General features: G+C 44.4%; 4 protein-coding genes and 2 pseudogenes across 6 annotated transcripts in view; 4 read left to right on the top strand and 2 right to left on the bottom strand.

Moving 5' to 3' along the window:
• Prokr2 (prokineticin receptor 2) overlaps positions 1-9,259 on the top strand; it is a 13,740-nt gene extending 4,481 nt beyond the window's left edge. Inside the window, exon 3 of the mRNA XM_075962257.1 lies at positions 5,083-9,259. Within this exon, the coding sequence (XP_075818372.1) occupies positions 5,083-5,779 (697 nt within the window). The 3' untranslated portion in view covers positions 5,780-9,259. The remainder of the gene's footprint in view (positions 1-5,082) is intronic.
• Positions 9,260-30,384: 21,125 nt separating this feature from the next.
• LOC142845080 (non-selective voltage-gated ion channel VDAC1-like) lies at positions 30,385-31,211 on the top strand (annotated as a pseudogene).
• A 22,042-nt stretch (positions 31,212-53,253) lies between these two features.
• Cds2 (CDP-diacylglycerol synthase 2) lies at positions 53,254-100,644 on the bottom strand. 2 transcript variants are annotated; one of them, XM_075962255.1, is made up of 14 exons: positions 100,344-100,555; positions 84,561-84,673; positions 74,475-74,611; positions 73,334-73,430; positions 72,225-72,322; positions 70,340-70,479; positions 70,001-70,059; positions 69,140-69,222; positions 64,955-65,042; positions 64,247-64,315; positions 63,310-63,462; positions 60,634-60,753; positions 60,147-60,250; positions 53,254-59,759 (listed from the first exon to the last, which is right to left on the bottom strand). In XM_075962255.1, the coding sequence occupies exons 4-14, from the start codon at positions 73,388-73,390 to the stop codon at positions 59,627-59,629; spliced, it is 1,104 nt and encodes a 367-aa protein (XP_075818370.1). In that variant the 5' UTR covers positions 73,391-73,430; positions 74,475-74,611; positions 84,561-84,673; positions 100,344-100,555; the 3' UTR covers positions 53,254-59,626. The 2 variants fall into 2 exon arrangements, with proteins under 2 accessions (XP_075818370.1, XP_075818369.1); XM_075962254.1 differs by lacking the exon at positions 84,561-84,673 and having other exon boundaries at positions 100,344-100,644.
• Positions 100,645-106,455: 5,811 nt separating this feature from the next.
• Positions 106,456-110,377, top strand: Pcna (proliferating cell nuclear antigen). The gene is made up of 6 exons (XM_075962253.1): positions 106,456-106,821; positions 107,619-107,716; positions 107,979-108,046; positions 108,360-108,554; positions 109,796-109,919; positions 110,000-110,377. The coding sequence occupies exons 1-6, from the start codon at positions 106,601-106,603 to the stop codon at positions 110,077-110,079; spliced, it is 786 nt and encodes a 261-aa protein (XP_075818368.1). The 5' UTR covers positions 106,456-106,600; the 3' UTR covers positions 110,080-110,377.
• Positions 110,378-111,733: 1,356 nt separating this feature from the next.
• Positions 111,734-119,534, top strand: Tmem230 (transmembrane protein 230). 2 transcript variants are annotated; one of them, XM_075962252.1, is made up of 5 exons: positions 111,734-111,968; positions 113,073-113,171; positions 113,667-113,785; positions 115,569-115,691; positions 118,526-119,534. In XM_075962252.1, exons 3-5 carry the CDS (start codon positions 113,687-113,689, stop codon positions 118,664-118,666), a joined length of 363 nt encoding a protein of 120 aa, XP_075818367.1. In that variant the 5' UTR covers positions 111,734-111,968; positions 113,073-113,171; positions 113,667-113,686; the 3' UTR covers positions 118,667-119,534. The 2 variants fall into 2 exon arrangements, with proteins under 2 accessions (XP_075818367.1, XP_075818366.1); XM_075962251.1 differs by lacking the exon at positions 113,073-113,171 and having other exon boundaries at positions 111,738-111,968.
• Positions 119,535-137,423: 17,889 nt separating this feature from the next.
• LOC142845079 (vacuolar ATPase assembly integral membrane protein Vma21 pseudogene) lies at positions 137,424-137,718 on the bottom strand (annotated as a pseudogene).
• Between the last annotated feature and the right edge of the window lie 5,947 nt (positions 137,719-143,665).

The raw sequence follows: 143,665 nt of genomic DNA, 5'->3' as shown, positions 1-143,665 counted from the left end.
GTTTCATGTTTCAGGTCAGCATTGTCCCCAGTGGCAGGGTGGAAGGAGGGGACCTTTGATGAGTTCCCCCTTTTGAGCTGTTCTGAAATGCGTTCTGATGAAGTGCTTGTGGCCTTCCCTTTTGTCTCTTTCAGCTCTTGAGTTCCTCCCTTGTTCTCGGTGCTATTTAGTGCTTTTTTTAATATGCCAGTTAGTTATTTTTCCGTAATATTAACAAAAGACACAGAAACAAGACACTTCTTCCTTTTTATAGCAAGATACCTGTAGGAAAACACCTTTATCACCTAGCTCTGAGGCCCTGCAGCTCATAAGGCAGTTTATGAGGCACACACTCACCAGCCAGCTGCACCAGGTTCCTCAGGAAAATCACCAGATTACCATTTGCTACAGCGATTGCGTCTAGTTCCTGAACCCCGCCCACCCAAGTCTCCTGAATGGGAATCCCTTGAGCTGGGAGTTGCAAAAATCTGCATTTTTATTAATTTTCATGAGTGACTCTCATGCTTGCTGAAGTAAGAGTGATTGCTGTCCTCACCCCTCGCCCTCTTGCAAGCTCTGTGTCATGACCTGACGTCCGCCTTTGCTTTCTCTTAGGGTCTGTGATGCTAGAACTGCTTAGAAAGCAGTCACCCTGGTACAGGCAACAGAGGTTCCATCTCAGCCCCAGCCACCCCTTCCCCACACAACCTCCCCCGCTGTGCCACCATTCCCAGTGGCCCAAGCAGGGAAGCGACTGTCATCCCTGCCTTTCTTCCTGTCCCTCAGCCACTGACCCCACACTTAGATGCTCAGCTCTAAGTCCAGTCTGTGTCCCTCCAGCTTTGCCACTTGTCAAGTCAAGGTGGACACTGGCACTCTGCTGACTGGTCTGTCATTCCCCAGGAGCCTCCGACTGCTCCCTGAAATCCGTGTCCATCCGTGTGAAGCATCTGAACCTCGCTGTTGCTGGCTCTTCCTAAGATATTCCTGTGCCTATGAAATCTCTGCAAGTCCCAGTGTCACAGCGTAGTCAGATTTTTCTCTGGGCCACCAGCTCACAAACAACAACACAGAGACTTGTTATTAATTATGAAAACTAAACCTTACCTGAGGTTTGTTCCACTAGTTCTTATAACTTAAATTAACCCATTTAAATTAATCTGCATTGTGCCTCATAGCTTTTTACCTTTCTTTCATTCTATATGTCAGATTCCCCGCTCCCCCATCTCTCGCTGGCTTCTCCCTGAACCTCAATTATCTCCTCCTACTTCCTCTATACCTCCTGCTTAGCTATTGTTCATTCAACTCTTTATTAAACCAATCACAGTGATATCTCCACACAGTGTACAAATATCCCACAACAGTCACGGGAGATCAATCCTGAGCTAGCATTGTGGGTTATGCCAGACTGACCTTCCAATTCATATTGTGTATATAGATACAGATATAGATGTCCTTCCCAAAAAAAAGATATATATTATTTTTTTTGAGACAGGGTTTCTCTGTGTAGCCTTGGCTAGCCTAGAACTCACTCTGTAAAACAGGTTGACCTTGAACTCACAGAGATCAGCCTGCCTCTGCCTCCTGAGTGATGGGATTAAAGTCCTGAACCACCACCAACTGGTCCCAAAGATACATTTTAAGAGCAACCATCATGTCTTTGGTCTTTCTGTGCCCAACTAAGATAACTTACTAAGATATCTTAGTTTGTGTTATTCCCTAAACCCTCTGACACAGGGATCCATGTGCAGATGAACCAGAAAATACTGAGAGGGGAATGAGAAGTGAGGGCAGCAGACACGTTGCTAAAGCTTCCGTGGGGGATTCCTGCTGAGGAACCCTTGGAGTAGGTGTGGATCCCAGCTCAGAGTTCTCTCAGGAGCAGGAGGAGGGAGCCGGGGTGTTTATACGGGGCTCTTACAAGTCATCGCATCTCTGAAAATACAGCGCGGGTAGCGGAGAGGACTCTGGAAGTCGGAGAAAGCCCTCATACAGATAAACAAACAAAAAGACAGGTGTCGGCACGCCGGGGTGCACACCCATGCTGAAGCGGCAAAGCCCAGAGGAATCAGGGGGATATACCGAGGTAATAAGAGCATCGGGGTACGAGGAAGGACATAGCGAAGTGGTAAAGGGGCTGGGGCTATAGGCAGGTATATACCGAAGGGGAAAGACAGAAGCATATGGAGGAAGAACTGGCAGCATCTGCCATAGCCATAGCAAGATTTGGGGCTCCTCTGTCCCCAGGCTACATACTTGGAAATACAAGCAGTAGAAGACATGGCTCTTGAACTCAAGAAGTTTTTTTTTTTTCATTTTAAAAGCTAGGAATTATCAAACATTAAGAATAATAAAGGTCCACTGATTTATGAATGCTAGTTTCTCAAGAGAGACAAGCATCTCACCTGTGTCATTCAGAATGACTTTGAACTCTGATTCTCATGCCTTAAACTCCTGAGCACTGGAATAACAGACATGCACCCCTAAGTCTAGACTTAGCTCCCTCAGGAAGTCTCTACCTGCCCTGGCTGGTCGAGGAGCTAGATGAAAGGGAAGTGTCATGGGCAGGAGCACATAGGACAAGCACACAGGAGGTCATGGGTAGGGGGTGGGTTCTGTAAGGGTCGAAGATGGAAAGACAGCACATGGGACCTTAGGCCTTAGGACAGAGATCCCTTAGGATAGCTCCCTTCTCCCATCATCAGATGCTAAACTAATTGAAAGGTGCATCAGATGCCCTATCTTTCCCTGATGGTGCCAAATTTAGGTTGGGTAATTTTTCCTGGAATGGTATTTCATTCACCTCAGAGAAACAGCTTAAGTTTGTTGGGAGTTGGAAGAGACCCATGAACCTCTGCCCTCCTCTCACACAGTTTCTCTCCTAAGGGTGCCCCCCAAAAGGAATGCCACCTGCCAGCCCCTGAGTTCATGCTGTGAGAGCCAAGTCAAACTTCTGACCTCCTAAAGTGCACCCTCACAATGCCTGGCACAATAGGACACAATAGCGACAACAGGAAGTGGCAACACAGAAACCCCAGCCTCCCGGTGCACTTCCTGTCTGTTCAGATATCCCCGTTCTGCTCTCTAGAGACACCAGAAGGGCCAGTTCGTGCTGCCTTTGGAAACTGAGCCCAGAGACTATGCTCATGAAGAGGAGGTGCTATCTCTAGTTGTAGGGAGTTAAAGGAATCTATTGACCTCAAGAAAGAACTTGAGTGTGCTCTCTCTCTCTCTCTCTCTCTCTCTCTCTCTCTCTCTCTCTCTCTCTCTCTCTCTCTCTCTCCTCTCTCTAGCAGATAAGCAGATAGTTGGCAACAGAGACCCTGTAGATGTCTCTCTTGCCAACAAATGAGTCAGGAGAAATAATCAGGATAAGCAATGTACTAAACTCGATCATACATTATGAATGTTTACTTTCTTGGAAGCTGACAAAAATCCTGATAGATTGTCAGTTAAGGCATTGTTATCCCCACTTCACAGATACAGAGATTAAATCTCAGAAGCCTAAGTTATTTACCCGAGTACACAGCTTAGAAACTGGCCTCCTAACACCCTTAAGCCGGTTCTCTTTTCTTTCTGATGTCCTTGATGTCAACAAGGACCAGACTAAGAGAACTAGTAAGTCCTGGATTTGTTTTACAGTCTCTAAAGACTTTGGATCAGCACAGCACACAGAATAATGAATGCCCGGCTGTGAGATATTCCTGCCCCTGCCAAGTGGTGGATGCCTATCTTTTTGCCTCTCCAGCCCTGTGATGCTTGTCCTCCTAGCCTGATCCCACAGATGGGTGGAGAGCTCCAGCACTTGCTGTGGTAACACCCAGCCAGGAGTGCCCTCACCCCGCCTGTGGTTGGGGTGGGTCCAACTTTCTCCTCAGTATTCAGACGCTTCCAGTATGGAATTAGCTGGAGAGCCACCAGCAAGCAGGGGCAGAATGGGACAAGATGGCAGAAATACCATAAAGGGCAAAAGAATGGCAATAACATGGCAGAGGGGTTGAAAAGGTGGTCAAAGGGTCTGGTCAGAAAGAAAAGATTAATCAGACAGAATTGTCTACAGGCAGCTTCCCGCTCTCGGTCCACATGCTTCCTGCTCTCGGTCCACCTGCTTCCTGCTCTTGGCCTGTGCACTCGCTTCCTGGATAGTCTCTCTTACCTACATCTCGCACCTCCTCTCTTCCTCCACCTTCCTGCCCCCGACCCACATAATGCACAGAAATTATTCCAGGACCCAAATATCTAAATAGCTACCATGCCTTCTCTCAGATGGGAGACAAGCAACCCACACAGGCAAGCTCGTTTTCCACAGTAGATTCTGGTTTGTGTTTCTTGAGCAGTGACTGTCTGAAAAGGACAAGGGTAAAGCTTCAAGGTACCACAGTGAAGTGTCTTCATTTAGTACTTTCTCTTGAGTGTGAAATAGCGTGGGGAGGGGGGGCGTGAAAGTATTGTATCAGGTGGCTCGATTCCGGTATCTGCCAGCCATGAACCTGGGCCTAGGGCTTATTTCTCACTAGCGTCCTCAATCTCACTGCCTCCATAATGCAGGCTGACGCCAACAGGGAGATGGAGAAAGCCCAGGCAGTATCCACACCTCACTCTGAGGTCTTCTTTCAGCTTAAATCGTGAGGTATTCTGAATAAAAACTTTAAGAGTGCCTTGTGGGCAGGACAGCAAAATTGAAAACTCAAAGGTTATAACCGTTCCATGAACAGATGAGCGCATGTAGCTACTGAAAGATAGTCATTCACACAAGTACATCCTTAGCATGTTTAATGTTCACAGACATCCCGCAGGGTAAGTACCATTTGTCTCAGGTTGTATTTAGGGAAACAGATCTCAGAGGGAAAGGGAATTCCCAGATCCCTATGCCAAGCAAGGGAGAAAAGCCAGGTTGATCTGACCTGTCTGCTCTTTCCGTTAAATCCCTACTCTAAATACCAAGTAGGGCTGTTAATGATCTAGTGCTCTTTAAACCTGGGTAGTGGGTGACTGGGGATTCATTGTGCTGTTCCCGGGCTTTTGTGTATGCTCTGGACTGATTAAAAAAAATCTATTGTGCTTCCAAGTATAACCATACTGCTGGCTTCCCTCTCCCTCCAGATACCTGGCCATTGTCCACCCCTTGAAGCCGCGGATGAATTATCAGACCGCCTGGTTCCTGATTGCTTTGGTCTGGATGGTCTCCATCCTTATCGCCATCCCATCTGCCTACTTCACCACCGAAACCATCCTCGTTGTTGTCAAGAACCAGGAAAAGACCTTCTGTGGCCAGATCTGGCCGGTAGACCAGCAGCTCTACTACAAATCCTATTTCCTCTTCGTCTTTGGCCTTGAGTTCGTGGGCCCAGTTGTCACCATGACCCTGTGCTATGCCAGGATCTCCCAGGAGCTTTGGTTCAAAGCTGTACCTGGCTTCCAGACGGAGCAGATCCGCAAGCGGTTGCGCTGCCGCCGCAAGACCGTGCTACTACTCATGGGCATCCTCACGGCCTATGTGCTGTGCTGGGCACCTTTCTATGGCTTTACCATCGTGCGAGACTTCTTCCCCACTGTGTTTGTGAAGGAGAAGCACTACCTCACCGCCTTCTACGTCGTTGAGTGCATCGCCATGAGCAACAGCATGATCAACACTGTGTGCTTCGTGACGGTCAAGAACAACACCATGAAGTACTTCAAGAAGATGCTGCTGCTGCACTGGCGGCCCTCTCCCTATGGCAGCAAGTCGAGCGCTGACCTTGACCTCAAAACCAGTGGGGTGCCGGCCACCGAAGAGGTGGATTGTATCAGGCTGAAGTAGCCTGCTGGTGATGCCCAAGGGAAAACAAATTCGGTACTCAGTGTATCACACACCATTAACCACTCAGGAGCTACATGAGAAAACACAACAGTATTTATGCTCTCCTGCCCAAATGTATCTGGATGCTCCTATGTCCTAACATACGGCACAACTGATACCTGTGTAACACCTTGAGAGACAAGACACAAATGGCAGCAAGTGACAAGGACTGAATGCCTTCTGTGTGCAAACCACAACAAGAGATTATTCAAGGACAGGAGCTGACGTTTGCTGACTACCTGCTATGCGCAGAAAACAGTTACCACCGCTCCCCGCAAATGGTAGCATCTGTTTGGTGCTACCATGCTCTATCTATCCACTTAATCTAGCTATCCATCCATCCAGAGCACTTGAAAGAGGTCACAGATGATTAGCCAGAGTCGTGCTCCGTATTCTCTCGTCTCTATCCCATCCACACAGAACTGTCAAAAGGCAACAGAACAAAGTACTTGGACCCAGCAGAAGTGTAAGGTTGACCGCATCAGTATGGAGCCCACGATCTCAGGGTAAGAGAATCCAGACATCATATTCACCTTCCCCACCCAGCTCCAGCTATCTCCTGAATATTCTGTACTTACCTACAATGGTGTAATTTCAAAGGGGGAAAATGTCTTTACCACTGATGTGTCAAATTCCATCAGCCTATAGGGCAAAGATGGGAAATACCAACACAAGACATGCATCCAGTTCCTGATACTTCAGTGCCAAGAAGTACAAGGCTTTGGGGTCATGGAGGAAGAGGACACGGAAAGAGGCAGAAGCTGCCAGTGGCAATGAATAGAATCTGTGTCCGTTTACTTCAATGTGGATGATTCTCTAGAACATGCTCTGTTGTATAAAAGGAGTTTTGGTTGAGAGCCGAAGATCTGTGTGAAAGTCCTAACTTCAGGACTCATCTCTGTGTGCCTCCACGTTAATGAAATGGGAATGATGAAAACGGGTCATTAGAAAAGCCCATTGAAGCCACGGTGTGTATGATTTCCAGCTCTACCCTGGTTAAGAATGTGATACTGAATAGCTCATTAGAGTCTGGAAATACCATTCACTGTGGGTCTTTTTTTAATAGAGGAACAGCTTCACATTTTCATCCCTGATCATTGGACCCGAGACTACTGAACTCATTTTAAAGTAGCGTATCTCGAGTGGGGCATAGAGGTCCACCTGCCCCAGGGTCCAATCAAGAGGATGCAGCCAATGCCCATACTCTCAGCATCCCTGTGGTCTTGGAAGCACTGACTGTCTTCCCAACATAGCATGGGTGGACCCCAGGCCTGAACTCATTTGTATTGTGTCATTGCAGACAGTAGGGTTGGTGAGGTTGACCTGCCTGCCTAGGAGTGTCTCCTTCCTCCTTCACAGCACCACATGCATCCCTCCCTTAACTGCCCACTCCGTTACTAAGGAAGACCATCCTCAACCCTGAAGAACCACTCTTCCTTCAAGGGCATAGGCACGGCAGGCTTCCGTGATAAACCTCCAATCTCTCCAGTAGACCCTGTATCCTTTGAGTGTGTCGACAGGCTTCACCTCCTTCTTACATTTGAACATACAGTCCTCCTTTTGTTTGGATTCAGCTGGAAAACACTTCTGTAATTATCAATGTGTATATGTAATATTCCAGTGGAGCAAGGGTATGCGGTTCTCACATGAAATAGTTAATGTACAGAAGTATAATCACGGTGTTGAAAGGGTTCCCTGCTAATCTTTTATGCTGTGTTTATATGAAGCATGATTAATAAAAACTCAGAAACAGAAACTGGGGTTCAACCTGAAGGTCGGAAAAGCAAAGCAGCCAGGCTTTTACCTCGACCTCAGTCTGAGAACGGTGATCCTGCCTCCAGGAATCTTAGAATGAGACTGAGGCCGAGAGCTGTCTCCTCCCATTTTATAATCCTTTCTAGTTCTGGGATTAAAGGCATGAACCACTATGGCCTGGTTTCTATGGCAAGCTAGTGTGGCTACTGGGATTAAAGGCATGCGTCATTGCTACCTTGTCTGTAAGGCTGACCAGTGTGGCTGTTTTACTTTTCTGATCCTCAAGCAAGCTTTATTTATCAAAATACAAATGAAATGCCACTACAAAGACACTTTGTAACATGTTAAGATAAGTACACACTTATTCCTACTATTTCACACTGAAAAGTTAGTATCATTTAGTAAAACAGATCCATTTTCTTGGCCACAATAAGATAAAAGATGATTATACACTGGCGCTGTTACAGGTTTCTGTTAGGCATCCAACATTTAAAATAAGTTACTTCTAAAATTGGAAGAATCAAAAAATGCTTCAGGCCCTCAGGCATGACAAACAATTCCAGGCATCACAAGGAAGAATGTGACATGTGGGAGGTGATTGGAAATCTTAACACAAGTTCTGTTTCTACTCAGAAATGGTGGCTCCAAAACACATCCTCTGCATCCAACCATATACTTCCTTGGCCCACACACACACAAGACAAGCACGCGCGCACACACACACACACACACACACACACACACATCGGTAGACTACCAGACCAGGAAATGCCTTGAGGACATAAAATTCAGCTTCTTTCTTTGGTGGATCTGAATTGCAAAGAAGGAAATTGCATATAAATGGTACACAGTTAATTCTCACTAGAGCTAAAGCCTGTGCAGATGAGCAATGTTCAGTAACTGCCTAAACCTCAGTCCAAAGAACCTGGCATACCTTGGTGGCAGGTTCCAGAATATGTTGAACCTCATGTACATCCCTAGATTTCTTTGCTTGTTCATTAAAAGGGGATTAAATCCCCATTCTGGAAGGCTTATAGTATAGGCATCAGGTCAAGAGACAGAGTGTGGGTTGTACATGGGGCTTCCTTGCAGGTAGCTGCTGGAAGCTCATGGTACCCAACTCCATCCAGAAGACGTTCAAAGAATGGCATCCAGTTCTTGTAAATAATCATTTCTCCATGGCACATTTTTATTAATATTTATTTTAACATACATTCTCTTTCCTACATATAGTTGAAAATATTAAGTATTTGTATCCTCATAAGTTGTTATGATATATAATATGTATATGTATAATCTCGTTGTTGTGGATTGCATGTTTGTGAATTTGTTTACAAACTAAAATCCATTTGTAACCCCCAAATCAGTGCTCATGATACTAGCATAGACACACAAAACAGTGACTTTTGACTGATCCAAAGCACGTGTTCCCAGTAGAGGTTGAAGAAGCTGAGACTCTGCTGCCTTCAGCTGTAAACATTGTTGGTTCAGGACAGGAAAGGAATTTACATTCCACAGTGCGGTGGTGCATGCCTTTAACCTCAGTACTCGGGAGCCAGAGGCAGATGGATCTCTGTGAGTTCGAGACCAACCTGGGCCAGAACAGCCAGAGCTGTTATACAGAGAAACCCTGTCTTGAAAATAAATTATGCTAACTGAGATACTGAGGTGGAACAAGAAAGGTAGATCTCTCTCTCTCTCTCTCTCTCTCACCTCTCTCTCTCTCTCTCACCTCTCTCTCTCTCTCTCTCACCTCTCTCTCTCTCTCACCTCTCTCTCTCTCTCTCTCTCTCTCTCTCTCTCACCTCTCTCTCTCTCTCTCTCTCTCTCTCTCTCTCTCTCTCTCTCTCTCTCTCTCTCTCTCTCTTCTGCTCCTGTCTCTGCTCACTGGTTTCTGTGGTAGCAGGCAGCATGGGCTTCAGTAATTATACTTATAATCAGCCTATAATTCTTGGGAGGCTCCTTAAACATATAAGACTCATATGCTACATATGCTTTCAAAGCCTGTTTAGGAGATGCCTGTTTATAGAGCCCCAAAGTGATGCTTAAGTGATTTCTGATGTTCCCAGATACAAAAAGGCTACAATTACATCTTATGTAGAAAATGGATATGTTATAAAGACTTTATTATAGAGGTGTTAGCGTGAACTCAATGTCAAGGACTCAAGAACGTATTAAATAAAGTATGTTTAAATGGAAGCATGTATTTAAAAGATTAGATGGTGACCAGCTGACAAAATGTGACCAGTGGCCTCAGTTCCGTGGCCCCATGCTTTCCTTATGAGCAGCTGATCAGTGTTTGCTAATTGTGTGTGTGTGTGTATGTGCACACGCATGTGTGTGTGTATGTGCGCGTGCACGCATGTGTGTGTATGTGATATTTTCTTCCTTTTTTGTGTTTTTATTTATTTATTTATTTTTTTGCTTTCCAAGACAGTGTTTCTCTGTGTAGCTTTGAAGTCTGTCCTGGAACTCACTTTGTAGACCAGGCTGGCCTCAAATTCAGAGATCTGCCTACCTCTGCCTCCCAAGTGTACTAGGATTAAAGGTGTGTGTCACTACCACCCAGCATGTATATAATATTTTCTAATTCTGTGTTTAATCACTTTATTGTGCATTCCTGTGGAGAATGAGAATTGAGTCATGTCTCTTGAGTTCAAACCTTGTTTGTTATAACACATAACTTAGGACACTAGCTAAATGAAGCCTGAAGGACTGAGATTTTAATTGGCCACACTGTCATTTCTTGTAACATCCCTGCCACCCCTCCTTTCAAGTCTGCCACTTTGATACAAATTGAAACCCTTGAAGAGGGGGCTGTATTGATGGAAATGCACACACTCACCCCAGCTGCAGCCCACACTTTCTGCAGATCACAGGTCTTAAGAAAAAAAAACTTTTGCCAGGCGGTGGTGGTGCATGCCTTTAATCCCAGCACTTGGGAGGCAGAGGCAGGCGGATCTCTGTGAGTTCGAGGTCAGCCTGGTCCACAAGAGCTAGTTCCAGGACAGGAACCAAAGCTACAGAGAAACCCTGTCTCAAAAAAAAAGAAAAAAGAAAGAAAGAAAATAAAAGAAGAAGGAAGAAAGGAAAGAAAGAAAAGAAAAGAAAAAGGTTCTCCCCATTAAAAACCTGTACACTACAGGCCAGTAGCTCTGTAGTGCTGTTACAGAGCGAGAGGAAGGAATACTCATGGATGGATTCTTCATCCCACAGTAGAAAGGGGGACAGCACTGGCGAATGTTTAACTGAGTGTTTATGTGACATTCCCAAAGAAAGATGACGATCTTTGCAAAGCCATGGTGACAGACTGATGTTAACATCTACAACTTCCAACACCAGCACCAGCACATACCAGAGGCGAGGACCCTATTCAGATCCCTGAGCCCCATCTCCACTTCAGGGCTTGATTCCTCACCCTGCTCCGGTAACCCGTAGCTTATTCCTGTTTCCTGCCGTCTCATCAACCTGCGTCTTTGCTGTCTCAGAAAACCAAACCCACCGAGGTCAGTATCCTCGCCGCCATTACTTTCTTCCTGCATCCAACAGTGTCTTGATAACAAGTAACTTCAACTCTGCTGGTTTACATGATGGAAGTGTCATTTGTATCAGAGGGGTGGGGACAAGGGGGCCCACAAAGGGATGTGGCCCCCAGAGACCAGCAGCAGACAAGAGTGCTACTTCTTCACCTACGACAAAAGACTAGGGAAGCAAAAGGGCACCGGAGCCCAGTAAAAGCTGGATTCAGCTTGGAAAGGTCTGGAAGGATGGGACACCCATCTAACAGACAGGGGAGGGCATTCTTCCCCTTCCATCCGCCCTCAAGTCTCAGGTAACTCCTCCCATTGGTCAGCTCTAACCCAAATCCAGAATACAAGAGGATGTGGGAAAGTGCCACCCGTAGTTAAGGTTAACTTCTGGGGTACAAACCAAAGCACAGACGCCTCTGGGCAATGCGTGGCAAGGCCGACAGAGGGTGCTGTGAGGCAGGACCTTAATTTGGTTAGCAATGGCGACAGCTTCAGCCTTAGTAAGCCCAGAAATGGGCGTTCCTGTCCTCCCGTCAAAGGGTTTCTCTCTTACACCCTCCATGAGGCTCTATCCAGCATAACGGTGTCCAGAGTGTAAGCTGCTATTCCATCCACTCAGGTGTGAGAAGCGTGAGGCTGTCACTCTGACTTCTCCCCATGTCTAGGAGCGGCAAAGAAAACGGACGCAGTGCTGGAGTCACTGGGGACTTATGGGAAGAGGTTGGGGCCATGTCTATCCCAGGAACTCTCCACAGAGAGCATAGGTAGGCGGGACAAGTGAGGAAGAACAAAGAAGGAATGAGAATTCAGAGAGGACCTCTGGTCCAACCCCAGGCAAAGCAGAGTCCTTCCAAAGGATGGCAACAGGGTCAGATGGCTTTGGCAACCAGAACCATAGAGCGGTGCCCATTCCAGGATCAAATCTCTCATTCTGTACCTAACATAAAAATTCTCTCGTTCCCACACAGACACATACAATAGTCCTGTGTTGAATTTTCTCAAATGGAAATATTTCCTGCTAGACGAAAGAGGAATATCCACAAGACTCAGGGGGTTAAGGAAGCGTATTCTCAGGAAGCTCCTTAAATATATGAGACTCATAAAGCCCACGCCAAGGTTACACACAGTGTAACAACTGCCCAGGAGATGGGGCTCTCCAGTCAGCCAAGCCGCCCACAAGCTGAACAGAAAGCTCGAAGATGCAGCTCTCATGAGCTGGCATCCCTTCTGGAAGGGGCTTTCTCATGACAAAGCTGCCTTTGAGTCACCCGTGATCCTGTAAATACCCCATATAAATTCACTGGTCTACTAAGCTAGTCTTGGGTCTGTTGTTGGTGTCCTTTCAGGGGTTCACATCCCCCCAGAGAAGTTCACCCAAATGTCTGCCCTTAGTCTGTGCTTCTGCACCTACTGTGTGTCCTTCCTGCCTTTCTCTTTTTTTCTGTGCTGTCCCTAACTTTCAGCATTGTTGCACAGTTCCAATGTTGTTGTATTCATTGCCAAGTTAGTGACTTAAAAATACAGTTGCCATAACAACTCTCGCAAAAATCACAGGATGGCTGCTTCATGAAGCAACTGGCAAGCCTTCCTAGAAACATAGCTTGGGGAAAGGGGAGCCAGGTTTCTATTTTATGGTGATTCCGTGCCACAGTCCCCACACTCACTGTCAGGCACATATGTTAACCCACACAACCTTCCCATCGATCTCCTTTGTCCATTTTATAGATAAGGGAACTAAGGGTCATAGCAGTGGGAGAACTTGTAATATTAGTAAGGTCCAGAAGTGGGACATGTTAGTATACAGAAATAGGAGTGGAATGTGGATTACCAGGGACAAGGAGAGGGGAGAGATGAGGGCCTCTATGTATATGAGAGCAGAAAGCCATAGTTGGACGTTTAAGTCTACAGATCTAATAAATGCAAATGACTATAATTCATAATATTGTATTGAATGCTAAATTTTTTCCAAAAGAGATCCCAGGTGCACATCGCATACATACACACACACATGCACACACACATACACACACACATGCACGCACAAGCACATGTATACTCCCCAAGGCTAAACTTTAAGTAGTACTTAGATAATCCCAAAACAGCCAAGCCAGGGTAACAGCTAGCAGAGATTCAAACCCCGTTCAACACAAGTGGGTTATAAACTCACACCAAAATCCATAAACAATGTGCTAGCCTCAGATGTGCAAGTGTCAACAAAATGCAAGCAGCATGAGAAACTAAACCATTTATCCTCCCCAAATCACCAATACCATAGTAATTGTCCCTCACAGAGGAACTTAGGTGAACCTCCAAACAAAGAATTCAAATGAACCATCATAAATGTGTTCAAAGACTTCAGAGAGTTACAGATAAACTACTGGATGAAGTTAAAGAGAACAGGAACAGACTCCTCAATGAATTCCAAGAGAACATAAACAAATAGAGGAATGAAATAAGGATGATCATTCAAGACATGAAAATGGAATTCAATAAAGAGAAAACAATGAAATAAACCCAAACTGAAATGAAACGATATCAAGACTCAGTAAGTCAAATAAAAAAAACACCTCAGGGGAAAGCCTCACCAATAGAATGGATCATGAGGACAGAATGTTGGCGTTTCAAGACAAGATAAAGGGATTGAATCAAAAAAACAAACTTTTAAGCCCATAAAATGAACATATGAGATCTTTCAGAAACCATGAAAAGGCAAAATCTTTAAATTATATAGATAAGAAGAATTCCATACTAAAGACATAGAAAGTATTTTCAATAAAATTAAAAAAATTCCAAATCTAGGGTAAGAGGTATCAGTATTAGAGGCATACAGAATCTCAAATAGACAGGTCATAAAAGAAATTGCTCATATAATATTATAGTTAGAACGTTAAATATACAGAACAAAGAAAGTATTTGAAAAGAGCAAGAGAGAAGGAACAAGTCATATATAAATATAGCCCCATTAAAACCACAACTGAATTTCCAACTGAAACTTTAAAAGACCTGGAAATGAGCTCTTCATGGATCCTGAGATAGTATGGCTTCTGATCTGGAAACTTTAGACTTGGAGCATTTATATTTCAAGTTCTGAACGATCAGACATGCCAACTGGACTATTATACCTTGCAAAACTATCAACCACAAAAGGAGAAATTTTCTATGATAAAAGCTTACTAAAGAAATTTATGATGCCAAACCATACAAGCAGAATATAGTGGAAGGAATAATTTGAACTAAGCAGAAGGATATAAAACACATCCAAGAGGCTACAGAGATAAAAGTTTCATTGGGGCACTTGTTAAGCAAAGGGGATGGGAAGGTAAAGAAAAAAACACTTCAAAATGACAGGAATAAATACACACCTTTTAGTCATAACTCACAGTGTTAATGGTCCTGATTTCCCAATCAAAAGACACAGATTAGCAGATTGGATTAGAAAACAGGATCCATGTATAGGAAATATCTCACCTTCAAATACAGACACTACCTTACAGTAAAAGGATGGAGAAAGGAATTCCAGGAAAATAGAACCAGAAAACAAGCAAGTATCACCAATCCAATATCTGACAAAATACACTTCAGACCAAAACTAATCAAAAGATATAAAGGTTGTTGAGGGCTGTGGACCCAAACCCTGAATTTCCTGTAAACAACCTGTTATGCTTGCAGCTGCTCTGAGCAAAAAACTTGTTTTTCCTGTGTTTGTAGCTACTCTAAGCATGAGACCCTCAGGAGTTCCTGATGGCAGGGGAGTGGTTTCTGGTAGGTTTGGCTGGGGCGTGGCTATCAGTTAAGGATCCATATATAAGTGGCTCTGGTATACAATTAAGGGGGCATTGTTGTTTCAAGGATGACCCGTGTCTCGGTTTGTGTGTCTTTGTGTGTTTAAATCTCCAGGCCCTTGCCCGGCTCGGGAATGGTCCTGTAGTACAGGCTTCGCACTACAGGTATAGTACCATAGTACATGTAGTAGTATGCATGGTACAAAGGTCATCTCATACAGATCAAGGAAGCAATCAATTGACAGCATACTACAATTCTAAATACACATACCCCAAACTCAAGTGAGTCCAGTTTCATAAAACAACAACCACTAAACATAAGGCAAGATTAATCCCAACGTATTAAAAGTAGATTGTATCAATACCCCACTCTCATTAGAGAACAGGCTTTCTGAGAAAAAATAGGGACATATTGGAGCTAAATGATCAAAGATCAGATAACCCTAACAGACATCTAAAGAATATTCTATATAAACACACATTCTTTTTAGTATCCCTTGGAGCATTCTTGAAAACAAGTCACATATTGAGACACAAAGCAAGTCTTAACAAATACGGAAAATTTGAAATTACTTCTTGTATTCTATCTGACTACAATCAAATAAAGCTAGAAATAAAGCAACATGAGAAACTACAGAAAATGCAGAAAAACATGGAGATTAAGCAGCACAGTCTTGGATGATGAAAAGGGTCACTGAAGAAATACAAGAAGGAAATACAAAATTCATGGAACACAATGAAGATAAAAACACAATATACCAAAATTGATAGGATACAATGAAGGCAGTCCTAAGAAGAAGGTTTATAGCTCTGTACACCTACATTAAAAAATCAGAAAGGCCAGGTGTGGTAGCACACACCTTTAATACCATCACTCATAAGGCAGAGGCAGGTGGATCTCTGTGAGTGTGAAGCCAGCCTGGTCTATATAACAAGTTTCAATATAGCACAATTAATAAAAACCCAGAGACAGAAACGGATTCAACCTAAAGGTCAGAAAACTTGAATAGGTATCAATGGTGTGGTGTACAAATTTTAGTTTTCCAAATTCTACAAAATGGAACACATTTATCTGCCAGATTTCATTCCTTTGAATATCCTTTGGGTTACTTCCTTAAAGTAGTGGTGTTTGGCTGTGTAAAGAACAAGAAGGACATTTCTTTGAAATTTTTTTGACTTGTTGCCCTGTGATAGAAAATTCTTCTTTTAAACCTTTGTTATTGACATGATGTTTTTATAAAATTCTGAGGCCTCTGGCACATTTCCAATCAATAATTGGTCGATTTTTGCATTACCTTGTGCTAGAGGACCTGGCGGACTCATATGGGAATGGATGTGTGTTGTGTATTTGGAATGATTCCTATTCTGATTATATCTTGTAACTGAATAAATAATAAAGTCAATTCTGTATCATCTGGTATAAATTCAGCAGTTTCAATATGCAAAATAACTCTTTCTGCATATTGTGAATTGGCAACTATGTTGAGAGGTTCCTTAAAAATCCCTTAGTACCTTGAGAATAGCATATAATTCTGACTTTTGGACAGAATCTTAAGGGCTTTGTTCCACTTTACTTAAATTTTCTGATTTGTAACCTGCCTCTCCTGATTTATTTGTATCAGTATAGAATGTAGGGACTCCAGTTATTGTTGTTTCCCATACAATGTGAGGAAGAATCCACCTAGCTCTCTTTATAAGTTGAATTCTACAGCTTTTTGGACAGTTATTGTTAATCTCTCCCAAAAAATTATGACAAGCTCTTTTCCAGGGTTCACTTTCTGCCCATAATTTGTCAATTTCATCATTATTAAAAGGTACTATAATTTCTGCTGAGACTATTACTGCTAATTGATGAAGTCTCAATTTTCCTTTTAGAATTAACTCAAAGACCTTTTTTCACATAAGTTTTTAATTTTTTACTCAGTTTATGTGGTAAAAAGATCCATTCTAAGATAATATCTTCCTTCTGCATTAAAATTCCTATAGGGTAATGCTTAGAGAGCAATATGACCAGAATACAGTTAAGCTTCAAATCCATATGTGTCTTCTTTTATTTCTCTTCCATCAAAGTCAATTCTCTTTCAGCTTCAGATGATAATTTCCTGGGACTATTTAAGCCCTATAACCATCAAAAGTTTTGTTTAAATTAGTCAGTTCATTGGGTTTTACTCCAAGAGTGGGCCATAGATTGGAAATGCCTCCTAGCAATCTTTGAAAATTATTAAGAGTCTGCAATCGATCTCTTCTAATCTGTACCTTTTGAGGTCTAATTTTTAGTGAACCTATTTCATAACCTAAATAATTAATAGAATCCCATCTTGGTATTTTTTCAGGATAAATTTTGTAATCCTCAACAAGACAAGATTTTCTTTACTTCTTCAAACATACTTTCTAAAGTATCTGTGTTTGAATCAGCTAATAAGATGTCTTTCATGTAATGATAAACTATAGATTGAGGAAATTGCTTATGTATTATTTCCAATGGCTGACTTACAAATATTAGCACAGGGTGGGGTTATTTAACATTCCCTGTGGTCAAATCTCCCACTGATATCTCTTAGCAGGCTGAGAAATATTATAAGTAGGCACTGTGGAGGCAAATTTTTCTGTCTTTTTCTTGTAAAGGTATAGCAAGGAAACAATCTTTTAAATCATAACTATAAGAGGCCATTCTTTAGGCAATAGAGAAGGCAAAGGAACTCCAGAGTATAGAGAGCCATTGGCTGAATCACTTTATTAACAGCTCTTAGGTCTGTTACCATTCTCCATTTTCCAGATTTCTCTTTAACAACTAATATATGAGAATTCCAAGGGTTTTGATTCTTCAATATGTTGAGTATTTAGTTGCTCCTATACAAGCTATTAAAAAAGTCTGCAGTTCCTCTGTTGTTAAAGGCCATTGCGCAACTCATACAGATTTGTCTCTCAACCATTTTAAAGGTAGGGCTGTTGGTGCCTTTGGAAGATCAGCAGCTGTGGTGCCCTGTTCTTGCATAACCTGAATGGTTGGTGACTGTTCTTTATAATATCTTGTAATATTTTTCCTAGTCACATATGTTAATTTATGGTTTGTTTCTAGGATTGGGGAAATGTTAACCTGAGTATTTCATTGTTGAAACAAATCACATCCCCACAAATTCATTGCTATATTAGCCACACATGGCTTTCATATTCCTCTCTGTTCTTCTGGACATATAAATTTGATCCATCTCACTCTCTGTTTTACCTGAGATTGAGTTCCAATCCCTAAAAGTTGAACATTTACCTCCTATAGAGGCCAATTTGGATGCCAAGATTCTGGTGAGATTATTGTTACATCCACACCTGTGTCTACCAGACCTTCAATAACAATGTCGTTTATTTGTATTTTGAATTTTGGTCTTTGTTCATTTATAGAAGTTTGCCAAAATACTTGCTTTATGGTTTCTCCTGAATTTTTTCTCTCTCTTCTATAACTGTTCTGTTATCCAGAGCAGTATGGTTCCTTACAATAGGCATTAGGTTCCTTAATTGCTCTGGGAAGGAGTTTTCCTCTATGATGGCAGGAAACAACTGGACCGGATGTGGCATAGGGGCCTGTGAGAGGCCCCTCAAGGAGTTTTCCAATGGCAAGTGGTTACCTTGGGTATCTCTTGTTGATCTACATTCATTAGCCAAATGCCTGCCTTTGCCACACTTTCTGCACAATTGAGAAGGGAGAGGTGTTCTGTTTGGATTATGCTTAGAAAAAATATTGTTTCTAGGAATGCCTTGCTTACAATCCCTTTTAAAGTGACCTTGTTTGCCACAATTAAAACACTTGACATTTTGATTTTTCTTCAAACCTCTGGAAATCATCTCTCCTATCTAAGCATCATTATGGTCATGAGATTCAATATTGATTGTATCTTGGATCCATTCCTCCAAGAGGGCTTGACCTTGCCTTTAATGGACTAATTATCCTTATGCATAGAGACTTGGCATTTTCAAAAGCCAGAGATTCAATTATTATTTGTCTGGCTTCTGAATTTGGTATCATTCTGTTTACTGCTGATATCAATCTTTGTAAGAAATTCATGAAGGCTTCCTTTGAGATGTTTATAACTTTAATAAATGACTAATTTTCTTTCCTACTTCTCCAGTTCTGTCCCAAGCATTCAAGCCTGCTGCATGGCATACATCTGCTGCATGGAAATATACAGATTTGCCTTTTATAGAAGCATAAACTCCTTCTCCAAGATGTTGATCTTGGGAGATTTCCATATCTCTAGCCTTACTCCCTTGTTCTATAGTCTTAGTTTCTTCTCTGAACCAGGTATTCCATTGTAATTGTAGACCAGGTTCTAAAACAGCTTTAACCAAGTCTATCCAGTCTTTAGTGGTAATTCTATTACAAACTGACCACAAGTTGAACATTTGCTTCACAAAAGGTGAATGTATGCCATTTGAGACTATCGCTTCCTTGACTCCCCTTAAATCTAACATTGGCACAGGAGTCCAATTAGCTCTTACAGAGCCTCCATCATTGGGCAATTCCTGTAAGGTCACTGGATATATTAAGGTTGTTTGTTTGAAAACCTTAGGCAGTTCCTCTCTAACCTTATAATGTGATGCTGAAATTGGTTCTTCACTAAATTCCTCTATCTGTATCTGAATAACTATATAATATGTTTTATTAAAGCTTTTCTAAGGCCTCTACCTTAGAAGTCAAATCAAACAACTTTTTAAGAGATAAACCAAGAATTATCAAACCAACAACAAGGATTACCAAAATGATAATTAATAGTATGTCAATCCCAGTTAAGTTGATTATCCCTTCATTTAATTGTTCCTTTTTTTGGAGTGAAAAGAGTTTTATTGCAGCTTACAACTGTAGCCCATCACAAAGGGAAATCAAGGCAGGACTCAGGGCACAAACCTAGAAACAGGACCTGAAGCAGAGACTATATGTTCCATTTGTAAATCATGCATTACTAATCATACAGAGACCTAACTTTCTCTATCATAATTGTGTCTTCCATTTTTTTTATGTGGAAAAATCTTTCCCTTTTAACTACTTAAGAATTCCCAAGTTTCTCACCAAATCTGCCGCTGTTGCTGATGAAGAGGTGAAGCTTGTTGTAAAAAACCTGACTATTTCAAGGCAGCTACCTAGTTTGGCCATAGTCCAAGAAGGGGGTTCAGGGAAAGCCCACCAGGAGAACATAAAGAAAAACCTAGCCAGTAGGGTGAAGACTCCTGCTGTGTGTAGCTCCGGCCTATGACTGTGCCTACAAAGTCACAGGCAAACTGCTTTTTTTTTGTGAATTTGTACCCTAAAAGTTGGGCACCAGATACAGCATGAATTCTAGTCGGTTTTAATAATAAAATTTCAGAGCCTGATATTGGGGGAAAAGCTGAAATATCAGAGAAGCAAAGCAACCAAACACTAGAGAGCTCTTACCTCTATGTAATCTTCAGACTGAAAAGAGAGTGAGTTCCTGTCTCATCCTGCCTTATATTCCTCTGGGATCAAAGGCATGCACCACCACCTCCTGGTCTCTATGGCTAACTAGTGTGACTTCTGGGATTAAAGGTGAGTGCCACCACTCTCTTGCCTATATGGCTGACTAGTGTGGCTAGTTTTGCACTCTGATCTTCAAGCAAGCTTTATTTGTTAGATGAAAAACAAAACATCACCATAGTTTGACTTTTGCAGGTCTGGTATAGTGCAGATATTAACCTCTTTTCCGAAGCCTGGCAGCTGGCAAAGGTTTCCCCCATTCTGAAGGGAGTCTCTTCATTTGATTGACTGTTTCCTACATGGAAGTTTTTTAAATTTCACATAATCCCATTTGCCGATTCTTGGTGCTATTATTCCCTGTGCTATTGGAGCCTAGTCAGAAAGTTCTTGATCTACCCCAGTCGCAGGGCACTGCTATTGGCTTCCCACCAGAACCAGATGCTAAGACTCTGTTGCTGAAGACTGATGGAAGAATGGCAAGGCTCCTATGGGGTAACCAGTGTCTTCTGCTTCAATTTGAGGCACATTCCGCAACAAGGCAGCCAGGCCAGGTATCATAAATTTGCTAATGCAGAAGCTCATAGACCCTAGTGGGGAAACTACTGCTGTAGTTTTGCTAAATGGGAATAATACACCCATCAAACTGCCTTCTGAAAACCTGTCCTTCTGCCCATAGATCCCTGCTACTATCAGCTTCGGCTAGAGAAGCCTGTTTGCAGATTCAGTTGTGACCACAGACACTCAATAGCTGATCCAAGTGTAGAGCACCTGGAACTGCTGGGTGCTCAGCTATAAAAGGGGCATTTATATATCAGCTATCGCAAGGCTCCTGGAACATCACAGAAGAGGAGCAGACGAAATAGAAGAAGCAGAGGAAGGCAGGCACCACTGCGGAGCACTGACCTCTGGAACTGACTGCCTCTTGCGCTCTTGAGCTCACAGCAGCTATGATTTACTGCCAAGATCTACAGCAAATTTGTCTGTCATGAGCAGGGAGAGACTGATGGGACCCTAACTCTCCCAGAACATTTATACACAGCTAATGTTTGGTAGGGAGAGAAAAGGACATTTTCTTCAGTGGTGTAGCTGCTATTAAAAGCGCCCATGCTTCTGCAATCAACCCTAACTAATGTACTCAGCCAGAAAAAAAGTAAATAAAGTAGAAGAGGGAGGGTTGGGAAGAGAATGGGGATCAGTAAGAATGGGAGGTGACAAGAGGGGATAACGAGGTGTGAATGTAATCAAAACACATTATAGACATGTATGAAGCTGTCATAATCAAACACAATGTTCTATATAATTCATATATGGTAATAAAACAGGTTAGAAAAAGAAAACCCTCTGTATACCCACATCCTGAAATGCTTTGTTTTGGTGGCTGCAGTGTTCCTGGTTCTAAATTGAGGTCTTTAGTTCAGTTTGAACAGATGGTTGAAAGGGCTTTTTCCAACTGGGTAGTAGTGGCACACACCTTTAATCCCAGCACTTGGGAGGCAGAAGCAGTTGGATCTCTGTGAGTTCGAGGCCAGCCTGGTCTATAAGAGCTAGTTCCAAGACAGGCTCCAAAGCTATAAAAAAAAAAAAAGGAAGGTTTTACACATTTGGATTTATTCCTTTGTTCTGTGACTAAACTGAGCCCATGTTCTTGGGACATGAACACTCATATTTGGCTCGGATTAAGTTACTTTATTCCTTTAGAAATTAAAGTTATATTTCTGTCAACAGTTTTGGGGTCTGAAGTGTGGTGCCAAGGATGATCTCCGTGCACCAGGTGAGTCACCCAGAGTGACACTGTGTCAGCATGGGCCCTTCATACTGTGTTGCTGTCTCAGGCAGAAGCTGGTGAGTTCTGTCTGGAGCCTGGCCCTTCTGATTTGGTCAATATCCATTGATTTCTTTTAAGTTATTGGAAATTCTCTCTCTCTCTCTCTCTCTCTCTCTCTCTCTCTCTCTCTCTCTGTGTGTGTGTGTGTGTGTGTGTGTGTGTGTGTGTGTGTGTCGCGCGCGTGTGTGTGTATTGCACGTATATTTATTTGCCAGCATTTGGACATTTTCCCCTGCCACTCCTTCAATATCTGATTCTCTATTTCTGGATTCTCTCCTATCTATCAAAAGTTGATTCTTTTGGTTTAGAAATGCTCTGAGTACCTGATTCAGCCCAACCGGGGAGGATATCAGAGGGGACTTCCCAGGGTGTGCAATGGCCTCTTCAGAAAACCCAAGACAGCATACCTAGACTACAAGGAATCTTATTGGTCCAACCAGGTAGACACACAAAAGACGCTGACACCCAACGCCTTAAACCGCTCACATTCCCGCAAATGTGCAGCATGAACCAGGGCTCAGTGCAAGGAGTCAGTCTGAAGGTGTGAGCCACAGGGGGCCCTCTCATGTTCACTGCCTGGATCTGACCTGAGCACAAACTCCTCTAACTGATAAAAGGAGGTTGCAACTTCCAGGAAAAATGAAAGAAACTCAATGGGGAACAACCCACCAATTGGCACTCCAGCTTGTATTATGTTTGATAATTATGATAATTTAGCTCACAAATATTTTTAAGTGCGCAATATTCCCAAATAGTTCAGTTTTATGTTTCACACACCAAACTGAAATTCTGGGTAATGAAACTAAAGATCATGAATGAGCAGCCTACTTTAATTGGAATTCTAAAGGATCTTTTAAAAAAAGATGATAAAACTGTTAATTTACTTCAGAAAAAGAATTTAAGAGTTTTGAAAACTGGAGAGAAGAGAGAGAAAACTGGATAGAGGGGCAGGGATTAAAGAACAGAAAATCAGTAAGAATTTTTTATAGGTGCATCAGAGCTAAAGATAAGTAACTCTTGGGACTCTGAGTTCTCAGCTCAACACTCCTCTCTGCTTCTCTGATCTTCTGCATTGTTCTCTCCCTCTGTTCTCTGCTGCTTCTGCACACCAGAATCCTAACTGGTTTGAGATGGGCCTAAGGACACAGGGACCAGACAGAAATCCAACCACAAGCCTCCTCCTACGTATAGGCCTCCGGTTCCTTCCCACTCTGGCTCCTCCACTTAATCCCTTTCCTGCCTGTTATCCCCATCCTTAAGTTTCACACTGTCTTTTAATGTTGTGTTTACTGAACTTCCCCTACACCCAAACAAAATGTTTCCTGTAGGCTCCCTTTACCCTATGACAGCTCCAGTTGCTACTGATACATTTGCAAAGACTTTTTAGATGCTGTGGAGAATCTCTGGCTACAGTGGACCTTCATCCCTTTCATCTCAGGCCAGATACAATTCTCTACATTAGTCTTCTATTTTCTTCCGTCCCTTCCTTCAAGGCTCTGTGGCTCCCGATGCTTCTGCTGGCTTATTTCTCCACAGCACCCTTGGCAATGGGACTAGTCATTGTCACCTCAACCAGCTCTATCCCCACTTCCTCTCACTGGCTCACTCTGTCTCTCCTACCTCCACCCTTCCCCTTCCTCTGCCTTCCTGGGCAATCTCTCAGTTTTACACTGAAATCAAAACATCTGCTTACATCCCTGAAAAAAATTCCTTTCCAAATGTCTCCAGGAACGCAGGACAGCAGTCACATGATCCATCCCAGCTGATCAAGCTACAACTGCTGTCACCACAGGACCCCTCTTCAAGGGAGTATGAGGTGGCCGTGCCAGAGGAGCAGCAGGTGGCAACTGAAGTTTGAGGTGTCAGCCCACCAGGAGGCGAATCCCGAATGGGTGGATCTCAGAAAGACAAGGCCCCTCTATAGACAAGTCTGTAGAGACCACAGAATCCAGAATGTCTTTTGTGTTTGCTGCTCCCATCTTTCTCTGCTATCTGGCATGGTGTGAACGGGTGTGGAGAGATCCCCACTGCCTATAATGTAGTGTGTTCATCTCATAGAAACATCCTGTTCTAGTGTGCATTTTTACCTGTAGATTATTATGAAGATTATTTCTTCTTAAGCTGTACTCTCTCACCGATAATAATAGTGTTAGTTTAAGTAGAGTTTTAATGACTAAAACATAGGCAAGAAAATGTTACACAGCTAGGCCCTATGAGTTTCATCTAAGGGGCTGCATAGATCGCAGTTCAGGTTAATAACTAAGGAAAACAATTGAGTTTCAGGAGCCAGGCTGGCATGAATTCTTTTAACCTTAAAGGAAGGAAGGAAGGAAGGAAGGAAGGAAGGAAGGAAGGAAGGAAGGAAGGAAGGAAGGAAGGAAAGAAGGAAGGAAGGAAAGAAGGAAGGAAGGAAGGAAGAAGGAAGGAAGGAAGGAAGGAAGGAAGGAAGGAAGGAAGGAAGATGCATTCACAGGTTTCGGTGTGCATTGTAGCTGAAACAAAGCCTTAAAATAACTTCAGGTTAGTGGGAGCCGAAGAGATGGCTCAGAGGTTAAGAACACTGGTACTCTTCTACAAGTCCTGAGTTCAATTCCCAGCAACCACATCGTGGCTCACAATGAGATCTGGCCTGCAGGGATACATGCAGGCAGAACACTGTATACATAATAAGTAAATAGGCCGGGCCGTGGTGGCATACGCTTTTAATCCCAGCACTCGGGAGGCAGAGGCAGGAGGATCTTTGTGAGTTCGAGGACAGCCTGGTCTACAAGAGCTAGTTCCAGGACAGGCACCAAAAACTACAGAGAAACCCTGTCTCGAAAATCAAAAATAAAATAAAATAAAAAATAAAAAAAGTACATGTGCATAATAAGTAAATAAATAAATCTTAAAAAAATAACTTCAGGCTAGATTAGATATTTTGATAATAGCTTTAAGATGAAAAAACTCTAGAAAACAATCTAAAGTTCATAAGAACACTTATCTGAGTTATAGATTCATTGTTTTAGAATCAAAAGTATAAGGCAGCCCAATTGTTACTAGCCGACATACTTTCCTTGCTAAAATTGATTGGTGATAAAAGAAGATGATTAATTTCTTGTACTCATTTCTGCCCTCAAACTCCTGATAGAAAAAACTGTTAATGAGTGGGTAGGTGCCCTAAAGATTTAAAGTAGAGCTGACTGCCTGTTTTTCATATATAAAACTTTAGGTTTGTGATTCCTATAAGATTCCTTATAAGATTATCTTCCAAGATAAGTAATTAAGTAATTGATTCTTTCTTTGTAACCGCAATATGCAGCCTGCCAATAAAAGAAGTGGCTCCGGAAAATAACCTGCTTGTTTACACTCTGTTAATCTATAATGTATGTGAATTCTTGGGACAATTTTGTTTTAATCATGTAAGGAAGATGAAAAGCATGCTTATATCTATATTCATGATAATCATTCACTTGAAAAACAATGTAACAACTTGTAATTTATATATTGCCTAAAAGATTTTCTTGGGGTATATAAGCTGTAGAGGAAAAATAAAGAGAGAGAATAAGGAATAATAAAAATAGAGTTAGAAGGAAAAATTCAAAAATGAGAGATTAGAAAAAAAACATTAAGGGAATTAGAATGAAAACATCAAGATAGACCAAGGGGACATTTCTGGATAGAGAATACAGGAGAAGAATAAAGAAGAAAAACATCAAGAGACTATGTGATTGTCTTTTCCCTTAACCCCTCAGAAAAAGTCACAGTACACCAACTCCAGGGATTTCCCTTTGAGCCACGCTGCTGGAAGCTGGTCCACCAGGCAGCGAAAAGGGTAGAACTGAGACCACCCACCTCCAACAAGGATGCTCCTCAGCAGGAAGCAGCTAAGAAAGAATCTCCACCACCACCCCCACTCCACATTTCTCTACCCCTCCAGGGTTTGGAATGATAGATTGTCTGTCTTGGTTAGGCAGCTCCAGGAGGGGGTCTGGCCAGACTGCAGAAGAAAACGTGTGCTGCAGACAGTCCCATCCCTACAAAGGGTCATAGCTATCTCTTCCTCTGGCAGACCACTCGGCTTCCCCTGAGAAAGAGTCTGCTCCTTCACTGTGTGTCCAAGAAACACAGTCCCGTCTGCTGAACCATTAGAGTCCTGTTTCTTTAGGCTGCCTTGTAGATCTAACACATACATCCTCCCCCCAATACAGACTCATACACAAGAAGAGAAAATGCACAAAATACATATAAAATTTAGTAATGAAAATTAAAAAGTTCAATTTTAAAAAGTACAGAGTAAGGGCTTCACTAAATGTGCTGCCCTGGATTGGAGCATTCATTTTTTTCATCTCTCCCACTAAGAGTTATCCAAGATTTATTGGTGAAATTTGCAACTCAAGTTTCTTGATTCAGACTAGCCAGTGCTGTTTATATATCACAATGTTTCATTTCAAAATCTACTGAGCACTTCCTGTGGAGGCTTTAAAATCAGCTCGATAATTCTCTGTCCCTAGGTGATTTCTTCCCGTATGGGTTTTTTAATACAACACATAAAATTGATCATCTTCATCATTTTAAAATTATGGTTCAGTGATACTAAGTATATTCATACTGTTGTCCGACAGACCTCTCAACACTTAAATCTTACAAATCTAGAGCTCCGCAGGTATTAAACAACAGCGCCATTTGCCTCCTTGCTCCGCCCCAAGTAGGGAGTCACTTTCTACTACCTATTTCCACGGAGCGCAATGGCATTGTGTTTTGCTCGTCTTTCTGTGACCGTCTTATTTCCCCTGGCATGAGATACGTCATCATCCTGTCATAGTTGTCCACACACGGAAGTGTGATGTGATTCACCTATTTTTGCCTTTTTCTTTCTTGGGGGAGTGGGGTCATGGAAGGGTACAGGGAATGAAAACTAATCCTTCTTCCTCCACTTCCCCAAGATCTGGGATTACAAATGTGCACCACAAGATCTGCTCTTAGTTTACCACTTGCATGCTAGGTTCTACCACACACCCCCTCCCAATTTTTCTAAAGTATAACAAGGGGCTAGAGAGATGACTCAGTGAATGAGGGCTCTTACTACCCCTCCAGAGGACCTGAGTTCAGTTCCCAGCACCCGTGTCAAGCAATTCAGAGCAGCTTATAACTTCACCTTCAAGAGATGTGGTGCCCTCTTCTGGCCTCTGGGCACATCAGCATTCACTGCACTCACCTGCATGTGCGCACACAGAGACACACATACATATACATAATTTAAAAATAAAACAGAGTATTAAAAGAAGAGAGTTGGCATATAACCCCCTTTTATTTCAATTTCACTCCATGCATTTCATTCCAAAAGCCATTTACTTTTTATCTTAATGCTGAAATATCATTCTCACCTTGATTCAAATTGTTCTTGTTAATTTATGATTTACTATGAAAGATATTGTTATAAACATTTTCAAGCATGCAGAAAAGTCTTGCCTTGGGTTCTAGCTCAGTGTTAGAGTACATGTCTGGTACTACAAAAGACAGACAGAGAGACAAGAAAGCCAGATGTAGGGACTCACTGATATAATCACAACACTTACAGGCTGAGACAGGCAAAGAGAAGTTAGGATGCATTTGGACAAACCATGTTACTCCATGGAGGCAGAAGGCATAGAGAAGGCTGTGTTCATGCCCAGGGATCCTGGGGCCTATAAGAACCACGTCTCATGAATTCCAGAGTGACAAGGTGTTCCTGGCACCTTGGAGTCAGAGAGACAGTAAAGCTTCAGAAGGTCTGAGGGATCCTTATAAATCAAATGATATCATCTGACCCTGCACAGATTAGCACTATTTCACACAAATGTGAGGTCCATGTAATGGTAAAAATAAAATGGCGCCATTCCCCAAGGGGCAGCAGCGGGCAGCGGGCCGCGAGGGGCAGTGGGTCCCAGGCAGGGAGCCGCATGGCGGATAGGAGGGTCAGTCATACTCATGAGGAGCTGTGCAGGTAAAACAGAGACAGACAGGCACGCCATGCAGAGAAAGTGGGTATTTATTTAGTGGGTTATAGAAGGGAAGGGGAAAAGGGAGAGGGAAGAAGGGGGACGAGGAGGGAGAGAGAGAAAGAGAAAAACAGAGATGGAGGGACAAAGATTCACACTTCCTCATCAGTTTCATGTCACAAAGTTTTCTTTCTGTGGCACTGAGAATCGAGTATCTTGCACACGCTAGTGAATCCTCTATGACTGAGCTGTGCCCCTGCCCTCATCGTCTGGTTTTAAAAGTCATTTCAAGCTTGATTTAGACTTTTACAACATTTCTTTTATTTTTTTATTATCCCTGCTATGTGAGGACTTTTACAACATTTCATAATCCATACAAAACCTTTCCCAGGTTTCCTTAAGAGAAAATGGTAGAGACCTATATAAGACCCTGTTAATGGTTTTCTTATTCTGATGCAATAAAGGAAATTAAAAGAGCAGGAAACAAAATTGAAAAGCTGTCTTGGGTGGGCGAGGGTGCGCACTGTACATAGGCAGCTTTGCTGGAAACTGGGACGATACAGAATGTGCACAGGTGATTTGCCAAAGGATGTTTGCCACACATCCTCTCCCCGGGTTTTTGTTTTTTGCTTTTTGTTTTGTTGTTGTTCTTTTTTTTTTTTAAGTCTATGTAGCCTAGACTAGCCTTGAACTCATAATCTCTCTGCCACTATGCCTGGCTTAATTTTGAGTTTTAGAAACTAGTACCTGAGCAAATGTGATTCTGTTTTCTTTATTTTATGCTTTCCAATTGATAACTACTGGAAATGGAGGATATTAGCCTTCCGTTTTCCTCTATCCTTCTTCTTAAAATTATTTTATTAGTATTTTATGTGTATAAGTGCTTTTGCTTAAATGGATGTCTTCGCCACATGTGTACTCAGTGTCCACAGAAGTGAGAAGAGAGCTTCAGGCCCCCAGGAGTGGAGTTACAAACCGTTGCAAGCCGCCATGTTGGTGCTGAAAATCAAACTCAGGTTCTCCGCAAGAGCAGCAAGTTCTCTTAAGCATCTCTCCAGCTTGCTTCTGGTCTTCTTAACTTGTCACTTAACTATGTGTGACTTCTTCACTGTGACCTTCCAAAGGTTGTTCATTCACTGGGAGTGTGTAATCAATAAATCTAGTTGGAGGCACACAGACACCACAGAGAGGATGCCACGGGCAACCTCACCATCTTGGAAGCACACACTCTCTCCTTAGGGCCTCATGCAGAGGCCATGAACCCTTATTACCTGTGTCCCAGCCAGGATGTCAGTGTCTGTTGAACCAGCCAATATTAGCCAGGTTTCAAATAGAAATGCAATAACAGCAGGCACGCTCTGTTTTGTTCTCGCCTGGACTGTGTCAACAAGAGCATCTCTCCTGAGATCACTGTTCTAAAGGTTATGACCTCGAGCTTTGCTGCTCCCACGGGCTGCCCATCACTCTCCAACCTCACAACCAGCAGCTAATCAGAGCAGGCCTGTGGATGACAGTCCCGCCTCCCACCCCCAGCCACATTAGCAAGAAGTCACTAGCTCTTTCCCTCTACTTTTGCCTGTCTGCCCCACACTGCATTGTGTTCTTAACCCGCAGTCTCTGGCTGCCCAGGAAGGTATACGCTAATGAAAAGTGGCCTTCTGTCTGACAGTGGCAGAAACTCATTTGTAAACTGCACCACACAGCCATTTGAGCAATGATGTCCTCAGTCCCCACCCAGAGCTGGTGCATCTGGGAGTGGCCTAGAATTCTGCCTTTATGTGCAGTTTTTGACTTTTTGTTACCACAGTTGTGTGTTCAAATCAGAACCTCAGGATTACACACCATATTTCTGACTAACTCATATTTTAGGAAATTTCTAAAAAGTCATGCTGTCAAAGCTGCCATGGTTTGTTGGCGTGGACTTAGAACCATATCAAGGGCCTTGCGCTTGTTGAATGAATAATTCCTCTGGATTTCCAGGAAGAAAATAACGTTTTGTGCTAGTTGCTTAGGAAGAAATCTTAGACGGTCAATGAAAGACTGGAATGCAGACTCATATTGAGTGCCATCGTTGGAAGAATGACGAAGCAAAAGATAGGTCATCAGGAAGATTTTTTATTTTGTCTTACGAAGACCTGGAAGAATTCTGTTTCTAAAATTCACAGCTATTTAAAGAAAAGCTGAGGCGCCAAGCCGCAGCCCCCGATCCCACCATTCCCTTCCTCCGAGAACATGGCTCTGCCTCCCACATATGCCGATCTTGGCAAGCCGGCCAAGGATGTCGTCACCAAGGGCTACGGCTTTTTCTTAATAAAAGTTGATTTAAAAACGAAATCTGAAACTGGACTGGAATTTGCAAGCTCAGCACACACAGGGACCACCAAAGTGAACAGCAGCCTGGAAACCACATACGGAGTCCAGTTTGACCTTTACAGAGAAGTGGGACACAGAGGACACCATGGTCCCCGAGATCACCGCGCAAGAGCAGCTCGTGTCTGGACCGAAGCTGACCATTGATTCTTCCTTCTCACCTAACACTGGGCAGGGGTGGGGGGATGCTAAAAACAAGACAGGGTGCAGGAAGGAACCTATCAGCCTGGCCTGTGATACGGACTTTAACCTCCCTGGGCCCTTTGGCTATGAGGGCTGACTGGCTGGGTACCCAATGAGTTTTGAGACCTTGAAGTGTCCAGTAGCTCAGAGCAACCTGACAGTTGGCTACAAGACGGGTGGATTCCAGGTTCATTCTAATGTGAACAGCAGGACAGAGTATGGTGGTTCCATTTACCAGAAGGTGAACAAGAAGTTGGAGGTCGCTATCCATCTCTCCTGGGTAGCAGGAAACAGTAAAGCTCACTTTGGAATAGCAGCTAAGTATCAGGTCGACCCTGATGCCCACTTTTGGGCCTAAGTGATCAAACAACTCCAGCCTGGTCAACTTAGGGTACACTCATGCCCTAACGCCAGGTATCAAACTGACGCTGTCAGCTGTGCGGGATGGCAAAAACGTCAATGCAGGAAGCCATGAGCTTGATCTAAGCCTGGAATTTCAAGCATAAATGAACATGGTACAATCGTTAATTTTAAGCCATTTTGCAGCATAGCTACCTGCAGGATTTAGTGTGCCTTTTAATGCACGTTAGGGATGCAAGAATTGGTAGATACTGCATTAGATCTCCAGACTAAGGAAGCCTTGGCTTTAGGGTGTTTGTCATTTTAGAGGTACAGCCTGGTCCTTTTAGCTGTAGATGAGGGCTAGGAGGAGCCCTCTAGAGATGTCAGGCCACAGGTGGAAGCTGGGAATGTGTGGGGCCCTTTGTAAATCTCTATCTAGTCCACAGGTGAAATTGTGGCTTCCTAACCAACCTTGGCGTCCCAAGACCGTAACTGCTGTGAAGCACGTCCACGCCTGTGTGACCTCTGTTAAAGCCTCACCACTGGATTTTAGTAATTTAATGGGTACATTACAGAATCTTCCATTTTTATGGAATTAGCTCCTCCCCTTCACATGATGTAATTAACATCACTTAAAATAAAACTTGAATAAGATATTAAAACCTCAAAAAAAAAAAACAAGGAAAAGAAAACCTCCATTCTCACTAGCTTTGAATGTTGTCTTGGGAGACTATGCTTTGATGAGTTAAGCAATGATTGAAGCCACGTGTGGGGTGCCCATTTCGAATCCTAGCACGGCAGAGACGGAAGCATGCAGATCTCTCTGTGAGCTTGAGGCCAGTCTTCTCTACACAGTGAGCTCCAGGCTAGCTGGGACTACACGCTGAAAGTAAAACAAAACAAAGAAAAACAAAACAGCCAGGTGGTGGTGGCGCACGCCTTTAATCCCAGCACTAGGGAGACAGAGACAGGCGGATCTCTGTGAGTTCGAGACCAGCCTGGTCTACAGAGCTAGTTCCAGGACAGGCTTTATAGCCACAGAGAAACCCTGTCTCGAAAAACAAAACAAAACAAATTAAAACAGGGATGATAATTTTATATTGACTCACAAGAGTCCATAGTGAAAGCCTTGTGCGGTTAGGTTTGACTCTGGAAATTGCTTCAAGTGAGATAACCATCTGGGCTCTGAACCAGAAGGAGGATGGAAAGTCTAACGCAAACATGGGACCCAAATGCAGTGATGCACCATTGTGGGGAGGAGGATGTGTGAGCTGTGGAGAGGCCACGCCTGGGCCGCTGATCTCTTCCTGTAGCAGAAATGGCAGAAGCAGTGTAGCAATAGCCACTAAATAAAACAAGGAATCTACAAAGAATTTGTCACTCAGGAATAGTTCTGGGCAGAAAGAAAAGGAAAAAAAACACACACACACATACACTGCACCATGGCCCAGGGATGTTTATATAGCGGGCTGGGGCTCCTCCAAGAGTCTGGTTTATTGTGTTCTCCTGGGTTTTCATGAGCTGGGCTAAGGGCTATTCAACACTTTGCAGTAAAGCCCTTCATGATTCAGAACCTCTCCTGCTTGCCATTCTAAACCAAGCACTTGACAAAGAGTCCAGATGGAGACAGAGAGTTTTATTCAAGTTTTATTTTGTGCACATTGAATTGAGGCCAGACTTAGTTTCCTCCTTTGAGGGAAAGAGAGATGGGACCAGGCAATGCCCTTACCTTAAAATAATGTGGTTAGAATAATCCACCAAGGTAGACATGTGGGAGGGGCTTATATTCATAACAACAGACCATCAACTGGCAGCTTAAAATAACAGGATAATATTCACAGTTTGGAGCTAGAAGCCTAAAGCTGAGGTTCAGCAGGCCGCACACTCTCTGAAAGCTTCAGAAGGATGCATCCTGCTAGCTTCCCATCTCCCCACCATCCTTCTATTCCTTGGTTACAGGAGTCTCACCCTGCTCTCTGATCTCCCTCTCTGTCTCTTTCCTCTTCTAATAAGGATGCTCACGATATCAGATTAGTGGTCCCATATTCCAGTATGACATTATCCTATTTAACTATATATGCAATTATCCAATTTTCAATAAAGCCACATTCTTTTTTTAATGTGCATTGGTATTTTGCCATGGGTGTGGGTCTCCTGGAACTGGAATTACAGACAGTTGTGGGCTGCCATGTGGGTGCTGGGAATTGAATCCAGGTTCCCTGGAAGAGCCATTTCTCCAGCCCCGTAAAGCCATATTCTTAAGTTCCAACTATTAAAGCTTCAACACAGTTTGGAGGGACCTCATTTGTGCTAGCTAGGTTTTTGTTGTTGTTATCCTGACGAAATCTAGAGTCACCTGGCCAGAGGAACCCTTAGGGTTTGCCTCCATCAGCAGGCCTGTAGGCAAGTCGATGGGGCTTTCTCTTGACTGATTGATGTGTGAGGACCCAGCCCACTATGGGCAGTGCCACCCCTGGGCAGGTGGGCTTTGATAGTACAAAAAAGCAAGCTAAACAAGCCATGGAGCAAGTCAGTAAACAGCTCTCCTCTGCAGTTCCTGCCCCTGCTCCAGCGTGAGCTCCTCTCCTGACTTCCCTCAATATTGGCTGCGATAAAGACACAAGCCACATGTCGTGGTTTCAATGAGAATGGCCCTCATAGAACCATATTTTGAATGTCTCGGTCCCACGTGGTTGACTGTTTAGGGAATTTTAGGGGGCGCCTTGTTGGAGGAGATGAATCACTAGGTGTGGACTTAGAGGTTTCAAAAGTGCGTTCCAGACTCAACCTCACTCTTTCTCTCTGCCTGCGACTTGTGTATCAGATGTGAACATTCAGCTACTACTCCAGTGCTATACCTGCCTGCTTCCTGCCATGATCCCCGCCATGATGGTCATCGATTAAGCCTCTAAAACTGTAGGCAAGCTTCCAGTTAAATGCTTTATTTTATAATTTACCTTGGTCATGGTTTTTGGTGCAACAGAACAGTAACTAAAACACCAAACAAGCCCTTTCCTTACAAGTTAGTTGGATCACAGTCTCCGTCACAGTGATAGAAAGTGGAGTGGAACACAGTGCAGCCCCTCACACCTTCTGGAGACATGACTGAGGATCCTCCAGCACTCACGATCTGTGTACCTCTGAGACAGTCAATGTGAAGTACTGGAGAATTACACATGTAAAGGGTCATGGCTACTTCACACGACTGTCAACGGGGACAAGGCACCATTCTGACATCTCACTCTGCGTCAGATTCTGCTTCTTTGGTATCTGGACGTGCTGGTCTGGCTGCTGCTAGGTGAGACTCCCCTTAGGGCGAGGGGACTGGCCCTTTGTAGCATCAGATCGGTAAGTCATTCACTGTGGCTGAGGGGTGAGGGGTATGAAGGCGGAGATTTCTGAGCAAGGACCCTAACCAAGGAAAGGTCTGCACAGTGAACTGCTAGAAGCCAAAGCCCACGTTAGTTGAGTGCCATCTGTGCTGACTGATAAATCGGGTCCTTGTGCAGATCTAAAGCAAAGTGTCTCCCAGCTCCCTGTCAAATGGAACACCAACAGCATCCTCTACCTGACAGCATCCTCTACAGATGGTGATAGGTGAGTGAAAGAGAAAGGAGTCAGGTTATAATGACCCGTACCAACAGATTATCCAAAACTTAAATTGTGGGCCCACAAGATGGGTTAAAGCACTTCCCACAAAGACTGATGACCTGAGTTCAATCCCTGAGATACACATGGTGAAAGGAGAGAACTGACTCCTCCAAGTCATCCTCCAACTTACACACACACACACACACACACACACACACACACACGCACAACGCACGCATGCGCACGCGGTTGCGTGCACGCCCATATACAAAATAGACTAATGTAATTTTTGAAATTAAAATGCCCCATTAGGCCGGAAGTCTCTCTTTGTAATCTTGCTAGGAAACTCTGCCCACTGTGCTCCCTTATTCCCAATGCCCAGAGGCTATTAGCACAATTTGCCCTGGTTCACTGTGGCTGCTAAAACCACTACTAAAACTCAGTCAGACATCTCGTTAGTACATTTCCCACGCCCATCTCAGGGCAGCTTATACAACTGGAAGCAGGCTTTATTTTGCTATGAATTATACATCTGAGAGCCCCCTTATTAGGGGTGATTTAAATAACAGTGGGAGAGAAAACTATTAAACGAGGCATGCTTGTTGTCTTCTGTTTCTAGAGCATGTTCACTCTGTAATGGTGTTGGGAGACACTAGAGCATCTTACTGGGAAAATGCTTCATAACAGCATTTTGTCCTGAAACTAGTTGATAGTTGGAGTATGATGGGGACTCTGCAAATTATTACTGATTTCTGCTGCTTTGATTTTCTTCATTCTCTGCTACACAGTCGGCAGTGACTTGCTTTGTGGCACAGAAGGTGTGAGAACTTGTGGGGCTACTAATATAGAATGTAGCAATGATGTGGTTAACTGGGGAGACCCTGAACCCTAAGAATAATCCCCTGAGATGCAGGATGAGGTTCAAGATCTGCCCTCAAGAGCATCAGGGTGGGGCTGATGGGACTTAAAGGGCACTCTGAAGCTTCTCAGAGGGATAGAGGATCAGGCAAGGACCTAAGTCTTGGTCCTCCTCAATGGTGATCGACCCTTTGACCCCCACTGCAGCTAAATTTAGAATTTAGGAAAGTTTCATTATTTGGTTTGAATCCATTATGTTATTGGAAACTTTGGCCTAGAGGGTTCAAAAGAGTCTGTGTGCATGAGAACAGAGCACACAAGTGAGTAGAACATACATGCAAAGAGAGCATGCAAGAGGACAGAGCACACAAGAAAACAGCTTGTGCAAGTCAACAGTACATGAAAGAGAAGAGCATGTGCAAGCGCTCACAGGAGGCCAGGGTGGTCTACTCTGAGCAAGTGAAGGGAGTGGGAGGAAATGAAACCAGACCTTGGCAGCAGAGTAAAGATTCCAGCTTTGGCTGGAGGTTCAAGCAAAAGCATTACTGGTGTCGGGGTTCAGACTGGAGGTTTGCAGGTTCTTGGCATCATAGTTAAAGTACTGAAATGAGTAGACATAAATTCACAGCATAGCAAAGAGACTTGATTCTAAGCAAAGCGGTAGGCAGGTCAGAATTTACTGTGTGAGAGCCGTGGGCCACGTGTGTGAGACAGCATAAGGGATCACGGCTGTGGTTTGGGGCTCTTTCATGGGGTTCAAGAGAAGGAAGAACTTGGTTGCTAAATGATGTAGCTAACATGTGTGTCTCTTTCCCCTTAATAACTATATTTCAATTTCAGCATAGGAATGTGTGCAGTGCCTGCAAAGCTGGAGTTACAAGGCACCTGTGTGCTGACACATGGGTACTGGGAGCTCTGGTCCTACAGAAGAGCAGCAAGGACTCTTAATCACTGCGCTGTCTCCCCAGCCCTGCATGTATAGTTCTTTATCTTGATTGATGGAGTAAATTATGCAGCCTCCCATAATGTACTGCATTTTAATCATATCACAGTTATGCATAGGCATAAAATGGTAAATAAAGTTTACCCTTAAAGTTCACTCAGAGGACAGTTTGGCTCATTGTGCATTAATCCGAAGCCATTCTAGGCTGAATTGGCCCCATTTCCTACCCAGATATACTGGAAATGTTTGAATAGAAAATGTCCAATTTTAAAAATAAATTATATTTTGCTGGGCAGTGGTGGTGCATGCCTTTAATCCCAGCACTCAGGAGGCAGAGGCAGGCAGATCTCTGTGAGCTTAAGGCCAGCCTGGTCTAGAAGAGCAAGTTCCATAACAGGATCCAAAGCTACAGAGAAACCCTGTCTCAAACAACAAAACAAGCAAACAAAAAAAGCGTATGTGTTCCACAAGTGACTTTTTTTTGTTTTGTTTTTTTGAGACAGAGTATAACTGTGTGATTCAACTATATTACTCAAAAAAAAAAAAACTGTATAGCTTTGGCTGTCCTGGAACTTACCTTTTACACCAGACTGATCTTGGACTCACAGAAATCTACCTACCTCTGCCTCCTGATTGCCTGGCCCAAGTGTTATGTGATATATTTTTATCACAACCCGAATGGCAGGAGAAGAGCCTGGCATCAGTGCTGCCTGGGTGGTGTGGAGCTGAGACAAACAGGGAGGGAATGGTGTCCAACCATTCCGACTTTTTCTCATGGTTTCTTTTCTAGCGACAAAGACCTGCACTGAGCTGTCACTGGTGCTGGCTTTCACCGCCACCCCTGTGAGGTGCCCACAGCTAAGGCTCAGATGGCAACTTTCCTACAGACCACATGAAGCCAATTCAAACTGTGATGGCTGCACACTACTCACAGGGGCTCCGAAGGCGGTGCTGCCTCGCTTCTACTCCGATGCTGGTTCATAGTGCCGTTTTCTCTGCTTCTCGGTGCTGTCTGCCCTTTTGGTGACATAGAAGTGATGCTTCCCAGAAAAGTTTTGTAAATTTATTTAAGGGATGCTTTCTCTCAATTTGTTTAAGCAAAAATGATTCCTGTGGTTTTCCATGCAGTCTTTTTCGGGCTAATAGTTAAATGACCTCAAAAAGACCAAGGCGTATTCAGGAAGCCTTGCGGCAGCGTCTAGAACTGATTGTGACTCCGAACACTAATGCAGTGCCTGTAATATACCCGACAATTGCCCTAATGACATACGGCGATTATAAATCAATCTATTCTAAATCCGTGCCTCCTTTTCAGCATGTCCACTTAACATGTGGCCACTGTGCAAGTCCACAGGCACACTCTGCAGACTTGGCTTCCTGCAGGAAGAAAGGCTTAGCTAACAGAGTAGACTGCATTCCCTCCCCCACATCGCCAGCCCTGGACACCCTGTGTAACACAGGATCTGCACCACAGAACTCCAGTCTGCGTCCACGTGAACCAGGCACCCTTCAATTAAAGCCAATTATCCAGATTTCTTACTTATGCGTTCCTGCCACTCCTGGTCAATTGTGGGTATCCTTCTACTGTTTATAAGTTATAAGGATCTCAAGCCATGAAAACACCACAACCAACAACGTTATCCACTGCGCCAAGCCTGGTATCATAGTCTGTGTGCTCTGTGGCCATTGCCCCAGTCTGACAGCCTCCATCATACCAGAAAGCAGCTGTAGTAACAGTCAGTGGCAGGACCAACAGCTCCCTTGGAGCTAACCATTCCTGTGCCTTCACTGGCTTCCAGCTGTGAGCACTTGTGACTAAGCACCCAAGAACTTTCTCTGGTCCCATGGACCATGCACTTACTCAGCAGTAAGTGCAGAGGGTAGGGTATGCCGAAGATTCCATGTCCCCAGAACAGAAGCAGATTGGAGGAAGGGCCTTACTCTTGGTGCTGGCAACTCTGAAGGCTCCCTAGAGCCTCACAAACTGCAGCATCCTACACTCCACTGTCTTGTCTCCCTGCTTCCTCTGTGGTCCCTTCCAAGCATCCCTTCACACAAACCGCTTAAGCGCTCAGCCTCGCCAGGCAAGCCAGCGCTTACTAGATGAGTTGATTCTGCCTTTAGATCTTTTGATTACTGTTGGTGTTGCTATGTTTGTTTGTTTGTTTGTTTGCCTTTAGATTCAGCTTTCATTCTTCAGCCTCCAGAATAGACAAAGAAGTGATTATTCATAGAGGAATCTAAACTATGCAAATCCCACTCAGAGAGCAGAGTAAAACTTATGACTTCTGCCACTCTGAATATGCTCACACTCACCAAATACTGGAAAAGATGATGTTGAAACAGGTTACAGAAAAACGCAACAAAGCAATCAACCCCACCAAATGCTCTCAGCCCCAGATGGATAAGCCTCTGCTGGAAGCAGCTCTGATCTCCAAAGTGAGGAGAGAAAAGGGAGAAGCAAGCATCCTCCCCCCCCCTGTATCCTCCTTCTCCAACATCCTCACCGCCTTCACCCAGCTTGGCTCCCACCCTTATAGACTGTCCCTACCTCCAAAACAACCCTCAATAAAGCACAAGAACTTTGTAAGAAAAAAAAATGGTGCCCTACCCACCTGCCAGGGGCTAGGAAACAATTTAGCAGTGTTTTCTGACTTGAGTTTTCTGTTTATTTGGTTGGTTTTTATGAAATGCCTTGTAGCCCAGCTGGCCTGGAACTTGCTGGTCTTGGATTTGAAGTAGTGATGTTTTTCTGTCGGCTTAGCAGTTGTACATGAATCTAGTGCTATTTTAATTATTGTCTGTGGCCCAGGCTGGCCTTGAGCTCACAGAGATCTGCCTACCTCTGTCTCCCAAGTGCTGGGACTAAAGGCGTGTGCCGCCACTGCCTGGCTAACAATGTAGTCCTCTTGCTTCTGTTTCGTGGGTGCTCGGATTGGAGGCATGCACATCACACCCCACTAACGTTGGTTCTTGATACCTCTTTACTTCACCGCCCTCATTCAATTCCTTGACAAGTTCCGTGGGCTCTCTATCTAAAATATGTCCAGGGAATCTTTGCCTCTCTGTAGCTGAAACTCTCCAAGCCACCATCAGCCTCCATTCTAGAGGGCTACAATATCCTGCGTGTCAATGGCTACTTCTGCCCTTCTCTGCAAAGGGAATTTGAAGAGTCCTTTTCCTAGTCTATGAGGCACGGGTCTTGTAGACCTAGCCTGGTCTACAAGAGCTAGTTCCAGGACAGGCTCCAAAGCTACAGAGAAACCCTGTCTCGAAACAACAACAACAAATGCTATTGAGAATTTGCCAGAGATAGCATTGAATCTGACCAAAAAAAAGCCGGGCGTTGGTGGCGCACGCCTTTAATCCCAGCACTCGGGAGGCAGAGGCAGGTGGATCTCTGTGAGTTCGAGACCAGCCTGGTCTACAGAGCTAGTTCCAGGACAGGCTCCAAAGCCGCAGAGAAACCCTGTCTCGAAAAACCAAAAAAAAAAAAAAAAAAAAAAAACCTTTGGATAGTGCAGACATCATAACAGGATTGGATTGTTTTCTAATCCATAAATATGGGGAGTCTTCCTATCTATTTACATCTTCTGTAGTTTCATCAATACTTGTTTTCAGTGCACAAGTCTCTCACCTTCTTGAATAAATTTATTCCAAAATATTTTGGCTGTTTTAAGTAGGACTTTTAAAAAATATCTTTTCTGACAGTTCATTCTGGTACACAAAAATACAGTTCGGTCTAGAACAGCCAGGGCTACACAGAGAAACCCTGTCTTTATACGTGTACACACACATACACACACACACACAATTGGGTTTTGCTGTTGTTTTGAACCCTGAACCTTGAATATGCTGAGCAACTTTTATACACTGAGCTAAAATCTTAATATCTTGCAGAACTTTCAGCTTTGCTAGAATTTTAGTGAGTTCCTCTGAGTCTTGTATGTACAGGTTTGTCTCATCACAAATTGAGATAGTCCTTCTGGATGCCTTTTCTTCCTCTTTCTTGTGTGGATGGTTAAGATCTTCAGCACAATGTAGAATAGAAATGATGACAGTAGATTTTTCAATCTTGTTCCCAGTTTCAGAAAGCAGTGAGTTGATGTTGGCTTTTACCAGTCTGAGGAAGTCTCCCTTCTCTTCCTTACTGATTGGTTTGCTTTTTTTTAAATCATGAAAGGGTTTTAGATTTGGTCAAATGCTTCCTTTGCATTTATTAGGATAATCATGTAGTTTATTGTGTTAATTGATTACCAGTCGCTAAACCAACCTCACATTCAGTGGGCAAATCCCACTTGACCACACAGCCGTTCATGTCCTAACAAGATTTCCAGTCAACTATAGACTATACATGTGATAGTGGCTCCACAGATTCTATTACCAAGTTATGTCTAACCATCACAATTTGTGTGAATACATTCTATGATTCTCACACAATGATAAAATCATCTAACAGTGAATTTCTCAGAAGTATCCCCCACTGTTAAGCAATACATGACTGTACAGCCTTTTTGTATGATACTCAATTTAAGTTGCTAGCACTTTGGTTAGGTATTTTTGTATCTATTTTCATAAGAGCTGCTGGCTGATAGTTTTCTTTTCTCATACTGATTTTTCTGGTTTTAGAGAAGCACAATAATGACCTCACAGAATGAGTTAGGAAATGTTGTCTTCTATTTTGTCGAAAACCAGAAATTTAATCTAGGCCTTTTCCAGCATGGGAAGGAGAGTTACTAGTTAAATCTTTATTTGTTGCAAGTCTGTTTGGATTCTCTATTTCCTCTGGGGTAAGTTCCAATAGTTTGTGAGTTTTCCCATGAATCTATCTACTTTGTTATTTAACTTGCTGACATGCAGTGGTCTCTTAGAAACCTTTTTATTTCTGTAAAAATAGTAATGTTATTTCTGTAAAAATAGTTTAATGTTTTTAAATAGTCCTGCCTTGGCTATTTAAGTACTTGTAATGGCTAAACTTGGTTATCAACTTGTCTGACTCTGGCATCAATTAAAACCCAACCAGTTCTGTGAAGAATTTTCTTTATCAGACTATTAAAACTGAAGGCTCACTCTAAATGTAGATGGTACCTTCTGATAACAGCCCAGATAAAGGACATGAAATAAGGAAGCTTTGCTTATGTCTGCTTGACTTCACTCTCGCTGGCAAGTTCATCTATCCTGTTGCTATGGCATTCTTGACCAGTATAAGAATCAACTTAAAAAAAAAGAGAGAAGGGGGCTGGAGAGATGGCTCAGAGGTTAAGAACATTGACTGTTCTTCCAAAGGTCCTGAGTTCAATTCCCAGGAACCACATGGTGGCTCACAACCATGGTGCCCTCTTCTGGCCTGCAGGCATACACACAGACAGAATATTGTATACATAATAAATAAATAAATATAAAAAAAAGAGAAGAGTCAATTTAATCATTTCTAGTCTGAAGATCAGCAGCTCTCCAGAATCGTCCAGGCCTTCAGCACCAGACTGGGGCTGCCGAGACATCCAGTCTCATGGACTGAGACAGTGATTGTTGAACTACACAGACCACATTCTGTAAGTCAGTCTGATAAATCCCATAAGTACTAAACCCTTATATTATATTAATTCCCCATTCTTTTGGAGAATGAAGACTAATAGTCTTCTTTGATTTTTTTTTCTTGCTTGGTTCTCGATAAAATATAAAGTTATCGATATAGTTGACCTTTCTAAAGAAAGAAATGTTCAGTCTTAGTAATTTTCCCGGTGTTTTTTTTTTTCCCCCCAAGACAAGGTTTCTCTGTAGCTATGGTTCCTGTCCTGGAACTAGCTCTTGTAGACCAGGCTGGCCTCGAACTCACGGAGATCTGCCTGCCTCTGCCTTCCGAGTGCTGAGATTAAAGGCATGTGCCACCACTGCCTGGCTCTCCCAGTGTTCTTTTAGCCTCCATTTTTCTCTCTAATGTTTGTTGCTCTCTTCTTTCCATTTTATTTAGGTTGACTTCGCTCCTTGTTCTCGTTTTCCTTCATCTTGAAGCATTTTCTAATTCCCCTGTGATTTCTTTCTTTTCATTTCACAATCCATGATGTGGCTGTAACAAGGGCAGGTTCCTCCAGTGCCTCAGGTGACTTTACAAAAGACAGCCATTGGGTTTGTTCTATTTGCAGCCATTTGGACCTTCCTCTTGCAGGGACATGGCATTGATGAGATGATGCCCTGAGGCATAGCTACCAAGGACCCTCCTTAATCACACAGCCCTAAAAAATAAAAAATAAATCAATCATACTTCAAATTCAAATAGTACTCAGTCATGTCAGAATCATTACAATCACATGAGCCAGAATTTTAACTGGCCTCAGGCTTCAAACAACCTAGACAGTGTGGCAGTAAAAGAAGCGATCATTCCTGACAGGTGAGATGGCTCAGCGGGGGGAAAAGGCTCTTGCCACCAAGCCTATCAACCTCAGCTCAATTCACGCGGAAAGGGAACCAATTTTGTAAGTGGTCTCTGGGGAAAAAAAGAATTATCAACCATTGCTTTTGAGTGTCTTGTTTTCGGGACAGGCTCTCACCTTGATGCCCAGGCTGGCTTCAAATTCATAGCAATCCTTTTTCCTTGACTCTCGGGCACTGGGATCAGAGGTGTGAGCCACCACCCCTAGCTGACAAGTGATATTCGATTGAAGGGCCAGGACAAAGGACTGTCTTGGGGTCATGAACAACTAAACCCTCTGACTCAATGTCATAATGTCACATTTCACTTTCAGAGGTGCTGTAGGAAGTAAACAAAATGGTGCTAATAAAATCTTAGTCACAGAATAAGGTTCATTGCAGAGAGTTTTCAAAATATCACTGAACCTACTAATGAACCTTCCTACACAGTACTGGAATGGGTTATAATTATTATGTTATCAGTTAAGGTCCTCATGTATGCAGGGCAAACATTCTACTACTAAACTACATCCCAGTCCTATGATGGTGTATTTGACCATCTATCTTTCTGATTAATAAGAACCAAGGGATGGCTTATTTGTCTTTGTTTATTATTTTCATAAGTGAAAGGACAATTCCAGGCCATTGACTCCTGTCACTGCCTGAGGACCAAGGCTCCTTATACCTACCTAATCCATGATATACAGAAAGGCAAGGGAAGGGGAAGGGGAGGGGAGAGAAGAGAAGGGGAAGGGGAGGGGAGGGAAGGAAAGAGAAAGGAAGGGAAGGGCAGAGAAACCATCTCTAAACCCAGCGAACAGTAGGCTAGATTCTACACATAGCTTCTCCCTTTCCCTAAATGCCTCAGGTTTGTTCTCAGAAACGTCTACCCTCCCTTCCCCAAGACATAGAATCAGAATCATCACCGAATGAAATTTCCCAACCTCAGTGTGTTGATGACAGGATTCGGCTGGTGACTCACAGGAGAGCCTTGTTTCTTCCTCCCACCAGGCTTCTCATTGCTCAATCACTTGGCTGGCTAGTGTTGCCAACCTGACAGGACCTGGAATCAACTGGAAGCCAGCCTCTGAAGAGGACTTAGGGTGTTTTCTTGTATTAACTGAGTGGGAATTCTCACCCACGGGACTGGACTATTCCTGGATGGAGCCCTGGACTGTGTGAGTGGAGGAAGGGAAGGGACCCGTAGAATGCACTCAACTCTCTCTGTCCCGGATGGTGGATGTGATTGGTCAGCTGCTTCAAGCTCCAGCACCTTCACCTCCCAACCAGGAAGGACTGTATCCTTGAACTGCGGGCCAGAATAAGTCCCTTCTCTCTTAAGTCGCTTCCATCAGGGTATTTTATCCCAGTAACTATTACCATGGTTGAGGTCAGGTGCGTCCATATTCTTGGTCTCTTACTTAAGGAGTTGAAATAAAAGTCTATACAGATTTGCAAAAACAGCAAGGGACTTTATTTAAAGCAAAGCAACAGAAAGATCAGACGGCGCTGCACGGGAGGACCAGGACACATGAGTGAAGACACCCAAGGCCCCAGTCATTGTTTGAGGCCTTTTTTTAATAGGGCCAAGAGAAAGACAAGTTTGGTTACTAACGAGCACATGGGGTTGGTTTTCTGTTTTGATTGATAGGTCAGGTCATACTTTTTAATTTTTTTTTACATTCCAGTCCCAGTTCCCCCTCCCTCCTCTCCTCCCTCTCCCTCCACCTTTCCCTTTTCCCCACCCCACCCCTCATCTGACCTCAGAGAGGATAAGGCCTCCCTTGAGAAGTCAACTAAGTCTGCCCCAATACCTCACTGAGGCAGGACCAAGCCACCCCCTCCCCTCCACCACCTTCATGCCTAGGCTAAGCAAGGTATTCTCTCCATAGAGAATGGGCTCCAGCTCACACATTATGGGTAGATCCTGGTCCCATTGCCATTAGCTCCACATACTGCCTAAGCCACACCATTAATACCTGCATTCACGTGGCCTAGTTTGGTCCTATGCAGGTTCCCCAATTGTCTGTCCATAGTCAACTGATTCTGTGGGTTTCCCCATCATGGTCTTGGCCCCTTTGTTCATATGATCATCCATTCCTCTCTTCGATTCTATTCCGGATCTCTGCTTCTGCTTCCATCTGTTTCTGGATGAGGATTCTGGCTTCTCTGGGGTTGTGGACTGCAGACTGGTTATCCTTTGCTTTATGTTTGATAGCCACTTATGAGTGGGTACCTACTATATTTGTCTTTCTGGATCTGGGTTGCCTCACTCAAAATGTTTTTTTTTTCTAGTTCTGACCATTTGCCTGCAAATTTCGAGATGTCATTGTTTTTACCACTGAGTAACTGTATCATTGTGAAGGCCCAAAAATATGAACCTATTTCCACATTGACCAAAGTTCAGAGTTGGAGTTTACTTCTAGTTCCTTCGAGACTATTATGCTTCAACCTCAAACAAAGGTTCCACCTAGAGGTGGGTCAGAGAGCTCTGCTTGCTCAAGGTCAACAGGTGTGGCTAATAGCCAGACCTTGTTCTTCAGGAATAGAGAAAATGTGTTCCTACCTCAAACAAAAGTCTAAGGATCCAACTAAGTTCCAGTTACTTTTTTTATTGGATTATTTGGTAATTTGATGTTTAGTTTCTTGAGTTCAGTGTCCCTGCCATCACCAAGAAGCATGCTGTAGGCTATTCATAAACACAATTGAAGTGCTTGGTGGTGGGGTCTCTTGAAAGAGCCGCAAGGTTTTTACAGCTAAAGCTGAGTCAGGAAGCTTCTCTTAAATGAGATGCACCTGCCTCTAGCAAACAGCGCTCACCTGAGAAAATGCTGCTACCAAGAAGCCATGCTTAAGACTGTTCTTTTGTGTCTAGAATTACTTCCAAGCTCTCAGGTTTTATGTGAATGTAGTTGTCCATGTTGGCACCATTTGTTGGCAGAGGTTTCTGTACTGCCTGATCCCATAGCGGTTCAGTCCCAAAGAAACATACAGAGGCCTATGTTAATTATAAATTGGTTGGCCTGCTAGTTCAGGCTTCTTATTAACTTTTACATCTTAAATTAACCCATAATTCTTGTATGTGTTAGCCATGTGGCTTGGTACCTTTTATCAGTGAGACATTCTCATCTTGCTTCCTCTGCATCTGGGTGATGACCGCAGACTGAGCCTTTCCTCTTCCCAGAATTCTCCTATCCTGGTTACCCTGCTTATACTTCCTGCCTGGCTACTGGCCAATCAGCATTTTATTAAACCAGTACAAGTGACAAATCTTTGCAGGATTCCACAGTACAAAATGTCCCATTTTAGAAGCCTCTTCTTACTGGCTTGGAGTTGTTTGACTTTTTTTATCGTTTCCTTGGCACTTATCTATGACAACACATAATGGACATAAAGAAAGTCTTTGGCCAAAGGTCCTACAACAGAGTGGCCACTACGAAGAGTTCTGTGTTGTTGTATGGGAGTGCTGCTTGGGAGCACACCGGTCCAAACTGGAGCTTACTCCCTGCCCACAACAGGACCTTCTCAAAGGTGACAGGGAAGGCTAATGTCAGTGTGAGGTACACAACTGCAATTCCATACTTACGATTCTAGAGCAAAAAGATGGGCACTCAAGCCAGACAGGGCTACACAGAAACCCTGACTGGGTGGATAGGAGAGAAGAAGACAAAAAGCTGAGCCTGTAGGGAACATCAAAATGAAAGAAACTAAGGGAGCTGGAGAGATGGCTCAGCAATTAAAAGCACTGACTGCTCTTCCAGAGGACCTGGGTTCAATTTCCAGCACCTGCATAGCAGCTGATAACTATAACTCAAGATCTGACACTCACACAAACATCCATGCAGGCAAAACACCAGTGCACGTCAAATAAAAATACATTATTTTATAAAGACAAAAGAAAGAAATTAAGCAAAGGTCAAGTTCTCCACATGGACCACAGGAGTGAAAGGGAAATATCAGTGCTTCGCTGGAGGTGGTGGTTTTGGCTCTCGGATATTTGAGACAGACTCTCACTATGTATCCCAGGCTGGCCTGGAACTCAGCATCATCAAGCTATCCTGGAACACAGAGGGCTCCTCTTGTCTCAGCTTCCTAAATACCATAAATGCTGGTATGAGCCACCACCCGCAGCCGGCTAGGTTTATGAAATTGACTACGGCTAGTGTTTATGAAAATCTGCTGTGTGCCAGAGGTTACATAAGCTTCTACAAGCAGACGCTCATTCAGTCCTTACCATTGCATGGGGTGGTGCTATGGTTTGAATGTGGACTGTCCCCCACGGGTTCTGTTTTGAATACCTGGTCCCTAACTGATGGTACCGTTTGGAAAGGTCAGATAACTTCTGGGGCATGGTGCTTCCACGCAGGACGTGGGAATGGACCCTGTCTCACACTTACTCTGGTCCTAGTCTCTGCCTCTACTGTCTCCTGTCTTGTCATATGGCCACACTGCAGCCGCCATGTCTACCCCACCACGTTGGGCTGTACCCCTCAAAGCTATGAGCCCTAGGGCACCAGAGCTAAGTCAGTTAGAATCTGCCTCCCTCTTTGTTCCCACGACTGAACTTCTTGGCGCATGCAGCTGCAACATCCAACCCCGATTTCCCTGGAATACTGACGCCCTTTCTTTCGCACAGAAAGAAATTCACTTCTCAGACTACAGTGATGGCATTACAAGCAGAAGCTTCTGGCCACAATGGTTATTAGATGCTAGGAACGGAACTGGACAAGTGCTTTGCATATTTTCTCAGTTATGTCTGTTTCATACAGAGGAGGCTGAGTGGTTGAGCAATTTCATCAAGGCGGAAAAGCCAGTGAAGTTTGGGGCCAGGATCCTACTCAATTGTGTCCTGTGCTAGAGCACTTGAGTCTAGTCCCTGATCCACTACTGCCCTCTGCTGGGCCTATGACAGCACTGCCGGGATGCAATGGCTACTGCGTTTTTTGTTTGGTTGGTTGGTTTGGGTTTTTGTTTTGTTTTGGGGGAAAAAAGGTTGTTTTTTTTTTAAAGATATTTATACGTTTCCCTATTCCTTTCCTCCCCCTAAATGCCCCCAAACACACTTCATTTCTCTCTTACAAACTCACGACCTCTTTTTTCATTAGTTGGTTACTACGTGCATATATGTCTATACATACATATTTCTAAATAGGTACCATGATTTACTCAGGTCTCTAAAACAGCAGAGGACAGGATCAGTGGTGTTTCCATCAAAGGAGATATGGAACAGTCAGATAATAAGAGGGGAGAGCATTTCTTGTTCTCCAACTCATTATGGGGCCCCTCAAAATTGCCCCCAGACAAGAGTACACATTTAGAAAAGAGAATATAGCTCAGAGACAGTGATGCCAAGTGTGCTTCTCCTTTGCAAATAATCAGGATTAAAGTTGGCCATTTCCCAGGAATTCTTCTGTGTAGCAAGGACTCCATACAAAATAAAATGACAATTCCTTTGTTGCTGTAAAACATGCACTCAAGTCATTAAACAAGAACAATAGTGTCCCACTGCCATTTCATCACAGCAGGGTCGCTCTGGTTCTTTACGTGGGTTTCCAGGCTTCTTCTCCCCTTTTAAGAATCAGATACATTTTTAAGTAAATAGGTAGGTAGATAGATGATAGGTAGGTAGTAGGTAGGTAGATGATAAATAGAAGATAGATGATAGGTAGGTAGATAGAGGATAGATAGATAGATAGATAGATAGATAGATAGATAGATAGATAGATAGATAGATAGATGATAGTTAGATGGACGGATGGACAGACAAATAGGTAGGTAGTACGGTGGCCTGAATGAGAACGCCTACCATGGGCTCAGATGTTTCAATATTTGTCCCCAGTTGGTGGTGTTGTTTGGTTCGGTTTAGAAGGAGTATGTCACCGAGGTGGGCTGTAAGGTTTCACCCACACGCCATCACCAATTCCCTCTCTCTGTTTTGTGCTTGGGAGCCTTTAGCTTCTGCTCCAGCTGCCTGCCGCCTGCTGCCTCCCCTCCACCCTGGACTCTTATCTCTCTGTAACCATAAGTCCAAATAAACTTCTTCTGTAAGTTGCTTTTGTCATGGTTTTTATCCAACAAACAAAAGTAACTATTACAGATAGATAAGCCAAGTAGGTAGACAGACAGACAGACAGCTTGTGCATCCAGGCGTTTTGAAGCCCATGCTGAAATTCCTCCCCTTATCACAGTGCGAAAGCTGTGGTTCCTTTTGACAGCTGTCCCTGCTTTCTCTATTTCTGTTTGAATAATCAAGAAATCATTTAACATGTAAACAAAATCCTTACTATCAACAAAATAAAATTATTCAAACCTCAAACCATTGAAATCAGTTGTAAACAAGCCAATCAGTTTTTATTCTTAGAACTAAACACTTTCTGTGGAACTGGGCAATGATTATGCCATTTGAAGACATCTGCCTTACTGGGGCCAACTTGTAAAATTCACGACTTTAAGGGAATCTCTATGATAAAGAGTTTTAGGTCAACTCAAACTTATAAATAAGGGACTAGAGGTGGTCACAGTGCTTTAGGGAGGAAGGGAGATGGCAACTTTCCAGAAAAAGACATATACACACGAACTATCTTCCATGGAAATTACTGGGCAGGTCTCTAAAAGGAGAGTCCCCAAACAAGGTTTTGATGTCTCCTGGTAATATGTGATTTGGTTCATTAAAATCATAAAGGAATATTACTTCTACAGGAAAGTGGGTGTCTAGTGGTCCTTGTTTTTTTTTTGTTTTTGTTTTTTTTTTTTTTTAGAAACAGGGTCTCCTGTGCAGCCAGTGACGGGCTCAAACTTAGTCAGTCATCTCTCCCTGTATTCTCTACCTCCATCCCACCCTCCCCACCAGATTTCTCCTCTCCCCATCTTCACCCACCCCCAGTTCACCCACAAAATTTACTCTATTTCCCCTTCCCAGGGAGATTCACGATACCCCCAGACTCTTCTCTTTATCTAACAAACAAACAAAAAAACAAAAAAAAAACCCAAAAAACAAAAAACAGAGTGTTCTCTAGACTTCACCCTGTAAGACAAAGGTGTTGATTCAGAGACTGCCTTCCTAGAAGACAGGTGTCTCTACTAGGTGGCTTCCATTAAGAGTTATTCTTCAAAATCCTACAATACATTCTCATCATGGCTTCCCATCATCTCCTCCCAGATCTTCCCCACCTTCCCATCCTTCCAACTCCACAACTTACTTTCACTCTTGAAAACAAAAAGGCAAAAAAAAAAATCAAACAAACCAGATTTTTTTGAAAAGCATGATAAACACATTCATATTTAGACACACAGAGACACACAAAAGCACAAATACATACACACACAGAAAGATACACCGACATGTAGACATCAGTACACACATCAACACAGAATCAGACTCACAAAAACACACATACACAAAAGCACAGACACACACAGATACATCCAGACACACTCAGACACAAACACAAACGACTAAAAACATATAATTCTTAAACTACTACAAATGAAAATTTAGAAAAATAATTAGGGCTGCCCTTAGAACCATGAGAAAAGTGTTTATTAGTTGTGCATTTACTATTTGGGATCTGGAAATTGTTTTTTTGTTTGTTTTGGTTTGGTTTTGGTTTTTCGAGACAGGGTTTCTCTGTAGCTTTGGTGCCTGTCCTGGAACTAGCTCTTGTAGACCAGGCTGGCCTCGAACTCCCAGAGATCCAGCTGCCTCTGCCTCCCGAGTGCTGGGATTAAAGGCGTGCGCCACCACCGCCCGGCTGTTTTGTTTTTGTTTTGTTTTTTTTAACAGCAACAAGAATGGTGCAGTAACAGGAAAGTTCTAGAAGATGCAACACTTCTACTTTAAAATGAGAATCTTGTGTTTCTGGATTTTATTGCTTGCAATAAAACCAATTTTTTTCTTTAAAAACAGTCCTACTATGTAGCCCAAGCTAGGCTTAAGTTTGTAACTCTCCAATTGCTAGGATTCTATGTATAAGCCATTCATCCCCACCTAGGGACACTTCTAACTTTTCAAAAGAGAAATTCATATTTCAGTTTGAAGGACACACTAGGATAACATGAAGGTTGAATAAATCAGTAAAGGGACACTGTGCCCACAATTTCAAATGGATCAGGAAAAAATGTAAAGAGTGCATGAGAAAACACAAAAAAATATGATAAAATATTAACATTTGGGCAATTTGGCTAAAATGTAGGGTGTTCTTCATACTGTTCTTGTAATTGCTCTAGAAGCCTAACTAATCAAAACACAGGGCTAACAGCTGCACCTGAGGAAGGGACCCACCATGCTCTCTTGTAACCAGTTGCATCCACGGGAGATTGCGCCTGGCATCCATGGAGCTGCCTGGCTACTCCGTATGGTGACCACCATGGTAGGCAGGAAGTGAACAGACTCTTGAAGGTACAGGAGGGAACCGCTGCCTCTCAGCAAGCAGCGCTGAGGATCTTCAGGGCACACAGGAACCCATACATATCCCCTCCAATGCATACACACACACACACACACACACACACACACACACACACACTACAGGAAATGATAGGGAACCCCAAAAGAGTAAACGTATATCCAGATGACACTGGTCAGCACTGCAGTTGGGGGACTTGTGGACCAGTCTGTTTTGTGAAGAATAAAGATGAGAAACTTGGGACAAGAAGACCAGAAAGCTAAAGGAAACAGGTGGGACATGTTACAGACATTTGCTCTGCCAGAAAACTCGAGTCTGAGGAGGCTGAAGAACTGAGCAGAGGTACCAGAGATAAACATCACTCTATACCATGGGCCACCATTGTTGGCTCAAAGAGCATGGCTACACCAGACGCAGAGCATCCTGGGGATGTTCCAGCAGAGCAGGCCAGCCACTGTGGAAGATGTCAGAAGACAGCATTCACTGCGGGGAGAGTCAACCACTTTCATCCATCCATTGCCGTACGCCGGAAGCACAAAGCGAGCTTTTTCTTTTTCTTTTTTAATCTTTTTTTTTTTTTTTTGAGAAAATGAGAAACAAAAAAACAAGTTTCCACCTCCTCCCAGCCTCCCATTTCCCTCTCCCTCCTCCCACCCTTCTCCCCCTCCCCCCACTCCTTTCCCCCTCCCTCTCCAGTCCAAAGAGCAGTCAGGGTTCCCTGCCCTGTGGTAAGTCCTAGGTCCTCCCCCCTCCGTCAATATACCCAAGAGATGCCCTATCATATGACAAGAGCATTTGTTCAACTATGTTCATAGCAGTATTATTTGTAATAGCCAGAACCTGGAAACAACCTAGATGCCCTTCAATGGAAGAATGCTTTTTCTTTTTTTTTAAAAAAAAATATTTACTTATTTATTATGTATACAATATTCTGTCTGTGTGTATGTCTGCAGGCCAGAAGAGGGCACCAGACCCCATCACAAATGGTTGTGAGCCACCATGTGGTTGCTGGGAATTGAACTCAGGACCTTTGGAAGAGCAGACAATGCACTTAACCTCTGAGCCATCTCTCCAGCCCCCAAAGTGAGCTTTTTCAAGAGAATGGTGGACAAGTCTGATTCTCAGCATCTCTGACTTACTGGTCTTGGTTACCTGGACTTTTGGAAACTCCATGATATTTTTAATATGCAGCCAAGTTTGAGAATCTCTGGCTTCAAACACACAGTCTTGGGGTACTGCAAACCTAAGAGCAACGGGATTGTGCGGTCAAGCCCAGAGTTCCCTCCTGCTGCAGAGAGAGTTCCTATTACCGGCCATAGGAAGATGGAATTCGTCCTGAAACTCCTCTACCTGAAGATGTGTCTCACTCCCACAACTCTTGCTCATTTCTTGCTACCATTCAGAAAGGGTTTGGGTTTTGGTTTTTTTGCTTTCTATTTGGGAACTCCCTGAATTTAGGTTGATTCCAGAACTGGCGATCAATGTCTTTTGGTAACTATGGGGAGACAGGGGCTGTGACTCAGAATGTGACTCATGGTCCTTCCGTAAGGGTCCCCTTACAAGGAGATGAAGACACGCAACATCAACCTGGGGGCCTCCACACACACGCTCACACATGCAAGCGTATCACACACACATACAGGCAGTGATGTATGTGACCCCTGCATTCAGAGGCAGAGGTAAGAGGTTATTACATTCAATGTCGGCCTAGGCTTTTAGTAAGACTGTCTTAAAAACAAAACACAGAAGCCAACCTCTTGGGAAGAGAGAAATGGCTCAGAGATTAAGAGCACTGACTGCTCTTCTAGAGAACCCAGGTTTGATTCCCAGCCCCCATATAGTAATCCAAAGCCATCTGTAATTTCAGTGGTGGGGATCTGTCTTCTTTTGGCTTCTGTAGGTAACAGGCACATGTGTGGTACACACACATACACAGGCAAAACATCCATATGCATAAAGTAATTTTTAAAGGGCTTCTCCCATCAAAAACCACACACAATCTGGAATTTAAGATATGTTTATTTGTTTAATAGGAACATTCAGGTATATAAATAAGGTAAATACTTTCCAATATACAATATATCACATTCTTACACTGCACTGAGAAGAATCTACATGTGTTCTATACAATCCTAAGTGCAGAGAGAAGGGCAGGGCATGGTGAGAACACTGATTTAGTAAAGCCTGGCTTAGAGAAGTTACTCAACAGGAACACACACACAAGCACATATCTATCTAAGAGAACTAAGGATTGTCACATGGATGCCACACAGCCAAGTGCTGTGTCCCAGGCCCCCGTCTGAGGACAGGAAAGCGGCCAGGCAGTGTAGGACAACTGGATTCAGCAGGTCCCGCCACACAATGAAAAAGGCTAGGAAACTAGGGTGCTCTGTGCCGTCTGCCACTGTGATCCCCACTGCTGTTAGGAAAAGTGTTAACTTCAGCTCAGACTCTAGAAGGGGCCAATGAGCCTAAGAATCCCAGGATAGATTTTCTGAGGTGATTTCTGACATCTACAGTCACCAAGGAGCACTGAACTGACCTGAGTCTACCTTTGGTTGTGTGACTCCCAACCCGTCCCCTGCTCTCGGTCCTGCTGCTCCACCTGTGACTTCTCCGGAGTCCCTAAACTGGACAAAGAGTTGCTGCCTCTCAGGGTCCTAATGGTTCCCCTGCCTCCACTCGTTCACTTTGTTATTCAGCCTTCGACACCTGCTCAGTGTCCCAAGACAGAAACCAAGACATGAGAAAAACCTCATACAAAGAACTCAAACACGTATGCACATTCAGCTCACTGCAAAACACTCTTACCCCTTCTCTACATCAGTGTTCCTTTGAGAAAAGCCAGAAAGACCAACACACAAACCTAACGGGTGAGAAAGGAATTCTAGTAAGGGGGCAGAGGTGGCTGAGAAGGTAACACCTAAAAATTTCCCTTGGGGCAGATGGCCATGTGGAAAGTCCTTCTGATGCTGTACTCATTCAAAGTCCTTCAAGAGCTAGAGCTGGGCATGGCCATGGTCTAGGAAAGCAGTGCCCCAGGACCTCTGTCAGCACTGGACTTCTCTCTCCAGATAAAGGACTGCCTGGTTCATCAGACGGCACAGTGAAGGAGGAGGGGCCAGGGCTGGCAAACACAAGTCCAGAAGAGCAAGAGGAGCTCCAGTCTCTGGATTCTAGCAACAGGCCTGCAGGTCCCATCAACACCCTGGGATACTCCACAGTCAGAACTGAAGTTCCTACTCACGTGGTCTGAGAAGCTCCGGAATCATGTTAGCCAATGCCATTCGATCAAAGGGAAGGCTTGTCCAAGACACACACCCACATACACACCCTCTCTGTCTCTCTCTCCTTCCCCAATTCCCCATGTCCATTCAGAAAACTGATTAAACATTTCTCCATTCATGATTAATAATTATGTGTATGGGATCCTTTGTTAATCTAGAACAGACAGAAACACACCACCTGGCCTCAATGGTCACCTGCTGTAATCTGTTCTTTTAAGAAAGAAACGCAGGGTGGAACGCTTGTGGTGTCAAGAGCACAGGCAGGGCTTTTAGGCTTCAGGCTGGTGTACTCAGCAGCAGGATTGTTTTCTCTATCCTGTCTATTCCTGAAATACACACCTGTAGAGAGAACCATGGATTCCTGCACTTGCAAGAGTGCAGGCCTTGGTTGGGGAAAGTCGGGTTCAGAGCAAGACAGGCCCTTGCTGCCCAGGGTGAGGCACCACCAGGTCAGAGCAAATAGTCTTCCTGTGAGCAATCTCAGCCACAGGAAAAGAGGAAGCAGCCTCACATTGTCCCTCAGCCAAGGTGGCTTCGATACCATGGGAAACAGCAAGCTGCTGCATAGGGCTCTTCCCACTGGACGGCTGAAGTGCTCCTCTTGGAAGGACAGTGTGGTCACTTTATAGGACACAAACAGCAAACTGTGTGCAGGCAGTGGGAACATGGGAGCTGAATACCCATCAGCCCATCAGTGTGGGCCGAACCACTCATTGAGTTCAGTTTAAACAGAATAAAAAAAAAGCAACTACTGTTTATTGAGTGCTGACTATGTGCCAGGCACCTTGCTAACCACATGCATTAGCTCAGGAAATCCTCACAAGCATCCTCACAGCCAGCTGCTTGGAAGTGAAGACTGCCAGCAGCCTGGAACCTGGCCAGATGGAGGCTGTCTGAGCCTCAGGTCCGTCTTCTTCACATTGTTCTCATTTCTAACCCAGAGCTTGTTTTCCCATCCTTAAGATGGGAGAACACCTAGCCAGAGCATCCTCTGGAGTAAAGGAGATAACGCATGCAAACCCTTAGCACTGTGCCTGGCGCATATTAAGCACTATATGTTTGCAATTGTTAATAACACACTGCTGCACTTAGCCAGCTGGAGAACAAGATAAAGAGCCGGGCAGACAGGCACTGACGAAGAGGAAGGGTGGGGACAGAGTCTTCAGACAGCCAATGGATTTGAAGACCACTAGTCATCAAACTAGTTTTTACATATTCTGCCCTTCTAGTCTCAAAACCATCCCATGTCCTAAAACCCCAACACTTCAGCATACAAAGCACACCTCTAAACTACCCCCAACATCACAGTCTTTTGACCTTTGAAAACAACAGTGTGGCCTGCCCAGTGAAGCAGCAACCCAACGGTAACAGTCTCCACCCACAGGAGAACCCAGGGCCCATGTAGCGTCCCTGCCAGTCAACTTGAAGAGAGGAAGGCTAGAGAAGGCAGAAGGTGAGCCACATTCTAACAGAACCGGTCAGCGGCTAGGAATGGACTCACCCTGGAATAGCGTGAGTGAGGACCTATCTAGGATGCTGCAGATGGGCCTAGCAAAGCCCTGAAATAAGGACCCTCCTCTACCACTTGATCCAAACCCCAGCACCCTCCATAAGGCCCCCCTCAACCAGGGAAACTGAATCAGGAAGTGGACGCTAATAATCTCTTTACAAACAGGATGCTGGGCAGCTGACTAGTGTGTTAACGGGGAAAGGAAGTTTCATTTGCCCAAGACAAGGGAGAGTCTGAAGCGCTGCCCAAGAATTGGCCTCCCCTCTTCGGAAGCTGACAGTTCCTTCTGGGCACCCTCTGTACCCTGTGCTCCAGAGAGAGTCCACCCATAGCTGACTACCTTGTGTCAGAGCTACCCTGCCACCCTCGCTCAGGTCTCCCTCCTCATCCTGACCTGGGCAAGAAAAACCACCCTCTTCCCACATGAGCCAGTGAACAGGAACAGTGGGCACAGACACAAAATACTCTGAGAGACAAGGACAACATGACCTCAGATGTTCCTAACAAGAAGCTTTAGCTATGTTAGTCCACTTTGGGAGTGAGGAAAAGTCTCCCCTGGAGATCTACCTCAGGCTGACTTCACAAGAAAAGTGACTGCCATACAATCTTGTGTGTGAGATACCCTGTCCTAAGTCCTTACATCACTCCTCCACCCAGCTCCTTAACAGGGACTGACCTCAGCTTGCCATGGGCTCAGTAAACTCAGGGACACATTCAAATCTGGTTCTTGCCAATCCAGCAATTAGCCCATAAGGTCTTTGTTGAGTCTTCTGAAATATCATAAAAATAGTTTCACAGTCCACCTATATAAGATTACATGTTAGATTTAATATCTCTGAAGACCAGTTCATGTTTACTACAGTACATTAGGAATAAATACATTTTAAATGTGGTTATAAAGCACACACTAAAAGGCTGAGATTGTGAAACAGGCTGTGTGTGTGTATGTGTGTGTGTACACTCTCCAATTTCCTTACAGGACTTCACTTTCAGAAGTAAGATACAAACATGAACTTTGTTTTCACACTGAGATGGTTAAGAGGGTGGGAATAACACACAAAGGGCAGGCCCCATTTCCTGGGAACATTTGTGAACAAACTCACCAGGGAACCACCATGGCTTGTTCTGTCTGTCAGCCTGGGTTCTGCGACCCCACTATCACTGGTTATAAGCTAATAGTCAGCTAAGCACTGGCTCAGGCCTTTCTCAGGCCCCCAGGACCTAGGAGAAGGAACACTGAAGAACTTCAGGTGTGGGGACGCCAAGGACTAGACGTTCCCGTCCTGCGAACAAACTGTGAGATGCAGTATTCTGGTTCACCCGGCTCTCATTCGAGGGGCCTCAGAAGGCTGCTAGGAACAGATGGCATACAAACAGAAAAACAAAACCCTCTAAATTAAAACTGCACAATACTTACAATCACACAAAGTGGAAATATAAAGCCATGCATGAAAGTGACAAACACTAAATTCATGACAAGGGAAGGCACAAAAATTTTATTTCTGACAAAATGAGTGTAAAGCAAGTTATGTGAGCCACTGAGACGTGCACGGTGCGTGTTAAAGTCGTCTCTCAGATCCTGCCTACTTAATGGGACAAACAACATGCTGTACAGACACACGGTGGCACTGCTCTCCTGGCTACTGGACTGGCAAGTCTCCTGTTTCCCAGGAACTCAGAAAAGAATACAGACCTCTGGCTGGCAGCTCCAGTGAGCACCGACTTTCAGTGTGTTCGGCACCAGCAACCACTTCCTCAAGCCTCTGCTGCTGCTCAAGAGTGAGTCTTGGCTGCTGGGGACTGGAGTGCCTTCTCTATCTAGTCTGGTGATCCAAGGTCATTTTTCAGTCAGAAAAGTACAGTCTCCTTCCTAAATACCACTGAAAATCTTAAGAAGACACTGACTCATCCTAAGAGCATTTGTAAAATGCACCTGAGTGTATTTCCTTTTTTGAGTGCCCAAGACATGACTCAATAGCAACAGGGGCCTCTAGTGACAGGAACTTCTCTGGAGAGTTACAGAACGGGTGAACTTCCAGGGTAAGTCAAAAAAGCAGAACCCTGAGAGCAAAGCTTCCCAGCCAAGGCCACACAACCCAAACCCCAGGCATCAGGGGGTTCAATGCAGCCCTGGGAGCTGAGAAAGAAAAGCCACAAGGCTGACGTGGACGTCGAAGCTCAGAGCCAAAAAGCCGTTCCACCCCTACTCCCATGTGGGGCACATGGTGGCGCATGACAGACACTCTGAGAGCTGTCTGTTTATTGGAGGAGATAGAAAGGCTAATCTGAAAACAAACTGGCACAGACCAATGTGCTTAAAGCAAGTCATGGCGCCCTCCTCAGCAGTGGGGACACCGTGGCCATGGTGTTGACATGCTTGGGACAAGTTCTTTCTCTGCCACCTGCTCCTGGGCCTGACAAAGAACCAGCCTCTCGACTTTTCAATTTCAGCTTATGCTTAGGAAGGAAAAGAACAATCACAGCTTACACAAACAACAGCAAGAGGTCCCCAGTAACATAAAAACTACATCTACACTGGTCACATTTCATAAGAAGTGTACAATGAGCCTTGAGAAGATTAGCCTTGCCGTAGTAAAAAAGCAGGACTCAGGGATTCTGTGACGAAGTCCGGATAAACACACAGACACACATTCACCTCAAGAGTACTATGTACACAACACAGCAGCAACACAAGTGGCCTCCAGGCAAGGGGTATGTGAACCAAAGCCCACTGCTCCCCACCCCTCACGAGTCCCCAGACGAACTCAGCAGCAGCAAACCCATAGCACAAACGTGAGGGCCTCAGCTCTGAAACAAACAGTCTGGAGGACCTCCTCCAGAAGTCCTCGGAGCCTGCGTGGCAGGGAAGGCTTGACAGTGCATTCTACTGCATATACCTGAAATACTACAGTGTGGGGTTCTCTTTCCAGACTTCATCAATTCTTCACGCTTTCTGAGAAAAATGAAGCCTGAAATCTTCTTTCAGTCTGTATGGTGAACGCAAACTAGGAGCAAAGCTCCTGTGCCCTCTGCAGGATTTTGGCTTGGACAAGAAGCTTATCTGATCAGTAAGCCTCCCACCTCTGTTCTACAGAGGGTGGCCCTCCACTGCTCCCAGACAGGGATGCCTGCAGAAGCCCCAGTGAAAGGTGTTAAGCAAAAGCAATGAGGCCATGAAGCTGTGCCAGGTGGGAGAGTCTCTCTACTATTAGACACAGATGAACGGATGACCTCTCAGACAGCCCAGAAACTAGATGGGTAGGGGTTAGAACCACCAGCAGACCCCGAGCTGGGCAACACTGTCTTTCATGTTGTTCAATACCTGTACTTAAGAAACCCAAATGGTTCTTCCCTGTGACTCCTTTGCAACTCAAAGCTATAACTTACTCACAGCCCACACTATAAACAGACTGTATATACAGATTTTTAAAAAACAAAACTCACAAATTTAAAAGGGAGGGAAAAAAAGACAGTGAGTTCTAGCTTTTCATTATCTAAGTCACAGCATTTGGGCTGGCCATGGTGACCTGCCCCTCTCATTCAGTCCTGCTCCGGCTCTCCTGGCCCTGGGTGGACACTACTCGTCTTCCAAGGCAGAGGTCAGAATCCCCTTGTCAGTCAGGTGAGACTTGAGTGTGTTGAAGATGTGGAGCTGCTGATCCGGCCGCAACGTCAGAAACTGCTGAATCAGTTTGCTCGGGTTTGGGCCCCTACAACAGAACAAGAAGCCTGACTGAGCAGGGGAGGTCACTCTGCTGGCCCAGTTATCCAAGTGAAACTCTGATCTGTAAATTCACTATTAGTGGGGGGGGGGGGACCTCAGACAATCCATAAACATTAACAACTAAAAACCACGTTCAAGCTTAGGATGAATTTCACTGAAATTAAGAGACTAATTTGAGGATATCATCATACTTAAAAAATCCAGTCAGGCATGGTGGCACACACCTTTAATCTCAGCACTCTGATCTCAGAGTTTGAGGCCAGCCTGGTCTATGGAGAGAACAGCCAGGGCTACACAGAGAAACCTTGTCTTGAGAAAAACAAAAAACAAAAAAAGAAATCCACTCATGTGGTTCGGGTGGAGGGAACCGTACCTGATAAAGCTGGCAATGTACACATTGACAAAGGTGGCCATCAGGTACTGGCAGTCAAAGCGATCCATGATGCCTCCGTGACCAGGGATGGTATTGGCAAAGTCCTGTTGGAGCAGAGAAAAGAAGGGTGAGCCTGGCCTCACAACAACCAAATCCCAGACTAAAAGATCCACCCCATAACAGAGCCCTGCTGGGTAGACAAGGTGATGAAAAGAGGTATACAATCAAATGCTCAGGTAGTCACAGAATACAACTAAAATTCAAAATGTTCTTTTGTTGAAAGAAACTAACAAACTAAAAACTGACTTTTACTTTGGCTTACTGACCCCCAAGTCCAGCACATGGGTCAAGAAGAGCAGGCATTAAGTGCCAAGGTACATAAACTGGTATGGTGGAGTGGTAAATGCTGACGGAGCAGGGCAGAGAAGGAAACGTGGATGGGCAACAGGAAGTGAGGGGTGAGGGATAGAGAGGAGCGTTTCCCTACTTTGATTTTAAAGGCTCGTTTGAATCCACTTGCGAAGAATCCTCCAAAGGGACCGATGAGAGAGGCAAAGGTGGAGAGAGCGATGCTGTGGATCTGGAAAGGGTACATCCTCACTGTTTTCTGAAGAGAATAAGTGAAATTCAAGTCAAGCAATGGGAAAGTCTGGCTTTTTACAACTATTGGAACAAGTTAATAAAACTAGTTCTCTCTTTTTCAATTAATCAGAAGACTGAAGGGCTGGAGAGATGGTTCAGTGGTTAAGAGCACCTGCTGCTTCTGCAAAACCTGGGTTCAGTTTCAAGAACACATGGTGGTCCTACAACCACCCATAACTCTAGTTCAAGGAGATCTGTTTTATTTTCAAACTAAATCTCAATCTTACGATTTTATTAATAAAGACTCTAGAGTCAGATGCTGGGATGAAAACCTACTAGCTCAGAGAAGTCGAGGAGCAACCAACCAACTGACCCTCCTCTTCAGCCAACTTCAAAAAAGAGAGAGCTTCTCTTCCACAGTCTCAAACCAAAAAGGCTGCCAAACTCAAAATCCTTCTCTACTGCTTCCTGTGTGTTTCTCTATTCGTCTTCCTGACTCTCTCTCACTCTCTACCACTACTTCCTGTGTGTTTCTCTATTCGTCTTCCTGACTCTCTCTCACTCTCTACCACTACTTCCTGTCAACTAGTTGCTGGCTCAGCCTCTTGACTCAATGTTGATTTTATTTAATTAACATAATCTCAGGGTTCATGGTATGATCAAAAATTCCACAACAGATCTCTCACCCTCTTCTGGCCTCCACTGGCACTGCACACGCATACAGCCCTAAAAGCAAAACCCTCATACATATAAAAGAAATTAACCTAGGGGGGGAAAAAAAATATTGGTCCTTGTTTTTAGTTAAAGTTTCTAACATATGGCCCAATAGTAGATAGTAAGATATTCTGGCCTGGAGTAGTGGTACATGCCTATAATCCCAGCACTGGGAAGGCAGAAGCAGTAGGATAAGGAGTTCAAAGGTATCATTAGCTACAGAGAGTTTAAGACCAGTCTATACTACATAAGAACTTGTCTCAAACAAACAAGTAATCAACTTCCTATGCTGTTTTGCAGGCAATATATAAGGAAATCCAGTCTTAGCCTTACAGAGAATATAATTTTAAAAAGATGTGTATTTTAGCAGTCTTCTCAGAGAATTGTGGGCATTCTTTCACCAGAACTTGACAGGCATAGTTTCTTAAAGCTTAGGGGCAGGCTGGGGAGATGCTCACCAGTTAAAGTATTTGCCCTACAAACAAGAGGACCAGAGTTCAGAGCCCCAGAACTCATGGAAATGTTGGGTGTGCATGCTGCCAGCTGTAACTCCAGACTCTGAAGAGGATCCCAGAATAAGCTGGCTAGCAAGAAAGCATAGTGCTAAGTTCATGATTTACTCAAGAAGCCCTGCCTCAAAAGAATAAGATAGAAAGAAGAACAATTGAGAAAGATTTCTGTCATCAACCTTAGGCCTCCACACACATATGTATGTATATAGACACCTAAAAATATACATATATTCATGCAACCACACACACGAAGAGAAGAAAAATATCTGAGAGCCAGGTGGTGGCACACACCTACAATCCCAGCACTCACAAGGAGGCAGAGGATTCCAAGTTCATAGTGAGATCCTGCCTCACAAAAACAAAAGCCAGAAGAAAAGCTAGGTACAGTGTGGAATCTGAAGTCTTCCTAATGAATTTTTGTGCTTCTTCACATAAATCCATTGGTCTACAATGTACTGCAGATGGATCTTTTACCCAGACATGACTATGAACACCATACACCGATCATCTAAGAAACACCAGGTCACTGCTATGCAACTATTATGCAAATGTGGGCACATTCTGTCATGTGAGGTCAGACAGCTTTGAAGTGCCAGAAAGCCACCATGTTCACAATGACAGGTGCATGTTTTCAAAATTCTCATTTTCACCTGAAATGTGGATTTTTGTCATTGTAACAACTATCAGTCATTTTCTTTGAAGTGACAGGCTTACTTCATTCTTCTCAAGAAAAATGTCCCATTACACCCAAGTCTTTTCAAATAAAAACTCTATACTAAGAACTGAGCAGCTAGTTGAGCTCACAACTTACACAACTGTACGTCTTTCTTTCCTTGGAACACACTATGCTTCAGCATTTGGCAGAAATACTTTCTGTGTATTTTCCATTTCAGTACAGAGAATATTAAAATGGTGTCGAGGATCGGAAATATTTTAATGAAGTTACTAATTTTAGAATCCCATCAAGGGCATACACAAGAGCAACTGTCTTGTCTACATTTGCCAGGAAGGTATAGCATTGAGCAAGCAATCAGGAGCTAGTCCAGGCAGGGCTGTAGTTTTAACTCATACCCAAATGTCACAAATTTTCACCACTAATTCTGTATCATCAGAAGATGTCAACCCAGAGAAAGAGGCACATATTATTTAGAAAGCAGCCAGAACTTCACAGAGATCTCAGGGTCCTCTAGGAACCCACACAATAAGAGACCCACTCCTCTAAGTGACATGAAGTTGGGGAAAGGTCTCCTCTATCCCGATCCTGTTCCAGAGCTCAGAGTTCTGGGAGGAGGGGAAGCTAGCATCTCTGGAGGGAACCCCTCTCTGCAGCCACCCAGTATGTAAGTGGCACATACCCAGCCAACTATCGACTGGACCACTCCAGGGATGTTGTACTCCTGCAGGCGGAAGAGGTCAGACGGCTCACAGTCCACCGTGAAGCTGTTGGTGTCATTGTTGTATTCCACAGGACAGACGAAGCATCTGTACCCAGACATCACATAGGAGAGCTAGGGATGGAGAGCAGAGGGGCAAGCAGGAACATCAGCTGTAGACATCCAGCCTGAATGGCCAGCACCATGATTCTCAGAGTTCCTCCCACCTCGCTCACTGGATGCCATGGGCTCAAAGAAAAGTTTGTGTTTCACTACATGTATATTTTACCTGAATTGTTAAGCAAAAAGGTTCATATGTCTCACTGGGGACACACAAATATATGTCCAAACACAAATCTTGAAAAAAAGACCCAGGAAAGATCTGAGCAAAGAGCTGTAAGACAATTCTTCCCACCTATGGAGCCCTGCCCCCATTGTGCTAAGAATCTCTAAAGTCAGTGCTACAGAGAAGCCATGGTAGGGATGTGGTGGGGAGGGTACAGTGACAGGCAGCCAACATTAGAAAAGGGAAGGACTGAGAATCAGCAGCAGGGAACGGTGTCTTCAAAGGGTTAGAAGATTATAGTCCTGGACAAGCCATATGCAGAAGAAAACCTTGAGAGGAAGCAACACTTCTTACCTCACCCCTTAATCCAAGCTGCCAGTCGCCACCCCAGTCTTAGTTTAATACCTGGTGCCTGGGCATAAGAGGACATATAGGGTATGCATGGGCCCTACACAACAACCTGAAAACTGGAAGCTGCTATGCCAGTTACAAAACTTGTTCTTTTGAGCAAGGTCAGCACTGGGCAGGAAAGAGTCTCTGGTTTGGGAAGACATATTCTCCACTCCTGCACAGGCCTCTGAAGACAGTGTCAGGCCCTGTCCCCTCCCCATCCAGACAGTATTTATCACCTACCAGAAGGCCAAACACCACAGTGGCAAAGAAGCCCCCAATGAAGCCTTCCCAGGTCTTCTTCGGAGAGAGCTGCAGACAGAAACACACTGTCAGCAAAGGATAAGTCTGTAACTTCAGTTTGGTGCTTGGTTACTTAGGAAAAGTATTTCCAGCCAGGTGTGATGGCACAAACCTTTAATCACAGGTCTAAGGAGGCAGAGGCAGGAGGATCTCTTTGAAGCCAGCCTGGTCTACCCAGTGAGTTCTAGACCAGCCAGGGCTACACAGCAAGACCATCTCAAAACCATACAAACAAGAAGTGTTTCTACATAAAAACCCTCTTCAATTAATCATATCACTTTCAAAATTCTCTCCAAAAATGTTTTCCTTATTTCCTATCCTATGTTTTTCAGATTAGTTTTCTTTCTAGTCCATTAGTGACTTACACATTTATTGTATTATAAAAATATACATTAGTAATAATAATCAAAGACCAGAGCCCCAAAAGTATGTCTACATAAAAATATTTTATTTGGTAGGTTTTTGGAAATAAGTATTTGCCTATTTCTCTTTGGGCTTTTTTTTCTCTCTTACATATTTCCCCGGAGTGACAAAAGACAGCACTAGAGTAGATACACACCAATAAGATTTCTTCTCTAATCCACTGACAAGCCATACAGAAAGCACTACCACCCACTGGGACAACCCATATCAAGGTGACCCACTTACCTTAATGAGCGGGGTCCGACCAAAGAAAAAGCCAAACATATAGGCCATAATATCATTACAGATGACACACGAAATGGGAACAATGAACCTAGAAAAAAATCCGAGAGAGGAGTAACTCTACCAAGATGATCTCAGAAGTCTACCAAAGAATGTCAGTAATAATTCAGCACCAAGATAACTCATGGTGTATTTGTAACTCTTTAAGATTTAAGTTGAGAAGAAATATGGGAAGAGGAAAGGAATCAGTGAAGTGGGAAGGAAGAGAGGGCAATAAGGGGTGAGTAATGAAAATATATTGTATACACATATGAAAACATAATAAAATACATTACTATGTTTAGTTGATTATCTATAAATACAAATTTAAAAAGAAAGTAAGTCAGGCATGGTTGTACAAGCCTCTAACACCACCTGGAAAGGATAAAAAAGGATTGCTCTAAGTTCAAGGCTGGCTTAGGCTACACACAGATACCATCTCTAAAAAAAGCAGAGGAAGAACACACACCAATGCTGTATCTAGAGCCTGGCACATGACTGGTATTCATATGTTCACGGAATGACTGAACAAATGAAGACAGCATTTTATAAATGCCATTTGAATCTCTTTCATTACAAAGTAGTACATGAGCAAGATAACAAACTGTTCAAGGTGAGGGCATTTGCTTACTTCCCACCCTTTATACTACTCCTCAAAACAGCAACCTAAAATCTTTTTCTGCCTAGTAATTATCTTTATGTTTTTAATTAATACACATCATATAGTCATACTTAAATTTCCCATGTTAATTACTAGCACTAATATTCTCTATGTGTTTGAATGAGAATGGCCCCCACAGGCCCATTTATGTGACTGCTTGGCCATTGGTTGGTGGAACTGTTTGGGAAGGATTAGGTGTAGCCTTGGTGTGTCACTGAAAGCAGGCTTTGAGGCTTCAAAAAAGTCTAAGCCTTCTGTGTGTGTGCATCCATCTGTGTCTCTATCTCTCTGTCATGGACTCTCCCCAAATCCAATGTTTTCTTTCATGTTTTGGTCATGGCAACAGAAAAGTAACTAAGACCAACTAAAGCCCAGGGAGTGGGCTATTGCTGTAATAGGCCTGTCCATGCTGTTTCTGGAGGAATGTGGAACTTTGGGACTTTGGACGAGGAAAGTAGTTGAATGCTGTACCAGGGCTAACTTGACAGTTCTAATAGGACCTTAGTAGCGCTCAGTGGACTGTGGATGCTCAGCTCAAGAGGTTTCAGAGAACAGTATCAGCAACTGAGCCAGAGACCATTCTTGTGATAGTTTCACAAAGAATGTGGCTACTTTTGCCCTATCCTAAGAATTTGCCAGAGGCTAAATTGAGGAGTTTTGGACTAATTTCGTTGGCAGAGGAAACTTTGACGGACAGCCTAACGTTGACTCTGCTGTGGTTACTAGTGATCACTCTTCTGCAGATGTTCAATGGAAAGGAATAGTGGGGTAAAAAGAAAGGGCAAGTGTTCAGTTTGAGGAGAAAAAAGAACCAAAAAATTTAATGTTGGAGCCAAGGTTTGTGCTGAGAGAGATAAGGAGAAATGGATAAAGTGAGTGCTGCCCTCAAGGTAAGACATCACCCAGCTAAACCTACAACTTGTGAAAAGTTTTGCCTAAGGAATTATCTGTTCCTTAGAGCAACAACAATCAAAGCTTATGCAAATGATATTCAAGGAGGAGGTCAGTTTCCATCCTCAGCATCAACCAAGTGATTCTGGCTTTATTCATGAAAGACACAGAAGCAAAGGGGTTTTGGAATCTTCTCCCTAGGTTAAGGAAAGCTACTGAGGACAGACATGTGGCAAGAGAGTCCCTGAATGGAGACCCATAATAGCCTCCGTTGTGTGAGGCTGTCAAAGTAAGGCCTGGATTGTACTGTAGACCCCAGAATGTTGGAGGTACGAGAGCTGTACCAATAAGTGGAACAAGCCCAAGAAAAGAAGTGTGCTGTAGTCGACAACGCGGGGAGGAGACATCTCCACCTCTGGCATGCGACATGGAGCTACAGGATTTGGAGTTTGCCATGCTGGGTTTGGTCTTGACTTTGGTCCAGTATTTCCTCACTACACCCCATTTCCTCCCTTGGAATGGTAATACAACTGTTGTGCCACAGTATGTTGAAAGTATACAATTTGTTTTTTTGATTTTACAGGGCATTACAATTAAGAAATTGCCTTAAATCTCAGAGATTTTGTACTGTGAAGCTATTGAGTCTGAAAGATTATGAAGACTTTTGAAGTTCAAATAAATCCATTTTACATAAAAATATGGTCACAAGCCTACAGGGGCCAAGGAGTAGACTGTGGTGGTCTGACTGAGAATGACCCCATAGCTCACAGATTTGAACACTTGGTTGTCAGTTGGCAGAACTATTCCAGAAGGATTAGGGGGTGTGACCTTGTTGGGGGAGGTGTATCACTGGGGGCAGGTTTCAAAAAGACTAAAATTTCAAAGTTTAGCGCTCTCTCGCTCTCTCTTGCTCTCTCTGTTTCCTGGTTATAAGTTCAGGGTTCAGAGATATGCTTCTTCGTTGCTCCTCCCCTGCTGATATGTCTTTCCCAACAGAACTGGTCCAGTCCACCCCTCACCTCACTCTGATATTGTTCTAAGTTCCTCTGTTCCAGTGTAATATGCTGTATGGAAATTGTGGTATTTCCCAGCTTACTCTGAGGGAGTTGAAAGTGACGGGCTCTTCAGCTCCCACAGCATTTCCTTCATCAAGGCTTCCCGCCATCTCTACTCTACAGAACTATGATGAGGCCTTCATTAGAAAGGCTAATATTAGCCACAAATAATCCTCATGGTATGCTTGGCCCTGAATTTAGCACTCTTGAAAAATACCTAACAAAAACCCAGACAGGGAAGGAGCTGGTGGGTGCCTCCCAGGGCCATTACACTTGTTTTTAATATAATACATAAAGCTAACAATTGCAGGCACTCTTTAGAGATGAAGCTTGTGGGCTTGTCACCCACAGCATTTACCACCTCTCACAGTACACCAGGTTGGTCCTGACCATTCCACTGAGGGCATCTAGCTTCTCCAGTCAGCCTGTGACTAACAACAGACAAGTTCCCATGCTCTTAAATCAGATCACACAGAAGCATACTGTTCTTCTGACCCACTGCCAGATTCAATTCTCTGGCACATTATTTTTCATCATAAAGGAAATCAGTTTCCCATCTCCTTCTCCCTCTGTATGATCTTCAGCAGGGTCAGGTAACTATCAATTCTTGACCTATCTGGTCCTGTTTCTTCTGCCACATGGGGACCTATCAGTTTTCAAAGCTCCCTGTAATTACTGACCTATTCACGTGTGTATGCTGTGAAATAATCTTTTTGTACACTGTGAAGACGTGTCATTCTTTTTTTTTTTTTTTTTTTTTTTTTTTTTTTTTTTTTGGCTTTTCGAGACAGAGTTTCTCTGTGGCTTTGGAGCCTGTCCTGGAATTGGCTCTGTAGAACAGGCTGGTCTCGAACTCACAGAGATCCACCTGCCTCTGCCTCCCGAGTGTACTGGTTTAATGAAAAGCCAGAACAGCTAATAGGTAGGCAAGATTTTCAGGGCGGAGAAAATGCCAAGAAGGTGGAGTGACGAGGCAGGCACGGAGGAAACAGGAAAGCAGCATGGGCAATGCACGGTAAAGGTAAGTAAGCCACGAGGCAGAAAGTAAAAATTGATGAAAATGGGTTAAGTTAAGTTGTAAGAGCTAAAAAAAAGGCCTAAGCTCTCAACTGAGCCTTCCATGTGGTTATTTGGGAGCTGGCTGATGGGAGAGAAAAATCCGCCTCCATGTGTATATTATTCATTACTTTCCTTGTTTATAGGCTGTAGGAAATCATGATTATCTAGCCTACATTATCAAGTCTGTTGCCACAGTTTTTGACCTTCGGTTCTTTAACTTTCAATGAACCTGTCATTTAGACTAGAGCGTCTCAGAGTCCAGTCCTGAACAACAGCATCTACCTCACCTGGGAATGGACTAGAAATTGAATCAGGTGCCACTCCAGACCTATGGGAATCAACTGTACTTTGTAAACCAGCCCACAGAGAATTCTGATGTGCTCACGGTGAGAAGCTTAGAAACGGAGGCAGAGATCCTTAGCCTGCCTGTGTATGAGAACCCCAACCTTGAAGGGAAAAAAATGTCTCAATGTCACTACTTACCATATCATTCCTTCAAACAAGTTATGGATAACAAGATGTGACTGGGTTACGACAATAAGCAAGGTCACATGGGTCCAGCCAAACTGCAAGAGAAAGGAATGAACTCTACCTACCAAGCGTATTGCCAAAGCAGCTTCAAAGAACAGGAAGGGACAAATAGGAAACTACTGAGAACTAGGGAAGACCTGCTTTCACACCTGGCTCACTGGCAGGGAAAAGGACGGAACAAGTTTCTGGAGTAGCATAGTCCTTCCCAGTGACTGTCCCATCAAAGCAGGGACTAAGTCAGACATGGGTAAGGCATGCCTGAAATCTCAGCGCTTCAGAGGCAGGAGGATTGTAAATGTGGGACCAGTCTAAGTTACATCATCATACCCAACCAAACAATAACAGAAACCAGCAGGGTCTGCCTCCTACTAGTGAATGGGTTCTTTCCCGCTCTCGAGCCTGGGACATTTCATTTTCCCACTCACAGAGACTGTCTCAGGCCGAGGCAAGGAATGACCAGCACCAACAATGAATGAGATGGAGGCTCTGCAGCAGTGCCTCCACGGCTGCAGCATGGCCCTCCCTGGAGCCCACCTTCAGAGGAAAGACCTCTGAGGGTGTAAGGAGAGTCTGGTCTGCAGGACTCTTGTCTCCCTGCTCTATGTTCTAGATGAATACAGAACAAGCCATATCAAGTTTTGATTTGTTACAGAACATCAAAGGCCTAATTAGTTTCTACAGATCATCAGGCCAACAAACTTGCCTCGTTAGTCTCTGCAGATCTTCAAGTGAATCAAGAAATCAATTTCAATCTCTCTCTCACAAACATAAAATGCACATTCATACTCCCCCCCACACACACACTCCCCTTACCATGTAGAACTGCAGTCGGTAATGCTTCTTAACTAGACTCAGCACAAACATGCAGAACCCTAGTTGGAGACAGGAGAGAAGATCAAATGACTCACACTGCATTTCTTCCTCTTTTTCTTTAGCTGAGTTAAGTGGTCTACTGACTAACTTACTTGTAACAATTAAGCAGTACAGAGATTTCATAGCCCACAGGGAAAATTAGCTTACAGCAATGTAATCAAGCTGTTAGCTTGCTTCCTAGCATGGTCAGTTGACATCACAAAATTTTAACCAACTCGTACAAATGAAACAGAGGAACACAATGCCCAGAGGAGAACTGGGGAAGCACACGATACATACCTGTGAGATACAGGGTAAAGGAAATGAACCGGTGGTATTTACTGAGAATTCGCAAGGGCTCCTCTCTTTGGACCAGAGTGAAGAAGTAATCCGTCACTGTCTCGCCATAGAAGAAGTAGTTTACACACAGAAGGAAGTACCTGGAAATGATGAGAAGGCAGTGCCAGGGAACTGTGTGCAGCCCTCCTCCATGAGCTCTCAGAAAACCTCGAAAAGGGAACAGCCCACCATCTTGAGAACTGATCTAGAAATTTATGGCACATTTTACTTTACTCTCCCTTTATTACAAACCTGGAAGTCTGTTCCCCCCCCCCCTTTGTGGTGTTCCCACAGCCAATCTTGGGACCCTCCAAAGTGTGCCTCAGCCCACCTCCTAGGGTCACTCCGACTTCGCACAGGATCTCCCCATTTCTGTCAAAAGTGGCTCACTTGGCCTTGTCACTATCTGTTCTGCTTTATCTCTTCCTTGCTTGGAACACCCCTTCATCTATCCATTGTTTTCATTCATTGCTCCAACACCATTTTAAGTAGATGAGGGGGGGGGGGAGGGATAGATGGGTGGATGGGTGGATGGATGGACGGACAGATAGGTAGATAGATAGATGAAGCATGACCTGATATCCATTACCACATCACATTTTCTATAGCAGGCAGTAGCTAATGACTTCATTAGGCACCTGGGCTTCGTCTCAGGACATATCCTCCTTTGGAAGCCTGGCTGTGACCCAAATCCTTCACCTAGCATTAACTATGCATTTGTTTGCATCCTCTCTTCAACTGGAGGAACAAGAGGGGGGAGCCACAACCAACAGCTCCATTATGCTTCTGGATACGGGATCATGCTGCATCAGCTCAAGCCCAAGCCCTCAACAAAAGAAACCAAAGAGCTTCTCTTTCCCATCTCTCAATTACGAAAAACCCACACACTGGGTTTATTTTCCATTGTGTGGAAAAACTTTCTTTGCAAAGTGACCATAGCAAGGGTCAGGCCTCCTGAGTATGTAACAAAATTCAAAACACAGCTGTCTAACTGTAGAACAGCCACAAAGAGAACATCTGGCCCAGAGAGCAATCCCAAGGGCAGGTGGGGGCTGAGAGTCAGCTTGTACTGTTGAGTGATGTGAAACACATGGAAGAGTGTACCCACGACTGAGCAAGTCAGCTTCCTTGGTCATCACCACGTTTCTCATGCACAAATCAGTACCATCAGTCCATTAAGTCCCAAAGCAGTTAGCATAGTCAGTGAGTCTTCCCCGCTCTGCTAGAATAGCACCACCTGAGAACAGGGGAGCCAACAGCAGGTGGGTCAGGAAGGGGCTCAGAAATCATACATGCTACAGTTCTTTATTTAGCTTTTGCTGTTAGGCAGCCAAGTCTTTTTAGAGAAGAAAAAACAGTCTCTGAAGGAGCTCAGATCATCACCACGCTGGCACCATGAGTGCCTTAGAGGAAGAATGGTTCCAACAGATGAAGCCTCAATGATCTGTTGTACTGATGAGGAAATCAAGTTCCAGAGACAGCAGCACTGACACCAGAACCTGCCAGCTCCCAGTGAGTCCAGTGAGTCCAGTGAGGTGCTGGGTTGCAGCATAAAACTACACTGATCTCAGGTGGGGACACAAACTGCCATCCCTGGCTGCAGGAACTAAGGAATCCTACTACTGAGGTAGACTCAGGCCCAGACACATCTGTTTCTTCTAGGGAAGACATCAGCTACTGAAGACTCCTCAGAGACAGCCATACAATCCAGCCTATGAAAGACACAGACTCAAAGATACCGTGCAAGTCTGTGGCAATGGCTGTCTCCACCGTCACTCTGTAATCTCCTACCACCAATCACATCACCCACATCAAGCAAGGTGCCCCATGGACCAAGAGAGCTTACCAGCTGAGGGTCCTGAACCAGGGCAGGTCATAGGAGTGGTATACATTGTAGCCAATGGTGATTATCTCGTGGAAACACTTAATCTGAACACACATCACCTGAAAAACAGAGAAATCGGAGAGCTCTTCCTAGGGTCCTCACAGGCCTTCAGCACAGTCATGGTACTTAAGAGATGTTCCCCCTTTGTCTCAGACCACCCCAGGGTAATACAGACCTCTACTTCACAATTTCTCATAGGAAGATGCACAGTCCTAGTGTCCTCATTAACCTTTTACTCTAGAACCTTCCAGGACTCAGTCAATCCTCTTCCCACTTTGAGCTTGAATATATACGTTAGGGGCTCCGCTGCTTTGCTCAGCATCCAGCTGTCACCACCTAGAACTGTCTGTAATGACTGTGTTGATTACATTTTTGTCCACCTGACACAAACTAGCGACATCTGAGAAGAGTGAAGCTCAACTGAGAAAAACGCCTCTACTAGACTGGCCTGTAGGCCATCCTGTGGAGCAGTTTCCTGACTGATGATTGCCGTGGAAGGCCCAGTCACTGTGGGTGCTGCCATCACTGGGCAGGGGATCCTGGGATGTATAAGAAAGCAGACTGAGCAAGTCATGGGGAGCAAGCCACCGAGCAGTGTTCCTCATTGTCTCTGCTCTAGCTCCTGCCTCCAGTTTCCTGCCCTGGCTTCCTGCATGACAGACTGTGATCAGGACATGTAAACCCTTTCCTCCCCAAGTTGCCTTTGGTCATGGTGTTTATCATAGCAACAGAAGGCCAAACTAAAACAGGTAGGAAGATTCAACTCCTGTGAACTGCAAATTCTTAATCAAAGTTCTGAGTCTGTGAGTAAAGCCCCAGGAAAACAAGAAACAAAACCGGAATCTCACACAAACCAGCAGCCAGGGTCCTTCATGCCACTGACCCTACAGCCGGCATACGAGAAATGGGAGGAGGCTATGCTCTAGGACAGAAGCTTCTGAGAAACTTGGGGCTCCAAGCATTCTCAAAACCAACCCAACACAAGGCACTACTGGCAGCAGGCACTGCAGACGGCCAACCCCACAGGTAAAGCTGATGCAGCACTATCATGGCTTGTCAACGGTACTTACAATCATCATCAAAACCATTGGTCCCAGGTAAATGATAATGAAGAAAAATGCAATCATGGCCAAAGTCAGGATGCCTCTCACCCACCAGTTCTTCCATCTAGGCGAGAGAGAAAGACCCATTAGAAGCCCAGGGAGAACCAGAACACAAGCCTAAAGGAAGTGAGACTCGAGGGCCCTGCAGGTAGTGATCCTCTCAGGAGCAGAGGCACAGCTGGGGAGGGCAGGACCTGGCACCACTGTCTGTTCACAGCCAAGCTCAGCAGGTGCAGAAGCCACACGAGCACACACCTCACAGTCTGAGGGCAGTGTGCGGAGAGCCAGCGGGTAAGACAGTGTGCTCTGCTCCTGTGTCTACATGGATGGCTTCCATGGCCATTTCTAAGTCTAAAATCATTTTTTTCCCCCTAGAGTTGGCTTCTTCATGGCATGGCCCTGAAATCACAATGATAACAGTTGTCTTAGACAGAGAGAGTACCAACTATCACAAACATGCAACAGGCGTATCTATAAGAACTTTATGCATTAACCCACCCAACCCTCAACACAACAGTCTAAATAGGTTTTATTTCAACTGGCATTTTTAAATCAGCATATAATATTTGTACATATTATGCTTAGAAATGGAAACAGGGAGCTGGAGAGATGGCTCAGAGGTTAAGAGCACTGGCTGCTCTTCCAGAGGTTCTGAGTTCAATTCTCAGCAACCACATGGTGGCTCACACCATCTGTGATGAGATCTGGTGCCTCTTCTGGCCTGCAGATAGAACACTCTATACAAATAAATTGAGGAAAGAAAAAAAAAAGGAAAACAGATCCTGCAGCAAGCTAATGGTAAGCTGGGCTTTCAACCCAGGATCCATGATGCCCTTACCCACAGAAGGCACATAAACACTTCCAGAGAATGCTCTGGAGTCTTACGATTTGTGCTTCTCATACACACACAGCTGGTGTTTAGGGGACTGGTTTTCTTGAGTCAAGAGTTTTACCCCTGATTCACTTAAGCTGAGACACTTCTTAGTTCTCCCTTGAGAACTGAAAGAAATATATGCGGATATATGTGGAGAGAAAATAATCTTGAACCAGAAACCCTAAAAACCTCAGCCTTTCATGCAACTGGCTCGGTCACCACTAAGTTGGTTACCTTGAAGACAAGTTGGAAAGGGCCCTGTTAAGGACCTCTGGGGTGTCATCTATGGGGGCTGGTGGGGGAGCTGCTTCTGCTCGGCTCTCACTGTCTGATGCAGTCTCTCCATCTATCTTCGCTTCTGACTCCAATTCCTACACAGCAAAAACAGAAGAGCAAAGGTCAAAAATGCTGGGTTAACTACTAAGAAGTGAGTGGCTATCATGGAAGATCCACGGAAAAAGGCTCAAAGAGCACCTGGCACAGTGAGGTGACAGAGCAGATGGCACGCAGTAATCCTGACAGTGTTCTGAGAAGAGGCATCTGTGCCGTGCACACCATGGGGAGCGGGGGTATGAGAAGACAGACATGGCTCACTTGTATCCGGAGAAGGCAAAAAGGAGGAGGCTGCGACTAACTTCCTGAGGGCCTGCCCATGAGCCTGCCATTATCTAAGTATCCCAGGCTCATCCCTGTCAGGGCACAAGCACCCAGAAACAACTCTCCACTTCTGAAAACCCCTCTCCACCAGCACTTGAACCTGAGAGTGCAGCCTCTCCTGTGTCGTGGCATACAGTTCCAGAGTGGCCAGTGGCACTGTCCAGGCTCTCAGAAGAAGCCAAATTTGTGGCTTCTTGCCCCCAGAGACTAGTAAATACCGCCATGCCCCAAAGCCCAGGAGACTTCTGACCCTCACAAGAATACACTGTGAGAGCTGCCACAACCAGAGTAAAGCCCCACGTTCTGGTCCATTCAAGTCAATGCTCTAGCCAAAACTGGGTCCCTCCCTCCGCCTCACACAGGAGGCTGGACATCAGCAAATTCTGCACACAGGATTATCCTCCAGGAAACACCTGTAGCACTGACCTTGTCCCCTGCCTGAGTGGGAGGAACAAAAGCACACCAGCCACAGACTATCCTGGTCCTACAAACCATCTTGGGAGCAATTGGTCCGGGTGCTGTGAGAAGAGGAGGGGAATCAGGTCCCTGAGAACTGACCAGCAGCACTCTTGGCAATCTGTGGACTGTCTCCAACCCAACACAGTGTGAGTTCAGAGCAGAACTGGGAGGAAAGGAGACACAGACAAGAAACGGGCTCTGGGAAGCCCCTGTGGCCCAGTGCCACATACTAACCCACCTTTTCTAACTTCAACATGCCCACCCCACTATATTTTCTTTCAGTCTGGAAATCATTTCATTCTTCACCAAGAAATTAAAAAAAAAAACTAAAAATGACAGACATTTTATTAAATCTTCAAAACCTTGTGAAATAGGACACAGAAACTGTCACTTTTTAAAAGTTAAATAAATTTTACTCTCTCCCATACATAATTTCATGATTATTGACCAGTGTTATATCTTTTGTGAAATGTTTGTCAAGCTATTGGTAAGCTTTTTTCTTCTGAGCTTTCTGTCTTACTAGTTTGTAAAATGTTTTAAATGTACCCTTTTTATTTAAGAACTCTGTCACAGACATGTTCTCTCCCTCAGCCTCATGTTCTCGTCACCCTGGGACCTTCCCTCTCAATGCTGCTCACAGTGAACCTTCTTTTATAAAACTGTTTCCCGGGCAACTTCGAAACATTGGACCACGACATCTTGTTCTCGTTTCCTCGTGCCTGGTCCACAGTAAAATGCCTGCTAATGGGTAGAGGAGGAAAGGGAGGGTGTGACAGAGAGACCCAGCCGCTGCCCTAAGAAAAGCAGCTACAGCTAAACCGGTTACAATTGTGATCAGCCCTGACATGGGGTCTTGGCTAGCATGGGCTGTTGTCATTAAGAGACAGCTGGCTCTGGTAAAAGACCTACAGACACAGCACACCCAGTGAGGAGAAGCCACAGCTTGTCACCACTGACCCAGATGGCTCTGAATCCTTATATTTCCATTTTATGAAAGGGGCTCAGGAGAGGCCCTCCTCATCCTTGGGAGTTCCTTTTTTATGTGCTGTTTTGCTTTATTTTACAGCCTGGAGATTAAACCGAGGGCCTTGCACATGCCAGGCAGGCACACTACCTTACTACCACTGCTCTATAGCCTCCAGTCTAGCATAGGTATTCCCCGAGGAGAGAGAGAAGCAAATTCCACCAGAGTTATATCCTGCTCCACTGTCACAGAGACACACGGAAGTCCTGGCAGTTTCCACTCTTTAACATTTACATTCCCACAGCACTGGCCACCGACTAGGTAAGGAGGACAAGATAACAATGCCATGTGGTGTTATCTAGTTCTGATTCCTGGACCTCAGGCTTCCAAACACGAGCATCCCCACCCAGTAAGCCACTCACTGACATACTCTGGGAGCATCTAGATGCCCCAGGAACTGAGCCAAGCACCAGAGAAAGCCCAGCGCAAGGTTATTTTTAGCTTATCTATCCTGTTGTCAAGGAGACTCACAAAGACTGCTGGGTCCCCAGGCAGAAAAGAACAAAAACAGAGGTAGAGCTGGGGAAGCAAGGGGAGGATGCTAAGAACCTCTCTGGTCAGGCAGAGCAGCACCTACCCGCCTGCAATCCTGAGATCTCAGCCCAGAAGGTTGAGGCAGGGAGTCTACTCTGGGACCGAGGCCTTCAAGTCAGTCAAGGATACATAGTAAAACTGTCTCAAAAACAGAATAAGTCTCCATGGGCCTTTTATGAACCTCAAGCCTGATACTACACCTTCCCAAACCTGATTCTACTTCTTAAAAGAAGAAGAGGCGTTCTGAAATACAAGTCAGTAAAAGGAGATAAAGAACTATCGCAAAGTTCTTTGATTGTGTTACTCCCAAGACCCTAAGGTGACTAGAATGAAGGACTAAGAAATGGAGTAGGTCTAGAAGGAACAAGCCTGCAGGAAGGGAACTCCCTAGGTCTCACCTGCCTCCAATGAGCAACCTCAGGATCTCTCTGAATAAACACCTTGGAGCCCCGCCTAGGAGTACTCGCTAGACAAAAGGCCAACAACCATTGCTGACACCACGCTCCTATGCTGACACCTCTCCAGCTACGCACACTCACACCCAGGCACGGCGCTCAGGACCAAGTTCACCAAGGGACAAGAAACTTGTGAGAGCCTACAGCCTGCAGGTTTTCTGGCCTCTCCTCAACTCACAGGCAAAGGCCTCCAACTCAAGAAAGCAGCTGCTCATGTGGACACGAGGAAATGGAGTGTCCACAGCAGCTTCCCCAGTGGGCAGAAGGCAGGGACCTGGAGCCAAATCCTGGCCCAGAATAAAAGCAGCACACTCTTCAGAGAAAAATGGGGGGGGGGGGGGGTGCTCTGCAGTGAAGAGGGCTGGCTGCTCTTCCTGAGGACCCAAGGTCAGCTCACAGCACTCACATCTGTCTGTTACTCCAGCTGCAAGAGGTCTGACGCCCTCTTCTGACCTCACCAGGGACCAACACACATGTAGCACACACATGAAAATTTTAACGTTTTGGGTTGGTTGTTTCTTGTTTTGTTTTGTTTATTTTAAATCAGATGTGGAGCCAGGAAGATGGCTTAGTGGGTAAAGACAGCTGCTGTCAAGCTGATGACCTGAGTTCAATCTCTGGAACCCACAAGCTGAAAGGAGAGAACTGACTTCCATAAAAGTTGTCCTCTGGGGCTGGTGAGATAGATGGCTCAGTGTTTAAAAGCACTGCCTGTTTTTCCAGAGGTCCTGAGTTCAATTCTCAGCAACCACATGGTGGTTCCCAACCATCTATAATGAGATCTGGTGCCCTTTTCTGGTCTGCTGGCACCAGAACACTGTGTACATAATAAATAAATAAATCTTTAAAAAAAAAAGTTATCCTCTGGCCTCCACATATGCCCCCACCCCCTAATGAGTAAATAAATATAATTTACAAAACTAAAAATTCAGAAGTGCTGCGCTCCAGGAGATACCAAGAAAGACAAAAGCCCAGAAAAACCTTCCACAGGAGCTTCAGTCTGGGAAGCAAGGCTGACTCATGTCCGTCACACTTAGCAGGCATCTCCCTCTCTGGTCTTACAATAGGGAGAAGACTCCCTTACCTCACATGTTGCTGTGGCTACCCTGTCAGTCTCTCCCACGCCCACCTCTCAGTAACACGCCCAAAGCACACAGTTCAGAAGCAAGAGAACCTTAAACACCTAGCCAACCTGGACATCACACAAAGGAGGAAGGGTAGAGAGAAAAACATTGGGCTGGAGAACTAACAAATTATTTGAATGCACCATTTGCCTGCCGAGTTTCCTTATTTCATATAGGCAGCCCCCCCCCAAAAAAATTTAAGATTCCTTAAGCCAGTGTGTAATCTCTAACACATGCAGGCTACCTGTTAAAGCAACAATACATGTATGTGCTCACTCTCCACTAGGATGTACACAATACGGAAATGAGGGTCTCCTCCTCTACAGATTTGTTATTTTATTTTATACATATAAGTGTTTTGTTCTCTGCATGCATTATGTACAACATATGCATGCTTAATGCCCTTGGAGACCAGAAGAGGGTGTTGGATGTTGGGGACTGTGGACCCCCAGACCCTGAATTTCCTGTAAACAACTTGTTTTCCTGTGCTTGCAGTTGCTCTGAGCACGAGACAGGAGAGTGGTTTCTGGTGGGCTTGCAGCTGAGAGTTAGAGCATGGCCATTAGTCAAGGAGACCCTGTATAATCTGCCCTGGAACACAATAAAGGGGCATTCTTGACTCAAGGGAGCATTCTTGGCGTTCTTGTTTCAAGGATGGCCCATGACTCTGCATGTGGCTGTGTGTGTGTTTCAATCCCCAGCTCCTTGCCCGCCTCGTGAACCATAACTTAGTGCATAGAGCAGGCATTATGCTATGGTTGCATTCTCTGGAAACAGAGTTACAGACGGCTGTGAGCCACCATGTGGGTGCTGAGAACTGAACTGGTTCTTCTGGAAAAGCAGCGAATGCTCTTAACCACTGAGCCATCTCTCCAGACCCTGGGTCTCTCCTATGTTTCTAAGAATGGGTGGTTTCCTAGCACAAGCTGCAGCCAGGGTGTCAGAGTCCCGTGCAGGAGGCAGGGAACGTGGGAAGCAGGTAAGTGACACCGGTGCTCTTTGCTGTGTCACTTCCCAGATGAGATCCTGACACCTGGGAGTCTAGTCACTCAGAGTCAGCATCTCAGTTCTTGTGGGGTATCTGAGAGGACGGCTGACGGTGCTGTGGTCTGCTCAGGCCTATCACGCTGTTTTTGTCTGATGCTGGGGCCTGAGCTCTCCTCAGAACCCATGCAATGCTGTTTTCTGTCTGTCCATGAACTAATAACTCTTCAAATAAACTCCATGTACCCAACAATCCATCTTAGTGTTCCTCTTGAACCCACATTCAAGACCTTATACTATTCTACTGAAAATACAGCACCCTCACCAACTCCCAGCTCACATGGACAACACCCAGCCTGCCTCCATTGCTACTCGGTGCTCCTGGAACCCACTCCTGCCTCCTTCCTGGATGGGCACAGGTCAGTGCGTGAGGAACAGGTTGCTCCCAGGGCCCCTCCTCCTTCCCAAGAGCCTTCCTTCCTTTCTACTCCCCCGAGCCCAGAGCAGAAGATAAGCAGAGCAGCCCCTCAGCCTCCACCCATCCTCCCACAGTCCCTGAGCCAGTCTCAGAGGAGTGGGGTTGCTGATGTAAACAGGAAACAGCTCCTCTCTGCAAGGAAGTGAAAACCGTCCCTCTGGATTCATAGACCCTTCAGGGAGAGGCGACGCACTTAGAGTGAGGACACAGAGAGAGTCCTGGACACCAAGAGCCAAGCAAAAAGACACTGTCATTGTACCCCCAGCCCAGGAGCACACAAGTCTCAGAACAGCAGAGAAGTCTGGCTCCAACAGAAAGATGGTGGAAGGAAGCAGCGAGCCAGTGGGTGAACAAGGAAGCCTCGTGTCAAGGTCTGGACTTTGCTGTGGTGCAACCTCACTCAGCCCGCAACAGCCTATGGTAACTCACCCACAACAGCCCATGCTAACTCATGCCTGCTACTGCTTTCTAGGTAGAACCCCTGTTGTTGACTTACACCTACTTCCTTCTCATTCCCACTCAATTCTCAGGATTTCATGAAGGACTGCCTTGGGCTCACAAAAGCAGCAACCTTTTGATGCTCCCCATGTGACATTCTGACCGTTAGAAGAAGTGTGACTGGGGCCCAGGAAGACGGAAGTCCCTGTGGACTAGGAACCCGGGTAACTGGAACTCACTCATCCTATTCTACACCCCGTTTCTTTACCAGACACTAATTCTCTTTTATCTTGCTAAAAACTTCACATTTTACCTTAGTTTGTCTAAGAAGAGCTAAAACCTGGGGGCAAGGAGACAAGCAGAACCAACCATCGGGCTCATCCTTCATCCCCAAGGAAACGTCAAGTGGTGGCTCCCCAAGCTCTCCTCTCTCTGGTCCCAATCTGTAAGTTCACGACTGAAGTGACTCCACAACTCACAACCTGTCTTTTACACTGCTTTCCATGTAAACTGCAAGCCTCCTCCTAGAGCAAAGACCTAGCCCTGCCATCTTAAAGAAGCCTTGGCCAGCTGCCAGCACAGTCAACTCCCCCACTTATGAGACAAGACCCTGGGAGAGAAACTGCTTAAGGAACGTCAGGATCCCCATGTCCTCTATGGGTTTCCATCTGAGTTCTCACAGGACAAAAAGATGAACGCCTACATGTGTACTGTATGGGCGGCGGGGACAACTGTTAGGGAGAACAAAGAAATACTTCTAGCCCTTTTTAATACTAATCCCATTTGACAAGTTCATATGTCTGAAGAAAAGGTCAAAGACGAGTTTACTATGAGTCTGGACCTGTAGAAGCAAAGAGAACTTCCTCCCTGCCCTACAGAGAGCAACAGGAAAGGCGGCACAAAGACTTTATCTCCAGAGGGAAGGGCAATCACAGGGCAGTGAACACTCATGACCCCAGGAAACAGAAACTTATTATCTACACTCTTCACGAGCACACTGGCAATTCTGAGGGAAATGAGAGCCGGTGCTAACTGACCAAGTCTACCCTGCATGGAGTCAAGTCCTTCTTCCTGTGATGTGGTTAAGCAGCTCGCTGCTGAGAAATCTGGGAAAAGAAAGTTATAACTGCAACTCTGCTGGCCATTCCAGAACATTAAAGAAAGTTCCTCTGGGCGTCAGGAGAGCTAGGAGTGACCATAGGAGAGAAGCACCAAAAGATGCTGGTCCTGAGACTTAGTTAAAAAGATACATTGGGGTATCTTTTCTGAGCCCTCACAGAGACACCCCCACCACAGCATACCCTGCCTCCTAAAAGTTTCAACCAATACTGAGATTACAGAAAGTCCACTCAGCGAGATGAAAGTCATTACAGGCTCTCCTTACCAGCATAGCACTCAGAGAAACATCAAGGCAGGGGAGGGTGTGCAGATTCAGCTTTTAAAAACCTAATTGACTGTAAACCATTTCACCAATCCAGGCAAAACTATTTAAAAGGGATAAGGTATGTTTGCAGAGGACACAGCATTGATGACCATGTACCCCATCGGGGCTCTGGAAAGCTACCCTGGGCGGTTGCCATGCGCATGCCTGACCCAGTGCCTCACCCCACTGCTCATCCTCCTCCCTCTTCTCACCACTTCCTCCCAGCCATCTAAGCAGGCTCAACAAGACACAACTTCTAAAAGGTCATCCAATTAATGGGCTTTCTTCCCTACTCCACAGAAAACCTTAGGGAAAAGCAGTCCCTGGCTGCACCATCCTCAGAGCACAGCCAGCCAATTTCATCTAAGCCCGGTCATCAACAGAACCATCACTGAATCCTCTGAATGCTCCATCCTCAGCTCTGCAGCTTCTGACACTGCTATTAAAAAGAAGAAAGAAAAAAAAAATTCTGGCTTCCAAGCAGCACAGTCTCCTGGTCTGCCATCTGCCTCTCTGGCCAGGCTATCTCAGCCAGCCTTTTCTTCAGCAGTTCTTCTTTCTCAGCTTGTCCCTTAATTTGGGGGTCCCTCAGGAAGTTGTTCTACCACTGGACATGCTCTAAGTAATCTCACTCAAATCAGGCCTCCACTGTCCTTCTCCTTTGGCGGCGGGGGGGTTGTGGTGGTGGGGGTTACTGGAGACCAAACCCAGGGCTTTGTACATGCTAGGCAAGCTTTCTATACCACTAAGCTATATTCCAGGCATTTATGTCCAAATACCTAACGGTACCTAAAATTTTCCACGTGTCCAAAACCAAATCTACCAGTTCCTTTACAATCCCCTCCTCCTACTGTGTAATTTATCTTAGCAAATGGTGGCATTCACCTTGAATTTCCTAGTGTGAAATGTGACTTCTCCCACAATCCTTACACCCATCACTAAATTTCTAAAAGCTACCTCCCAAACTGGTTTCAGCTACAATTCATCTTTTTTTATTGTTGGTCTTTTGTTTGTTTGTTTGTTTGTTTGTTTTTGAGACAGGATTTCTCTGTGAAACAGTCCTAGCTGTCCTGGAACTAGCTCTGTAGACCAGGCTGGCCTTGAACTCACAGAGATCCACCTGCCTCTGCCTCCGGAGTGCTGGGATTAAAGGCTTGGCTACATTTTACCTTATTACCTCTGTGACTCCTGAATTGAAGTTAGTATCATCACCCTCCTCTGATAATGTCAACAGCCCAACTAGCTACATTCCTCCAGCCCTGAACCCTACTCCCCACTCTGACTCAGCAGCCAGGGAGGAACAGCTAATCTCACCCCTCCCTGAGGTAGTTTGAATGAGATGTTCCCCTAGGTCGGGGCATTTGAATACTTGGTCCAAGTTGGTGATGTCTGGGTATGATTAGGAAGTGGCTTTTCTGGAGGGGGCAGGCTTTGAGAGTTTAAAAACTCCATTCCTAGTTTACTCTCTCTGCCTCCTTTTTGCAGCTCAAGGTGCAAGCTCTCAGCTGCTGCTTCAGCAGTCACGCCTTACTCCACCACCAAGGCCTCTAGCCCTCTGGAACTGTAAACCCAAATAAATTCTTTCTACTCTAAGTGGCCTTGATCATGGTGTTTTATCACAGGAATAGAAAAGAAACTAACTTGCTCCTCCACCCTAGACCTCTTGCAGAGTAGCCCAGTCTCCAAGTATTATGTCTAAATCCTTTCAAACTCCCTTAGGATCAGATCTTGGCTAAACTTCCAGCTCTGTCTCCTGCAGCCATTCTAAATGAGAGCTCGCATTTAAAAACTAGTGAGTTCTCAAACAACCTAATGATGCACCTCAAGACTCTTCCAGCGGACCTGAATTCAGTTCCCAGCAACCTTGCCTGGTGGGGGTCACAAGCATCTGTACCTCCGGCTGCTGAAGATCCTGTGCCTCTGCGGGAGCACCTGCATTCACATGTGCATACCCATATACAGACAGACAGGCAGACACATACACACACACTCACACATGTAATTAAAAATAAGTCTTCTGTTAAAACACAGAAGGTGTTTAAAATTCTTTGTTTCCCACAATTAAATCATTATGTTTCTTTTTTGTTAAGATTTTGTTTTTAACTATGGGTAGATGAGGGGAGGCAGTATGCACCATGTGGGTGCAATGCCCACAGAGGCCACAGAGGGCACTGGATTTCCTTACAGTTGAAATTACTATGCAGTTATAATCCACCCACCATTGGTGCTGGCAACTGAACTCAGGTCCTCTGCACAAGCAGTATCCCCTCTTAACCACTGAGCCATTATGTTTCTACAAGAGCAGAAAACTATGTGTACAGGGAGAAAAGAAAAACAACAAAGCAACAACAACAGAAACACATCAGTGCATAACATATGATAGTCCTAAATCTGCATTGAAACATTTCAAGCAGAATGTCACATTGCATGATGCAACAGTATGTACACTGCAAAATGCTTTTGTCTTGTGTTCAGAACCAAGGCTACAGTGAAGTCATACAACGCAGCACGGGTAAGCACTGCCAAAAACACCGCCGACATTTGATGTAAGGAACCCAGCTGTGGCTATTCTGAGACCAGAGGACAGATGTCAAGAAAGCTTCCAAAACAACATGCACATGGATCGACTCATGCTCAGAGTGCTAATATCGGCAACTCACGAAAACTGTCTTCCTAATGAACATCTATTCTGTAAGCACAAAAGAGGGACAAGCTGAGTATAAAACAAAACAGCTACAACTGACCTTCTAAACAAGACACTCTTCATCTCAGGAAGAAGATGACATGGGAACAAGACAAACAGCACAAGCCATGATCCTGGGAGAAATCAAGTCATCTTGGACTTCATCTTTTTCATCTACAAAAAAGAAAATTCCTATTTCAAGAATAATTAGATAAAATATGACTATATTTTTTTCAAGTAGCACATTGAGACTCACTAGGTCTTGAAATTAATTTAGTGGGTCACAACTAGCCACACATACACACGTACCAGAACGCAGGTGGCTTCCAAGAGAGAGGTGAGTAAACAGAAGACATCACACAGGAGCCCCCCACCCCCAGGGACTGGGGATGTTCTGTTTGATCTGATGTGGCTAAAGGTACGGGCTTAATTTATGAAAAGTCACTGTGAAATTACCATGAGTGGACATTTCTGCACATCTGTTAGAGTTCAACAAGGATTTACAGAAAGAGTAGATACGATAAAATCAAAGAGCAGCAAACTTTGACATGTTCACAGATTACTGTTTTGTTTTTGGTTTTTTTTTTGGTTTTTCTTTTTTTTTGGTTTTTCGAGACAGGGTTTCTCTGTGGCTTTGGAGCTTGTCCTGAAACTAGCTCTGTAGACCAGGCTGGTCTCGAACTCACAGAGATCCGCCTGCCTCTGCCTCCCGAGTGCTAGGATTAAAGGTGTGCACCACCATCGCCCGGCCAGATTACTGTTTTGTAGCAGGGATGTGGTGACACCTTTAATTACAGCACTCAGGAGGCAGAGGCAGGCAGACCTCTGAGTTCGAAGCCAGCCTGGTCTACAGAGAATTTCAGGACAGCCAGCAAAGTATTGTTTTGTGAAGCTTTTATTCCCAATTCACATGAACATGGAAGCTGACACACACAGATGAAAACCCTAGTGTTGGGGCCAACAAGGATGACGGGGCAGAAAAAAGACACCCTTTTAACAATGAAAATCTTGAGTTTGAGGGTATAGTTCAGTGGAAGAGCACTCGGGTAGCATATGCTAGGCCCTGGGTGTGACCTGCAGCACCACACTAAACCCCTGCATGATACACTCTGAAGAACAGCTTTTCCCGTTGCCCGTATTCACTGTGAGGCTCACCTGTACCAAATGTACTCTTTTAGAAGCCTACTTCCCTGAATAATCCTCAGAAGAACAACAACCAATAAGGCAAAGGTTCTGTTTGAAGACAAACTCCCAATAGGGTTCAAGGACTTTCTAAAAAGAGCATCAGTGATAGACAAATGGGAAACTAAAGAGCATCAGTGATAGACAAATGGGAAATCCTGTCTCGGAGATATAAACCAGATTACTAACAACTAAAGGCCAGTCAGCACGGGCCTCAATGTCCTCAAAGTTACCACACAACTGGGGAGCCCGGAGCAATGTCAGGCTAAGAGGAAGAGTGGCGGTTTAGTGGTCCCACCATTCCCTCCCCCTGGAGTGAACAAAAATACCTAAGTCAATGTCACCAGTGATGTATATCTTAAGAGGGCATTTCATTTAATTCTATGTTTTGAATTTATATTTAATAAACTCAGTTAATGTGAGACATTTTGGTAAATTTTAATTGGAAATAATATTAAAATTTTACCTACTAACCTACCCAGGAAGAATAATTAATGTGCAAAATTACATTTTTATCAACTTGGGTTTTTTTGGTTTTTTTTTTTTTTTTTGGTTTTTTGAGACAGGGTTTCTCTGTGGCTTTGGAGCCTGTCCTGGCACTAGCTCTTGTAGACCAGGCTGGTCTCGAACTCACAGAGATCCGCCTGCCTCTGCCTCCCGAGTGCTGGGATTAAAGGCGTGCGCCACCACCGCCCGGCTCAACTTGGGTTTTTAATTACTATTCTGTGGTATATCCAAACACTGAATATTTGAACTGCTTGATTTTATTTATTTCTTATCTCCTAAGCACTTTTAAATAAAATACTTGGTGTGTTAATTAAGCATTAACACATATTTACCTGGTACTTCAGCACTAAAATAAAACACTGACGGGCCAATTTTCTCTGTGCTTCACACCACCTTCCTCACTAACTCCTCCCTAAATCCCAGGCCTGCTTCTCACTGCCCAAGCAGTTGTTAATCTTCACAGCTGATTTAGCACCAACTCAACCTCAACCTCCTGATACTGGGTCCAGCCATCTGAAAGGAGTCCATGACCAAGTCTGCAAGAAAGTCAGGCCTGTGAGTCCAACACACACACGGCGGCTGCAGAAATCTAAGAGGCAAACCTAAGACCATCTGCTGAGAAGATGGCAGGAGATGCCACCCAGTGGAGATGTGGACAGTGATATCCACAGAAGCAGAGGAAGATGGTATAGAAATGGCTGGAGGGTCCTGAGAGTTTGACAGAGAGGCTGGGGCTCTGTGGACCTCATTTCACACTGCCCCAGGATGCTCCGCTTCCACAGTATGCAAGCCTCAAGAACTCTAGGCGCTGACTTTTTTGGAGTTAATCATGTATCCTGCTACATTACTGCAAGTGTTTATGAGTTGTAGAAGTTCCTTGGTAGAATTTTTGGGATCACTTATGTAAACTATCGTATCATAGCGAACAGTGAGAGTTTGACTTCTTTTCCAATTTGTATCCCCTCGATCTCCCTTTGGTGTCTTATTGCTCTAGCAAGAACCCCAAGAACTATACTGAATAGATATGGAGAGAGTGGACAACCTTGTCTTGTTCCATGGGGGAAGCAATGCATTTCTGAGCATTTATTTACAGAAGCACCCAGGCCATTAGTCCAGTCGGGCTTTACAGCGTGTTCTTCTGTCCTTCAATTTCCTGTCAGTTAGTCTTTACAACAAAAAGCTCTGATCACTGGCAAGTAGGACTTTTCTAAGAACACTCCTCCATCAGAAGCTACAGAATATATCTGGCTACCTCTATGAGAGCACAATTACTATCTCATTCCATTAATTCAATCCAGGCTGAAACTGCTCCATTATTGTTTTGGTAATAATGGAGATTGAACCCAGGGCCTGACCACAGATCTATATCATTCCCCAGTCCTTAATGCTCTATATCACTCCTTTGCCACTTCCTATAAAGACAAACTTACCCTACTCAACTATTTGGTTCAATGTGATGACTAGTGTTAGGTTAACCTGACACAAGCTAGGTCATTTTGGAAGAGGGAATCTCAAATCAAGAAAATGCCCCCTTGCCAGGCAGTGGTGGTGCACGCCTTTAATCAATCCCAACACTCAAGGAGCAGAGGATCCCTGTGAGCGCCAGGTCAGCCTGCTCTACAGAACTAGTTCCAGGACAGCCAGGGCTACACAAAGAACTCTGTCTTGGATGGACAGAGGGAGGGACGGAGGGAGAGGGAGAGAGAAGAGAAAAGAGAATGCCTCCATCAGATTGGCCTGTGTGCATTTTCTTGATTGCTGACTGAAGTGGAAGAGCCCAACTCACTGTAAACAGTGCTCTCCCTGGGCTGGAATTCCTGGGTACTATATACAAAAGCAGGCCAAACAAGCCAGAAGGAAAAAACTTCTTCATGGCCTCTATATCAGCTCCTGCCTCCAGGTTCCTGCCTGACTTCCCTCAGTTATGGAGTGTGACCAGAGTTGTAAGCAGAAATAAATCCTCCCCAGTTGTTTTTGGTCATGATATTTAATGACAATAAGAGAGCCCTAATTACAGATTCAACGCAATGCCCATCAAAATCTCAGCAAAATTCTTCAAAGACCTCGAAAGAATGGTACTCAACTTCATATAGAAAAGCCAAAACCCCAGAATAGCCCAAACAATCATGTACAATAAAAGAACTTCTGGAGGCATCACAATCCTTGACTTCAAACACTACTACAGAGCTACAGTACCGAAAAGAGCCTGGTATTGGCATAACAGTCAGGAGGACCAATGGAACCGAACAGAAGACCCGGATATCAATCCACACATCTTCGAACACCTGATCTTTGATAAAGAAGCAAAAAATATGAAATGGAAAAAAGAAAATATATTTAACAAGTGGTGCCGGCATAACTAGATATAAACATGTATAAGAAAACATGAAAATAGACCCATATCTATCACCATGCACAAAACTCAAGTCCAAATGGATCAAAGACCTCAACATAAAAGCCAACCACACTGAACCTTATAGAAGAGAAAGTGGGAAGTACACTTGAACGCATTGGCACAGGGAACCACTTCCTAAATAGAACCCCAGCAGCACAGACACTGAGAGAAACAATTAATAAATGGGACCTCCTGAACCTGAAAAGCTTCTGTAAAGCAAAGGACACGGTCAACAAGACAAAAACAGCAGCCTACAGAATGGGAAAAGATCTTCACCAACCCCACATCAGACAGAGGTCTGATCTCCAAAATATACAAAGAACTCAAGAAATTGGACACCAAAAGATCACATAATCCAATAAAAAAGAAATGGAGTACAGACCTAAACAGAGAACTCTCAAGAGAGGAATCTAAAATGGCTGAAAGACACTTAAGGAAATGTTCAACATCCTTAGTCATCAGAGAAATGCAAATCAAAACAATTCTGAGATTCCATCTTACACCTGTAAGAATGGCAAGATCAAAACACTGGTGACAACTTATGCTTGAGAGGATGTTGGGTAAAGAGAACACACCTCCATTGCTGGTGGGAGTACAAACTTGCACAGCAGTTTTGGAAATCAGTACGGCGATTTCTCAGAAAATTAGGAAGCAACCTACCTCAAGACCCATCAATACACTTTGGGTGGGTGTGGGTGGGTGGGTGTGTATACATATATACATATATATCCAAAGGATGCTCAATTGTGCCACAAGGACATGTGTTCAACTATGTTCATAGCAGCATTATTTGTCATAGCCAGAAACTGGAAACAACCTAAATGACCTTCGACCGAAGAATGGATAAGGAAAATGTGGTACATTTACATAATGGAGTACTACACAGTGGAAAAAATGACATCTTGAAATTTGCGGGCAAATGGATGGATCTAGAAAACATTATACTAAGTGAGGTAACCCAGACCCAGAAAAACAAATATCAAATGTGCTCACTCATAAGTGGCTTTTAGACATAGAGCAAAGAAAAAAACAGTCTACAATTCAATCTCAGAGAACCTAGACCACAATGAGGACCCTAAGTGAGACTTACATGGATCTAATCTACATGGGAAGCAGAAAAAGACAAGATTTCCTGAGTAAATTGAGAATTTGGGGATCGCAGGGGAAGGCAGAAGGCAGGGGAGAAAAAAAGGGGGAATGGAAAAAAATATATAGCTCAAGAAAAACAATAAAAAAATAAGAGCATCCAACTCACATACATATGCTTTTGTGTTTAAAGAACAAAAATTAAATGTATAGAAACTTTAAAGAAAACTACTGGAGGGCTGGAGAGATGGCTCAGTGGTTAAGAGCATTGCCTGCTCTTCCAAAGGTCCTGAGTTCAATTCCCAGCAACCACATGGTGGCTCACAACCATCTGTAAAGAGGTCTGGCGCCCTCTTCTGGCCTTCAGGCATACAGGCAGAATATTGTATACATAGTAAATAAATATTTAAAAAAATATTTAAAAAAAAAAAAGAAAAAGAAAACTACTGGAGCTGAGGAGGTGGCTCAGTGATAAAGGTGTTGCTACCAAGTCTTACAGTGTGAGTTTGAGTCCCTGAAAACCACATGATGGAAGGAAAGAACTGATTTCAACAAGTGATCCTATGATCATATACACACCATTGCTCAACCCCATACATAAATGTAAAAAAAATAAATAAAATTTATATGTGCATGAATGTACGCATGTGTTAGTGTGGCAGCTTGTATATGTTTGCATATGTGTATATACATATGTGAAGGCCAGAGGTCAACTTCAAATGTCATTACTAAGGAGTCATTTGCTTTGTTTTTGAGACAAGCCTGTCGTAAGCCTGGAACTTGAGTAAGCTAGGCTGGCTGGCTTCAGAGTCATCTGTCTGCCTCCATAGATGTAGATTACAAGATGTGCCACCATGTCTAGCTTGTTTGGATGGGTTCTGGGTACCAAACTCAGTTCCTCATGCTCATGTAGCTAGCAAATTGATGGTTAAGCTATTAGGGATGTCCCTGTCCCTAAAATAAACTTATGAACTTGGTTAAATGTTTGATTTGTATATCTACTTTATTCACCTATATATCCAGAGTCAGGTAAAAATTTCTCTAGAGAAAATAGGTAGCTTGTTCTAAAGTATGTTTCATGTGGAGAAGGAAAGTGCCTCAGAACAATTAATAAGCCACCATTCCCAGTCCACTGTTCAGATGGCAAATTGGTACAGCACTGCAGTATAAACCAGGCAAGCCAACCCCCAAGTCTGCATTGTCCTTGCCAGGCTAAAACACTTCCCTTGAAAATCAAGAAGCAAGTGAAGGAAAGATTACAAACACACTGTGGAAACTATGAACTTCCTGTAGAAGGAAATGCATCAATTGTATCAAAGGCTTAAACAATGGACATCCTTTTCTGGGTCAGTAATTCTAAACAAAAGAATCTGCCATGGAGATCATGCATGAATAAGAGTTTAGTGCTGTATTTTTTTTTAACCACAACTCTCATACATCGTGACTTACAATAGCCAAATATTTAAAAACAATTTAAATTAACTAGTTTAATAGACTAAGGCTCAGCACACAACACAATGGCCTATTGCTATTAAAATGATGGGTGCTGGGGCTGGAGAAATGGTCAAGTGGTCAGAGTACTTCCTGCTCTAGAAGAAGACTGAGTGTGGTTCCTAGCACCTATACAGCAGCTCATAACCTCCTATAACTCCAGTTTCAGGGCATCCAACACCCTCTTCTGGCTTCTGCAAATTCCTACACTAATTTCTTTAGGTAACTACACATAAAAATAATAATCTTTTTAAGTTAAAAAAAAAAAGAACATGGGCGGTGGTGGCGCACGCCTTTAATCCCAGCACTCAGAAGGCAAAGGCAGGCGGATTTCTATGAGTTTGAGACCTGCCTGGTCTACAAGGGCTAGTTCCAGGATAGGCTCCAAAGCTACAGAGAAACACTGTCTAGAAAAAACAAAAAACAAAACAACAACAACAACAAAAAAAAAACCAATAGTGATGGCCAGCAAGATAGCTCATAAAGGAATGGTACCAGTTACCAAGCCTAGCGGCCAAAATTAAGTCTTCAGAACCCACACAAAAAGAAAGGAAAAAAAAAAAAAAAGTTCAAGTTCCATAAACTGACCTCTGCCACATACACACAAATAAATAAATATAATAAAAAATATTTTTAAGGATGCTAAGGAGCTCAAGAGATGCCTCAATGGTTAAGAGCACTGGCTGCTCTTCCAGAGGACTCAGGTCCAGTTCCCAGAGTTGACATAACAGCTCACAGCCTTTTGTAACTCCAGTTCCAAGGAAACTGACACCCACTTTGGGCCTCTGCAGGCATCAGTCACACATATGGTACTCAGATATATACATGCAGGCAAAGCGCCCGCACACAAAAATAAACAAGTTAACTAAATCTTTAAAAAAAAAATACTGAGCTAAAAATCCCAATATTCAAATCCTATTTTTAGAAAAATGGGGAAAACATGGGTCATAAAGCAGCTGTATACACAGAATGCAAGAATGTATAAAATGTTCAAAATGAAATGACATAATATATCAAAATATTAACAGTGGTACCTAAGCAGCAGAATTAAGAATTAATTAATTTCTGTCATTCTTTTTGGTGCTTCTACAGTAAGTATCTTTATCTTCATCTGTTTCTTCATAACCATGAACACATTTGAAACACTGTTTACAAAGAACCTTAAGGGCACTGGCTTCCATCAGCACAAAGGGGAAGGCTGTCAAATTACTCATGGCTGCTGGTTCAGTCACACAGCTACCTGCACAGGGGCTGAACCATGTTTGGGTCTCTCATGGGTCCACAGACAGATTTTATTCTGACATGTGTACATTCATTTGTTTCTACAGTACAGGCCTGGATCATTTCCAGTGAGAAAGTGGGATTTAAACAAGACAAAGTGGCAGAAGATGACAACAAAAGATATTTCAGAGGTTGGAACCAAGGACCAAGATCAATGACGCAGAGGCGCCCAGCAGGAGGAGGCACCAGGGAGAGAGAAAGGAGTCTATGCCTTTGTTCCATAATTCACAGGGTAACTGCAGAAGGCCTAGAAGAAGCAGAGCACAGCTGGACTACAACAGCAGGCACTGAGAGCCCATCCTGAAGAGCTAGACGAGACTCAGTGGGAGAGAGTTTACAAAGGTAAAGGCTTCAAGTCCCAAACTACTGGAAATGTGCCAGGGCTGCAGGTGAAATCCAGGAAACGCTTGGTTAGAGCCTGAGTCCTAAACTGGGCAGAGGAGCAGAAGAGATACACAAGACTAACAGATTTCTTTCTAATAATTTAGAATTTAGTGTGTGTGTGTGTGTGTGTGTGTGTGTGTGTGTGTGTGTGTGTGTGTGTGTGTGAATGTGAATCCACAAGACTAATTAGGACACAAGATGGGGAAGACACAGCTCTGAGTCACTAGTGGGGGTGGGGAAGAGTCCATGACAGGCATCTCTCCATATCAAAGATTCAAAAACAATCCATGGATCCCAGGACCCAAAGACTTTTTCCAATTCTCAATCAAGTCTTCAGGAACACTCAAGATGACTCTGGAGAGACCCTATTGCAAAGAGGTTGATGCCACAGGCACCAAATCGAAAGGACATCTGATCTTGGCAAGACAGAGCACCTTTCCACAGGTGCCAGCCCTCAGGAGCTTACAGCTTACCATGGAAGGGGGTGTGTTTCTGGGGAAACACAGGCAGGAGGAAGGAGCCTCACAGTAACCCTTCCCTCAAATCCTGACCCAGCACGCACTGCCACTTAAAATAACACGATAAAATTTAACTTTTTGAGGTCACTTTGTGGATCCAATGCCATCCCTACTGTTGGATAAACACAAGGTCAAAGATCAGCAATGGGCACAAAGAAGGTGAGGGTGGGGGTGGGGGTGTGACCACTTCCCCACACAGCTACTACAGAGCCAGACTTGGGAAGCAGAAACTCTGCTTAATGCCAGGAACAAATCAGTATTCATTTAACAAGACTCTGGCAAACTTAATTGTCAAGAGCCAAGTCCTTCCAAACTGGAGGAGTGGCGGAGTGGCTGGACTTTTCTAACCCCACAGCCTTTTGCGCCAGTGGAGGACTAGCGTTGTCAGCACAGAAGCAGGTAAACAAGCTCTATGAAGGAATCTGCTCAGGCTACACAAGCCCAGAATGCAAGCAATTAGGAAAACTAGACACATGGACAAGATGCTTTCAAACAATCCAAAGAATGATTATTTGTACGGTGAAATGTATGACAGGGATTCACTTTGAGTTTTTCAACTGGGTACAGTGGCACATGCCCATAATCTCAGCACTCAGGAAGCAGAAGCACAACGATCAAGGGTTCGGGGCTAGCTTGAATTCCATGAGATCTTGTCTCAAAACACTGACGGCTTGACCTGCGAGACGGTGACCTGAGTTCAAACACAAAGAGAAGTGGAAGGAGAGCACTGATTCACAAAACTTTCCCCCAACCTACACAGAGAGAGAGAGAGAGAGAGAGAGAGGGATGGAGGGAGGGAGGGAGAGAGAGAGAGATTTTTTTTTCAGGGCTAGGGGTATAGAATACACACACAATAATTTTTAATTTTTTAAGGGCTAGCAATATAGAATATTTGAAGTAGCAACCATTATGGCCTGGGTTTAACCCCATGCACAACCAAAAACAAAAACAATTGTTTAAATCAGGAAAAAAAATCACTAGAAATCAAATAGATATAGAGTCTGTGATATAGGTGGGTCAGTTGGTAGACAATCTACCTAGCATGTAGGTTCCAGCCCACAGCTGACTGAAGAGAGAATGTTCTGGGACCTGCTGACATTGATGACTGACGATGCTAGACCACACAGTCCTAATGCTTAGTCATGCCCGGACAGCACTTGCTCTAGGCCTCACACACTGCCCTGAATGGAGTTCTTTGGTGGCCAAGCCAAACAGGGAGCTCTACTCAAAGATGCCCCAGGTGGCTACTCTTAGGGCTGGACTTCAAAATATATAAATCAGAGAACCAATAACTGAGAATTGCCTTCTGTCTGTCTGTCTGTCTCTCTCTCTCTCCTCGTTATTGTTTTTTCTTCTTTTGTTTTGTTTCTCCAGACAGGGTTTCTCTATGCAACAGCCCCGGCTGTCCTGGAACTCACTGTGTAGACCAGGTTGGCCTCAAACTCACAGAGATCTGTCTGCCTCTGCCTCCCCAGTGCTGGGATTAAATACCTGTGCCGCCGCCACCACCCAGCCTGGAGAGGCTTTCCTGACCAGGAATAGAACCCAGGCAAGAGAGGTGAAAGTGTAAATCCTAATAGCCACTAGACCAAGAGGGAGTGCAGTATTTTTTCTTTAAAAAAAAAAAAAGTTCGCCAGGCGATGGTGGCTCACACCTTTAATCCCAGCACTCAGGAGGCAGAGGCAGGTGGATCTCTGTGAGTTCGAGACCAGCCTGGTCTACAAAGCTAGTTCCAGGACAGGCTCCAAAGCCACAGAGAAACCCTGTCTCGAAAAAACAACAAAAAAAAAAAGTTCTCACACTCACACACGCACTAAAACCTCACTTGCTTTTATATTTTACGTTTTAAAAGATGATTTTGTAATCTTTTTTTTAAATATTTATTTATTTATTTATTATGTATACAATATTCTGTCTGTGTGTATGTCTGCAGGCCAGAAGAGGGCACCAGACCTCATTACAGATGGTTGTGAGCCACCATGTGGTTGCCGGGAATTGAACTCAGGACCTTTGGAAGAGCAGGCAATGCTCTTAACCACTGAGCCATCTCTCCAGCCCCTGCAATCTTTTATTTATAACTACATAAGAAAATCAGGCCTCAAGTGGTGGCATATCCCTTTAATCCCAGCACTCAGGACGCAGAGAATCTTTGAGTTCAAGGTCATCCTGGCCTTCACATTGAGTTCTGGAGCAGCCAGGACTATATAGTCTCAACTCTGTCCCAAAAAACATAAAGGAATTAAAAAACAACAACAAAAAAAAACAGATAAAATTTAGGCTTTTTTTTCCAAACCAAAACTCATCAGTATAGGAACTCCTAAAGACTGTAAATTAATGCATTAATTCTATATCCTTAAAGGCAGCATTATGCAATATGAGAGAAAAAAGTTAAATGACTTCACACTATCAACCAATCTACATCTAATAGCTAAGTTACTTTTAAAAATATACAAATGCGAGACCAGCCTGGTCTACAGAGCAAAGTTCCAGAACCGGCTCCAAAGCTACAGAGAAACCCCGTCTCAAAAAACCAAAAAGAAACAAAGAAAGAAGAAAAACATACAAATGCATGACATAGTTTTTTTTTTAATAAGATCAGTTTTGTGGGAAAAGTCATTTCCAGCAGTAATAAATGGGGAAGTAACTGAGTCTTTAAAATAAAACAATATTGTTTTACCAGCATAAATACCAGCAAGATGGCTCAATGGGTAAAGATGTTTACTGCCAACCCAACAACCTGAGTGCAATCTCCAGGGTTCAAGAAGCAGAAGGAAAGAGCCTGCTCCTGCAAGTTATCCTCTGACCTTCACAGGTGCCAATGCACGTCTCACATAGGGATGGTTCAGTAGTTAACAGCATTGGTTGCTCTGCCAGAGGACCAGGGTTCAGTTCCTAGCGCCCACATGGTTGCTCACAATCATCAATAATTCCAGTTCCGGGGGATCTGATGCCCTCTTCTGACTCCGTGGGCACACATGTAGTACATAAACATGCATTCATGCAAAACACTGACACATTTAAAATAATCTTTTTTAATTATAAAAATAAAAATAAATAACGTAATTCTGCTTCTGAAAACCTAGTTACAGATCTTAAAATAAAATTTCAGTAGTTTAGTCTCAAAATCTACCAAAAAAACATTTTTAATTATTTAGGAGAGTCTTGAAGTTTATCATAGCTAATGCTATGGAAGGAGGATAACTACAACCCAGACCAGGAGGCACAAGCCTGTCGCCTGCCTATTCTCAGGGTGCTGAAGCAGGAGGAACTCAACTTCAAAGCCAGCCTAGTCCACATAATGACAGAGAAAGTAAAAGTAACAAGAGGGTTGGAGATATGGCTCAGTGGTAGAGCACTTGCTTAATGTTTAAAGCCCTGGGATCCACTTTCCTGGTACCAAGGAGACAAAGACTGCACATGCTAACACCTAGTGTTCTTTCTACAATTAAAGTGTGTCATCTGAGCACTGAAAAGTTTAGCAAGGAAATGAACTCAAAACAGGTCACAAAAGGCCAAGCATTATTCTAAACATAACTTGAAGGTTTAAACACATGGCAAGACAAAAAATAATACTAATTTAAATCCTTTAAAAATCTACTTTAACAAGCAGCCACAGTAGCTGACGTGTTCTTACAATGCACCATACTGTCTTAGTGTATACCCTGTGTATACACTGAACCCAGTCAAATGACTGGAAGAAGCCCATGCAATTTCACCATCTATAGTTTAGGGCTTGATGAACTGACTTATAGAAGTGGTAAAGTGGCAGAGCCCAGGCACAAGGTAGATTGTCTACAGATAAAACTTGAATTCTCCTTTCTAGTCAGGTGAGGCATACACCTATAATACCAGCCCCAGGAAGACAGAGACAGAAGGACTTCCAATTCAAGACCAGCCTGCGCTACACACAAGCAAGTCTGAAGCCGGCCTGTGTACTGGTAGGGAACACAAGACCCCGTTTCAAAATAAATCAATAGATAGACAGGTAGAGCAATAAATAACTTGCTGCCTATCTATACTAACTTCATCCATCTAGAATGGAACTTTGAAACAACTAAAGCTGTAATTTTCACACCATTTCAGCATCTAAGTAGAGCGAAAACCCAGAGCCTTACATTTAAGTACATAACAACAATCTCCTGAAATGACAAACCAATCGTTTTCAGTATTTTGGTCCAGGTTTTATCCTTTTTCTTCCTAAACTATGCTGAGAAAACATGACGAGGCAGCGCAGACTCTGCTAAAGCTAACTTCCAGGGGTCTTAGTCTGGCAACTGCTTTGGGACTCTAGATTCCAGAGAACATTTCCTTTATTAGCAACGTGCTTTGAGAATTCCATTCTAGGATGCTAAATATATCAAAATACCTCCTGACCTTTATAAACACATTCTCCAGATTATTTTGATAGTGGTGATTGTCTATTAACAAGACAGATTTGCAAACACAGTTTAGCAACTGCAGCATTTAGAGGAATCTTTCAAGATTGCCCCTTAAAAAACTGACCTGAAAACTGTTCTTTGGATTCTTGAAATATGAAGTAACAGAGTTCAAATTCCACAATTCGTTTCCTTAAAAAGGCACAGACACATAAATAAAAACAAATCTTTTTTAATTTTTTTTTTAAGCCAGGCAGTGGTGGTGCATGCCTCTAATCCCAGCACTCCAGAGGCAAAGGCAGGTGGATTTCTGTGAGTTCAAGATCAGTCTGGTCTACAAAGCAAGTTCCAGGACATCCTGTTACAAAGAGAAACTCTGTCTCAGAAAAAAAAAAAAAATCACTACATATATTATTCATCAAAAGAAAATAATGTATCTTTAAATGTTTCCTAATGTACTTTTTGTTAGAAATATTTTTTATTTTTAAAATCCCATTTTATTCTATTAAAATAATTTTTTATATATTTTTATTTTATTAAAAAAATCCCATTATGATTTAGATATAATAAACAATCATTACCCTGCATGAGCTAATTGCCTACAACAATCTTTTGAACAGAATGCATAACTGCTATATTTTAGGGAGCATACACCTAGCAGACCTCACAACCACAAGCCTCCTCCATGACACGCGCGCTTTAAAAGCACTTGTAATTACTAAGGCTGGACAGCTCCTCAGACCTTCTCTATGTAAAATATGGATGTGAATGGAAGAATTCAATAATGCTTGGGAAATGGAGCCAAAAAGCTGGGCAGTGAGTGTAGAAACTGCTTCACCCGCTAACATCACGGACGTTTTATCTTATCTAGTTATTATAGTTAAGGGGGGGGTGTTGCTATAGTCCACCAGATTAGGCTCCCCACTCCACCCCCCCCAAAAAAACAAAGTTTCTCTATATAGCCCTGGCTGTCCTGGAATTTGCTCCATAGACCAAGCTGGTCTCACTCAGAGGACTCAAGAAATCCACCTGCCTCTGCCTTTGCTGGGACCTAATGGTGCAGCCCAACACTCCACTCCTCTAGGCCTTCTTTCTTCTCCCACTTCTCCTACCTCCTGGGTCCAGAACCCCCACTAACTAGACATGGGCTCACAGTGTAGCCTTCAAACTCACCAGCGAGGATCCAGGGCCAATCTACCATACTCAAGGGGGAGGATTAGAGATTTGTAAATTCTGTCTGCAAGACACTCGGAAATCTGGACCTAACTTTCTCCAAAGGGATAGAGCTCTCCTCTGCTGACCACACTGTCTACAGTAGTAACAAAGTTATCGACGCCCTTTATCTTTCATCTGAAACATTCTTCCTGGTAAAATTGCTGTTGGTGTACTGTCACTAAAGCTTATGCCTATTTCCTTCCTGATGTCCTCTCTAACCACTTTAAACACAGTCAAAAGGTACAAGCTGGCTGGACGGTTCATGCCTTTAACTCTAGCACAGGTAGGCAGAGATGGATGACGTCCAAGCCAGCAAGCAGGGCTTCATGGAGAGATTCTGTCTAAAACCAAACAAAAGTTCAGAGGAAAAATGTAAGCTTGATGTAAAAAACAAAAAAAAAAAAAAAAACGGAAAGGGGAGGTGATACTAAGCCGGGCATGATGGTCCACACCTTTCATTCCAGCACTTGGAAGGCAGGATCTCTAGGCTCGAGCCCAGACTGATCTATTGAGCGAGTTCCAGGCCAGCCAGGGCTACAACACCAAGAAAGCCTATCTCGGACAAACAAAAAGATATTAAACCTTGTCAACTATTAATCAGAGGAAACGCGGCAGATGCTGCAATATCGAACACAGGCTAGAAACCGTCAGAAGAACCCTTATTTCCGTATCAGCTTGTGGGCCTAAGAAAGCATCTCCATCATTCTGGTCCAGGACCCCTCAGTCTGTTCTACACATCACCGATCCTGACCACTGCTAAGCTGAGAAGCGCAAGGCCACACAACGTCCACAGTAACATAAGCACTCTCCACCTTTCCCAACTTCTCCACACAAACCTTGCACTTTCAAAGGAACGCTCCCCACATTGGTTGTGTCCCTGCCAAAATGGCCTCCTCCTTACCTTCCTCCTTTACCCCATCAATGCCCACACTTGGCGCTGTAAACAAACCCACCATTGGGAGCACACACCTGCTCATTAACTGGACGGCACACCGCGTGAATCAAGATGCCTCCCGGATAGACCCCAACAGATTTAATGTTTTAATCATGTTCAAAATAGGATTTTAATCTCCCAGGGAACAAATGCTATGGCCTGAGTCTCCCCCACTCCCCAGTTAACGACAGCATTTTTAAAGCGAGCGGTGAGCCTACATCGCACTCACTGGGCCCCAAGCAAGGTCTGTGGGGTGTCCAGTCTCCACACCGGGAAGGCCTAGGAAAAGCGTGGGCCCCACCCCCCACCCCAGGGCTCACGCGCTACTCCCCGCGCCCGCGGACGGCTACCCCACGAGCGAAGGACGCCCGCCGACCCTCTGCGCAGCCCAGGCCCGGTGCCGAGGGCGGCTACAAAGGTCAGAGGACTAGACTGCCGGCGCCCCCCGCCCACCGCACTCAACGACGCCTCTACCTTGTCCTCCGGCAGTGCGTCCTCGCGGACAGTCCTCTGCCGTAGCTCGGTCATGCTGGGGACCAAGGCGCGACGTCACCCAGGACGAGCAGCGCGGTGGCCGCGGAGGTCGACTCAGCGCGCACGGCCTCTCCGCGGGCCCGAGCGCCTCGCAGCCCCGCAATGCCTCGCACAGTTCCTGCAGCCGCGCCGCTAGCCCAGAGCCCGGCCCCGCCCAGCACCGCCGTTGCAGCCGCCCTTGCCCGGAGAGCGGAGTCGCTGCCTCCCTGGAGGCCGCTCGCTCCTCCTCCCGGGAAGCTGTGAGCCAGCGCGCACGCGCACCGCCGCCATCTCGGCCCCGGGAGCCTAGACGCTAGGGGGCGGGGCAGCGGGAAGGAAGGGGGTGGGTGCGAGGAGAAGATGAAGGAGCTTATTGGACAGGACAGGGAGGGGGCGGGATAAGGGAGCAAAAGGAAGCAATGGGCGCTTGCGTCCTACCGCGTGTGCCCGCGCAGGATGTAACTCGTTACTGGGAGACGACAGCGCCCCCCGGCGGTCTAAACTAGCCCTCACTTGCTGCTCTCGGCCTGGAGTCCAAATGGAGAGACCAGGTGGACCTCTGAGCAGAGGGCTTCATAGCAGAGGTGAAACCCAAACTTAAGCGCAGGTTGCCTTGTCAAGCCGTGCTTAGTAAATTAGTGAGCATTGATTCTGTCTAGGCACCGAGCTCAGAAATCGCTTTGGCTGGTTTGTCTCGTTCAAATCATATGCCTTTTTTTCTTCCCAGCACAAGTGAAGAGACAAGTGGACCTGATCTATGTAGCCTGTGCCAGGGCTACACAATGAGACCCTGCCAAAGGGAGAAAAAAAAAAGACAAGCCCCACCTACTGCCTTCCATGTCCACCACAGAGGCAGGCGGGTCTTTCTTCAGCTTCCAGTCTGAGAGCCTCTCCTTTTCCTTTCTCCCAAAGAGGTAGCTGCTGCCGTGGCTCCTTTCCTCTCTGTGTGCATGTGTATGTGTGGTTTTTTTTCTTTTTTCTTTTTTTTTTTTCTTTTTTCCCACCTGCCTCTGCCTCCTTCAGCAAATCCTACCGGCCTGCGCCACCAGAACCGGCTGTATGTGTGTTTATAAATGTGTGTATCTGTGTGTATGTATGCCTGCCTTTCTCTCTCTCTCTCTCTCTCTCTCTCTCTCTCTCTCTCTCTCTCTCTCTCTCTCTCTCTCTCTCTGTTTCCCCCCCCCCCCCGTCTCCCTCTCCCTTTCCCTTCCATAACCCACTAAATAAATAAATACCCACTTTCTCTGCATGCTGTGCCTATCCCTCTCGGTCTCTCACCCACCACGCTACTCCCTGCCTGTGATCCACTGCCACTCATGGCCCGTGGGCCACTCAGGGGCTCCCTGCCCGGGACCAGCTGCCTTCAGGGACCTGCGGAATGGTCTCGTGCCCACTGCCACTGCTGCCACACGAGGGAACAGCACCGTTTTACTTAACCATTACACAAAGTATTACAAATTTCTTGTCTTAAGTCTATGTCTTGTTTTGTGCTGAAGACAGAATTCAGGCCTAGCTTATGTTAACATATTCTACGAGTAAGCTACTCCCATAATTGATTTTTAAAATGTTTCTATGGCTCCCCTACATGCCTGGCATAGCCTAAGCAGTTGATGAATGGATTTTAAACCTGTATTTAGCTGGAAGCTACAAAATACTAAGAATTAAAACCCAGTGTATTGGGAGCTGGAGAAATGGCTCAGTGGTTAAGAGCACTGCCTGTTCTTCCAAAGGTCCTGAGTTCAATTCCCAGCAACCACATGGTGGCTCACAACCATCCGTAAGATCTAGTGCCCTCTTCTGGCCTGGAGGCACACATGCAGACAGAATACTGACAATACTGTATACATAATAAATAAATAAATCTTTTTTAAAAAAACCCAGTGTATTACCAAAATCACACTGTAGTCACTGTTCCCATTAGCTGCCCCAACTCAGTAACACTAGTATTGCTCCAGCATTGCCCTGGTGAAAATCGGGGGCTCCCAGCCTTAAAACATATTGTAATCTAACAGTAAGAGGTCTTTGCAACAGGGAGGTACAGTTTCTTCTTAGCAATTTCAATCTGAGTTGTGAGTTTTCAGAAAGTATCTGAAAAAGACAAATAAATAAATGATACTGGTCTCTGACTATATTTCAATTCCTGTTAAAAACGATTCAAGTGGGGCTGGAGAGATGGCTCAGAGGTTAAGAGCACTGACTGCTCTTCTAGAGGTCTTGAGTTCAAATCCCAGCAACCACATGGTGGCTCACAACCATCTGTAATGAGATCTGGTGCCCTCTTCTGGCCTGCAGGCATACATGGAGGCTGAACACTGTGTATAAAATAAATAAATAAATAATCTTTAAAAAAAAATGATTCAAGTGAGCCAGGTGGTGGTGGCACATACCTTTAATCTCAGGACTTGGGAGGCAGAGGCAGGCAGATCTCAAGTGAGTTTATAGGCCAGCCTGGTCTACAGAGTGAGGTCCAGGACAGCTAGGTCTGTTACACAGAGAAACCCTGTCTTGAAAGAAGAAGGGGTAGGGGAGGAGGAGGAAGAAGAAGAAGAAGAATGGAGTCAAAGTGGCAGTATAACACTTAGACAAACTTCAGAAGCTCTGAACGATGAATTTTGTTTCCTTTTTAACAACCTTGCACAAATACTTAGGTGCTCTTGCTGCTCAGCTGGCTGTTGTTTTTGTTGGGTTTGGGGTTTTGTTTTATCAGATAAAAAGTGCCACTGCCGTCAGACCACAAAAGCTGTTCTTTCTTGTCTCTAAAAATAAAGCATACCGATGATAATTTTAAAATGCTTGTAAATGCTTCGAAGTCTGTGTGAGCAACAGTTGGACCAACACCATTTGTCACTGCTTTATCTATCAAAGCATCTAAAGAACTTAGAGCATCAGGTCAGAGCGACCGCATCTTTGGGACAAGTAAAGGTTACTATCCAGATGCTCTCCTTTTGGGTATCAATCATGTAGTTGAAGGGTGTTTCGTTGGTCTGTACAAACTCAGTTGTTGCATTTCAAGCCCAGTCTAATATAAGAAGGCTAGAGGGCTGGGATGTAGCTCAGTTGTTGCATTTCAAGCCCAGTCTAATATAAGAAGGCTAGAGGGCTGGGATGTAGCTCAGTTGGTAGAATGCTTGCATGGCACCCACACAGTTGGGGTTCAGTCCCCAGCACCCCACAAACTGGGTGTGATGAGGGTACACATCTGTAATACCAGTATGAGAAAGGTAGAGACAGGAGAATCAAAAGTCTGAAGACACCTTCCTCTATATAATGAGTTCAAGTCCAGTCTAGAATACGTGAGAGACCCTGTCTCAAAAACCAAAATACAGAGCTAGAGATGGCTCAAAGGTTAAGAGCACTTGTTGCTCTTGCAGAGGTTTGGCTCTCAGCGCTCACATGGCAGGCCACAACGTCTTTGACTCCAGACCTAGGACATACAATATCCTCTTCCTGCCTCTGACAGCACCAGTTGCACACACAGTACACAGACATACATGGAGATAGAATACCCATACACATAAAATAAAATAAACCAAGACCTGAACCAATTAATAGAAGTCAGAGTTATGGAATTATGAAACATGTATTCAACTAGATAATGCCTTATAATTTGACCTGAACAAAGTTCTCAATTAGCATCATCAGACCTATCCGGATCACACCAAGTAGTGAATTGAACTGGTTAACTGAACTCACACCTAAAATCAGCATTGTGGGGAGCAAGAATTCATCACTCAGACAGTTCTAGAAGTCATGCTAATAGCACTTTATGTCAGTTTTAATACCTTTCTTTCGATTGCACAAAAAATCAAAAGGAAAAAAAATCTTCCTCTTCCTCACACCTTCAATCCTTCAATCCCAGCACTTGGGAGGCAGAGGCAGCCTGGTCTACAGAATGAGTTCCAAGACAGTCAGTGCTGCATAGGAAAACCCCATCTAGAAAAACAAAACAAAACAAAAGTCTCCTCTATCCCCAGGCAAAGAATTTGCTTCCTTCACATTCTCTTATGCCTCCTCAATTCCTGGTTTCTTTTTTTTTTTCCTGCTCATTAGTCTTCCCTCTGTCTTAGTTGAGCTTTCTATTGCTGTGAAGAGACACCATGACCACAGCAACTCCCTCTTTTTTTTTGTTTGTTTGTTTGTTTGTTTTTCGAGACAGGGTTTCTCTGTGGCTTTGGAGCCTGTCCTGGAACTAGATCTTGTAGACCAGGCTGGTCTCAAACTCAGAGATCCGCCTGCCTCTGCCTCCCAAGTGCTGGGATTAAAGGCGTGCGCCACCACCGCCCGGCTTCTTTTTGTTTTTTGAAACAGGGTTTCTTTGTAGCTTTGGAACCTGTCCTGGTGTGAGCCACCACTGACTGGCAGAAATATTAGTTTTAAAAGTCATGTCATTCTTCATGTCTTATCGAATATTTGTTTAGAAAAACACAAGCAAGCAAGATCTCATAAGAATTTATCAAAGTATTTTTCTTACTGAATTTACATTCATTTGAACTTAAATTTGACAGCCCCCCCCCACTATTCTCATTTTTGTTTTTTGGGTTTTTTTTGGGGGGGGGCAGGGCAAGGTTTCTTGTAGCTCAGGCTGGCTGCAAACTTGTTACGTAGCCAGGGATGACCTCAAAGTCCTGATCCTCTTTGGCTTTGGACAGTAGGAGTGATCTTCTACTCAATGATAAAGAGTTCTTACGCAATTTTCTGGCTAGATCTCCAAGAGAGGAAAAACAAAAACAAACAAGACTGACCTAAAGAGAAATGCTGTAAACAAGACAAAGATATGTATACAAGATACCTGATTAATACTATCATATGTAAAATATTCCTTTTCTCCCCTTTGTGTCAGCCTTGGTAGATGGTCAAAGCCAACTTTAAAATCCATTACCACCCACCCTCAGTCTTCCCGTGTGCTGGAATTACAGTTGTAAACCATTCTTATCAGCTAAAATATTAAAGTTTTTAAAATTTTATAAGCCTTATTATTTTAAAAACTTGCAAATAAATAAAAACATCACACACCAAAACTCTATAACAACTCAATGAATTTCTATACAGTTAGAAGAGGCATTTGAAACAGCTGTGGAGTTTCACACTAACATTTTACACTAAGCATCAAATATATTTTATCCATCACCAAAAATAAAAAGCATTAGAAATAGAAAAACAATTAGCTTTATATCCGTTTGTAGCTGGTGCCTGTGACCTGCATTCAGTTTTCCTCACCCTTATAATCAATAGGAAAAAGAAATTTCAGTAGAACAAAATGCAGAGCCCAGGAACAGTGAAAGACGCTCAACCTGTAATAGCTGACGTTTTCCCGAATGGGAACAGATTTTAAAATGAGATTATTGGTGCTTAGCGTCTAGCTCAAAGAGATTTGTCAAGACCTTGGGTTCATCCCCGGCTTAGATAAGGTTCAGGCTGGGTTCATCTCCAGTCTCAAATTAAGATGAAAGCACTAATAACACCTACAGTTAGGAAAATACGAGAAACGGGCACTACAACAAACTAATCAAGTAGGTGGCACCTGTGGGTTATATATCTGAGAGATAGTGATACTTTGTGGTTCTTTGCAGAAGTGTTCAAGGTAAGAAGGTATTCTTTAATCTATAGAGAGAAAAGTTCCGAGCGACGCACACAGTGAAGTGTTATGAAATCGGGGTTAAGATACGGTGGCCTCTTTATTACTCGATATTTTGCAGCGTTTTCGTTTACGTAGTAGCAAAAGGAACGCGCTTTGTAGTGTTTGATGTAGGTATAGTCTTCGGCTTCAGGCGGGCCGCCGCGCATAGCTCGTTTCGTACGTGACTTTTATTTCAGTGGCGCGGAAACATCCCAGGAAAGAAAAAGCAACCAAGCCTACGCCACAAAGCAGGGCCTTGACGACATTTTATGCGGATCCCATGATGCCCCACGACACCCACGCTCGTACGCCGCAGCCCCGCCTCCGCGTGCGCGACTGGGCGGGCCTTGCGCGACCCACAGATACGATTGGTCCGGAAGGGGAGGTGGGTGGAGCAGCGCGGTGACGTCGTGACCCTCGAGCACGGGAAGAGCGCGCGCATAGGATGCGGCAGCATTAAACGGTTGCGGGCGCAGCGGGCTCCAGTCGTTCCCTCTGGGTCTTCGCTGCCACTTCTACATCGCGAACCGGGAGAGCTCGGCGGCCAGACCTCACTTCCGTCAGTGTCTAGCTAGCATCTAGTTGTCGCGACTCCGCCACGATGTTCGAGGCTCGCCTGGTCCAGGGTTCCATCCTGAAGAAGGTGTTGGAGGCTCTCAAAGACCTCATCAACGAGGCCTGCTGGGACATCAGCTCGGGCGGCGTGAACCTGCAGAGCATGGACTCGTCGCACGTCTCCTTGGTGCAGCTCACTCTACGCTCCGAAGGCTTCGACACGTACCGCTGCGACCGCAACCTGGCCATGGGCGTGAACCTCACCAGGTGAGCGGGTGGCGGGAGCTGGGCCCTAGCCCTCCCGCCTCGGCTCTTGGCGGGGCTCCGGCCTCATGCTCTCATTGGCTGGCGTGGTAATCCGCGCCTTCTGATTGGCTTGTGGAACCGGGGGGCGGAGCCCAGCAAAGCGCGCGTTCTGAAAAGCCCGCGCTGACGGCCGCGCGAACCCGCTGTTTCCCCGCCAAAGCCACAAAACGGGTGCTGGCGGGAAAATGCCCGCTTCAGAGATCTGCTCATTAAATGCCAGCAGCTTTTTAGTGGCACAACCTGATCCTGGCTAATTTTAGCTGCCTACTAAACGTGTGCTAGTGAAAATGTCCACCTAGAGAGACAATAGACAGTTTCTGGTCTTGGATTCCGAAATTTTACTGCGCATCATTTGTGGGAAAATTTGCCAGTCTTAGTTTTTAGCTTTGCTTCGGCTCCTTGGATTAGCGCGTATTCAATGGCTATGTGTGACTTAATTTTGCTACAGATACATGAATTAGTATCACTTCTTTACATTCTTTAAAGACTTATGAAAAGGTCAGACGTGATAGGGCACACTCTCCTAGGACACTGGAAGACAAGGACACATTGCTCAAAAAATGTTTCCTCGCATATTGCCATTTAGTGGGTTTTAAGAGTCACAACTCCCAATAGTTTACTTCACTCCGAGGGTATTTGGAGTAGCCTGTTTAACTGTTCCTCCATCGGTGTGGGTGTGAAATGGTAATATCTTGAAATTGCCTTTAAGAACGTAGCTGTTGAGCCCATGTTGATAAGCCTTGTGTCTTGTTTTGTAGCATGTCCAAAATACTAAAATGTGCTGGCAATGAAGACATAATTACACTGAGGGCTGAAGATAACGCTGACACCTTAGCGCTTGTATTTGAAGCACCAAGTAAGTTAACACCTTTAATACTCAGTTACAGAAAACAAAGTATGATGTTCTCTACACTAAACATCAGAATTATTATGGTTATAAATTTTACATCATAGTTGTAAACGTGTGCTTCAGTAACATTTGCTTTTCTTTGTTAGATCAAGAGAAAGTAAAACAAAGTATGATGTTCTCGACACTAAACATCAGAATTATTATGGTTATAAATTTTACATCATAGTTGTAAACATGTGCTTCAGTAACATTTGCTTTTCTTTGTTAGATCAAGAGAAAGTTTCAGACTATGAAATGAAGTTAATGGACTTAGATGTTGAGCAACTTGGAATCCCTGTGAGTATCTTGTTTTGGTTTTTCAAGACAGGGTTTCTCTCTGTAGCCCCGGCTGTTCTGGAACTCACTCTGTAGACTAGATGGCCTCGAACTCAACAGAGATCTGTCTGCCTCTGCCTCCTGGGTGCTGGCAGAGTATCTTGTTTTTGATAGTGTATTTTCCCAAGCTGTGATAGCAGCTGCTGCATGTTCCACAGTGGGATTGTGGGATTTGGAATGAATGGCACAATTTCACTAAGCTCTGCAAGTCTAAAATTAGAGTAAAGCAGTCTTCACGCTTGTCATTACTGACCTTTAACTTCGGGATTTACAGGAACAGGAGTACAGCTGTGTAGTGAAGATGCCTTCTGGTGAATTTGCACGCATATGCCGAGACCTTAGCCATATTGGAGATGCTGTGGTAATAGCCTGTGCAAAGAACGGGGTGACGTTTTCTGCAAGTGGAGAGCTTGGAAATGGACACATTAAGTTGTCACAAACAAGTAACGTTGATAAAGAGGAGGAAGCTGTAAGTAGCAAGAGTTGTTGTATAATTAATGTCTGAAAGGGAAATACAAGCTTACCTGTTGAGCCAGCTCTCCAACCCTAGCTTTTCTGAGATGGAGTCTGGGTAGGCCAGGCTGTCTTTGAACTCCGTGTGTTGTCACAGATGGGATTGGAAAACTAGGTGTCCAACGTTTTGCTTCCTAGAAGTGACTGACAAATATGTGAGGGTTAGCATGTGAACAGAAGAAAATGGTTGGGGCTGTGAAAGTCTGTTGGGATCATGTAGTTCTTTTAGTAGTAGCTTATGAGTTGGAGGTTCATGTGCTAGCCCATTCAGTGGTGCAGAAGCAGGCTGAGCAGAGTTGAGTGTCAACTTAGACTGAGGCACAGGCAACAGGATTGCAGACAGAAGTCTGAACTAAATTATTTTAGGGCTAAATATGGTGAAATTCCAGAATGTTTGGCACAAGTATCAACTTGTCCTCTGCATGAATTTAAAATAAATGTATAAGAATTAGGCTATATATATATATATATATGTACTATATATACATACAGTCTGTGCTGAATTATTTCTGCTTCCCTGTCAACCTCAGATCTCAACACATTTAATTCCTAAGTATTTTGTTTGATGTATAGCATTACTACAAGAAAAGAAATTAAGGAATTTTTCAGTATTCACATGTTCTTACTTCATTAGTTTGAGTTAGACTTGAATAAAATTGATGCTGATGCAATGGAAATTGGTCAACATGTCCCTTAGCCTGCATTCAATCTGTTGGTCTTTCTTGTTTTTAGACATGGTTGTGTGTCAGTGTGAGCCCCTGAGGTCAGAAAAGGGTGTCAGATCCGTTGGGTCTGGAGTGATTGGATTTGGTTATGAGCTACTGGATGTGGATGCTGGGAACCAAACTTAGGTCTTCTGGAAAAACATTGAGTATTAACCCCTAAGCCAGCTCTCCAGCCCGGGTTACTTTTTGGGGTGGGAGTTGAGTGTCAGCATTCAACCCAGAACTTTGCTTGTACTCATACTAGTCTCTTTAGACGAGATTAGTGTTTGCCTGGATAAGCTGCCTTTGTTTTGCTTGCTTGGGGTACAGTTCTACAGGAGAAACAAGCTAAATACGTTTCTTTTCCTAAGTCTCCTCTAAGTTTTCATAAGAAACCTTCCAAAGTGGTAACTAAAGGTGTTGCTTTGTGCTGTGTATTATGAATTAATCTAAGTTTCTTGATGTTGTCTATAGTGAGCCTGTTTTCTCCTAGGTAACCATAGACATGAATGAGCCGGTTCACCTAACTTTTGCACTGAGGTATCTGAACTTTTTCACAAAAGCCACACCACTGTCTCCTACGGTAACACTCAGTATGTCTGCAGATGTACCTCTTGGTAAGATATTAACTTTGAGCATTGTTTTGTAAAGTGTGGTATTTAATACTCCTCAGTAATTAACTTTTCCTGTCTTTCAGTTGTAGAATACAAAATTTCTGACATGGGACACTTAAAATATTATTTGGCTCCCAAGATCGAAGATGAAGAAGGATCTTAGGCATTGCTAGAATCTGAGAAAACTTTGAGAACTGCTTCTGACATGCCAGCATGTTTTAAAGTCTTTCTGTCACCGAGTTTGTACCTGAGTACATATGTAGATATCTTCTGTAAATAACCTACTTTTTCTTTCTCTTCACAATTTGTTTAAAGAATAAACTCCAAAGTAAAAACTGGTTCTTTTTACATAAACTTTTTACATTAGAAATACTGGTGATTTTTATAAATGATCTAGATGCTAAATACAGTTTCAGGAAATGTTTTTCAATTTAAATAAAGTTAACTGAATTTCAAAAGTCGACAGTGTCTTGAAGCATGACTTCTGAACTCAGTGGAAGTTACCCTTTTATGTAATGGCTTTTTGTTTTTTTCCCATTTTAAAGCAGCCTGGAGTTAAATGCATCATGGAGGTGACAATAGATGTTTAGCCTTAGTCTGTGATTAGGTTATATAAGATATTTTCTAATATGAGTAGTCTTGTCTGAGGTTGAGCTTTTAAAATACTTTGATCCCAGCACAAGAGGCAAGGGCAGGTGGATCGCTTCCTGGGCTGGCCAGGACTACATAGACCCCCATCTCGAAGGCCTAATTTGAATCTTGTGGATATCTAAGCAAGAAGGATTTAAAAGGCTGTGTGGGTTTGAAGAAAAGTCATGACATACTACATACTAAAGAGTACTTGAATGTTTTGTATTTACTGTGTATGTGTGGAGGCTCACATGTAGAGTGCAGAGACAATTTATAGGCATTGGTACACCCACTACCATGTGGTTTCCAGGGTTAGGTGCAGTTCTTCAGGCTTGGAGACAAGTGCCTTCACTCAGTACTGATCATCCAAGTTACCCCACCATCCCGCTCTAATTTTTATGTGGGCATGCATGTGGAAAACCCAGGGCTTGCAGAGCAAGTCTTGTCTGGGTTTATGGGAGGGCCACACTTGAGCTATCTCCAGTTCTCAAATTAGTTTTCCCAATGTACTTTGTGTTTGGCCATTTGCTTTGCTAATTCTAGGTAATCAGAGCTCATACCCAGTAGCTATTACTATTCAAAGTTTTGTGCCAATTCACAGAGAAGGAAATTAATTGGCTGCAAACAACACCCCACTTACAGAACTCTGGGGTGATGGGCATGCTTAATGAAGTCTGGTCACTGCTCCATGAGGATAGTTAGAACTCTTAACATGGGTGGGGTTACAGAAACAAGCAGAAGAATTTGGGGCTAAAAACAACAGTGGGTACAGACTGGATTTGGGGAAAGGCTGAATAGGGTAGGGGAAGATTCCTGGTCAGTTCTTTGCCCACCCCTCCGGATCCCGGGGGCTCAGCTATGCACAGACTTGGGCATGATGAGTCAGCTGGGACCACATGAACAACCTTGCTGTGGGTTCCGTCCCAGTAGGAAGGGCTCTATCTAGGTATGTGCCCACCCACCATATGGAGGTGGCAGGCCAGGGTCACCAGCACAAGACCAAACTGCTGGCCCGCTGGGTATTCCCAACACTCCGGAGGCAGAAGCAAGGGGAACTCCGAATTCAAGGCCGGCCTGGTTAACGTAGGGAGTCCTAGCACAGCCAACGCTACGTGGAGAAACACTGCCACCTTGCGCCGCTGGGTGTGATGACGTGGCTTCCTGGTGGCGCCACTTCCGGGGCGCCTGTTCGTCCACCTCTTCCGGTGGGCTGGCTCTCTGACCGCCGTTGGCTGTTGGGCAAGCGGTGCTAGAGCGCCTAGCGGATAGGGGGCGGGAGCGCGCTCCCGGAAGCCATCCGCGAGGCCTCGCCCCGCCACCGAGGCTGCTCCCGGGAGCCAGTTTTGTCAGTGCTAAGTTCGCGTGGGTCCTGACCGTGGGTGGCGGAGGCCGGCGGGAAGCTGCCCACAGCGCCACGCGCAGGTGCTTGGGGGTGTGGGGGGTGGCGAAGTTGCGGTGGAACCGGTAAAAGCATAGCAGAAACTTGGGCTGGTAGTTTTTAGAATTGTTATTTAGGATGTGATAACTCCCTTCTAGAATCCTGGGCTAAAAAAAGCACAGATCTTCCTTTCCCGTCATACTCCGCCAACATTTTTGTTTTGATGCAAGTTTATAATGACAAAGCACGTAACTTTGTAGCATGTACTACAAATCAGGCGTGGTTTATTGCCTCAAAACTCGCTTATTGGTAGCTTGGCTTTTCAGGTTTAAGGAATTAAGCATGTTATTGGATGAAAACCCAAAAATCTTGGTACTTAACGCAACTTGATCTAACAATTTTAGAAACACGTTGCCGCTTTTTAATACTCGGCTTTGAGCTAGACTGTAATTAACAAAAAGGCAGAAACATTTGGCACCAGTTTTTGCATGCTAGTTACTTTAGCTCGACTGTAATAGCAGTGTCTGACACCTCACCAAGATCAAATGAATACCACATGCCTTTATGGAGATGATGTGCAAAATACCACACCAGTGAAGGCCTGGCTTTCGAAATACTTAGTTTTCTTCTTTGTGTGTTTTGTTTTTCAAGACAGGGTTTCTCTGTGTAGCTTTGGAGCCTGCCCTGGAACTCGCTCTGTAGACCAAGCTGACCTCCAACTCACAGAGATCTGCCTGCCTCTGCCTCCTGAGTGCTGGAATTAAAGCTGTGAGCCACCACCGCCCAGCTTAGTTTTCTTCTTAATGATATAAGCTTTTACAATTACTTTTGCAATTAAAATACCATTTTGTTTACATAATTTTATGACTTTGTAAAGAATCTGCAAATTTCCGTCATGGTAGGGGAGAGCATATGGTCTCACTATGCAGCCCAGACTGTCCTCCAACTTCATAATTCACACCTGTCCTCCCAAGGAGCTGGTTATTAGTCACCTACTGCAGTAAGAGCTCAAATTTTAAATTTTTTAAAATTTAAACATTGTTTTTAAACCTTCCCTACTCTCAAATAATACAGTAGTTATGATTTTGTTACTGCTGTCTGATTTGAATAGTTTGAGTAAAACAGATTTTTTAAATCCATTTTTTCAGGAGCTGCATGATGTGGGAAGTAAAATCACTTGTTTCATGCTTGGGATGGGAGCAGAGAGGCAGGTGGCTCTGAAGTTTCTGGTGTGGTATTGATAGCCAGTAAGTTACCCACGTTGATGAGATTTTTCAGATCACTTGCTCTTAGGATGGTATCACATCTAGAGTAGACAAAGCGAAGATGTGAGTGTGTACCATTGCTTATCCTCCCCTCATGGCAAACAAAAGGTTAACTTGAAAATAAGAGCCTGAGGAAAGTTAAAGGGCAGGCAGTACTGCAAGGGAGGAGTTGAAAATGTGAGTTCAAGTCTTCACTCACCTCTGTGTGACTTGTGAAGAAATATTGGTGGCAAGGTAACAGGGTCTGATGCTACGTGGAATGCATTATTCGATGTCATTCCGTGAAGACAAGCCAGATACATAGAGGAAGTGTGCTTAGCGTGTCCAAGAGGTATCAGTCGTTGTAAGGGCAGTGCAGCCTAAGTTGCCATGTATGTGATATAGAACATGGCATTGCAGAACTCCAGTGCACAGTACCTGATGCCCTTGCCCGTCATGCACTATTATTCCTATGGCAGTAACAGTCTTTCCTTCCAGACTAGCTGTGCCACCGTGTTATGATGCCATCCCGTACCAACCTGGCGACTGGAATCCCCAGTAGTAAAGTAAAATATTCAAGACTTGCCAGCACAGACGATGGCTACATTGACCTTCAGGTAACACAATTGGAAATAAACCAACCAACAAATAAATCATGTAGCTGTGTATCTGTTATCGGGATTAGCAAAAAGCAAGCTTATTTCTAAGACCCTTCCAGCCCCAGCTTGGAGAAGGGGTCTTGGCAGGGCCATTTTAAACCGTTACAGAGTTACCCATTTCCAGTTTCACTTGAAGTGCTAAAGCCATGTAGCTACAACCTTTATGCTGTTATCCAGAAAGTATCTTCTTTCCTGATGTCATGGGATGCAGTTAGTTACAGATACTCTTTATGGCAGACAGCCAGTAAATAAGTTTGTGTCTTCTCCTGACCTCAAGTAGGATAGCATCTCCTTTTCCCCTCTTTCCCTTAGGATAGAATATTCTAGTATTCATATTAAAAACACCAGAACAGTATGTGCTGTTAACTGCTGAGCTACCTCTTTGGCCCAAATTTCAGCTTTCTCAAAGCGCTGCATTCTGAGTAAACTAAGGTCATTATCAGTTTATTCAGGGTGAAGTTTGAGCCAAGGGTGAAGTAGCAAGAAGGAATCCATTCTTTTACATGTAAATAAATCAATTACTCTTTGGACTTATTTGAAGAAAGGTAAGAATAGCTCTGGTGTGCTTCCAAACACTTAACATCAGATTCAGAAATGAGCCAAATCTTAGAAGGTTTGCCTCTAAACCTTTTTAGAAATGTTTTTAGTGGCATATATTATTTGTACATAATAATGGGGTTCGTTGTGACATTTTCTTATGTGTTCATGCTGTATGTTAGCCACAATCTGTTTCTGATCTTGACCTGAATTTACTCAGAATGTAGTGCTTTGAGAAAGCTGAAATTTGGGCCAGAGAGGTGGCTCAGCAGTTAAAGAGCACATAGTCTTCTAGTGTTCTTAATATTTTATATTTATGTTTAATGTGTAGGAGTGTTTTGCTTTCATGTGCACCATGTGTGTGCCTGGTGCCCAAAGACAGCCAAAAGAAAGCATTGGATCTCTGGGAACTAGAGTTACAGGTTATGAGCCGCCATGCGGGTGCTAGGAACCAAACCCCTGTCAGTGTACCATGGATATACAGTACTCAAAGAGGCCAGAAGAGGGTGTGGTGTCATCTGGACCTGGAGTTGTGAGTCACCATGTGGGTGCTGGGAATTGAACTCAGGTCATCTGGAAGGCAAATGCTTTGACCCTGGAGCCATCTCTCCTGTCTACAAGTACTCTTCTTGCAGAGAACTCTGGTTTGGTTCCCACCATTCATGTCCAGTGGCTTACACTGCCTGAACTACAGCTCTTGGAGGATCCAGTTCCTTTGACTTGCACAGGCATCTGCACTCGCATGTGCATACCTCCACACAATTTTTAAAAAGTGAATCTTTTTTTTTTAAAAAAAAAAAAAAAGGAAAGTTGAAATTCTATTTCTAAACTTTTGCCTGACTGCATGCTAAGTTACCTTCAGTTGCAGAAGTCACCTTTTCACTCTGCAGAGCATGGTGCTCACTCTGAAATCCCCACAGGTTAGTATAAGCTTCCGTGCACATGTACTTAGTAACACAGCTAGGTGGCAGTAGCTTTAAAGGGCTTTCTTGGTTGTAATGAGGGGTTTAGAATGCCAGGAGCATCATCTACTCATGTCCCTGCTTTGTTGCACTGACGTAAGACTGACTTAGGACATACTTAAGATACTTGAAGTATCCACTTGGCTTCTTAGTTACCCTCTCTACTTTAAAGTACATTGGGCCTGGTATTTTCATAATGTTCTTTGACATTTTTGTTTATTGTTTTTATTTCTCTCTTCCAGTTTAAGAAAAGCCCTCCTAAGATCCCTTATAAGGCCATCGCTCTAGCCACCGTGCTGTTTTTGATTGGCACCTTCCTCATAATCATAGGCTCTCTCCTGCTTTCCGGCTACATCAGCAAAGGGGTAAGCTAACAGGCGTGTGAGACTGCCATGGGTCTATGCTCTAGATTCAATTCTTCTAAAATAAGGCGTGGTTTCCTTTCCCCTTTAAGCAAATGTTTCCATAATTCCTATAAGGTACAGCTTCTCATAGAGTTTAGAATAACACATCTGTGCCTGGCTTCAGGCTTCCAGACTGGTACAAGGCTGTAGCTAGAGTAGTATGCATTGGAGTGTTGCAGCAGTGTCTGGGGAGAGGCAGGGAGTCTGTGTAAGAGTGTGGCCACCGGACTTTGTAATTGGGTTCCTTTCTCCATTGGTTTGGTCAGAGTCCTGTTGAGTTTCAGTGTTCAAAGCCTAAGCGGTTCTTGGCAGTTCTTTCCCTTGGGTTATGTTATGTACTCTGTGTCTTAAGTTATCCTAAACAGGTATTCTGATCACGGTGCAGGTCCATTCTTTCATACCCTAGAAAAAAGGTGCAGTCCCTACTGGTGTTTTATAATTCAAAAAGCAAAAATTAAGCATCATCCAGTTGCTCAGATGACAGTTAAGTAAAATTGTAGGACATGCATTTCAGGGACTGTTACATGCCATTATAGCTTAAGCAAGAGTTGGGGTATTTTTGTTTTGTTTTTGTTTTAAGACAGGGTTTTTCTACACAGCTCTAGCTGACCTAGAACTCACTGTGTAAACCAGGCTGTCTTTGAACTTAGAGATCCTCCTACCTGTGCCTCCAGGGTGCTAGGATTAGAGGTGTGTGCAGCTTATTTAATATTATTAATATCAGTAGTATCAGAGGACAAAGAGTGCTGTGTTTACAACTTTAAAAAGTGATAGGGAAGTTGCTCATCAAGAAAGTGCTTCAGGCTCTGAGTTATGGTTCATAGCCCTCAGATAAAAAGCCACATAGATGTCTTGGCATGCTTCTGTCACCCAGCACTGCAGGGTGGATGTGGCATATCCCCAGAGCTGGCTGGCCAAAACTGCCTGTAAGTCTAGCTCCAGGGGGACTTGAAACTTCTGACCACTTCCACCGACTACTCTTAGTAACTTAATTGAAAATAAATGTGAAACATAATTAAAAATAAATCTTGGGGCTGAAGGGATAGCTCTGTGGTTAAAAGCACTGGCTGTTTTCCCAGGAGACAGGGTTCAATTCCCAGTACCCACGTGGCTGCTATAACACCAATTCTAGAACATCCACTGGCCTCTTGGGATTAGGCACACTTGTGGTGCAGACATACATACATACAAGCAAAATACATGCCCTAGATATTTTTTTTAAGATTTATTTATTTATTATGTATACAACATTCCTTCCATGTATGTTTGTATGCCAGAAGAGGGAACCGGATCTCATTATAGATGGTTGTGAGCCACCATGTGGTTGCTGGGAATTGAACTCAGGACCTCTGGAAGAGCAATCAGTGCTCTTAACCTCTGAGCCATCTCTCCAGCCCCGCCCTAGATATTTTTAATTGCTGTGATAAGACACCATGACCAAGGTAACTTATAAAAGAAAGCATGTAGTTCAGGACTCACGGTTCCAAGGGATGGTAGAGTTCACGATTGTCGATCTCAGAAGAGCTGGTAGGCTTTTAGACTGTTGAGACTGGGAAAGACTGTTGGGACTTTTGAAGTTGGACTAGTACATTTCGCATTATGATATGGCAACAAGTCTATGGGGACCAAGTAGTGGAATGTGGTGGTTTGTAAGAAAGCAACCTTCATCTTTTTAAAAAAGAAAAACAAGGCAGTGGTGGAGCATGCCTTTAATCCCAGCACTCAGGAGGCAGAGGCAGGTGGATCTTTGTGAGTCTGAGCTAATTCCAGGACAGGCTCCAAAACTACAGAGAAACCCTGTCTCGAAAAACAAACAAAACAAAACAAAAAGCTGGTGGTGGTGTGTAGTAATAGGGGTGGCTGGGCTGCGTCCCCAACACCCCAGCCGCCTGCTCGGCTAGCTTATGCCCCGAAATAATTACACGGACACTGTATTCTTTTAATCACTGCTTGGCCCTTTAGCTCTATCCCTTACTGGCTAATTCTGATATCCCGATCAACCCATCTCTAATAATCTGTGAGCACCGGTCTTACCGGGAAAGATTCAGCATGTCTGACCTGGCGGCTTGCTTCATCGCGTGCCTCTGCCCAGGAGCCGGGAGCATGGTGTCTCTCTCTGAGGTGTCTGCTCCCGAGAGCAGAGCTGTGGAGTCTGACCTCACTTCTTCTTCCTCCCAGCGTTCTGTTCTGTTTACTCCTCCCACCTATCTTCTAACCAATGAGGACCAAGCAGTTTCTTTTTATTTAACCAATGACCTTCCTCCATCAGTGGTGGTTCATGCTTTTAATCCCAGCACTAGGGAGATAGAGGCAGGTGGATCTCTGTGAGTTCAAGGCCAGCCTGGTCTACAGAGTGAGTTCCAGGACAGCTCCAAAGCTACACTGAGAAACCCTGTCCAAAAAAACCAAAAAGAAAAAGAAGAGCCTTGAGGAAGTTGCTTGAGGTTAACCCCTGGCACACGTGCGTACGTGTGCACTTGTAGACGCAGATAGTATATACCCACTAAACACACAGGTGTGCGCTCGCCTGCTCATACACATGCACACAGAGTTTGGAACCGCAGAAGGAAATAAGCCTTAAACTTAAAAATAGTTTTTATTTTTTATAATTTTGAATTTGTTGGTTAATTTGTAATCAAAAGGAAATTGGGAGTGTAGTGCTTGCCTAACATGCCCAAGGGTCTTAATTCAATCCCCAACACAGATAAGAGAAAAGGGGGTGACAATTTATGATCAGCAGGAAGAGATACGAAGGTGTAACTTGTGTGGTAATAATATTTTCCTTCTGCCACCAGGGGGCAGACCGAGCTGTTCCTGTCCTCATCATTGGCATTTTGGTGTTCCTGCCCGGATTTTATCATTTGCGCATCGCCTACTACGCATCCAAAGGCTACCGGGGTTACTCCTATGATGACATTCCAGACTTTGATGACTAGCAGTCACCTCGGCCTTCTGAAGAGACAAGGCACCCACTTAGTGGGGCAGGAACTATGGCTGAGGGCTGAGGAAGTCTACAGTTTGCAGATGTTGTGCAAGACAATGGCCGGATTGTTTGAGTCCTTTTCCAAAATGTTCGTGCTTTGTAATTAGCTAATTAGGACATGCTGTTTTCATCTGCTGGCCCTAGCGCAGCTTGACAAGTTTTTCCACCTGCGTATGCATCATGTCAGAACTGTGAGGCTAATTGTCTGGGAAGGCAGACTGTTCGGTAGTGAAAAGTGCTACCCTTGGGGTGAGCCTCCCTTTTGCCCTCGTCGTCAGTTTTTGTAGCATATGGAAAATGTATTATGTATAGTTTCTTATAAGTAATTTATTTTTAAAATATCTATCTTACCCCTCACACTCTCCTCTACCTGCACATCATGGTAAAATTAAAATATCTGTCTCATCCTATATGCTCTCTACCTTCAAAAACTTCATATTCTGATAAGACTAAATATCTGTGGTCCATCTATAATAGGCTTTTTTGTTTTGTTTTGTTTTGTTTTGTTTTTCGAGACAGGGTTTCTCTGTAGCTTTTGGTTCCTGTCCTGGAATTAGCTCTTGTAGACCAGGCTGGCCTCGAACTCACAGAGATCCGCCTGCCTCTGCCTCTCGAGTGCTGGGATTAAAGGCGTGCATGACCACCGCCCGGTTTGTAATAGACTTTTTTAAAACTGACAGCAACCTAGAATTTTTAAACCGCAAAGCAGGTTTTCATAATGTAAGCTTCGCTGGATATGGTGGTATATGCCCTGATCGTGGAGTTTTAGGACAACCAGAGCTGCCAAGTGAGACCTCTGAAATAAAAAAACAAAACCAAAATACTTCCTCTGGTTTCTCCATAGGTTACCCTCCACAAAACTCAGGTGAGCCTGATTTCATAGATCAAGAGGGTACGTGACTCGTCTTTAAGGATGAGACTTGGGCTGCTTCTTAGTAAAACTGTAGATATGTGTGCTTGGAGTTTATAACCCTACTGCTGGCACCTGGTATTATGACATCATTCTGCTCAGTATTATAAGACTTGGCCAAGATCCCTGCTAATGTATTAGGTCAAATTTGGTTTTCAGCTTCAAAAAGTGACATTTTAAAAAAATACTAAAGTGTCATAATTCAAATTATGGAGTTAAAATGATTTTCTTTAGGCCTGTTTTAGAAAAGCATTCTAATGATTTGGTGCATTTAATCCCAGTACCCAGGAGTGCCTTTGTTTTTGGGTAACTGGCTGTATGAGTCAGACTCTGCTTTCCAATCAGTTTTTTCCTCTGAGGTTATGGACCTGGACAGCTAGAAGTCTGGGCTGTCATCAACTAAGATTTGCAAGATTGTGAACAGGGGAGTTTGGGGGAAAAGGTAATTTTTGGATGTGTTGAAACTAGATGTCTACTCAGCATCCAAGGAGAGTTATGGAGAGGGAGACAGTTGCAGAGCTGTATGTCTGGAAGTTGGATTGGGTTTGTCTGGAAGTCGGATTGGGTTTGTCTGGAGGCAGAAATGTTAGTTAGAGTCGGTGTTTGGATAGTATCATCAGAGCCATGGGGCTAGAGCTCACCAGTAGACTTACACACTTAGAAGGAAACAACTGGCTGCTCAGCCGTACCAAAGATCTTGGTGGAAATTATAGGGTTGATGCTACAAAGAATAAGAAATGATAGAAGGGTATAGAATTCAAGGGTAAGATCTGTTTGGGTTCATCTCCATGTGGCCCACATAAGTTCCTTGTGTTACTTTCCAGACAGTCGTGAGCATAGAAACACATGCCCCTGGTGGGCATGCTAGTTGGCACACACTTTAATTCCAGCACTCTAGAGGCAGAGGCAGATAGATCTCTGAGTTCAAAGCCAAGTTGGTTCACTTAGACATCCAAGGCTATATAGTGAGATCCTGCCTCAAAGAAAACAAACCAAAACCAGGCCCAGTTATATGGTTCTGGGATCCCTTTTTGTCTTTTTTATTCCACACAGTTTTATATACCCAAGGAACCCAGCCACATTTCCCCCAATGCCCAGTCTGGGGGCCTCACTGTTGCTAACACTTTATACATCAGCCACACCCTCCTCTTACTGTGTCAAAGGTGGACTAGTCTATACTGTGTAGGTGCATGATCAGATCATCCTAAGACTACTGCCTGGAGCTAGACCCCTTCTCTGATGTCCCATGTCACACTAATAATCTCATTTTAGTGGCCGGCCTTATTAATAAGAGATACACAAATATCTCTTTACTGAGCTAAAATCAGACTTAGATGCATTGACTATAACTGTATTCTTTGGTGCTTTATAGAAAAGGTCTAGATCTCCATAATGATGGTAAACTTTTTTTTAAGATTTAAAAAAAAAACGTAATGCATATGCATGAGAATTTGGCACGTGTATGGGTGCCCACAAAGGCCAGACCCCCTGGAGCTGGAAGTACAGGTTATTAAGCTACTAACATGGGAACCAAACTCAGGTCCTCTGGAAGAGTGCTACACGTTCCTATTCACAGAGCCATCTCTCCAGCCCCTTGTAAGCATTCCCTAAACTGTTTTTTTTTAATTTATTTATTTATTTATTTATTATGTATACAATATTCTGTATGTGTGTATGTCTGCAGGCCAGAAGAGGGCACCTCATTACAGATGGTTGTAAGCCACCATGTGGTTGTTGGGAATTGAACTCAGGACCTTTGGAAGAGCAGGCAATGCTCTTAACCACTGAGCCATCTCTCCAGCCCCCTCCCTAAACTGTTTGCTGAGACTTTGTGCACAGTCCTTACAGCAGGAGCAGTGGAGACCAAGGCCGTTTATCAAACGAGCGTTTGCCCAAAGGCAGAAAGCAGCCTGCCTTCTTGGGCTGTTGACTAGACTAGATGGCACAAGTCACTGTGACCACTATTACACTTCCCAGGAAACACAAAGGAGACACTGCCTCAGTTACTCCTGGTGTGCTGCGTGTGGTGAAGACCAGACCCAAGCATTGCTACTGTGGTGTCAAGTGCCACCCGTGGCCAGTATATCAGATACGAATTGCCGCTTCCGTTCTTCCTGGAGGTACACCAAGAAAAGATGGGTGGTCCTGAGGGACAGAGGTGGCAAACTAATGGTCACTTGTTGGCTTGCATTTTGTTTAAAAAGAGTTATGTGACGTTACGTTTGATTTCTTTTAAAAAGGAAATTGGTGAGCACGTTGGAACAGGTAAAGGTAGCTTTAACTGAGCAGGATTTCCCAATTCACTGTAGTAGTCCCCACGACTTGCTTATTTCTTGACCCAGACTACAAATTTCCCTCCAATAACGATTTGTCTTTGTTTATATGTGAAGAGTCAAAATGTCGACATTCTGTTTTCCTTTGCAGCTTGGGTAGGTGAGCTGGTTCTGCTTAATTCAGACTTTTCCATGTGGTCCTGCGCCCGCTGCCATGCGGGCAATTGGCAGTGGTGATGAGTCAGACCTCTACCTGGAATTTGTCCCGTGGGTCCAGAATCTACACTGACCATCTAGCTCAGAAGAGCGTGTGGTGTACAACAAAGGAACCCAGTGTTAGGGCAACTCCACAATGTGACTTCTTGCCTTTGAAGTATCACTTGCCAATCATTTAGCTTATTGACTTGTTACCTTAATCTTATCCTGAGGATTCTTGTCCCAAAGGTATGTGGTTTATGGTTTAATGCCTTGGAGGAAAGGGCACTCCTAGCTATGAGGTGTTGGACATATTACCTTGAGCTTTACTTACTTATTACATGGGATAAATTTCCTTAGGGATGCATTGGCAGAGTTCAGGGAAGCAGTTTTGGAGGGACTTGTGCACAGAACTGAGTACATCAGCATCCGCTAAATAAAGCTGCTGCTGGGAAAAGTGAAGGCCGCTCTGTCAGAGGGCAGGGCCCACCAGAGAACTCATCTGCCGTCCTTCCCTTCTGAGGAGCCTGTTCGTTCTGTGACAGCTGCCCCAGAGGCAGGGCTGCTTTCCTAGGTGGAGGTAAGGAGGGTGTGAAGTAATCCTTTGTCTGTGGCTGGGCCTGGGCCTTTGAGTGCCCCAGTTTTTGTTGTTGGTTTTTGTTTGTTTGTTCTTTCTCTCTCTCTCTTTTTTTTTATGGTTTTTTGAGACAAGGTTGCTTTGTAGCTTTGGAGCCTGTCCTGGAACTCTGTAGACCAGGCTGGCCCCGAACTCACAGAGATCCACCTGTCTCTGCTGAGATTAAACGCATGTGCCACCATCGCCTGGCCAGTGTGCCCCAGTTCTTAAAGGCGTAGACAGAACCTTGCAGAGAAGACCTTGGAGGTGACAGGTGACGACGTGTGTGACAGCAGCACTTGTGACCTCCTGAAGCTTGTCCTTTCTGTTTTACTCTTGTCTTGCCCCTTACTACTTAGAAGCTGTATTCTTTTTCTGTGGCTGTGAAGAGACACTTCTAAGAGAGTGTACCTGGGGCCTTGCTGAGTTTCAGAAGGTTAAAGTCCATGACCGTCATAGCAAGGAGCATGGCAGCAGGCAGGCATGGCACTGAGTACCTGAGTGCTTACATCTGAGCTACAAGTACAGGGCAGAGGAAAGGAGCTAACTGGGAATGGCCTAGTGATGGACCTCCTAGTCCTGCCTAAACAGCTCCCACCAACTGCTGGCCAGTCACAAATACACGAGCCTGTGGGGCCATTCTCATCCAGACCATCACAGGAGTTTGCTCTGGCCCAGCAGAGGAGTACCGCTTGGGAACTGTCAGAACGCAGCATTGGGACCTGCGCTCCGTCAGCTTGCAGTGTAACAAGATCCTGGGATTTTCGTTATCCCTGAGCCCTCTACACCTTCTATTCCATGTCTTCACCTTAGGCTGGTGGTTAGGAGGGGGAGACAATCCAGGAGAGCTAGCCCTCTTGAGGTACCATCACTCTAACCAAAACCAATGGGGCGGGAGGTGAGGAAGCTTTCCAGAAGGCCAGAGCAGGGAAACCGTGCAGAAAGGCTCTGAGAAAACTTCCGTGAGGCATGAGAAACCAACACAGTTCCAAGATGAGGACAGAGCAGCCTGCTCAGTTTCTCCCCTCCAAGAGAGGCAGGAAAAGCCTTTTGCAAACTTAAGTCCTGATTATCGAAGGCGGTGGTTTTCCTCCTCCGTGAGTCTCACAAGCCCATTCTTCCATCCTTTTCAGTAAGTTGAGAAAACCGGCTGTAAATGCTGCAGTCTGAGCTAATCCTTTGAGAAGGTTTTCTCTGGAACTCCTAGAATCTGCTTCCCTGAGGCTGGTGGCTTCTGATGCTGACAGTGGCGGCCTAGGAGGGTTTATGGCCTGGCACAGTAGAGGCTGGCATGGGTGTGGCCACATGAGCAGCCCCAGGGCAAGCCAGGCCACCTGCTCTGGTGTCTGCTGCTTTTATTATGTAGCGCTGTAGGAAGGCAGGGTCTCACAAGTGTTGGTTTTGCACCCTGAAACTTGACTTAGTTTGATTCTGGTAGTTCAGGGAGTGGATGTTGTATTGTTTATATACTAAGGTATATATCTGCACACAGACTGATTTTTTTTTCCTCTCTAATGTGGACGCCACCTTCCCGTTTCTTCTCCTTGCCTAACTGCCCCAAGCCTCTCCATACTGCGCTGTTCAGAAGTGGAGAGATAGGCAGACTTACTTTCTCCTCAGTCATAGCGGGACGCCTTCCAACGTTTCCTCCAAGACTATGGTATTAACCAGTGTGTGATGTGGGAATGAAAGTTCCCAGAAAGAAGCTGACCTCCCACTGAACCTTCTGCAAGGCTGATTAACTAATTAGGACTTCAAGGATTGTAGAGAGTTTGGAATGTTGCAGGTCCAGGGCCTAATTACAGTTTCCCTAAATAGGCATTCCTTGCCCACTTCTGTGTGTGACCTAAGATCCTGTGACTAACAGGTAAAACCCTTCGGAACATATTAACTCTGGTTTCCATCAACTGAAAAAGCCAAGAATGGCATCAGAGGGCATCTGAGGCCTGTGGTGAGGTTTCCTGGCTTGCCATAACCCACCTTCCTAGTGTTCCACCACTGTGTCTGAATAGTGCCTTGACTGATGTTCGTTACGTTACTATTAAAAACTTCCTAGGGCTGGAGAGTGGTTAAGAGCATTGCCTGCTCTTCCAGAGGTCCTGAGTTCAATTCCCGGCAACGACATGGTGGCTCACAACCATCTGGAATGAGGTCTGGTGCCCTCTTCTGGCCTGCAGGCTACATAATAAATATATTTTTTTAAAAAAAACCTTCCTAAAACTGCCTCTGTGATGGAATGTGGAATTTGGGGCGACCTAAATCTGTGTTCAGGGGCCATGGTCACTCAGTTTTGGTTCAAGAATAAATTCCTCCGGGACTGGAGAGATGGCTTAGCAGTTAAGAGCATTAGCTGTATTTCTAGTGAGCCTGGGTTTCATCTCCATCACCCACATGGTGACTTACAGCTGTCTAACTCCAGTCTCAAGAAATATGACACCCTCTTCTGGACCTAGGCACCAGGGACAGATATGGTGCATAGTCATGCAGGCAAAATACCCATACATATAAAAATAAATTTAAAAAGTATAAACAATCTCATATAGCATTTGAGATAAATGTGTTGGTATTGATGTATAGGAGGAGGACATCAGAGGCCTGCTATCTACAGAGTAAGTTTTTTAAATTTTATTTTTTATTATCATTATTATTTTATGTTCATTTGTGTGAGAGTTAGATGCCCTGGAACTGGAGTTACAAACAGTTGTGACTTGCCATGTGGGTGTGTTGGGAATTGAACTCAGGACCTCTGGAAGAGCAACCAGTGCTCTTAACTACTGAACCATCTCTCTAGCCCCCAGAGTAAGTTTTAAGATTTACAGAAGTAAGAGAACAGTAAAAGGCCATAAGCAAAAGGTATGGTCTTTATTATTCAAAGGTATATTCCTTCTGTGCTTACCTTCTTGAGAGCTTTTACCATAAAAGGATGCTAAGGTTTTGGGGTTTTTGTTTTTCAGATAGTATAACCACCCTGAAACTCAATTTGTAGATCAGGCTGGCCTCAGACTGGTCTTGAACTCACAGAGATCCGCCTGCTTCTGTCACCTGAGTGCTGGGGTTAAGGCTGTCTACCACCACTGCCCAGCAGAATGCTGAGTTTTAGTAGACAATTTTCTACATCTTTTAAGGTGATAAGTACTTTTTTTTTTTCAAGACAGGGTTTCTCTGTGTAACAGCCCTAGCTCTCCAGGAACTAGCTCTTGTAGTCAAGGCTGGCCTCGAACTCACAGAGATCTGCCTACCTCTGCCTCCCTGAGTGCTAGAATTAAAGGTGTGTGCCACCACCGCCCGGTTGATCAGTATTTTTTGTTTATTCTGTAAATGTGGTACATTGTTGGCTTGCCTATGTTGAACTGGGAACATGAGAAAATGGTAAAGAATTTAGTGGGGAATTAATTTAATGGGGAATTCACCCAAAGAGCCATGGAGTGGTGCTGGTGTTAGGCCAAGCCTCTTGTTTGTTCTGAACATTGATCATGAGGTCTCCTACTGTGTTACAGTGCTGGTGCTTCCGGAGTTCTCCTCCAGCAAGGGGCAGGAAAGCCTTCTCTCTCCAACAGTCTTATCAGATTGGCATCAAAGACATTAATCTCTCATTGTGCAGAGACTGATTTTGCAATCTAGAAAAACCAAAGGAGGCAGGTACAGAGTCTATAATGGCATATCGAGTATTGGCAGAATGGACCTGCATTGCCTGCCTACCAAGCCCCAGATCACCGAAACTAGGTACTAGAGAGCACTTTCGGAGCAAAATATCTCTTTGTTAAAACAGCTCAACTTAAACATTAACCACCAAAGCAGAGCAGGAACTTTGAAGTCCACTCTATCATACAACTAGATCCTTTACACATTTTTAACTATAATCAGTCGTGGCATTAATCTAACCTTGGCTTTTATCTCAAGCCTTTGATTTTAAATTACATATGAATTCACCTTGAATTCTACCTTTTTCCATGAAGTTATATGTCTGTAGTTTGAGCACCTACTGTAGACATAGCGCTTTAATCAGGAGTCAAAAAGGAATCATCTAGGGGGCTGGAGAGATGGCTCAGTGGTTAAGAGCATTGCCTGCTCTTCCGAAGGTCCTGAGTTCAATTCCCAGCAACCACATGGTGGCTCACAACCATCTGTAATGAGATCTGGTGCCATCTTCTGCCTGCAGGCACACACACAGACAGAATATTGTATACATAATAAATAAATATTAAAAAAAAAAAGGAATCATCTACAGCCTGATGTCCTCTTCTGACCACTGTGGGCTCCAGGCACATACCCGCTGCACAGACAAACATGCAAGCAAAGCTCTCATGCACACAATTAGTTGACAATTGCCTCAGAAGGGACCAGCTATTGAAGGAAATTAATTCTGGTGGACTGGAAAAGGTGATAAAAATCATTTTTCAGGGGCTATAGAAATGTCTCAGCAGTTAAGAGCACTAGCTGCTCTTCCAGAGGACCCAGGTTCAATTCCCATCACCTTAATGGTAGCTCACAGACATCTGTAACCCCAGTTTCAGGAACTCCAATGCCTTTTCTGTCCTCCATGAACTCTGCTTGCATGTGGCACACAGACATATAACTCAGCGAAGCACCCATACACATAAAAATAATAAAATAGTTAAGAAAATATTTAAAAAGTAACTTTAAGTCAGACATGGTGGTGCACACCTCCCAAACCCACCAGCACTCGGGAGGCAAAACAGTCTCCTAAATTCAAGGCCGGCCTGGTCTATGTATTGAGTTACAGGACAACCAGGGCTACATAGAGAAACTCTGTCTCAAAATAAACGAAACTAAAAAAAAAAAACAAAAAAAAAAACAAAAAAAAAAAACAACAAACCTAAAAGTCTTACTCCGGGGCTGATGCGATGGCTCAGTAGGTAGAGTTTGCTGCTCAAGTATGAGGACCTGAGTTTGAATCCCCAGAATCCAAGTGTAGCCAGGCCAGGTAGCACACGTCTTTTACCCTGTTGGGAATATTATGTTAAAGTGTGTTACTTTTGTTGATGCTGCATTTGTTTAACTCTGTGAAGCTGTGGTACTTTGTCTGTCTAGAACACCTGATTGGTAAAGCTCTGATTGGCCAATAGTGAGGCAGGAGAAAGGATAGGTAGGGCTGGCAGGCAGAGAGAATACACAGAAGGTGAAATCTGGGAGGAGAGGTAGCGGAGAAGGAGGAGGACATCAGAGGCCAACCATCAGCTACCTGCAGAGTAAGTTTTAAGATTTACAGAAGCAAGAGAGCAGTAAAAGACCAGAGGCAAAAGCTAGACAGAAAACTGGCAAGAAACAATCCAAGCTAAGGCCGGACATTTATAACTAAGAATAAGCCTCCATGTGATTTATCTGGAGGCGGGCTTCCCAAAAGAGCAAAAACATCTTAACACTACATTACCCCAGTGCCCTGACAGCAAGAGGGGAAGCAGACTGGACCGTTGAAAGCACAGGAGCCCGCTAGCCTGTCCTGTGAAGCAGCAAAGAGACCCTGTCTCAAGTGGAAGGCAAAGACTGACACTGAGATTGTCCCCTTCGCACACACACACACACTTCTTACATCCTTATACACACACAGATGCGTGTGCACACACACACACACACACACACTTCTTACATCCTTATGCATACACAGATGCGTGTGCGCGCACACACACACACACACTTCTTACATCCTTATACACACACAGATGCGTGTGCACACACACACACACTTCTTACATCCTTATGCATACACAGATGCGTGTGCACACACACACACACACACACACTTCTTACATCCTTATGCACACACAGATGCGTGTGCACACACACACACACACTTCTTACATCCTTATGCATACACAGATGCGTGTGCACACACACACACACACTTCTTACATCCTTATGCATACACAGATGCGTGTGCACACACACACACACACACACACTTCTTACATCCTTATGCACACACAGATGCGTGTGCACACACACACACACACTTCTTACATCCTTATGCATACACAGATGCGTGTGCACACACACACACACACACACACACACTTCTTACATCCTTATGCATACACAGATGCGTGTGCACACACACACACACACTTCTTACATCCTTATGCACACACAGATGCGTGTGCACACACACACACACACTTCTTACATCCTTATGCATACACAGATGCGTGTGCACACACACACACACACACACAGTCTAGACTGTCACTGTGACTCTGGTAGAATGCTTACCTTGCATGCATAAGGCCCTGATTCCTAGCACTGAAGAAAAAGTCTTAGGGTTAGAGTGATGGCTCAGTAGTTAAGAGCACTTGTTCAGGTCTTAGCACCCACATGACCGCTGAGCTCCAGGGGACTGAGTCTCTCTGACTTCTGTGAACACCAGCATGCATATGCCCTCACACACATGCAAGTAAATTTTAACCTGGGGCGTGGTGGCACACACCTTTAATCTTAGCACTAGGGAGGCAGAGGCAGGCGGATCTCTGTGAGTTCGAGGCCAGCCTGGTCTACAAGAGCTAGTTCCAGGACAGGAACCAAAAGCTACGGAGAAACCCTGTCTCGAAAAATCAAAACAAAAAAAAATATATGTATATATACATTATATATACACACATATATATAGTTTTTTTAAAGTCTTCCCTAAATTTTCAGACCTAGTTGATAATATGCTGTGAAATTTCTAATAAACCTTGAGGGCTGTGGTGAATTCAGAGTCTAGACCATGAAGAATGTTTAAATGTGTCACTGTTTACAAACCTAGTATAACCCTCATAAAATCTTGCCCAAATTAATTTCCAAATATTGATTTTAAGATTATGAATAAGTTATGGAAGGATAAAGCCTAGCTTTTGATTAAAATAAGTCGGCAAAGTCAAGGGTATTGTGTTATACATTGACCTGCCTTCACAGGGGAAGCAGGAAAGTTGTGTGACCATTTTGATAGATACCAAAGCCTACAGCCGGTAAAGCTGAATACCCATCCTGAACTTAGTATTGACAAATAAACCCCACCCAGCTTCAAACAGACGGTGACACCTAACCTCCTAAAACATGAACAATTACCAGCAGACATCACAACTAACAAAATGTCAGATGCATTTTCATTAAGATCAGAAGCAAGGGGGGGGGTTGCCTACAGACATCTGTCATTTTGGATAATGAGACCACAGCAGGCAGAAATCTCAGACCACACACTCAAATTCTAAAAACGTAGGGCTTTTCTTTTTTTTTTAATTTTAAAAAATTCCACTGAATTTTGACTTTCTGTCATGAGTCATCATTATTCCAGGTGATGGAAATCCACTCAGTCATTAAAGGAGTATCCCCCTTTAATGGGAGCAAGGAGGTCATGTAGTGTCAAGAGCTCTGCGGAGGGGAAGCCCCTGACCCATGAGCATCTACATTAGCATTTAGTCTGTAGGTTTTAATTTTTTTAATTTATTTTGTGGGGGCTGGAGAGATGGCTCAGTGGTTAAGAGCATTGGTTGCTCTTCCGGAGGTCCTGAGTTCAATTCCCAGCCATCTATAATTAGATCTGGTGCCCACTTCTGGTGTGCAGGCGTACATGCAGACAGAACACTATATATACATAATAAATAAGTCTTTAAAAATACTTTGTGTGTGCACGTGTGTGTGAGCACGGGCATTATTCCAGAGAGTACACACACGTCACAGGGTGTGTGTGGATTCCGGGGACGACTTTGGGAGTTGCTTTTTGCCTTCCACCTTTTGAAGCAGGGTCTCTGTGCTGTGCTATGTAGTCCAGGCTAGCAGACCTGAAGCTAGTTCTGGGTGGTTCTCCTGTTTGTACCTCTCATCTCCGCACAGGACTGGTAAGATGACAGATGAGCGTACTGTGTCCGGCACGCGCAGGCCACAGGGCTTGTGCTAGCAGTGCTTTTACTCGCTGCACCATCTCCTTGCCCCTGAGCTTTTGTTGTTTCATTCATACAATTTTTGAGGCAGTGTGTGTTGCCCAGGCTAGCCTTGAACCTTGCCCTACCTTCTAAGTGCTAGGACCCACATGTATGCTGAGGCTACTACATGCTAAAATATGACTTGTTTAGAGTGTACACAGCGTAACTTCTGTGGGGCTCCCTTGAAGCATGATTAGTAAAAACACAGAGAAATTGGGGTTCAACCTGAAGGTCAGAAAAGCAAAATACCAAGACACTGGCTCTTACCTCTACCTCAGCCCTAAAATGTCCATCCTGCCTCCAGGAATCTCAGAATGAGAATGTGCCTGAGAACTGTCTCCTCCCATTTTATAATCCTCTCTAAGTGCTGGGATTAAAGGCATGCACCATTCTGTTTCTATGGCAACTAGTGTGACTACTGGGATTAAAGGTGTGTGTCACCACTGCCTGGTCTGTAAGGCTGACCAGTGGGGCTGTTTTACTCTTTGATCTTCAGGCAAGCTTTCTTTATTAAAATACAAATGAAATATCACTACAGTCCCTGGGCTCCCCTGAGAATCCTCTTTCGGTCTGTGTCTCTCAGATGCTTCTGCCTCTCAGCTGGACACGCAGGAGCAGTTGTTCCTACTTGGTGCGAGTGTCCAAGGATGTAACAGCTTTGGGGCGGTCCCTCTAGGCCCATGTCAGGTCATGCTGCTGCCTCCAGCACAGTGCTCGGCTGCCCAAGTGAACCCATAGTTTTCAGTTCCTTGAAGAAGCATTAGATTTGCTGCCTCTTGGACACTGCTGAGGAAAAGGCCATGGATCTCCCTAGATTCCAGTTGTCTGTCTGCCTGGGGTCTCTCTCTCCTGACAGTTAAACCCTCCCAGCTGTCACCATCTCTTTATGCCAGTGCCTGGAATCCCAGACCATGAAGATAGGGTGCAGCAATATTTTTCAGTGTTGAACATTTGCTTCTAACTCATTTTTTTCCCCTCAGAATCTAGAGGCATTTCATTAGTGTTAAGAGGCACTTTTTTAGCCGAGTGCACACACCTTTAATCCCAGCACTCCAGAGGCAGAGGCGGGTGGATCTCTGAGCTAGAGGCCAGCCTGGTCTACAGAGCAAGTTCCAGGACAGACAGGGCTACACAGAGAAACCCTGTTTGGGGGCGGAGAGAGGGGAAAGAGGCTCTTTTAAAGCCATCTGTGGTGGAGAGTCAATTCTCTTTGACTTCCATTGATCTGTACTTCAGTGATATCTGTTTGTCTGTCTGGAAATTGTGCCCTTTGATTGGTTGTGGCACCATCTGGGAAAGCTCATAAAGGCTTGCTTGTTTTCCATATCTGTGACGCCCAGCTCAGGGACTTGGGTCAACGTTGGGGGGCCTGACATATGGTCACTCTGTCATCTGCTGTTCCATATCTGACAAAGACTTGACAACATGACTTCCTTTTCCTCTGTTCTGCTGCGTCACCTCTTCCCTGAGCCAGGAAGCAGAGAACCCTCAGCACTGCTAAGCTAGAAAGAATGGGTCATGAGATCCAGAAAATAATGGAAATGAAATTGTGTCATCTAACATGGCAAATTTCATTCTTGCCACAGAAATGAGAAGTGCCTAGGGGGAGAGAAAGTGAAAATCCAGTCACAGTTTCTAAGTCTATTATAACCCTCAAAAAACAAGAGAATGTCTTAAACATCAGAGCCAAGTTTAGTAGCTGGCGCAGGCCTTTGATCCCAGCACTCAGGAGACAGAGACAGAGGCAGGAGGATCTCTGTGAGTTCCAAGACAAGTAGGCCTCCACATGAGACCCTGTCTAGAAATAAATTTTTAAAAAATAATAAATCAGCACAAATAAGAGAATTTAGTAAAATAGATGAGAATATAAAAGTTGAGGGTGTTTCCACTTTAGCATGCTGATATCTAGATAATACTTATCTCCATGTTCAATAAAACATAGTCTCATTCACAAAAACTGAACACACTTGAGGATTAAGTTAATGGAGAGTTACTTAACCCATTTAATGAAATTCATGGAATCTTACTGAGATTCGTAATAGTTATTTTGTTAATTTATTAAGTCTCAATTTTCTAAATTATCTACAACTGCAATTCTATCCTAATTAAAGTCCTACAGGAAAAGTAGGGAGGGGTCGCAAGGTGGTCCTAAAGTCTATCTAAAAATCAAAGCTATAGGGCTGGAGAGATGGCTCAGCGGTTAAGAGCATTGCCTCCTCTTCCAAAGGTCCTGAGTTCAATTCCCAGCAACCACATGGTGGCTCACAACCATCTGGAATGAGGTCTGGTGCCCTCTTCTGGCCTGCAGGCATACACACAAACAGAATATTGTATACATAATAAGTAAATAAATAAATAATAAAAAAATCAAAGCTGTAGCGCTATAGCATAAGCTAGAGAGAGTTTCCGAGGGACTTGAGGAAATGCTGCCCTCTGACATCACAAGGATTCCTTTACTGTGTCCCACCCCCACTAGAACGTAATGCACGGGAGCACAGACTTTCGCTAGTTTGTATCACTTCAGATTGCTAAGCCAGCAGCTGAAGCGTGTGCTGAGAGAAGGAGTCCATGAATCAGAGAAGACATAGCATGCCTCTGCGCATTGGTGGGTCCATCGCTCAGCCAGTTGGACGTCTGTCCAGTCCTTTCACAACATTCTCTGGGGCACAAAACAAGCCCACAGCATCTGCCTCGGAACATTCCCTGTCCGTGAGGGAGTGGGTGTTTGGGTCCTGATGGAGTTCTGAAGCAGGATGTCACAGGATGCTATGAGGTTGTGTGCTGTGGAGAAACCATTTTTTTTTTTTAAAATCAGTTTTACTAGCTGGGCACAGAGGCACAGCTTCACTTCGAGCACTGGGGAGGCAGAGGCAAGCGCTCTCTTTGAGTTGCAGCCTGGCCAACATATGGAGTTTTAGAACAACCAAACCTGCATAGACCCTGTTTTGGGGGGAAAACAAGTAGGTTTTACTAAGGCACAACTCCTTTGCCATAAAATGTACTCAATTCTAACTTCACAGTTGGATGAACTCAGACACATGTCTGTGCCAGCATTCTACAGAATTCTAAAGTTGTGCTTAACATACATACTTTTAAGCTTCCCAATTCAGTCCTATTTATTTATGTGTGCATTTTTTGTTTGTTTTTGAGACAGGTTTTCTCTGTGCAGCCCTGACTGTTCTGGAATTCATTCTGTAGACCAGGCTGGCCTTGAACTCAGAGATCCACCACCTCTTCCTCCCAAGTGCTGAGATTAAAGGGGTGTGCCAACTCTTCCCGGCTCATTCATATGTGTATGTATTTATTTGTGCAGGCACATATGTGTGCGCACGTGCACCCGGTGGCTTGTGCATGCAGAGAAAGACAGCTCTAAGGGATCTTTTCTGTCCTCCTTCCTGTGGGATGACGGTCAATCCTGAGCCATGATGCTGGTCCAGTTTAAGCGTTGTTAGGTTGCAGGTCGGCAGTGTTAAGCACACTGTTTTGCACTGTGCCTGAATCTTTTCATCTTGCAAACCAAGCTCTCTACTCAATGGACACCAATTCCCTTCCCCCTCCCCCATGGAAAGGGTTCTTTTTGATTCACCCTTGAAAGTGGAACATTCAGGATATTTAAAGAACGCCTGAAAATGATCTCAAAATACAGCTGCTTCCAAAAAGAACCAGTGAATCATTCAGGGCTCATGAGAGTGCAAATTTTAAAAACACTGTTCCAGTTGACTAAAATTTACAAGGGAATTTGGGAACTGCTGTGCTGAATCCTCCCTTACCCAGGGTTTGAGTGATGTGGCCAGGTCTGCATCTCCTTCTTCCTGTATCATGGTCTCTGGTGTTCTCTCTGCAGACAGCCTAGGAGCACCGGGGATTATAGGCTGTGCCATTCTTCCTCCTTTCAGAGTCCTCTTCCTGGGCTTCCCAAACTGGCTGACCTGTTTCCTTCTAGAAACGGGAGCCGAGGCCTCCTCAGGTCTCTGATGGGTCAGTCTGGGTCTGACGGCTGCAATGACCAGAGCAATGAACCTGTTTCAGGGGAGTGAACTAGTTACAATGCTGCTTGGCCTCTTTCTCAGGTCATCAAACATCAGGGAGGCTGGAGCCAGATTCTCAGGATGCTTTAAACTCCTGTGCATGGCCAAGTCTCCCCTGAGGTCCCCAGGTAGAAACATCCCAGGACGAGTTCTGCTTGGCCGCTGTGGTTTGCGTCTGCTTCCCTGGAACCATCTCCATGGGCAGAGAAAATTCCAACAAAAACCTACACAATTACAAAGTGGAAGTAGGTTAGCTTTACACAATGCGAGACCTGACTATTCAACAGGCATGCCTTGAAGGTTTTTGATCAGGGACGTGAGATAGCTTAAATCTGTAGAAAGCTCACTGCCTTGTAGGATTAAGGGGCCCATGGCTCAGTGGGCAGATGCGCCTGCCACCTACCAGCCCAAGTTGGATCCCTGAGACACACAAGGTGGAGGGATAGAACCAGCCCCCACAATTTGTCCTCACAACCCCATCCGTGTACTGTGACACACACACACTAGATACCAACCAAACTCCTCCTAATAATAAATCAAAGATTTGTTTTAAAACATTTCTCTGATACACATATAATTCTAGCATTTTTTATTATTAAACACAAAAGCGAATGTACACGCTAATGACATGGATGCCATTCTGTCTCCATGGTTGGCTGAGTGGCACTTCAGATGGAGAACTTCAGTGTTTTTCAGAGTTGATTGACATTTTAATTTTATAATGCTGAGATTCCATTTGCATAAATTAGTAACATAAAATGACAGAAGTATGTTTAGGGCATTTCTAAATGTTTCTAAACTGTTGGGAATTCTCTCCTAATCACAAGTCAAATTATTAGTTTTCTTTTCTTTTTTTTTTTTTTTTGAGGAGGGGTTGGTTTTTCTACACAGGGTTTCTCTGTGTGGCCTTGGATGTCCTGAAACTCAGAGATCTGCTTGCCTCTGTCTCCCGAGTGCTGGATTTAAAGGCATGCGCCATCACCTTCCAGCTCTTTTTATTTTTTTTAATTTTTAAAAAGATTTTATTTATTTATTATGTATAGTGTTCTATCTGTACATATGCCCACAGGCCAGAAATGGGCACCAGGTCTCATTACAGATGGTTGTGAGCCACCATATGGTTGCTGGGAATTGAACTCAGGACCTCTGGAAGAGCAGGCAGTGCTCTTAACTGCTGAGCCATCTCTCCAGCCCTCTTTTTAGTTTGTTAATAATTTGTGTTTATTTTATGTTCACTGATGTTTTGAACTGCATGTATGTCTGTGCAAGAATGTCAGAAGCCCTGGAACTGGAGTTACAGACAGGTGGGAACTGCCGTGTGGGTGCTGGGAATTGAACCTGGGTCCTTTGGAAGAGCCTTCAGTGCTCTTAACCACTGAGCTATCTATCCAGCCCTTTAATCCATTACTTTTGTTTGTTTTTTGAGACAAGGTTTCACTGTGTAACAGTCTTGTCTGTCCTGCCACCATGCATTGGAATCCCTGGTTATTGGCTATCCATTGTTGCTTGATGTAATAAGCCAATCAAACCAAATTAATAAATCCAGGTTTAATGAACAGAGCAAAGCACTCCTGCGTGACCTTCAGGAGGGTGGGAGAGAAATCACGTGACAAATATGGCTACCAGGTGACAGACCAGCAGATCACAACACTGCATTCAGAAACCTTTTACTGTTGCCGAATTCCCAGGGAACTTCACATTCAGCTCCATGGATCGGCTCAGGGGCTTCACCTCCCAGTCTTAAGAGGCTGGAGTCTAGGGAGTGTCCCACTGTGTAGAAGCTCCTAACAGACAGCAGAGGGCCTAGGTCTGTCACTTTCCTTCAGCCTAAACAGGGCTGGGGCTGACCAGCCTCCAAAAAGGAAACCAGGACACGAATGAGTCAGTACTTTCTTGTTTCAATTTCTGACACAATTAGTGGTTTCCGGTTTTCCTTTCTGGCCTGATTTCTTGTAGAGGACTCAGAAAGCATCTGACTCAGTTGCCTGCCCACCGTACTGCTGTGAACTTTGCCGGTAAACCTCGTGCCTCCCAAGGGCTTCAGACAAACACGACCTCCAAAGCAAGCACTGTTTCTGCTTGGTGGATCCAGATTGGAGTTGTTTGCTGACACAGGGTCTCATGAGTAGCCTATGATGTCTTTGATTAGACAGATCTTTCCGCCTCAGCTTCCTGAGAGAGAGATGGAATTCCAAGACTTGACTGACCTTCAGGTTCAGCTTCAGAATTAAGGTTTTTGGTACCTGTGCTAGTTAGTTTTCCGTCAACTTGACGCAAGCTGGAGTCACCTGGGAAGAGGGACCCTCAACTGAGAAAATGCCTCTATCAGTTGGCTGGTAGGCCCATCTTTTCTTAATAAAAGATTAATGTGGGAAGGCCCAGCTCAGTGTGGGGGCAGTGCCACCCCTGAGCAGGTGGTTCTGGGCTGTATAAGAAAGCTAGGCAACCATGAGGAGCAAGCCAGGAAGCAGCACTCCTCCACAGCCTCTGCTTCAGTTCCTGCCTCCAGGTTCCTGCCCTGATTTCCCCCAGTGTGTGACCTGGGAATAGACTAGTGAGAAGAAATGGGTCCCTCCTCCCCAGTTGGTTATAGTTCATGTGCAGCAGGGAACGAAGCTAAGACACTATTCTCTCTCTCTCCCCCTACAAGAGTTGTAGGTTTTTGTGTGTTCTTTCAACTTTATTCAAACAAACTGTGTTTATTATGAATATCCCAGAAGTACTTAACATATTCAAAAGTAAATTTCATGCTGTCAGAAGGTGGTGTTCACTTTAATCCTGTTTGCCTTCATGCCACTGCCATGAGCCTTCATTCCAGGCCACACAGACAAACGGGGCCAGAACCACAGCAACAGCAACTGCATCAAAAAAAGTAGCTGTCTCTATTAGACATTCCGAAAGTGCTTTCAAATGCATAAGATTTAGTTGTAAAATACAACCCGATAGGCACTGTAATCATTAAAGCTGTGAAGAACAGGGGTGTCTTGCGGGTTGAAGATAAAGAGTTTTCATTTCTGAACTCTGGGATCTGCAGCATGTCCAGCGCCGCTTTATGAAGGCGCTCCATGGCGTGGCCGCGAGGGCAGGCACTAGATAATTGGTGGCATTTGGTGGCTGCTTAGAAGATGACAGTACTAAGCCAGTCGTTGCTTTTTTTTTTTTTTGATTCCTGTTGACCTAGCTGGTTCTGACCTTCTGGACTCACGCTGCCTGGGGATTCCTCTCCACCCCACCCCAGTAGCTGGGGATACAGGTTCTCATGGCTACACCCTGCTATTGAACTTTCACTTTTTAATTATTTTTATTGACAAATGCTGTAAAACAATTTGCAATGCTAAATAAACTGATCCCATACTCCACTCTCCCAAGAGTTTTTGCGTGCTATTCCCCAGTATAGATACCCAATGGGACATTGTTTTATGTGCATAAATATTTTGCCTGCATGTATGTATGTATGTATGTATGCATGCCCTCAGAAATTAGAAGGAGACATTGGGTCCCCTAGAACTGGGGTTAAGGGTGTTTGTAAGCTACCATATGGATGATGGGAACTGAACCCAGGTTCTTTGCAAGAGTAACAAGTGCTCTTAGAGTACCAATGGAGCATATTCTTGAACATTTTTGTAATCATATTTATAATATACATGCTATTCTTCATACCATTTTTAAAAAATATTTTCATGAAAATTTTAAAGAGTATCATAAGACAGGCAGTCGTAGTATACACCTTTAGTCCCAGCACTCCAGAGGCTGAGGCAGGTGACTCTGTGAGTTCGAGGCCAGCCTGGTCTACAGAGCGAGTTCCAGGACAGCCAGGGCTACATAGTGACACCAATTTGGTGGGGGGGGGAGAATATTTCTAGGTTGGAAGTCTTTATACTCATAAATGATTTTGAAAGAATAGCAAAAATAAAGAAAATTTAAAATTTTCTTCAAATCGCTAGCCCTCTCATAATCCTTTCCCTATAAAGATACTTATATTAATCACACATAGATAAGTTACCTGAGAAGTGTTTATACATATCTATATTTCTATATATTTCTTTCTTTAAATGCAGGTATCGATGTCTACGTTCATCCTGCTATGTATTATCTATCAATCACTGTACTTATAAATCCATACTCAAATCCCACCTGTCCCCAGCTCCATAGAACCACACCCTTTCCTGCATCTGTTCTCTGTGCTTTGCACTGTTGATTGTCCCCGCCTTGATTTGGCTATGCGCAGGTCAGTGGAGCATACTTCCTGAACTGCACCATTCACTCATGACTAGGGTCAAATGTATTCCCAACTGTGAAGTTTCACCATGATTTCCATGGCTTCTAGGATGTGGTCGTCTGTGTGTGCGTGCCCCCAACGATCACCCCATGTGGTAGACTGTGTGTGCGTGCCCCCAACGATCACCCCATGTGGTAGACTGTGTGTGCGTGCCCCCAATGATCACCCCATGTGGTAGACTGTGTGTGCGTGCCCCCCAACGATCATCACCCTATTGCTTTTCACCTAGAAATGGGGCCTTAACAGCTTCTGGAAGACAGAAACAAACAGGAACGCCCAGGCGTCTTCTGAAAAGGTGCCGTTCTGTTCTCCTGCCACATTTGCTCCAAAGCAACAGGACAAACAAAACCACAACACAGAGAGATGGGGCAGGAGTGAGGTGGGAGTGGAACACGTCAGGTTATTCAAGGGGAACGAACAAAAATCTCTGTATGCAAATATCTATTGCGTCTTCACCCACTCCATAGTTAAATCCTACTTTCTACTTACATCTGCATGAGCGGAACCACCAGCTGCTGTCTGCCAGCCGGTAGTGCACCTGGAGCAGGCGGTGGGCAGACGGGGCGGAGGGGGGGGGGGAGCTGGCATTCCTGGGTGATTAGGACAGACTTCGGTTCCTGGCTTAGCTGCTCTTCTGCTCATCTTTTTCTGTATTGTGTATACTAACACTCAGTTGCTGAACACTTGGTGCGAGTATTGTGTTTGGGGGAGATGATGGGGCTAGATCAGTTCTCACTTGGATTGGGTTGGGTTTGGGAGTTAGTTAGGGTAGCAGTCATCTGAATATCTGACTCCAAATTCAGGATGGCTCATTTACAGGACTGGCAGTTGATGCTAACTGCTCAGAACTCAGCTGGAGCAATTAACTAAAATTCCTAAGATGGCCTTTCAAGGTGGCTTGAGACTCCTTATGAAAAAGTGGCTGGAGACTGAGAGGAAGTATCTCAAATGCATATGTGTTAAAATGGAAGATGAGCCAGGGAGTGGTGGCACTCAGGAGGCAGAGGCAGGCAGATCTCTGTGAGTTCAAGTTCAGCCTGGTCTATAAGAGCTAGTTTCAGGTCAGGCTCCAAAGCTACAGTGAAACCCTGTCTCGAAAAAAACAAAAACAAAAAGATGGCCAGATGAGAGCTCCATGGCTTTTTGGGACCGAGTCCTCAGCTCCCCAAGTGCCCCTCCCATTCACAGAGGCCTTTCCCAATTCAAAGAAATGATTTCCCAAATCCACATGTAGAGAGGGAAGTGAAGGGGGCAGTGACCCTCTTCAGGGGTGACATACTCTTGTCATTCAATGAATGACAGTTCAGAACCAAGCAATGAACAAGCAGATCTCAAGCTCCTGACTCATCCAGGCCCTTGGGAGGTAAAGTCTGTAGGGCAAGGCCTCCCGATGACTAGGATTCCTTGTGGGGATTTCAGAGATGAGTGACGAAACCTTATGATGAGGTTGGTGAAATGAGAGAGGGTATCTCTAAGGGTGTCGAGGTCACATCAACGGAGAATGCCGATTGGTTCAGTGGCCACACTGTGCATCCCTGCAACAAAGGAAGAAGTCCCAGAAAAATGACTCAGCTCAAGGTGTAAAACTTTAAGACAATTCTGAAGCCATTTCTGACAATCCTGAGCTCTCTCGGTCTCAGCAGTAATGCTCCCCCCGTTCCTCCCTGGGAACCAAGGACCTAACAGCTACACATGCATGTATGTTCTCCAGAAATTGGGGCAAGATAACCTTCAAGATGTTGACTCAGTTCCTGAACAATTACCTACACATGTATGTTTTGACTCAGTCCCTGGGAAAAGAGTCAAAGTGACCTCTTACCTCTTCTGATCTGGCAACTGCTCTCCAGCCAATATTGGTAATAGCCCTTTTGAATAAGCCAATCATAATGGTCAAAGAACAACACCCCCCCCCCCGAAACTCCCCCTTACTTCTATGGCTTTTTCCTTTAAAAGTAGCCTGTAGGGGGCTGGAGAGATGGCTCAGTGGTTAAGAGCATTGCCTGCTCTTCCAAAGGTCATGAGTTCAATTCCCAGCAACCATATGGTGGCTCACAACCATCTGTAATGGGGTCTGGTGCCCTCTTCTGGCCAGCAGGCATACCCACAGACAGAATATTGTATACATAATAAATAAATAATAAAAAAAATAAAAGTAGCCTGTACCAGCTATTCAGGGTCTTTCTGGCCTCTAATGCTGGAGGACCCTGTCATGACAGAATTAACAAAATCCTCATTCTTTTACATCAGCTGTGGTGTGAGAAGTGGTCTCTTGGGGCAACTCCCCCTCAGTGTTTGGACTCTAGGGTCCAACAAAGGCTTCTAGAAGGGAGAAGGAAGACGATATCATCTGATATGGATGCAGAGGGGCTCTCAATTTGGGATGAGCATTAAAAGGATGAATGTGCCAGTGCCCTGGGCATAAGTATTTGAACAGGAAACAATTGGTTGTAAGATGAAGGGAACTTTCCTGTGGAGCGAATGCCATAGATGTTCAGGGAAACAGGCAAAAGGGGTTCCTGCTCTTCTCCTGCTGACTATGTTTCTCCTCCTTAGAGTGATGAGAATGTCCCCAGGACCCCTGGCTCCATTCTGGTTAGTGCCTTCTCCTGGCCATCCTTGAGCAATGTTTTAGAAGATGGGATGCTCCTGTTGTCCAAAAGGGACTGCCTTGTGGTATGTATAACAGGAGGCACAGCTCTGCCTCCTTTCGTGTGGCACAGATGACTGGAGGCCACAGCCCTATGCTTAATTTCCTCTAGTTCATAGCAATAGAAAAATAAAATCTTGGCTGGGTAAGTAACTTAACCATTAGATTACCTGAATTTGGCCACGAATATAAAAACTATTTCCCATGGTGGTGGCACATGCCTTTAATCTCAGCACTCAGGGGCCAGAGGCAGGCACATCTCTGAGTTCAAGACCAGCCTGGTTTAACAGAGCAAGTTCCAGGACAGCCAGGGAAACACAGAGAAGCCCTGTCCCCCCCTCCAAAAAAAAAAACAAGAACAAAACAAAAAACAAACAGTTTCCCAGTATCTCTTGTGGGTAAGTATGGTCATGAAATTACATCTGGCTGTTAGAATGTAGGTGGAAGCTGTTGGTGGAAAATACATAAAAATAAAGTGTTAGAGACTATGGAGATGAATGAGTAAGACACTTGCTTGAGGATGAGGACCTGGCTTCAAAACCCAGATCCCACATAAAAGTCAGGCATGAATGTATATGCGCTTCTAACCCCAGTGCTTAGAGAGCAGAGACAAGAGGATGCTAGGCTTGCCGGCTACCAGCAAGTTCCAGTTCAGTGAGAGCCCCTGCCTCAAAGGAATAAGGCAGTCTCCTAGTTAGCTTCAGTTAGCTTCAGTTAGTTGACACAGTCTGGAGTTTACTGAGGGACTCGTGTGTGTGTGTGTGTGTGTGTGTGTGTGTGTGTGTGTGTGTATTACACTTACTTATTTTATGTGAGTATCTTGGCTACATGTATGTTTGTGCATCACTTGCATGCTTGGTGTCTAAGGAGCTCAGAAGAGAACATCAGATACCCTAGAACTGGAATTAAGGATGCTTGTGAACCACCATGTAGGTACTGGGAATTGAACCCAGGTCCTCTGCAAGAGCAACAAGTGCTCTTAAGTATTGAGCCATCCCTCCTGGCCCTCTGAGGGAATCCTAACCAAAGATTGCCTTGATCAGATTGGACTATGGGCATGTCTGTGGGGATGTTTTCTGGATTGTTAATTGTTGTAGGAGGTCAGCTCACCATCCTAGGTGGTGGGCACAGGAATGTATAAGAAAGCTCCCCAAGCAGAAGCTAGGGAGTGAGGCAACAGACAGGGCTCCTCTGTTCCTTCTGCTGCAGGACTCTGTCCTGACATCGCTCGATGATGGATTGTGACCTCGACATAGGAGTTGAAATAAACTTTCCCCTGGCTTCCTTTTGGTCAGAGTGGTCTGTCACAGCAACAGAAAGCAAACTAGAACAGGCTGAGAGTGCTAGGTCAGGTCACCCGATATTCTCCTCTGACCTCTGCAACACACGTGGGGGCGGGGAAGACAGACAGACAGACAGACAGACAGACAGACAGAGCTGTTACTGTTACTTGTATCTTTACCTTTCTACCTGCCTGGGATACAGATGTGGATTCTCAACTTTACAACCATGAAGAAGTCTCCATGGTGGCTATGGAACACCCCTGACAGAAGCCCACTTCAAAAGTGTCAGCATTTTCTCCAACACATGGTCACTCCTCCAGCCTGGGACATACCCATGCTTTCGCAGCCCAAGGACACCGCTCAACCAAGCGCCAGGCCTTAGGTTCCTTTCATCAGACCTCTCTGAGTAGCCTTCAACAGGACAGCTCAGAGGGACCCCCCCCCCCCAGTAGGACTGTGTCTCACGGTGGTAAACACGCCTTCCTTCCTTCCTTGTCTCACTTCCCCTCTTTTTGGAATAGTTTCCAAACAACCTCTACACAGATTTCGCTTTTGTAGAAGTCCAAATGAGACAGATGCAGCGTTTGCTTCATTTAAAAGTCAGTTCAAGCACTTAGATGATTACAGGGACTCGCATAGGTGTAGGTTGGCAGCAGGGGAGCACAGAGGTGGAGGCAGGGGACTGGAAACAAAGGTCAGCAGGGAGATGGATGTACTTTCGTTCACAGGTGGTAAGGAGAGCTGACCCACATGAGTGGCATTCAAGGTATGACCTCTTGAACTGACAGTTCACTCCCCTGGGTGT

This window comes from Microtus pennsylvanicus, chromosome 2 (assembly GCF_037038515.1).
Source record: "Microtus pennsylvanicus isolate mMicPen1 chromosome 2, mMicPen1.hap1, whole genome shotgun sequence".
NCBI lineage: Eukaryota > Metazoa > Chordata > Mammalia > Rodentia > Cricetidae > Microtus > Microtus pennsylvanicus.
Note: the sequence above shows the minus strand (reverse complement) of the source record. Positions and strands in the feature narration are given on the sequence as shown.

What these genes read in the sequence shown, in the direction of transcription:
- Pcna (XM_075962253.1), top strand. Translation starts at nt 106,601, where the DNA reads ATGTTCGAGGCTCGCCTGGTCCAGGGTTCCATCCTGAAGAAGGTGTTG. An exon ending in TTGAGCAACTTGGAATCCCT is followed by an intron (nt 108,047 to 108,359) that starts GTGAGTATCTTG and finishes CGGGATTTACAG; the next exon opens with GAACAGGAGTACAGCTGTGT. An exon ending in GTCTGCAGATGTACCTCTTG is followed by an intron (nt 109,920 to 109,999) that starts GTAAGATATTAA and finishes CCTGTCTTTCAG; the next exon opens with TTGTAGAATACAAAATTTCT.
- Cds2 (XM_075962254.1), bottom strand. Translation starts at nt 100,397, where the DNA reads ATGACCGAGCTACGGCAGAGGACTGTCCGCGAGGACGCACTGCCGGAG. An exon ending in GTCGGACCCCGCTCATTAAG is followed by an intron (nt 64,316 to 64,954) that starts GTAAGTGGGTCA and finishes TTCTGTCTGCAG; the next exon opens with CTCTCTCCGAAGAAGACCTG. An exon ending in AACGAGCCTTTAAAATCAAA is followed by an intron (nt 60,251 to 60,633) that starts GTAGGGAAACGC and finishes CTGCTCCAACAG; the next exon opens with GACTTTGCCAATACCATCCC.
- Tmem230 (XM_075962252.1), top strand. Translation starts at nt 113,687, where the DNA reads ATGATGCCATCCCGTACCAACCTGGCGACTGGAATCCCCAGTAGTAAA. An exon ending in ATGGCTACATTGACCTTCAG is followed by an intron (nt 113,786 to 115,568) that starts GTAACACAATTG and finishes TCTCTCTTCCAG; the next exon opens with TTTAAGAAAAGCCCTCCTAA. An exon ending in CCGGCTACATCAGCAAAGGG is followed by an intron (nt 115,692 to 118,525) that starts GTAAGCTAACAG and finishes TTCTGCCACCAG; the next exon opens with GGGGCAGACCGAGCTGTTCC.